The sequence below is a fragment of the Amblyraja radiata genome, chromosome 3 (genome assembly GCF_010909765.2).
Source record: "Amblyraja radiata isolate CabotCenter1 chromosome 3, sAmbRad1.1.pri, whole genome shotgun sequence".
Lineage (NCBI taxonomy): Eukaryota > Metazoa > Chordata > Chondrichthyes > Rajiformes > Rajidae > Amblyraja > Amblyraja radiata.
This window is the reverse complement of record NC_045958.1, coordinates 43885555-44029733: the sequence shown is the minus strand read 5'-3', so window position 1 is coordinate 44029733 and position 144179 is coordinate 43885555. Positions and strand designations below refer to the sequence as shown.

General features: G+C 42.0%; 2 protein-coding genes and 1 long non-coding RNA gene across 7 annotated transcripts; 1 reads left to right on the top strand and 2 right to left on the bottom strand.

Moving 5' to 3' along the window:
- Positions 1-17041: 17041 nt before the first annotated feature.
- On the top strand, positions 17042-31803 carry nxnl2 (nucleoredoxin like 2). The gene is made up of 2 exons (XM_033017726.1): positions 17042-17437; positions 31375-31803. Exons 1-2 carry the CDS (start codon positions 17136-17138, stop codon positions 31544-31546), a joined length of 474 nt encoding a protein of 157 aa, XP_032873617.1. The 5' UTR covers positions 17042-17135; the 3' UTR covers positions 31547-31803.
- A 120-nt stretch (positions 31804-31923) lies between these two features.
- LOC116970976 lies at positions 31924-33838 on the bottom strand. The gene is made up of 2 exons (XR_004411372.1): positions 33118-33838; positions 31924-32762 (listed from the first exon to the last, which is right to left on the bottom strand). It is a non-coding gene; the product is annotated as an uncharacterized LOC116970976 (long non-coding RNA).
- A 3616-nt stretch (positions 33839-37454) lies between these two features.
- LOC116970974 (spindlin-Z-like) lies at positions 37455-104313 on the bottom strand. Of its 5 annotated transcripts, none has more exons than XM_033017721.1 (8): positions 104098-104310; positions 79780-79873; positions 74425-74493; positions 57766-57824; positions 52026-52074; positions 46607-46857; positions 46254-46490; positions 37455-43899 (listed from the first exon to the last, which is right to left on the bottom strand). In XM_033017721.1, the coding sequence occupies exons 4-8, from the start codon at positions 57818-57820 to the stop codon at positions 43697-43699; spliced, it is 795 nt and encodes a 264-aa protein (XP_032873612.1). In that variant the 5' UTR covers positions 57821-57824; positions 74425-74493; positions 79780-79873; positions 104098-104310; the 3' UTR covers positions 37455-43696. The 5 variants fall into 5 exon arrangements, with proteins under 5 accessions (XP_032873612.1, XP_032873611.1, XP_032873613.1 ...); XM_033017720.1 differs by having other exon boundaries at positions 57766-57985; positions 104098-104309; XM_033017722.1 differs by lacking the exon at positions 57766-57824 and having other exon boundaries at positions 104098-104313.
- Between the last annotated feature and the right edge of the window lie 39866 nt (positions 104314-144179).

Here is a 144179-nt window from a genome sequence, read left to right as displayed (position 1 = left end):
AATAATTGGAAAGAAATTGATACTTAAATTTTGGAAAAATACAACCATACCAACTGTTAAAATGTGGATTAGGAATATGATGGACATAGCACGCCTTGAAGAAATGAGACTCCGACTAATAGATAAATATGACCAATTCTTAAGGAGTTGGTCTCCTTTCATCGACTTTTTGGAATCATGTGATGCAGCGGTACCATAAGGATTGCTGATTTCAGTTCATGACGTGGATAGATTTACATCTCCGAATATAGATTTGAAAAATTCTCTTTTAAGGGGCCTTCTCTTCTATTTCTACTTTCCACTTTTTTTTTCTTCTTTTTTTAATTATTTTTTATATACACACTTCACGTTTTTCTACTCTCTACCGTCTATTTTTCAACTTTTTCCCCTTTCTATTGTTTTCTTTTTCTTGTCTTGCTTACTTCCTTCTCATAACATAAAACTAGAGGTTGTACATAGAATGGATTACGGTATGACATAGTTGTGTGTATTGTTTTGTACTGTATTAACTTCTAATAAAATTAAAAAAAATAAAAAAAAAATTTAAAAAAATAAAAAAACAAAAAACAAAAATCTGATTTTTAGCAAATCCATACCACTTATCTGTCCCCCTCATTACTTTTCAACACCATTCATCGACCCTGAACCTTACCATATCCATGTATTATCCTGAAATAATTAACTCTGTTTCAAGAGAAGCCGAAAATAAGATCTCTATATTTTGTGAATTCAGTATGGTCACACCAAATGCCACCATACCAAATGGTGGCATGGTCGTGCAGCTGATAGACCTGCTGCTTCGTAGCACATTGCGTGCTCTCTGTGACCCATGGGTTTCCTCCCACATCCCAAAGACATGCAGGTTTGTATGTTAATTGGCCTCTGTAAATTGTCCCTTGCTTGTAGGGGTGGATGCGAATCTGGGATAATATGCGTTTCACACTTCTATTTAGGCAAAAAGTATAGACGTGTGAAAACGCAACACCACCAGATTCAGAGGACAGTTTCTTCCCGGCTGTTATCAGGCAACTGAATCATCCTACCACAACCAGAGAGCAATCCTGAACTACTCCCTCTTTGATGTCCCTCAGACTATCCTTGACCGGATTTTGATGACTTTACATTGCACTAAACGTTATTCCCTTATCATGTATCTATACACTGTAAATGGGTTGATTGTAATCATGTATTGTCCTTCTGCTGACTGGTTAGCACACAACAAAAAGCTTTTCACTGTACCTCGGTGACAATAAACTAAACTGAATATAGAACTAATGTGAATACGTGATCAATGGTTGACATAGACTCAGTGAACCAAAGGACCTGTTTCCATACATTATCTTTCAATCAAATGACTAAACAGAGGATGTGCATTCATACTTCTAACCTTTGGGACAGAGTTCAAATAATATGTAAAATGTATATATTAATTTCACAATTAAGATGGCATAGGTGGACAGTTTTTATATTTAATGTATACACTTGCCATTGTGAACATACAAAAATGAATAACACCAGGTGGAAACAAAGATCTGCAGATGCAAAAGGAGTCTGAAGAAGAATCGCCACCCAAAGCGTCACCCATCCTTTTTCTCCAGAGATGCTGCCTTATTCGCTGCGTTACTCCAGCACTTTGTGTCTTTGAATAACACCTGGATTGTGGTGTACAAGGCTTTGGGAGAAATATGGGACTTCCCAGTGAAGATTATTGATCACTAGAGCCAGGATTTTGCCATAAATGCCATGTGCCTTTTCATGCCTTTTTTGACGATCTCACCAAGATAATGCCTTTTTCTCAATCGAGTGCCTAAATCAGCCTTTTTTTGCCGTTTTGCTAAAAGGTCGCGCTATCTCCTCAAGTTGTAGCGTGATTACAATGACGTTTTCTATGTTAATACAATAATATTAATGTTATTATTAACGTGTTAACATAGTATAACTTACAAGAAAACTTCCACCACCGGGGCGAAACCGGGGGCGCCACCGTCGGTCAATCATTCGTTCGTTCCGCTGCCCGCTTGTTCAGAGGGGGAGGGGGAGAAGGGAGAAGACAAGGGCTATCTAAAATTAGAGAAGTCAATGTTGATACCACTGTGGTGTAGACTACCCAAGCGAAATACCCAAGCTTGTCTCCACACTACATTTACTGCTGGCTCCAGTCGCAAATCTGAGTTTTCGAGTGATCTGTGCAAGGCATTCATTGATGCTGGAATTCCACTGTGGAAATTGGAAAACAAATCTCTGATGTTTTTTAGAGAAATACACAGAGAAACATATACCAAGCGAGTCATCATTACAGAGAAATTATGTTGACAGCAACTTCAACACTGTTGTGCAGAAAATTAGAGATGCAACAAAATATGGATCTCAATAGACGAGACAACCGATGCTGTGGGGAGATATGTTGCCAATGTGGTCATCGGTACACTGGAAGCAGTCAACCATCAAAGCAGTATTTGTTGACATCGGAAATGTTGGAGAAGTCAAACAGCTCAACTATTGCTCAGTTGTTTACATCTTCACTTGCTGTACTTTGGCCAGAAGGTATAAAACACGAGAATGTTCATCTGTTTGTGACTTAAAGTTTTATTCCCCAAAATGTTGCATTTGACATGCTTAGCTCAAGGACTTCATAGAATTGCCAAGCACATATGTAGCTTGTTTCAAAATGTCGATCGTCTAGTTTCCAATGTCAAGAAAACCTTCCTCAAAGCACCGTCACGTGTGCAGTTGTTCAAGGAAATGGCACCCGAGATTCCGCTACCACCTCAGCCCATTTTGACTAGGTGGGGTACATGGCCCGCTGCTGTACTCTACTATGCTGCAAATTTTGAAAAGATAAAATAAATCGTCAACTGTTTTGAAGAAGAAGAATCTGCTGCAGTCTGGATCGTCAGTGAAATCATGCAGAAAATGTCCCTCCACCACGATCTTGTGTTTATTGCCTCAATTTTGCACACTTCGCACAAGCTATCACTTCCCTTGAGAAATGTGGCAAAACATTAGTGAATAACTTGCAGGTTTTCAACAAAGTAACTGACGATATTCGTAAAGTTCCTGGCGATGTAGGTAAAGACATACAAGGGAAATGTGAGAGAGTGATCTTAGCTAACAAAGATCTTGAAGAAATACAAAACATAGCTAAAGTTCTCAAAGGTAATTGTAATGCACAAGATATCAACATGAATATAGAGTCTGTTTTGGGTATGCACCGGTGACCTCAGCTGAGGTAGAAATAAGTTTTTCAGAACTGAAACATATTCTGGATGACAGACAGCATAGTTTAACACCAGATAATTTGAAAAAAATGCTAGTGATTATGTGCAACCAGGCAACTTTGGTCATTTAATGTAGTATACCTTTATATTATCATATTAATCCATATTTTGGTGGTGTAAATAAATTTCTTTATATTCCTATTTTTGTCAATAAATGCCTTTTTCGTATCTTTTATGTAATTTTATTATGCCTTTTTAGTGTTTTTTAGTGCCTAAATATCCTGGCTCTATTGATCACCATACATTCCAACAATGTTTTCTGCTTTACTTTATAATTTCAAATAATTATTAGGAATGTTCACATTATTTATCACACACGTGGGCCATCAAGATGGTCTTTTGGAATACCCATTGATCTCAATTCTCATAAGAAATTTTTGTAAATATAAGGGATTTATTGTCATTATCTATAATTGCTGTATCTCTGAAATCTGACATGAACCAGTCATGCAAACCTTTAAGGGGCTGTCCCACTGCAGCGACCTAATACATGAGTTCAGAAATGTTTGCCCTCAACTCATACTTGCAGCATGGTCGACACGAGGTCCTAGGAGGTCTTTGTAACTCTCCTTCATGCTCGAGAGTAGTCCCTGCGTACTCGATGCCTCAGCTAGGTCGCGGTGTATTTTTCAGCATGCTGTAAAATGCCCGCGAGTAAAAAAAGTCGCCATGGAAAAAATCGATTCTTTTTTTACTCGTAGGTTTAGTCGAAGTAGGTCGTAGTAAGTCGTCATGTTATTCGTGGGTAATCAAGGGTAGTCGAAGATAGTCGTAGGTAGTCTTGAACATAGTCAAAGGGAGGTTGAAGGAGATCAAAGGAGATCGTCTTCACTCGCCACTATTCGGTGTCCAATTTTCCCGAAGTTAGTCGAAGCTAGTCTTCAATATAGTCGAAGGAGGTCTTCTACATAGTCGAAGGAGGTCTTCAACATGACATTTCTTCAAACTCTCCTAAACTCTTCTAAACTCGCCAATTAGGTCGCCGCAGTGGGACACCCTTTACAATTGCATAAGATTTACAGAGGATGTCCTTCCTGGAAAAAAGGTCAATTATGTGTGTTAAAAATAAAGATGATAAGCTGAAGATCTGATTATCAGCTGAACTTACCAACTGGCTTGCTGCTCATCAACAGCTTTGTTTTTTCAAAAAGATTGATGCTGGTTACCAATTGAGTGTTTTGATAAGCAGTAATATTTGTTTTTACATTTTAATATATTTTCTGCACTGCAATTTTCTTTCTGACTTTGATTTGTGTGATTGTTAATAAGGCATTTCCCTTTTACTGGTGATTTCTTCACATATCCAAGGCATTTTTTTCTAGTTTGAAAACAGATTGCTCATTATTAGGAGAGATTTACAAATGTAAAATTTGCAAAGGTGTAATTAGGATTTATTTATTACTACAAAAATATTTATATAAATAGGATCTATTAATTTATATTCCTTTTAACAGGAATATTGATAGTGGAAAATTGAAAACTGATATTATTGAAAGTCAGAGGCAGATTCCAAATGGTCGTTTTTCCCTCCTTCCATTTTTGTGAATGCTGGTTGCCACCAGTAAGATGAAGCCTAAATGTTGTTTAGATCTGCTATAGATTGGTATTGAATGCTTCATTATCAAAAGAGATGTAATGGAGGAAAACTCCAAAAACATGAGGTGAGAATTGGCTGCGGTGGTTTAGGAAACAACATTAAAAGGTATGAAAGAATATAAGCTAATAACTGTTAAAGAATTAATATGGTTTACAGTAATATGTATCTCTTTAAGGCACAAATTTCTATAGGAAAGGTCGTCTCTGTTTATAACAAGGGGAGTTTAAGATCATATTAGGTCAAAATAAAAAAGTTTTAATTTTAGCAAAAAGAAGAGGAATGTTGAGATTTAGTAAAATTTCAGCCAAAGACCAAAAGAGGAAGTATAACACAGGCCTAGGCGAGTGAGAAGCATGAAAATTGATCGCGCAAGCTTCTAAACCTAGACAAGATGGCGCCTGCCTGTGGCGACTTTTGCGGAGCTCCGGAAGGGGCGTATCACTGATGGGGATGAGTCAGAATATAGAAGAGAATCGAGCAACTGTCCTTATGGTGCCAGCGCAATAACCTGGCCCTCAACACCAGCAAAACCAAGGAACTGATTGTGGACTTTGGAAGGAGTAGGAGGGGGACCCACAGCCCCATTTATATCAACGGGTCGATGGTTGAAAGGGTCAAGAGCTTCAAATTCCTGGGCGTGCACATCTCTGAAGATCTTTCCTGGTCCGAGAACACTAATGCAATTATCAAGAAAGCTCATCAGCGCCTCTACTTCCTGAGAAGATTACGGAGAGTCGGTTTGTCAAGGAAGACTCTCTCTAACTTCTACAGGTGCACAGTAGAGAGCATGCTGACCGGTTGCATCGTGGCTTGGTTCAGCAATTTGAGCGCCCTGGAGAGGAAAAGACTACAAAAAGTAGTAAACACTGCCCAGTCCATCATCGGCTCTGACCTTCCTTCCATCTAGGAGATTTATCGCAGTCGCTGCCTCAAAAAGGCTGGCAGTATCATCAAAGACCCACACCATCCTGGCCACACACTCATCTCCCTGCTACCTTCAGGTAGAAGGTACAGGAGCCTGAAGACTGCAACAACCAGGTTCAGGAATAGCTACTTCCCCACAGCCATCAGGCTATTAAACCTGGCTCGGACAAAACTCTGATTATTAATAACCCATTTTCTGTTATTGCACTTTATCAGTTTATTTATTCATGTGTGTATATATTTATATTATGGTATATGGACACACTTATCTGTTTTGTAGTAAATGCCTACTATGTTCTGTGTGCTGAAGCAAAGCAAGAATTTCATTGTCCGATACAGGGACACATGACAATAAACTCACTTGAACTTGAACTTGAACTAAACAGGTAAAAGGATGCGCTGATTGAAATCTTCCAAAATTCTTTAGTTTCCAGAACAGGTCTCACATATGGGAAGATAACAAATGTAACCCCAATATTTTAAGAAAAGACAGAAAAAAAAAGGTCATGCCAGTTAGCTTGACATCCTAGAAACGCTGGTAGCTATTAATTAAGTAAGAGGCAGTTGGATACTCAGAACATATTAATGGGGTTGGGCAGGGTTAATGTTAATTTATTGAAGGGAAATCATGTTTGACAAATTTGTTAGAACTACAAACAAAGCTCCAGCAATCAGTTTATATAAGAGTTCCGATCCGAAACGACACATATCCATGTTCTGCAGAGAACCACTGAGTTACTCCGACATTTTGTAGGAATGTTACAAAATTTTGAGATTTTAAAAATCAAGCCTGTAATTTATCCCATCAGATAAAGAATAAAATAACTTTAATTTGATACCTAATTCACTTTCATATCTTAAGTATTTTAAAAGTTATGGTCACTTTCATACTCGGAAATTAGCATCTTGTTCCCTATTGCTTTTCCATTGACTTAACACAAAAGCTGTGATCGACGACAGTCAAAAGCCCATAACTTTCTTAAAAATTAAGAGAACTGAATGAATTTTTCAGTTATTATAGATTGAAGCATTCTGAAACAAATATTAAACATTTTACTTGGATGACCTGAAATTAAAGCATATCATTAGTTAGTTACCTAATTGTAGCTAATTACAAAATTGACCGTTGTGACGGAATTAGTAATAAACACCCAGACTGCCTTGAAAATTCAAAAATGGTATATTCTCAATATGAGAACTAATATTATTGTATTATATGATGTAAGTCCATAACAGATAGGTAAAGAATTACAATTTCTAGCAAAAGACCAAGTCTTTATGGAGAAGATCAGTTGCTAGCTGGTATATTGGCATATCATAATCAGTCGCATTATCATACTACTCAGATTGTAACCATTAAGCAACTCTGTACACCTTGTTTTTCCTCAACTTTTTAATTTTGGCATTGTAGACTACAATTTGTTGGTATTCAAACCACGCATGACATGTCTTTCTGCCCACTACTTTCCCATTAAGAATGGCCTGTAGATCATCACATTTGGAGTAGTCCTAATTCGGATAATCTCTGCGAATGTTGTCTAAATCAGTCTCTTGCTAGGCATTTGGATTGACAATTTTGCATTTCTTCTTCGGAGACATCTGATTAAAATGTAAAGAAAACAAAAACACTGTACAGTATTAACAGAAATAAGTTATTATTTGCAGTTTTAGAAAAAAAGGTAGAAATGGGAGTTAAACACTAAAACATATAGTAAATACCCAACAAAAAATTCATATTCTCATAAAATCAATTAAATTCATCTAAACAATTAAATTCATCTAAATTCAATTATTAGATCTAAACATCAATCCATTTCATAAGAAAAGCCTAAAATTTTTAAATAGCCTGTATCCAAATAACAAATAACAAACTGATCCCATTCACACAAGAATTCACGATATACCATGATTTTTAAATCGCACTTTGTCATGAATTTATATGCCAAATGGAAGGGTTTAATGTTTAATTCCCATAAATTAATCCAGAAACATCCACTCTCAAGATAATCAAAATCATTATTTTTGCACAATACATCTGACTAAAAGTGTACTCTGGATACTTAGTATGAAAATATTGATCATGGTTAGACAATAACACAAAATATAGATGAGTTAGATGTTCTTATGACATGATTGTGTAAACAAATAATGAATTTGATTATCTTGAGAGTGGATGTTTCTGGAATGTGATCGATTGGAATGTTGCCGTTGCCATATATTTAAGCCCATATCAGCAGGCAAGACACGGTCGATTTGTATGGGGGCCTAAATAACATTTTCGCATCATAAGATTAAAATGAAACCACACCAAAAAGCAGAATAATAAGTTAAATAAATGACATACCTTTTGTTTTTGTCCTGATATTGCGATCCATGATGTTGAAGGCGTTGAAGGCGTTTTTAGTCACGTTTAACTTCAATGCAGCGATTAAATCGTCCAGTAATTTTTTTTTTTAATCCTCGAACGGAAGCCTGAAGGATTTTTCTTCATCAACTAGCAGCCCGAGGAAATCCCTCTCCGACAACCAATGCAAACCTGCATTTTAATCCCCCCCAAAGCCTCTGGACTCGCACGCACCGGCAGTGGCAGATCTACAGCGCCGCTGATGGTAGGTTTTCGTATCTACCAATTCCTTGTTATTAAATATGGGGAATCTAGCAGATATACTGTATTTGGATCTGTAGAAGACATAGCAAGGTAATGCAAGTAAATGACTAGTAAAAGAGTCCAGCACAGGTTCAAGTTCTACGGCCTACAATGTTTGAGATAAATGGGATGCCGTCAAACTTCTCTCCCCTCCCCAGATATGATCTGATTCACTGCATATCCATGTGCCTATCTAAAAGCATCCTACATGCCCGTATCATATCTGTCTCTTTGTTTCCACAACCAACAATGTCAAGTTCCACAGGCAATGGTGCTGAGGCATCAGTCTCAAAATTAGAAAAGATATGAGAGAAACTTTCCTCACCTTTGACATTTTCTACAAAAAATAACTGAAGAATCAGTCGCTGAGAATATTTCAGCCAGATTGGAAGATTTCTGGATTACAAAGAAATCAAGAGAAATGGCATTAGTGCAGCAAATTTATGCTGTTGAAAGATGGGCCACTGCCTCACTGAATAGGAAACTGAACAGCAAAGGGTCTGAATGTCCTGCTCCCGTTTTTATTTCTCACTAGACCAAGTGTCACACGGGAGGCCTGGTCCCCCAACGCAATATTCCACCACTGACCCATCGCCTCCAACTGTGCATGGTGGGCTGACGGGCATCCCTCTTCCAATCCCTATTGTCCTCTGTTCCCCCTCATCCCCCAGCACTCCCTCTCCCTCCTCTTCACCCTCCCACTTCTTTCCCCTGTCTTCCTCCCCTCCCCCCCTCACTTCCCCCTCCCTCTCCTTTCCCCTACCCTCAGTCAGTCCATCCCTCCCTCCATAACCCCTCGCCCCTCAGAGAGAGAGTGAGACAGAGAGAGAGAGCGAGAGACAGAGAGAGAGAGAGATGGGGAGTGGGAGAGAGAGCGCGCGAGAGAGAGGGAGGGAGGGAGAGAGTGAGAGACAGAGAGATACAGCAAGAGAGGGAGAGAGCGGGAGGAGAGAGGGAGGGGAGGGAGAGAGAGGGAGAGGGAGAGAGAGAGCGAGAACGAACGAGAGAGAGAGAGAGAGATAGATTCCAGCCTCTAAACCCCAAGCACCGTGGTAGATCAACGCTTACAAAAATAATCATCCAGATCTTTAAATTTAAAATACTAATAGATTTAATCTGCTATAATTTTTAGAGGTACAGTATGACCCCTTGCATTTTTTAAGCAGCAAGATCTTAAGTCAATTTCACTGGGTTATTACTTTTCCATTGGCGAGTGGTATGTTAATGAAACAGGAAGTCGGGTTGAGCATTTCAAGATGGCGGCCGTTCCGTTACGTACTACACCTCAGTGCATTGGATTACGCAGGAGTGGAGTTTCTTACTCCGCTTTATGATCTTTGCTTGTGACTCAATCTTCAGAAGGAAGTCATTCAAAATCTGTTACAGCAACATTCAATAATTTAAATGGCAAAGATTTGATTAATCAGGAGCACTGTCTGCTGAATATTTGACCACGAGTGCATACATCTCAGTTAAAGGAAAATGTACAAATGTCTTGAATTCCAACATTTAACCATTTCTGTCACAAATTGGAACTCGTGTGATGCTGGGACCCGACGGGTCCCACTTAGTCTAGTGTTGTATGTATGTTTTGTATCTTCCTCAAAACGCTACGTGTTAGCACTTAAATTGTTACATATTCTGACATGTTTCTCCACCACGCCATAATCAGGTTCACTTAAGACTTGACACTTATATTTCACGTTATTCACATTTCAAGGTTTAAAATAGCCAACTTTAACAAGATTTTTACTGTTAAAATCCTTGTTGCCAGCTTCCAACAAACTTCGATACAAAGTTGCAATACACAAACACTTTGTGCTTCCACCAACATTTGACCTGAATGCGATATCACAGCCCTCCACACGACATTTCCAACAATGTTGCCATCATAAATCCTGGCACGACAGGAGGGGGAGGGTCTATTGGTATTGCAATTGGGGAAGTGCAATTGGAATTTTTTTTTAAAGTCTAGTGCTGGGGGAGGCAGGGGAGTGCTGGAATCTTACGTTCGGCAATGGGTTGAGTTGGGGGACCATGCCTCCCGTGGGGGCCATGGGTTAGTGGCACAATATTGTATTGGGTAACGGGTTGCGTTGGGGGACCAGGTCTCCCGTGTGACAGGGACGCAACGGGTTCCAGTTGGTCTAGTATATATATAAACCCAAAACCCATACCCATACACCCACAATTTTATGTATATGTACTAGACCAGGTGCGGACCCGTTGGGCCTGTCCCCCAAGGCAGTATTCCACCACTGACGCATAGCTCCCAACTGCGCATGCACGTCTGAGGGGTTCCCGTTGCGACACCAGAGATCCCCATTGTGACGCGAGTCACGGCAACCATCCATCAACATCGCCTCGCCATCCCTCTTCCTACCCCTATCCTCCTCCATTCCCCGGCACTCCTTCCCCCTCCTCTTCACCCTCCCTCTTCTTTCCCCTCTCCTCCTCCCCTCCCCCACTCCAACCCTCACCTCTCCCTGCCTCTTCTTTTCCCTACCAGTCACTCCCTCCCTCCATAACCCCTCTCCCCTCCCTACCCCCTTTCTCTCCCTACCCCCACTCCTCGCCACCCCATCCCACTCTCCCTCCTCACTGCCCCCACTTCCGTCCTCTCCCTCTATCCCCCACTCCCCCCTCCTCTTCCTCTATCCCCCCTCCTCCCCATTCTCCCTCTTCACCTCCCCCACTTTCCCCTCCCTCTCCCCACCCCCCTCCTCTCTCTCTATCCCCCTGCTCCCCCACCCCTCACCTCCCCCCTATCTCACACCCCCACAATGATTTTTAAAAAAAATGAAATTCTCAATGAAAATCGCGTATTTTCTTTTAAAAAAACCTAAACACAATGTTAGCTGTTAATGAAAATGGAAGAATTTGCGATGTTTTTAATGTAAATGAGATTCGGGATCCCATTGTGACGTCGAACGCGACTGACGGGCAGGGCAAGTGGAAAAGTGTTTTGAAAAGTAATTTTTGAAACGTTTAAAATGTCAATAACTTGTAAAATATAACATTAATCCAAACGAAACTTGTTTTATTTACATCCCAGGACAAGGGTGAGGAAGGTGGGCCAAATATTGTGGCGCTATTGAGTACCGTTTTGGTGGGGTTTTGGGATATCACGCATACAAACAAACAAACCAAGAGTTTTAGTAATATACTAGACCAAGTGCAGACCCGTTGGGTCTGTTTCCCCAACGGCGTTTTGCAGGGGGGGGGGGGGGGGGGGGGGGCTGCGGCATCAAACTCATATTAACCAACCCCCAAACACACAGGTGGGGGGAGGGAGGGGGGATGTGAAGAGGGGAGGGAGGGGAGAGGAGGTGGAGGAAATGGGACAGATTTGGGAGGGAAAGGAGAGCGGGGTAGGGGGTGAGAGAGGGGGATGGGGAGATAGATGTGGTGGAGGGGGAGGATGGGGAGGTAGGGAAGGAGGGAGGGAGGGGGAGAGGGGTGGGGGAGAGAGGGGAAAGAGTGGAGAGGGAGGTGGAGAGGGGTAGGGGGAGTGATGGAAGAGGGACAGAGGGGTAGGAGGAAGGGGGTGGCGTAGAGAGGGAAGGGGGGTGGGGGAGAGAGGGATGGGTGGGAGAGGGGTTTCGGAGAGGGAAACAGAACCATTGAAATTAAGTGCAGGAGTAGGCCATTCGGCCCTTCGAGCCTGCACCACCATTCAATATGATCGTGGCTGATCATCCAACTCAGTATCCTGTACCTGCCTTCTCTCCATACCCCCTGATCCCTTTAGCCACAAGGACCACATCTAACTCCCTCTTAAATACAGCCAATGAACAGGCCTCAACTACCTTCTGTGCCAGTGAATTCCAGAGATTCACCACTCTCTGTGTTAAAAATGTTTTTCTCATCTCGGTCCTAAAAGATTTACCCCTTATCCTTAAACTGTGACCCCTTGTTCTGGACTTCCCCAACATCTGGAACAATCTTCCTGCATCTAGCCTGTCCAACCCCTTAAGAATTTTGTAAGTTTCTATAAGATACCCCCTCAATCTTTTAAATTCTAGCATGTACAAGCCGAGTCTATCCAGTCTTTCGTCATATGAAAGTCCTGACATCCCAGGAATCAGTCTGGTGAACCTTCTCTGTACTCCCTCTATGGCAACGATGTATTTGAACATTGGGCATTGTGACATCACACGATGGAACGTTCACCAGGGGCTGGGGCTGGTGCTGCTTCTATGGGTGAGAAGCCAGTTTAGTTGTGAAATATTGGGGGGGGGGGGGTGGGTTAGGATTTGATTAAAAACGTGCACTTAAACACGACGACCAATGGCAAACCCGTTGGGTCTGATCCCCCAACGCAGCAGTTCCCTACCCGTAGCCCCCACTGGGGGGGGGGGGTGGGGGGCGGGCGCCTCACACACACTAACCACCCCCACACACAGAGTTGGAAAAGTGCATAAAGACCGTTCCCTACCTGTAGCCCCCAGGGGAGATTTGGTCGTCGAAGTCGGGTCCCTGCCGTCTTAAAATATCGTATCTTGAAGTCGTCGAAGTCGGGTCCGTCTCGGCAACGCGTGGGGGGGGTGGTGGGGGGGTTAGCGGTGCGGCATCACACACACGAAGCTTCGACACACACAGAGCCTTAAAAGTGTAAATGCCCGACCTCTTTTCCGTTTTTCTCTAATTTAATTAAGATGTGCAGGTGGTGTTCTTATCGAGGTTCAGGGGTGAATGACGTAAATATTTTCACACAATATGGGAACATCTCATGTTGTCTTGAAGGCTCCTCGGCCCACATCTGACTCTCTGTACTGTCACTATGGCAACGATGTCTATGAGCACTGGGCATTGTGACATCACACGATGGAACGTTCACCATTGGCTGGGGCTCCTGCATAGGCATATGTAAATGAATCCATTCCGATTGGACATATGTGAAGATTGGGCATTGTGACATCACACGATGGAACGCTCAGCAGGGGCTGGTGCTGGTGAAGGTTCTGTGGGTGTGAAGCCAGTTTAGTTTTGAAATATTGGGGGGGGGGGGGGGGTTAGGATTTGATTAAAAACGTACACTTAAACACGTCGAAATGTAATGAGGAACGGATACTTAGAAAGAAAAGAGAAATCTCTACCAAAATGGAAAAGATGTCGGCGATTCAGCGTTCCCCCTTATCCTTAAACTTTGACCCCTTGTTCTGGTCTTCCCCAACATCCGGAACAATCTTCCTGCATCTAGCCTGTCCAACCCCTTAAGAATTTTAAACGTCTCTATAAGATACCCCCTCAATCTTCTAAAATCTAGCGATTACAAGGCGAGTCTATCCAGTCTTTCTTCATATGAAAGTTCTGACATAACAGGAATCAGCCTGGTGAACCTTCTCTGTACTCCCTCTCTATGGCAACGATGTCTTTGAGCATTGGGCATTGTGACATCACACGATGGAACGTTCACCATTGGCTGGGGCTCCTGCATAGGCATATGTAAATGGATCCATTCCGATTGGACATATGTGAAGATTGGGCATTGTGACATCACACGATGGAACGTTCAGCAGGGGCTGGGGCTGGAGAAGGTTCTGTGGGTGTGAAGCCAGTTCAGTTTTGAAATATTGGGGGGGGGGGGGGAAGGATTTGATTAAAAACGTGTACCTAAACACGACTGAATGTAATGAGGAGCGGATACGTAGAAAGAAAAGTGAAATCTCTACCGAAATGGAAAAGATGTCGGCGATTCTGCGTCCAGTTTCGGAGTTGCAGGGAATCAATGGAAGAAATGTGACAGCCGGACGGAGTTCCGTTTCGGAATCTTGGGCGAGAGTTTTATATATTATATGATATATAGATATATAAAATTGTTAAGCATGATATATATATATCAATATCATTGTTAGTAGTTTTTGAATATTTGTGACATTCACAAACGGTTCTTGACAAATAAATCAGAGGTGATTTCTGTGATATAAAATTGGACCATTTGAATTATCCAACTTTCATGAAACCTATATTATGACATGAGCTTACAGGTTTTCTGCAAGGCTATGTGATTAGCAAAATATACAACAGGAAGTTTGAAACAGAAAATGCTGGATTAACCCTGTGGGTCATCTGTAGAGGGAGAAACAAAGTTAACATTAGGTTGATTCTGGTTTACAGCATTTTCAACCTTGGTTTGTGTTATTTTTGACTGAAGTAATCACAGCAGAGCATCACACAAAAATACTGACTGGGGATAAAGAATTCCAGAGAGGATGGTAATCAGGAGAACTAGGTAATTATGAGAACCACAACTAATTGGTAGGTACTTATTTCTAGAATGCAGCATGTAAAAAGCAAATTGGAAAATTGGAAAAATATGTGCCACAGAGTCACAACAGACCCTTTGACCCATCACATCACCACTGACGGTAGCATCCATTTATATTAATCCTATTTACCCACATTAGGACCTTATCCTCTATGTCTTGGCAATTATAGTGCTCATTTAGATGCATCTTAAAAGTTGTGAGGTTATCTGTTATCAATAATTCCTTGGGTATATTCCAACCATTATGGTGACAATTTTTCTCCTCAGATTCCTTCTAAATTCCTATCGCTCACGTTAATACACAGAATGGGGGAAAAATCTGACTATTAACTCTATCTACACTTCATCCAGCCTTAGAAAACCAGCCAACAGAATCTGTTCCCAGGATGAGACATTTCATACCAGGGCATCGGAAATGTCCTCGTTCTTCAGGGAACGGGGATTCCCCTCCGCTGCCATAGATGAGGCTCACACCAGGGTCTCATCCATACCCCGTAACACTGCTCTCTCTCCCCATCCCCGCACACGCAACAAGGGCAGAGTCCCTCTGGTCCTCACCTTTCACCCCACCAGCCAGCAAATACAACACATAATCCTCCGCCATTTCCGCCACCTCCAACGTGACCCCACCACTCGCCACATCTTCCCATCTCCCCCCATGTCTGCCTTCCGCAAAGACCGCTCCCTCCGCAACTCCCTCGTCAATTTCCCCAGCAATTGTGTGTACCAACAGAATCAAAGACCCGGTCATTTCTTCTTCCTGCTCCCGTCTGGCAGAAGGGAGGTAGTGTCTTCCCTTCCATATCAGGCTACTTTCAGAAGATGTTCAATTTGACTCAACCTTATTGAGGGCATTGGACTTTGTCTAGGGAACTGTGCACAATACGCTACGATGCTGACAACTAGATTATGCACTTTATATCTTCCCTTTTGCTCTTATGTATTGTACTTGAGTTCAAACTGATTGTATGGTATATCTGATCTGATTGGATAGCATGCAAAGCGTTTCACAGGACCTCAGTACACGCAACAATAATAATAAATCTATCCCACATTATATTAGACAGATAATGTTGAGTAACTCAATGGATCACGCAGCGCCTAGAGAACATGAATAGGTGACATTCCAGGTCAAGACCTCCATCTGAATGAAGAAGGGTTCCAACTCCAAAAAATAACCTATGCATGTTCTCCAGAGATGCTTCCTGACCTGCTGAATTATTACAGCACGTTGTGTCTTTAAAAAAAATGTAAATCAGCATCTGTAGTTCCTTGTTTCTATGGCTTACAATATTGTAAGATTCATAGACGTAACCCAATATTTCTTTGTTCATGATTATTCTTAGCGCCCTATCATTTATCATTGCATGCCTTAGGTTTGCTTACCCGCCCAAAATACTTCACCTTGCACTTACCAGAATTAAATTCCATCTGCCATTATTCCGCCCAAATTTACTGCGGTAAATTATGCTGTTGTGTTAGACAACCCTCTTCACTATTTCTAATCGTTTCTTCACAAAATTTAAACAATGTACTGAAGCCGGATTTATCACAAAGTCATGTTGCCCATCCCTAATCAACCACTACCTTTCCAATGTGGATAAAGCTATCCCCATTGAAATTCTCATAATTTCCTTACCACTGATATTATACTCAGAGGCCTGTAGTTATCCGGTCTATCTGGCACAGCGGTAGGGTTGCTGCCTTACAGCACCAGAGACCCGGGTTCTATCCTGACCTCGGCTGCTGTCTGTGTGGAGTTTGCACGTTCTCTCTGTGACCGTTTGGGTTTCATCTGGGTGCTCCAGTATCCGCCTACATCCCAAAGACATGCAGTATTGTAGGTTAATTGGCTTCTGTAAAATTGTGTGGGGAGTGGTTGCGAAAGTGTGAATAACGTAGAACTATAGTGCACGGGTGAGTTTTGGTTGTAGTGGACAAGAGGGCCTGTTTTTCCCCTATCTTCGTGGGCCGAAGGGCCTTCCCCCCCTCTTCGTGGCCCCCATCTCCCCCCACCACATCTTCGTGGGCCGAAGGGCCTCTCTCTATCCCACCACATCTTCGTGGGCCGAAGGGCCTGTCTTTCCCCCATCTTCGTGGGCCGAAGGGCCTCTCTCTATCCCACCACATCTTCGTGGGCCGAAGGGCCTGTCTCCCTGCTGTATCTCTGATCCAAGCGGCGGCGACGCTTCCACAACATTCCCGAGTTCGGCGCCGGGACGGGACGGGTTTTTGAATGGGGCGCGCGCGTCGCCGTGCAGTGAGTGACGTGTCCCGGGCGGGGAGGAGCCGCTTTGAAACTAGCGGCACGCGCGGCCCGAGCGCTGGTCGCGTGGCAGCAGGAGCGGAGCTCGCACTCGGCTGTTAACGCAGCAGCTGCCGCCGCCGGCCACAGGCCCCCCACACCGGCGCGGGGAGATGGTGGACGTGTTCGCAGGGCACATGCTGGTCAACAGGGACGGCGAGGCGGTGGACCCGGAGGAGGCGCTGAAGAACAAAGTTGTGGGCATCTATTTCTCGGGGGGCTGGTGCCCTCCTTGCCGCGACTTCACGCCGCGTTTGTGCGAGTTCTACACCGAGCTGATGTTGGAGACGGAGCCGGCGGCGCAGTTCGAGATCGTCTTCGTATCCTCGGATAAGAGCCAGGCCGACATGGAGAGCTACATCGCAGCGATGCACGGAGACTGGCTGGCACTGCCTTGGAAGGATCAGTACAAAACGTGAGTGTGGAAGCTTCCTGAGCAAAGATCATATAAGAATGTTTGCTCCTGATGTCCGTACGTGCTGAGAAAATCGGGGAATGGCAGGGGCTGCAGATGCTGGAAAGCTGAAATAAAAACAGCAAATTCTGCAAACACTCGACAGCTCGGGTAGCAGGTGTGAAGAGGGGAACCGATTTTGCATCTGAGATTCAATTTCCTTCCTCAGGAGAGGAAAGGTCTCGGATATAAAACTTGATCGCACAAGCGGCCTAAATGTTTCCTGCATTTGGTTGTTTTCATTATTTTATATGATCAGCAGATGGATATGTGGGAATAATTCAGCTCATGTTTAAGATTGCAATTACTATCAATGAAATGCTTTTTTAACATCAAGGAGTGTCTGGGACAAGTAACTTTTAGCTGCAGTCTCATATTCCCATACTGTGAACTGCAAGAGTGTTTAGGCTATCGGTTTTGACACACCTTGGAGTAAATGCATTCATTTTTGTCCGATCATTCAATGCAAGTTCATATGGAAGGCGAAAGGATTCACAATGGACTGAGCCAATTATCGTTATTTCTATGTTGTTGCCATGCATTCGCTTTGAATGGTCATACAAATTAAAGTAAATACAGGGCATCGATATGGGGAAAGAAAACAAGACGGCTCATCCTGAGTTTTATCGTAACACAGATTTCATTCAACAAAGGTTGTCTCTTGCAAATGATGTCTATGCCATCAATTTCTTGTTTCTGTCATTTATCTTTCCAAAAGATCCTCAACCCAAGTTCAAATCTTGTTTGGGGACCTTTTGTCAGAACAGGGAAAGAGAGATAAACAGGTTGGTTTTTAGTAGATTGGCAGAATAACTATTCTGTCAAATGGACAATTTTCCCATCTTCTGCAAATATGAAGGATTATATTTACTGCAGTTGTGGCTCATGAATCAGTTACTTGTTCAGTTTTTTTGCGTCCAAGGAACTATCAGATTTAGAACCAGTAAATTGTACAACAGGAGTTGATGCACTGGAAAACAGGCACTCAATTTCAGAGTACCTACCTTTTTGTTTCAGATTTACCAAAATAGTGTTATGACAGGTAACATTTTGTCAGCCAACTTTAATTTACAGTTTTCAAAAGGGAACTGCAGATGCTGGAATATCGAAGGTACACAAAACGAAGGTACAGGTGGCCATTTCCGCCACCTCCAACGTGACCCCACCACTCGCCACATCTTCCCATCTCCCCCCATGTCTGCCTTCCGCAAAGACCGCTCCCTCCGCAACTCCCTCGTCAATTCTTCCCTCCCGCACCACCCCCTCCCCGGGCACTTTCCGTTGCAACTGCAAGAAATGCAACACCTGTCCCTTCACCTCCCCCCTCGACTCCATTCAAGGTCCCAAGCAGTCGTTCCAGGTGCGACAAAGGTTCACCTGTATCTCCTCCAACCTCATCTACTGCATCGCTGCTCTAGATGTCAGCTGATTTACATCGGTGAGACCAAGCGTAGGTTGGGCGACCGTTTCGCCGAACACCTCCGCTCAGTCCGCAATAACCTACCTGACCTCCCGGTGGCTCAGCACTTCAACTCCCCCTCCCATTCCCAATCCGACCTCTCTGTCCTGGGTCTCCTCCATTGCCAGAGTGAGCAACAGCGGAAATTGGAGGAACAGCACCTCATATTCCGTCTGGGGTCCTTGCGTCCTTATGGCATCAACATTGAATTCTCCCAATTTGGCTAGCCCGTGCTGTCTCCTCCCCTTCCTTCACCCTCTAGCTGTCTCCTCCCACCCTCCCATCCGCCCGCCCTCGGGCTCCTCCTCCTCCTCCTCCCTTTTTCCTTCTTTCTTTCCCCACCCCCCATCAGTCTGAAGAAGGGTTTCGGCCCGAAACGTCGCCTATTTCCTTCGCTCCATAGATGCTGCTGCACCCGCTGAGTTTCCCCAGCAATTTTGTGTACCTTTAATTTACAGTGATTGCCTTATGCAAGGGGCTTAGATGAGCTGGAATTTCTTTAGTAAGAGGGTGGTGAATCTGTGGAATTCATTGCCACAGAAGGCTATGGAAGCTGTCAATTGATTTTTTTACGGCGAAGATTGATATATTCTTGATAGGTGAAGGTGTCAGGGGTTATGGGTGTAGGTAGGAGAATGGGGTTGAGAGGGAACGATAGATCACCCATGATTGAATAGCAGAGTAGACTTGATGGGCCGAATGGCCTAATTCTGCTCCTATAATTTATGAATTTATTAAGTGCATCCAAGAAAGTTTTTTGAAACAATATGCCCATAGTTCTACTGAAACTTGTCCTTAGGAAAGATAACTGGGAAAGTGGTGGAAGTGTCAGTGGCAGACTGGTTTGGGAACAGTGACCATAATTTTGCAAGTTTCATGATAGTTATGGAAAGGGATTAGATTTTTCCGCAAAGTAAGTTCTTGAATTGGGGAAAGCTGATTTCAATAGTGTAAGAGGAGATCTTGTGCAGGTAGTTTGGGACCAAACCAACAGCTGAAAAGTGGTAATTTACAAAAAAAGGGCCAGCGCAGGACCAGCATGTACCAGTAAAATGAAAGGTGAAGTTTTGTATGAAAGGATATTTAAGATTTGGTTAGGAAAAAAAGGGGAGACGCAGGTATAGGCAACTGGAACAGAGGGAGTCTCGGGAGGAATATAGTGTGTAGGAGAGTATTTAAGAACTAAATTAGTGTGGCAACGGATCATGAAATATTTTTGCCAAGTAAGATTAATGAGAATCCCAAGACATTAAGTACATTGGGACAAGAGGGAAAGAGTGGTCCCCTTGGGAATAACAGGTTAATCTATGTGTCGAGCCAAGCAAAGTCGATGAGGACCTAAATGCACAATTCTCATTTGTATACACCAATGAAAACACAAAAATAGTGATATCAGAAAAGGGTACATGGATAAAATATGGTACGGGACAGTATTAAGGGGGAGGTGTTGGATTTGATGAAATGCAGAGAAGTGGTTCAATAAATCTACAGGACCTGATGAAATCTATCAGAGGTAGCTATTGGAAGCAAGGAAATAGATAGCTGGGGACTTGATAAGATATTTTTACATCTTGGTTAGCCACAAATGAGTTGCCAGAAGACTGGAGAATAGCTAATGTTATTCCTTTAAGATGGACAGCAAGCATAAGTTGGAGAATTACAGGTTATGCTTTTTTTTGTTTTCTTTTGTCTTGTTGGACGTATGTTTTAGTTTATTTTTAGTTGTGTATGTGTGGGGGGGCGGGGGAAACTTGTATTAGTCTCTTCCTTCGGGGGGATGCAACCTTTTCTTTGTCGTATCTCCGTCTCCGTCTGCGCTGAGGCCAAATTGCGGAGCTGGCGGCCTTCAACTGGGACCGACCTCGAGGCTACGGAGGCAGAGCCAGGACTCACCATCGCGAAGCTGGCCGACTTCGGGGCTGTGGTGGCACTGCGGCGGTGGCTCAACTTTGGAGCCTTCGGCCGCAGGGCCATTGGACGACAATATCGGGAGCTCGCAGGTCCCAGGTTGGTGACCGATTCTCCGGAGCTCCCGCAACAACAGCTTCGTCCGCTGGACTGGAGGGTGGCAGCTTCGTCCGCCTCGGGCCGTGAAGTTTGAACCGGCCCGTTCGCGGAACTCGGATTCGGCCGCGGGACTTACCATCACCCGGCGGGGGGCCCATCGAAAGCCTGGATCGCCTCAATGCATAGGGAGAAAAAGGAAGGAAGAGACAAGGACTTTAAGACTTTTGCCTTCCATCACTGTGAGGAGGTGCCTGGTAGTCTCGCTGTGGTGGATGTTAAACTGTGTTCAGGCTGGCAACCGGAAGGTAGCTGGTTCGAATCCCGCTTGGAGTGCATACTGTCGTTGTGTCCTTGGGCAAGACACTTCACCCACCTTTGCCTGTGTGTGTCCTTGGGCAAGACACTTCACCCACCTTTGCCTGTGTGTGTGGATGTAATTATGTGAAGCACTTTGGGGTCAATGCAAGTTGACTAAAAATGTGCTATATAAATAAAGAAATTTAATTTTAATTTAATTTAATTTAATTTAAATTTAATTTCATTGTGTGTTTTGTTATTTTATTCTCTGTCGTGACTGCAAGGCACGTAATTTCGTTCAAACTAACAAGTTTGAATGACAATAAAGGATACTTTATACTTTACTTCATACTGTGAGCCTTGAGTCAATGTAACAAAATTATTGGAGAAAATCCGAAAGAATAGGATTTATGTACAATTGGAAAAGCAAGAGATGATCAGGGATGATCACCAGGAGAAATCCTCTCACTCATTTTACTGGGGGTTTTGAGGAGGTAACTAAGATTAAGACAGGGTAGTAGAGACAATATGTTGACTTTAGTAAGGCATTCAACAAGGTACATTCATCCAGATAGCTAAGGCACTTGGAATCCAAGGTGAGCTGGTTAATTGGATTCAAAATTTGCTTGGAGAAAGGAGCCAGACAGTAGTGATGGAAAGGTGCCTTTTTGATTAAAAATCAATAACCAGTTTTGTGCTGTAAGGATTAGTGTTGGGACCATTCATGTCTGTGATACATATTAGCAACTTGGATGTGAACGTAGAATTTGTAATTAGCTAGTTTGTAGAGGACACAAAAGTTGCCGCTGTTGTGAACAGCAAGGTAGATTGCCTAGGCTACATTAGGATATAGATCAAAAATTGGGTGAATTAGAAACATAGAAAGTGGGTGCAGGAGTAGGCCATTCGGCCCTTCGAGTCTTTAATTCCGTTAGCCCTAAGAACTATATCAAACTCTCTCTTAAATACATCCAGTGAATTGGGCTCCACTGCATTCTGTGGCAGAGGATTCCAGATTCACAACTCTGGGTGAAAAAGTTTTTCCTCATCTCAGTCCTAAATGGTCTACCCCTTATTCTTAAACTGACCCCTTGTTCTGGACTCCCCCAACCTCAGGAACATTTTTCCTGCATCTAGCTTGTCCAATTCCTTAAGAATTTTACATGTTTCTATAAGATTCCCTCTCATCCCTCAAAATTCCAGTGGATATAAGCCAAGTCGATCCATTCTTTCATCATATATCAGTCCCACCATCCTGGGAATTAACCTGGTGAACCTACACTGCAATCCCTCAACAGCAAGAATGTCCTTCCTCAAAACTGCACACAATACTCCAGCTGCGGTCTCACCAGGGCCCTGTGCACCTGCAGTAGGGCCTCCTTGTTCCTATACTCAAATCCTCTCGCTATGAAGGCCACTTGCCATTTACTTTCAGTGACTGATGTACAAGGACACCTAGGTCTCATTGCCCCTCCCGTTTTCCTAATCTGACACCATTCAGATAATTGCCCTCTTGCTCTTGCCACCAAAGTGGATAACTTCACATTTATCCACATTATACTGCATCTGCCCACTCACCCAAGCTATCCACGTCACCCTGCAGCCTCATGGTATCTTCCTCGCAGCTCACACTGCCACCCAGCTTTGTGTCATCCGCAAACTTGGAGATATTACATTTAATTCCTATCTAAATCGTTAATATATATTGTAAATAACTGGGGTCCCAGCACTGAGCCTTGCAACACGCCCACTAGTCACTGCTAGTCAATTATTCAATTAGTCACTGCTAGTCAATTATTTGCGAATGGAATTTAATTCTGACAAATGTGGAGTGATGCACTTTGGAAAGTCAAATAGGGGTAGGATATGTACAGTGGGGTATGCAGTGGTGAAGAAGCCATATAGCATGCCTGGCTCCATTGGTCAGGGCATACAATATAGTAGTTGGAACGTTATGTTGTAGCTATACAAGCCAATGGTTGGACTGCATTTGGGAGTGTTGTGTGTAATTCTGGTCACTCTATTATAGAAAGGATGTGGTTGCATTGGGAGAGTGCAGAGGAGATTTAACATGATGTTGCCAGGAATGGAGCACTTTAGTAATAGGGGAAGATTGGATAGGTTGGCCTTGTTTTCCCTGGAGCAAGGGATGTTGCTGGGTGATCACTTTGAGGTATAAAAAATATAAGAGCCCTAGGGTAGATAATCTTCTTCCCATAGTAGGAGTAAGTGAGAGGAAGGTTTTAAAGGGGATTTGAGGGGAAAGTTAATACGTAGAGTGTTTTTTATAATCTGGAAAGCACAGCCAAAAGATGTGATGGAAGAGTCAGATCACTAAGTTTAAGAGACATTTAGACATGTACTGTAAATAGGGAAAGTATAGGATGCAAACTTGATGCAAGCAAATGTGATTAATATAGATGGGCAAAAAGTCAACATAGACGTGGTGGGCTGAAGGGTCTATTTCAGTGCTGTAACATTCTGTGAGATTATCTCTCATGCTTTATGCACCCATCTGTTAGTTTTGCATGTCACAAAACCAGTACATATTTGATGAGTTTTGATGTGTGAAAGGTGTTTGAATATTATTGAATAATTCTGCGTTTCAAATTTAATAAAGTGCAGGAGAAGCGGACTTGGAATTTATAATCGTCTTCTATACCAGGATTGTCAGCAGTATTTCGTAAATTTTCTGTGCTGTGGATTTATAGTAAGAAGGCTTATCTTAATGTTGATCCGTTGCTCGCAGCAGACTATAAGGTGAATATTCTCTGAAGAATAACAATTGACATTTATGCTGTGATTTAGTGAGGTAATTTGTATTTTAAGTGATAATTTTAGGCAATTATTAAGATTCTTTTTTATAACGATTCCATGTAAATGTGATCTTACTATCAAACATGTAACATTCTGCATTACATTAGATGGGCAAACGTTACAATTGATTTGAAATGCCAGATCATTTGGGTTGTTGTGGATGTGCCAATCTCAAACTTTTTGTCTGATTTCCATGTATCCTTTGAAAAATCACTTTAACATTTAAAAGCTTTTATTGAAACTGTTGCTGCTTATGCATAAATGCAACCTACCAGGTCATTTTCTTAATACAAAATGCTCATGATTTCTAGTTACTAAATTAGTCTTGTAACTCAGCACTAGGTTTGATCATCTTTCTGAAATGAAAGGCAGTTGTATTTCTAAAAGCCCTTTCATGATGATAGAATGTGTCAAAGCACTTTACAGTTTGAGTAGTCTTTTGAAGTGCAGTTACTATTATGTAATAAACATTGTCAATTTGCATACAATTATCGCAAACAGTAGTGAGCACACAAAGAGGCAAAATAGCAAGAGTAAGTCTTGTTGGCTCCACTAATCAACGAGTCAAAGGCTGACCTGATTCTTGGCCTTGTTTACTTATCAGATTCCTAGAACCTTTGATTTGCTTGTAATAAGCGATTAGATCATCTGTTCCAAAGATGATTGAGATATGGCCCAAAATATTGGGAAAACTCAGTTATTTTGGTCAAAAAAATGGCTATGAATCATGTATGTCTACCTAAGAGGGCAAATGATGGCCTAACAATTTGCATAGCTATCACATTGATTTTTTTTAAATTGGTTATAAAAGCACAGAGCAGTGGATGTTGTATAAGTGGACTTTAGTAAGGCTTTTGATAGGCCTCATGGTAGGCTGATCCTGAAGATTAAAATGTACGGGATTCACGTTGACTTGGTTGCATAGATTCAGAACTGGCTTATTCATAGAAGACAGAGGGTTATGGTGAAAGGTAGATATTCTGGCTGCAAGTCTGTGTCCAGTGGAGTGCACAAAGTCCGCGAGCATTGCCACTTTTCATTTCACTGCACATCTCGTGTGTGTGTGATGAATAAACTTGACTTGACTTGAGTGCTGGAAGGATCTGTGCTGGGACTTTTGCTGTTTGTGATTATATAGAAATTACCTAGATGTAGATGTGTTGGTGAGTAAGTTTGCTATCGACACCAAAATTGGAAGAATCGCAGACCGCGAGGAAAGCTGTAAGTACATACAGCAGGATATAGATCAGCTGCAGAAATGGGCGGTTAAATGGCAGATGGAGTTTAACCCAAGCAAATGTGAGGTTTTGCACTTCGGGTGGTTGAATGTAAGGGAAGAGTATAGTTAATGGCAAGACTATTAACAGCATTGATGTGCAGAGGGATCTTGGAGTCCAAGTTCACATTAAAATTGGCAGCATAAGTAGATACATACGGTGGTAAAGAAGGCATATGGGATGCTTAGCTTCATTACTAGACACATTGAATATAAGAGTCAGGAAGTCATGGTACAGCTCTATAGGACTTTAGTTAGGCCTCATCTGGAATATTGCATGCAGTTCTGGTTGCCCCATTACAGGAAAGATGTAGAATCTTCAGAGTGGGTGCAGAGGAGGATTATCAGAAGCCTGCCTGGTTTAGAGGGTTTCAGCTATAGGGTGAGGTTGGATAGACTTGGATTATTTTCTCTGGAATGTCGGAGGTTGAGGAAAAACTTGACAGAAGTAAATAAAATTATGACAGACATAGATGGGATACAATTTCCGGATGGAAATGTCCAACACTGGAGAGCATAGCTATAAGGTGAGAGGGTGAAAAGATATTGGAGATGTGCGGGACAGGTTTTTTTTTTTTTACAGAGTGGTAGGGGCCTGGAACGCATTGCCAGGGGTGGTGGTGGAAGCAGATCCAATAATGGTGGTTAAGAAGCTTTTAGATAGACACATGGATTTGCAAGGTATTGAGTTATATGGATCACTTGCAAGCATACGAGATCAGTTCAGCTAGGTATCAAGTTCAGCAGAAGTATTGTAGGCGGAAGGTATGTTATACTGTTCTATGTTTTAAAGATCCCAACTTTTTTTAAATTACTTTTTGGATATGGACAGCTCTAATAATCTTTGAGAAGTGTTTGGTGAACGATCTTCTTTAATTGCTGCCACCCTTCAGGTATTCCCCTTGTGTTTTTTGGGAAGAGAGTTGTAAGATTTAGACCCACTGACCATGGAGAGGTGAGATAGTTCCAAATAAGATTGGCATGTTATGTGGAGGATAACCTTTGTTGCCCTTTGATGGCTGCATTTGTATTTCTTGATGGTAGAGGTGTCAGATATGTTTGTAGACAAAATGCATAAACTGCCCTCTGTAGTCGGGGCTCTCACTTAACATTTTTTCCTTGTTGCCAGCTGGGCAACCTCGGCAGCGTTTTAGGTTGCCAAATGACAGTTTATGTGGTCATTTAAGACTGCTTACATGCGATAATGTGCTCGGACGAAGTGCATAGTTACCAGTCGGAATTATGGTCAATGAAGCATTCACTTATTATTTCTGCATCAAATAAAGTCACAAACTAAACATATTCACCAATCAAGACATGATATATACCACAATGACATGCAGCAAAATAATAATACAGTATCTCATCTCTTTTTACACGTTGCAATGAATGCAATTTCTATTATTTCTTTCCACTTCCAAACAAAAATCTGGTTGGATTATTCAGTGTATGATCAACCTCAGTGAGACCAAGTGCAGGCTTGGTGATCACTTCCCACAATACCTACACTCAGTTCACAATAACCAACCTCATCTCCCGGTGGCTCAGCACTTCAACTCCCCCTCCCATTCCGAATCTGACCTTTCTGTCCTGGGCCTCCTCCATGGCCAGAGTGAGGCCCACAGCAAATTGGAGGACCTCATATTTCACTTGGGTAGTTTTCACCCCAGCGGTATGAACATTGGCTTCTCCAATTTCAGGTCATCCTTGTTTTTTCCCTCCTTCCCCTCCCATTCCCAGCTCTCCCACAGCTTACTGTCTCCTCCTCTTCCTTTCTTTTACCCACCCCCCCCCCCCCGACCAGTCTGAAGAAGGGTCTCGACCCGAAACGTTGCCTATTTCCTTCGCACCATAGATGCTGCCTGACCCGCTGAGTTTCTCCAGCATTTTTGTCTACCCATTCACACAAGTTCTGTTATCCCACTTTCCTCACCCACTCCCTCCACATTAGGGGCAATTTTACAGAGACAAGTTAACCTACAAAGCCAATGGGATGTGGGAGGAAACCCACACGCTTGCAGGGAAAATGTGCAAATTCAACACAGACAGTGCCCGAGGACAGGATTGAACACAGATCTCTGGCGTGTGAGGCAGATCTCTGGCGTGTGAGCTGTGCCACTATATTTTATTTTCCAACACCCAAAAAAATTATACGTTGATAACTTTGGTTACTAATCTCAGTGACACTACAGTTCCTTCCTTCCTACATACACGATACTATACAATGGAACTTTATTAATCCCAGGAGGTAAATTCTATATAGATATTTATATACTTATATATATTCATGTATAAATATACAGTTTTGTTTTCTTGTTTATAACATTGTTTACAGAGTACTATGTTTACATATTCTGTTGTGCTGCTGCAAGTAAGGATTTCATTGTTCTAACTGGGACGGGAATAAAACACTCTTGGCTTATGTCGCTAAGGTGTGGGATAGAACTAGTGTACGGGTGATCGTTGATCAGCGTGGACTCGGTGGGCCGAAGGGCCTGTTTCCACGCTGTAACTTTAAATTAAACTAAAACACTAAAACCAGAGGAAAAGTAAAGAAGGGTCTCTACCCGAAACGTCATCCAATGTCTTCTATCCAGAGATGCTGGCTGCTCTATGGAGTTCCCCCACACAATTAAAACATGGAAGTCTTCACCCTCCCATTGTTACCAGACGCAACTAGATTTAAGGTAGCTCTTTTTTCCCAATAACCCTTTTTTGCTTAAGTCCATGTCAAGAATCAAGAGAGTTTTATTGTCATGTGTCCCAGATAGGACAATGAAATTCTTGCTTGCTGCAGCACAACAGAATATGTAAACATAATACAGAACGGGAGTATATATATATATATATATATATACAATAAATAAACAGATAAAGTGCAACAGGCTGTGATGTTTCAGAGTTTGGTAGTGGTGGGTCCACTACTGTTTAAATTCCATTTGGAATATTTTTGGAGGACCAGGAAACCAAAAAATAAGAGTTACTCCAGCTCCAGGGAGTGATTCTGCATTGGTTTACAGCGGTTGCGGCGTGGCGGCGACCAGACAGCAATGGCGGCCAGATCTCCCACAATGCAAAGGGAGGGAGAAAGTGACCGTGGCAGTTCGCATGTGCAGGGCGGCACATGCGCACAACCACGACCGACGATGTGGTGGTTGTGCGCATGTGCTGGGGGAGGATGTGCAGGCCGCGGAAATGCGCATATGTAAGGCGGCCGGCCGTGCCGGCGGATGAGGAGAGGGCGGAGACGGAGAGTGAGAGAGGGAGGCCTGCTCAGAGTTGCTTGCCAAGCCGGGCAAAATGGGACGGCTGTTAGGTTGCCCGATGGCACTTTAGGTCGCCATTGGCACCCGGGCAACCGCTAATTTCGAGCCCTGACATTGGACATGTCAGCCATGGCACAGATGAGTGCTCTTGAACAGTTTCTGGATGGCTATTGCTCAGCCAGTCAAAGAAAGCATGATGATTGCTTCTGTAAATGTTGGGTGGCTCAGAAAATATTTATTATAATGGATAGATATCAATCATTAAATAAAATGCCTCCAAGAACAAAGTAACAACCCCCTGATATTGTTTAAGAAAGAACTGCAGATGCTGGAAAAACCTCAGGTAGACAAAAATGCTGGAGGAACTCAGCGGGTGTGGCAGCATCTATGGGGACGAGGAATAGGCGACGTTTCGGGTCGAGCCTTCTTCAGACTGAAGAAGGATCTCGACCCGAAACGTCGCCTATTCCTCCTCCCCATAGATGCTGCCACATCGGGACGACAGATGGCACAATGGGCTAAGTGTTCGGCTGGCGACTGGAAGGTGGCCGGTTCGAATCCCGCTTGGAGTGCATACTGTCGTTGTGTCCTTGGGCAAGACACTTCACCCACCTTTGCCTGTGTGTGAGTGATTGGTGGTGGTCGGAGGGGCCGTAGGCGCAGAATGGCAGCCACGCTTCCGTCAGTCTGCCCCAGGGCAGCTGTGGCTACAGAAGTAGCTTACCACCACCGAGTGTGACTGAGGAGTGAATTAATAATGCGATGTGAAGCGCCTTGAGTATTAGAAAGGCGCTATGTAAATCCCATCCATTATTATTATTATTATCCTGATATTAAATAACTTAATTCCAGTAATGACAAAAATAACCTCCTTGTGTACGATGTGACACCAGATGGTAAAGCTATTCCTTCAAAGTATCCCTTCTGCAGTCACTGTTGAGTCAAGGTTAATCTTGTTGCTTGATTGTAACAGTAGAGTGTAATTGTAATGGAATTAAATTCTGTTTTTGATGGCTACACCATCTCACAAATGCCTAGTTTTGATTTACTGAATTTGATCCCATTTAACACAATCCAAAAGCCCCAAAAAGCTGCCAATGTTGGAATTCAAATTAAAAATATAAATTGCTGGAGCATGTGTGTTGAAATAAATAATTAATGTTTCAGGTCAGTTCAGTTCTGATGGAAGATCAACAACCTAAAACATTAATACAGCTTCCCTTCCTATGGAAAAAAAAACAAAGTGCTGGGAGTCTGAAGCAGATCATGAAAATCTCCGGAAGACATGGATAGGTGATGTTTCAGGTTGGGATCCTTCTTAAGACTAATTGGAGTGGGGGAGAAAGCTGTAATAGAGGTGTGGGTGAGCCTGTGAAGAAATATGTATATAGGTGAGAGGGCCTTTCTATGGATGCTGCTGATCCATTGAGCAGTGTTGATTCCGTACAACCAAGGATGTTCTCAGTATGAGGACAGGTCATACTAGTGCTGCTAATTTGCATACATTTGCAACATGTAGATTGGTGTGAATGTGTTGAATCACATTCTTCACTGCCAACTGGAGACTTTACTAACCGGATCTTTCAGGGTTTGGTCAGTAGTGGTGCACTGCACTAATCCTTGTGAAATACCCACAAAGAGCATTCAGTGCTCTTGGTACTCTGTGACTTTCAACAGTTGATCAATCAATTGTGGGGCCATTTCACCATCTAAGGAGAATGTGTAGTAGTAACCAGACCTCATCTCATCTGTGTATCATTGTCCTGGCTAGTTTGTAGGTTAATCTCCCAATTTGGACCCATAGTCCTCGCTTGTATATATACACACTGAACCTTTTTTTCTACTCGTTGATCATATTGTTTACATATTCTGTTGTGCTGCAGCAAGTAAGAATTTCATTGTTCTATCTGGGACACATGTCAATAAAACACTCTTGACTCTTGTTGATGATAGGTTTTTTTCAGTTGCAACAAGCTGGGAGAGATTTTGCCTACTCCAAATTTGGTGAGCTCAGTTTAAATTTATGAAAAGACACAAAATGCTGGAGTAACCCAGCAGGGCAGGCAGCATCCCTGGAGAACATGGTTGGCATTTCAGGTCGGGACCCTTCTTCAGAGATCATGTTTTGACATAACTGAGTACCTTACTAGGTCATTTTAAAGAACTATTAAGTATCAACTAGATTGTTGTTAGTGTAAAATCGTGTTTGTTGGACCAGATAAGGATCTTATTGAAGCAGATAGTCCCTGTTATACGCAAGGTTTGAGAATTACAAAATAATTTGATTTAAATTAACATCATTTGAAAAAACCCTAGTCAAGAAAATACTAATTTTCAATAATTCAATTTTTAACACCAAAATATTTCTCCTTTGGTTGATCCAAACAATTGAGACAGAGAAATGAATAGCCGTGGAAGCTAATTTTAACAAGATTATGCATTGAAAGCTATCCTGTTCATCTCTTGCTCGCATGACAGTTTTATTTCCTTTATATTCCCTTAATTGTCACAATACCTGTAGGACCTATTTTAGAAAAAAGACTGACTAGAATATTTGGAACTTCCAGAAAATAGCACCAAAGTGTAGATGGGGAAAATGCAAAGTTGAAAAGAAATAAATTAAAATTAAAATAATTAAAATACCAAGGTTACTCAAAGTCAGAGAACATCCATGGAGAAAGAAACAATTAATGTTTCAGACCAAGACTCTTCATTAGACAGTGAAATGTCTGCTTTGTGATGTAATACTTTAGTAACACTTTTCTTTGTGTATCAGAGAGTTGAAGAAGAAATACACCATTACAGCAATACCAAAGCTGGTCATTGTGAAACAGAATGGAGATGTCATCACTGATAAAGGTCGTAAACAGATACGAGCTTATGGCTTGGCGTGCTTCAGGAACTGGATCGAGGTAGCAGATGTTTTCCAGAATTTTTCATCTGAATGAGAACTGTCTTGAAGTATACTTTGCCTAGAAATGTTTAGGGAAGCCCATGACATTTGAATGTAGGTTTTTTCTAATTGAAAGATAGAACATATGTTTACAATGAAAAAGCTTATGTACATTATTTTAAACAACTCTGTAGCTAAATAGCCAACTATGCAATTATAAACATTTGTACACTGTTTCTAATATTTATTATAGAAAATACTTTTATACTGTAGATTTAGTATATCATTTTTATTAAAAGCACTACTCCTAAAGTTTTTTACTTTGTGTTTTTTTTTAACCAATGAGATTTCACTGCATGAAAAAGGACTGCTAGTGTGATTGTCAATATATTTTACTTTAGACCCTATGGTATAAAATGCTTTTTTGTTTACTGAACAGATGAATCCTAAAATGGGATGAAAATATACGGGCAGTGGTAGTTGCACTGCGATTGGATCTTGAGTGCGAAATCTGACATCTATGGACATTGAAAAGTTACTGGATAGTGAGTGAAAGAGATAGTTGGGTCCTTCTTGTGATCTAGTGGGTCAACTAGAGAAAAGAGCCAAATAAAATCTTGCATTTTTGCAATGCAACGCACAAATGCAGGGTACACTAATTGTTAAACTGTATGAAATGGGGCTGTTTCTTTAAACGACAGGCACTTGGATGCATAACGTCTGTGCTGACCATAATGCATATTTTAACTAGTCCTTTCAACCTGCACATGGCACATATCCACCCTGTCCCTGCATGTTCACATGTTTGCCAAAATACTTCGTAAATATTACTATATCTTCTTTCAGCACCTCCCCCGGGCACTGCATTCTAGGCACCAACCACTCTTTAAAAATAACTTGTTTTGCAATTCTCCTCTCTCACCTTAACCAATTTCCTCTAGCCTTTGACATTTCTACACTGTGGAAAAGACTGACTCTACGCTATTTATGCCTGTCATAATTTTTAATATTTATATCAGTTCACCCCTCAGCCTCCAGTGCTAGAGAATAAGCCATTCAAATTTGTTGAATCTTTCCTAATAACTAATACTCTCTAATCCAGGTAACATCCTGGTGATAGACACAAAATCTGCAGTTCCTTCCTAACATCCAAGTGAACCCTTTTGCATCCCTTTCCAGAGCTGTTGTATTCTTTCTGTAACATGCCAACTACAACCAGTACTCCATATGTGGCCAGACAACATTTTATACAGCTGCATCTAATTTCCCAACTTTTATACTCCATGTCCCAACCAATAAAGGCAAGTATACCATCTGCTTTCTTTACCACCTTATCTACTTCTGTTGCCACTTTGAAGGAACTCTGGACTTGCACCACACAATGGCTCTGGATATTAATGCTGTAAAGGGTCCAGCAGTTACTGTATACTTTCCTCTTAAATGTTGCCTCCAAAATTGCAGCCACTCATACTTACATGCCATTTCTCTGCCCACATTTCCAATTAATCTGTATCCCACAGAATCCTTTGATAACTTTCTCCAGAGGTTTCCGTTCAGGTTTCCTAAGTGGGACAGGGGCATTACTCTGTCAATTTTTGTCATCTGCAAACTTACTGATTAGCCCACTATCCTCTTCAATGCCCAAACCCATTTTGAATCCAATCTACTAAGTCTCTGTGGATCCCATCTTCCTTAATTTGCTGGTTCATCATACCACAAGAAAACTTGTCAAATGTTTTACTAAAGTCCATGTAGACAACATCCCTATCATCTTCATCACCTCGTCAAAAAAACTCAATCTAGTTCGTAAGATATGTCCTTCCTGCACAAAGCCATGCTGACTATCCCCAATAAGTCCATGCTTTTGCAGCTGTGGTTATCTATGTTGACTAACTATCTTCAGTTCTGACAATTTAAAAAAAGTTTTAAGCAAGTAATTTGCAATGAAAAAGTGGTTTGGGAGGAGGTTGTGAAGGGAACAAAAAGGATTATCATTACATGAGGGTTAAATGTAAAATATTTCTTTCCAAATGCACCAACAACTTTGGTAGTGGAATACATTGTGCAAAATAAAAAAATGATGGACTATCAACAATAAACAGTGGCATCAAATTCAGACCTCTCCAGCCCAGGTAGCTTTGCAGGAAACAATCTATTGTAAGTGCCTTGGGTGAGGTTTCCTTGAGAATGGTGAACACAATCTTGACTGATATACTTAAAGAAAAATACACCTTGGCTATTTCCAATTATTACCCCACTGACCTAGCAAAAGCAGTGGATCTAGCTAACACAGCTACATTCAATTTGTTTGAATTTGTAGATTCATCAAAAGACTGTTTATTCTAAATATTTCTGAAAACTAGAGAGAGAAAAAAGGCAACTCAAATGTGGTACAGCATACACTGTTTTGTGTGTGTATACTCTCCACTATAACACAAGACAGTTAACTTTAGATCATGAACAACATTTCTTGTCATTTTGTTGCACATTTAATCAAGTTGCTTTTGTTACTCTACATTATGTTCATAAATTATTTATTTATTGTGGCTGTGGCTAGGATACATCGCAATGTTTACGACTTACCCATACTTTTCTCCCATCACTATGTTTATCTGTTGGAAATAACAATTACTCAGAGGATTAGCCTGTGTCGACAAGACTAGGCTTCATTGACATCAGGGTATGATCCAGTGAACCAAAGTAAAATATACAGGAAAGTATCAAATTTGTAAATACATGTTGTTCTTATTCATTCTTAATTAACTGTCTTCAAGCTACTTGAGACTGAAGTTGAAGTAGTATGATACACATTTCAATTGCACTTTTTTATTTTTATAATTATACAACATTAGAAAAAACCTTACAGAAGATTTTTAAGATGCAAAATGTTTATAGAGCTAATGGCTTACAGCAACATGATCTACATTGCCTAAACATCTGAAAATTTGCCAAATTCCAGAAGCAAACATCAACATTACATTTTAATTATACATATACAATAGACTTATGCCGAGTAGTTTTTTAGAAAACACTAACTAGTGAAGGACCATAAGCGCGCACATGTTGACACGCAAGCACGCGCACATCCACATCTTCTTACTTCTATTATGCCTCCATCTGAACTAAGAAGGTTGTATTGCGTTAACTTTGCCGAATCAGTATTAAATAAAACAATGGCTCAAGGCACAAGTATCAATAAATGCTCATTCTGTGCATTTCAATTGGTAACAAAAGGCCCCTTTCTGCTTAAGTGCCAATGAGTGCTATTTCAAATTGGTTTATTGGCCAAACTTGACACTTCAATATGTTCAGGACACAGATTCCAAGCAGGGTTACATGTTTTAATAAAACCTAGGTTCCTTTGACATTTGTTAATTCATAACGAGGAACCCTTGGTAAGTTTTCCTACCACCTAAATTCCCCCCCATCCCACCCAACAACCCGTCGCTCGTAAAATAAAAAAGTATGGTCCCTTTTACAACATAAGCCACCACAATTGGCACTGTTCTAAAATCAGTACATTTCAGCCTAGCTAACAACCAGACAATACAATAAACAAACAGACAAACTAAAATATAGTTCTACATGCAAAATTGGTTATGTGAAATGGGTCTAACTTTAGAACATGCAGAAAAACACTGTTTGCATTTAAAAGATCACAATATAGAAGCTGTACTTCACACAGTAGTTATATAGCCCAAGTTAAATGATTGACTATTTTTATTACATATTCAAGATTGTGTCACTTATAATCACAAGCCCCAAAGAAAAGTTTGATGTTGGCTCCGAGAACAAAGACTTAACCAAGGTCATGACTGCACTGCATCCAAATCTGTAACTCAATACGTCAATTTCAATGCTAGTGCTCTCTGCCCAATTTTTCTTCAGAAGGACTTCAAATAAGTCACATTTATTTGAATTACCAATAAGGATTAGGTTTAGAATTTCCTTGTAGACTCGTTCTAATAAATTTACAAACTGGCAAATTTTGCAGAAACTCTGCCAACACTGCAATATGAATGTGTTTATAAACAGTGCCCTCCATAATGTTTGGGATAAAGACCCATCATTTATTTATTTGCCTCTATACTCCACAATTTGTGATTTGTAATAGAAAAAAAATCACATGTGGTTAAAGTGTACATTGTCAGATTTTATTAATGTTTTTTTATACATTTTGGTTTCACCATGTATGCTGTGTTTATACACAGTCCCCCCCCCCCCCCATTTATACATAGTCCCCTCCATAATCTTTGGGACACATGGCTTCACAGGCATTTGTAATTGCTCAGGTATGTTTAATTGCCTCCTTTATGCAGGAATAAGAGAGCTCTCAGCACTTAGTCTTTCCATCACATTTGGAAATGTATATTGCTGCTTATCAACATGAGGACCAAAGTTGTGCCAATGAAAGTCAAATAAGCCATTATGAGACTGAGAAACAAGATTAAAACTGTTATAGACATCAGCCAACCCTTAGGCTTCCCAAAATCAACTGGTTGGAACATCATTAAGAAGAAAGAGAGCACTAGTGAGCTTACTAATCGCAAAGGGACTGGCAGGCCAAGGAAGAACTCCACAGCTGATGACAGAAGAATTCTCTCTATTAAAAAGAACCCCCCAAGCACCTGTCCAACAGATCAGAAACACTCTTCAGGAATCAAGTGTGAATTTGTCAATGACCACTGTCCGCAGAAGACTTCATGAAAAGATATACAGAGGCTACACTGCAAGATGCAAACCACTGGTTAGCCACAAAATAGTATGGCTGGCTTACAGTTTGCCAAGAAGCACTTAAAAGAGCAACCACAGGTCTGGGAAAAGGTCTTGTGGACAGATGAGACGACGATTAACTTATAGCAGAGTGTTAGCAAGAGCAAAGTATTGAGGAGAGAAGGAACTGCCCAAGATCCAAAGCATACCACCTCATCTGTGAAACACGGTGGTGGGGGTGTTATGGCCTGGGCATGTATGGCTGCTGAAGGTACTGGCTCACTTATCTTCATTGATGATACAACTGCTGATGGTAATTGCATAATGAATTCTGAAGTGTATAGACACATCCTATCTGCTCAATTTCAAACATATGCCTCAAAACTCATTGGCCGGCGGTTCATTCTACAGCAAAACAATGCTCCCAAACACTGCTAAAGCAACAAAGGAGTTTTTCAAAGCTAAAAAATTGTCATTTCTTGAGTGGCCAAGACAATCACCCGATCGGAACCCAATTGAGCATGCCTTTTATATGCTGAAGAGAAAACTGAAGTGGACTACCCCCAAAACAAGCATAAGCTAAAGATGGCTGCAATACAGGCCTGGCAGAGCATCAACAGAGAAGACACTCAGCAACTGGTGATGTCCATGAATCGCAGACTTCAAACAGTCATTGCATGCAAAGGATATGCAACAAAATACTAAACACTAAACTTTCATTTACATAACATTGCTGTGTCCCAAACATTATGGTGCCCTGAAATGGGGGGGACTATGTAGAAACACTGCTATAATTTCTACATGGTGAAACCAAAATGTATAAAAATACCTTTAATAAAATCTGACAATGTGCACTTTAACCACATGTGATTTTTTTTCTATTACAAATATCAAATTGTGGAATACAGAGGCAAATAAATAAATGATGGGTTTTTATCCCAAACATTAAGGAGGACACTGTATATTAACAACAGGGTTGGGTTATGTAGTAGTACATAATACAGTATAGAAGTAGCAATTTGCTAAGAAATAATCTACAAGGAACATGTGATCTGCCTTTGGTTGCTCACATTTGAATACTGGTTGAATCACAGTACCTGTGTGTTGATGAATGAAGAATTAAACGGTGATGTGTTCACCACATTATCCAAATATATGGACACAAGCCACAAGTGTAAAGAAAAAAACATTGAATAAATAAAGCAAAAATCCAGGCAGATGGTTGAAATGGTCTTAAAAAAAATCATCTAGATTCAGAAAGTTTTAATGAATGATGCACTTAAAAGTGTGATTTATACAAAAGATATAAACTCTTGAATATGACTGCTAGTCTAACTGCAAAATCAAGTTAGTTGCATGCACCTGTTGTTGGGAACAAACCTTGAAATTGAGGGATTGAGAAAAGGACCATGATAATAAAATAATTACTTAAATATGCCATTACACTAAAAATATGCTGTGTGTCTTGTCTTAGTGTTTCAGAAACCATTATATAATTTAAAAACAGAAGTACAACCAAACTGCTTTTCAATTACAACTGTTCTACCAGTGCATTAACAACTTTGCAACAAAACAGTTCTATTTACATCAGAAGCTACGGAAATACTTTGTGCGCTGAGAGTTAACGAAACAGGCATTGTGCCAGCAAGACACTATACAGTAAATTAAAATCTATGGCTCAGATTAACGTAATTGCAAAACAAAAAAGTTAACACTGCAAATCACATTGGTTTCCATATCCCAAGAAGAGCAACAAACATGAGACCTGCATGAGAATGTCTTTCAAAACTGATCATAATAGTTCAATCACTGTACTATGTCGCAACACCTGCGAGGTATTAAGGCACACAAACCGGTATCACTGTTAGAACTACCATCAGCTTAAAGAATATTTCCAATTTTTTTTCACTACTTAGCAGGCAATTCTAATATTTGAAAAAAACACAAATGCTGAAGTAACTCAGCGGGTCAGGCAGCATCCCTGGAGAATATGATAGGTGATGTTGCGGGTCAGAACCCATCTTCAGACTGATGAGTGAGGTGGGAGGGGATGAAAGTTGGAAGAGAAATGGGAACAGTACAAAGCCTGGTGAGGCAAATGTCAAATATTTTTATTGTGCCTCTGATGTTCAATAACCCGCTAACACATAAAGACTTTGTTTTAAATCTAATTATCACCTGGAGAAGTTGTCGGATGTCCATCAGTGCCGATGGAATTATATCCTGGTGTAATTTACTGCAGTCAATATAAAGGATAAAAGAAAATCAGGCGACTGGCAGGATGGGGGGTGGTTGTGGAGGAGGTAAGTTTATAATATATTAACAACTGAGGAAAATAGGAGTTTTTATTTGTTCATATCGCATTATCAGAAATACTATTTATATGATAAAATACACAAATTGAAATACTTCAACATGGAGTAGCAACTAAACAATTTAATATTGGGGCAATCATATGGTGTGACCTGTGAAATGTTTCAAAAATATCTCAAGGAAAATAATATGCTTATAATAAAAGCTTATGTACTTTTAATTTATTTTAGGGATACTGGCATAGATGTTTAATATCATTGAGATTCACCACAACCTTGGAAACACTACAAAAATATTTCTTGTTTTTACCCTCTGGACAGCAACAGTGGCCTTGAACCATCTTAATCTGATCACTCTCAAAAAAGAGAAAATAAAGGAAATACTATTCCATATTAATTAATTTAACTTCATTAGTTAATAAGTTATTTCTTATTAAAGTAATTTGATTTTAATCTGCTTTAAGCAATATATATATATAATACCTGGCCTGTTAATTCTCATGACTGTACCATTGGTAAAGTTTCTGAAATTGTTACACAGTGGCAATACAAGAATTTGTGAACCGATTCAGAATTTATTAATAAATCAGATATTGTAAAAGCAAATATCCCAGGTGGGCTAAAATTTGTGTTTCATTGCCATGTCTTTCTTACTACACAATAAACCTTCATACAAAGTACAGTTGCCTTTCCTGGATTCCTCTAATTAACGTTTATAGATGTTCAATGAGTCTCAACTGAGAATACTTCTAACCCCCTCCCACCAATGAAGTGCTCAATCATTTAGAACTATTCCTTGACTGAAAAGACCTAGTGATTGAAGACCCATATGCAAGGCCCATTTTAAGCTCCACTTATCTTACTTCAAACAATCTGCTCTCTTTACATTACTATTGATTTTTTAGTTAGATGGCAATACACTTTTAAATTCTCAGTTTTGCACCAACTTCCTGTAATTTCCTTGCATCACCTCCTTGCAATTTCCTTGCTAAACAGCAACTTTTACAAACAAGTATTAATGCCATCATTTAAATTGCAGTTTAGTTGTCCCCAATCATTTCTAAATTGCTGCCTCTCAATGTACAATGACAGAATTTAAGACTTAAGATGAAGAGTATCATATAAAAACAGGTGTAATGCAAGAGTGTTACTTTCATAGTTCATATGTAGTTTATACATTTGAATCAATATATAGCCAGCTAGAGGCAAATCATCTTTTGTTACTCTTAGGAAATAGTTCAGTCGTACTGTGCAGTTACGGCATCATCAAATTATATAGCACATTATTAAAACTACTTAAATATGTGTCAGGAGTGACACAGAAAATGAATAAATAAAATTGAAACCAACTCATCAAAAAGAAGTATTGGACAGGTAGTCAAATGGGTAGCTTTTAAGTGGAGTCCAAAGAAAAAAAGAAATCTAGAGAGGGTTGGGAGAGTGGAATTCCAAACCTAAGGCCTAAACAGCTGAAGCACAGTCACCAATGATGGAAGATTAACAATCAAGTTTCATTAAGACAGTAGAACTGGAAGTGCACAATTATCTCAAGACTTCAAGGAAATTACAAGGTGATGCAACACTGAGAATTTAAAAGTGTGTTGCCATCTAACCGGAAATCAATAGTAAGGAAAGAGAGGGTAGATGGTGTGAAGTAAGACAAGTGGAGCTTAAAATGGGCTCCATTTACAAGTAAGTTAGAACAGTCAAATCCAGAAACAACAAAGGCATGAATGAAGATTTCAACAGTAGATGAGCAGAGCAAGACAAAGCAGGCAATGTTGCAGATAAAAATAGATTTTCTTACTAATGATAAGTCAGAAACTAACCTTGAAATAAAATCAGTACCAAAACAATCTGGTTGTACATTGATCAGGCCGAAGAATACAAATAATTGGTATGAAATGGAGCTCGTATTTAACTCTTAAGCTTAAAATTCTCAATAATTACATGGAAGAGCTTTCTGATGATCTATCAGCATATGAGAAATTTAGAAACAGAATGGGAATCAAGAGGTTGTAGTGAGGTCAAGCAGTGAGATTGCAAACTAACTCAATTTACAGTTGATGCCACTGAGGAACAGGAAGAGCGAAGAACAGATCCCTAGAAATTACCGGAGATAACAGCTCAGGAAAATATGATATTTAGTTATGATTAGATTGTGTGGTCCCACCCAGCTAAATGACAATAGGGAAGAAGATGTGTAGTTTATATGTCAGAGGCTACAGGCAGGAGAATGAAGAGGTGAAGATTGGTTACCTTGGCCACAGCTATACAGGATGTCAATGTGTCTTTGATAAGGTCAATTTCAGTAGTTTGACAGGAATGGCATTCAGAGTTTTGGGATAGCACGAGACCGCTTTCAGAGTGATAACCCATTCATAGACTTGAAAAGGATGTTCGAGATGGTGAACAGAAACTAATGAAATATACAATTTTTAAAAAAGGGCAGGAAGAAACCTCAGTGGAAATACAACCTGGTGGTTGAGAAGAGGATTTTACAGATGAGAACAGACCAACAATTGATTGTGTCATCCACTTAATGTCTAAACAAGTTATCATAATTCCTGTCTCCAGGTCAGTGTGGTCGTCCCACTATAGAGACTCAACCACAAAAACGTAGGCAATGTCTCATTGCCGAACTGTCGGAAATATCAATTTTTAGATGAAATTTCAAACTGAAGCCCCATTTGTTCAATCAAATGATATAAAAGACCTTACGGCACTGGTTTGAATAAGACAAAGGGAGTTAGTTATCCATGAGGTCCTGGATAAAATGTATTCTCAATGACGTCACTAAAAACAGGTTATCTGGTCATAACCAAATTGCAGTCTGCGGGTGTTTATCGTGTATTTATTGCCACTTTTCTCATTACAAGTGACTACACTTTAACTGGCTGCAAAGCACCTTGGGATATTCGGAGGTTATAAATGATGCTAAAGAACTGTGTGTCTTTTCTACAAAGTGTGCCAATACAAATGGGAGGGCAAACTGGCAGATATAGTATAAATCAAATAGGAATAGGGTAAGCAGTGCGTCTAAACAAGTTGGCAGCTGCAAAAGTGCAGTTGTAAAAAGGCATAGAAAAAAATGGACAGATACAGTTTGTCATTGGGATATAGAATTTTCAAGGTAGAAATAGAATCAAAATGAAAGACAACACAGAAAGATGGCAACATAAAGGATCAAGATACTGCCGCTTCTGGAATCTTCAGCATAAAACAAACTGCTGGAGGAACAGTGAGTCAGGCCGGGAATTGCACAAACAACATTTCGGGTTGGGACTCTTCTTCAGACTGAGAAGGTGGCAAGATGGTTGCAGTTGGGTGAAGTTCTAGAGGGTAAGGTATGATTTGGTGGTAAGAGTTGGATTATCAGAGGGACAGTTTTGGGACAAGCTTGGCAGAATTTTAATTTGAGAAGATGTGATTACCTCTCACCCACATCTCCATCAGGTCATGACGTCAATACAGTCATCCACATTAAACTCACAATTGTTAACGTCACAAACGTTAATCTTATTCACAAATGGGCGGACATTCAGAAATTAAATGCAGAGACGGATGACAGTAATTGGTTCATTGGCAGAGCCCAAACAATCATCACAGGAAGAGGCCAGTGCAACGAGAAGAAAGGAAGAAGGAATAGCTCCAATAGACCACACCATATGGCATGGGGGAGTTTGGAGTACTGCAATTATACACAGCAATTAGTGTCCTCTCTGGATCTTTGGAGGATAATGTGAGATTATGCAAAATGAAGTCAAGCTTGGGATACAAGGAGATAGAAGGTGAAGAACATTGAGGAGTTTGGTATAAATGCATTTTGGAGTGCACCAATTTAGGAAATAAAGGAGATATGATGTTTTGGAGAGGTTTGAGTAAGAGTAAGAATAACTAAAATTAATTAAATTAGGACACTGGAAATAGAAATGGTGGTTATTAAATTGACAAATTATTACACGAATGAAAATATTTAGTTATATTTTGCCAATTATCTATCAATTTGGAGTAAATAAAGTATATTTTTTATCTGATTAAATAAATCACAGAAAAATTAGCCAATATAATATAACTGATGGAGGTATAATTTACAAATTGACACCACGTAATTTTAGATACTTTCTCAAAGTCACATTAAAGATCGTATTAAACTAGATTTGAAGCCAATATTACTTAAAGTAATACCAAAGCTGTCACATCTCAACGTCCTTTAGAGCAGGAACTTGCAAACTTGCTGATATGCAATTTAACAACATGGTTCACCAAGTTGTCTTGTGAAGGCACTCATTTGAATCGAACTGCTGACATTCAATATGTGGGAGACAGCAGTTCAAGTCGACAGTACACCATCCTTCCAGGGCAACTAGTGAAGGGTAATAAATGCCAGCAATGGTCACTATCACAAAAACTTTAAAATTACTTCTGCATTATAATGTTCTTCAAGTTTCCAAACAATTTCACAAATTAATCTATTTCCTCTTACTCTTTTAACAACAGCATTTTTTTTTACATACATGGCAAATTCATGATATTTATCATGTTTATATTGAAAAACAAAAGGCTTTATGAAAAATATTGAATTCCATTTCTTAGTAAAACTGCAACAGGTCATAAAAAGATCAATATTTTATAGTAAAACATTAATACATTTGTAGCTTATTCTGAGGTCAACTAAGGTGTGCTCAACTTCAAATAAATGTCATAATTGTCATATGGAATGTTAGATAGAAAAAGCTGTAAGTTTTGATGCCCAATCCATTTCACTCGACCATCACCATTTAATGGGTTTCCCCCCCCAATTCAGATGATTGTTTTATTCACATCTAATTGAAATTTATGCCACTACATCACTCACTCTATTTCCAAACCCTCATTCGGGTTTACTATTTTCAAGCACGTTTGTGACAAAGTGCACTGGAAATCTTGTTCCCATATTTTTAAATACTGGCTTAAGACTTATTTTTCCAAAAATCATCTTGCATTCAGACCATCATAAATGGAAATATTTGTACACCCATTTGCCTGTTTCAAACTTCTGTTGTGTTTTATGTCTATGGCAGAGACTGTGAGATTACAATAGTTTACTGGGCTTCAAGAAGCCTGGCTCATCAAATGTCCACATATGGAATTAGTTCATGTATAGGCCAATATGGCCTTCCCATTATACTATGGAGTGTCTAAGACGTTTTTACCAAATCATAAACATAAATGTGGAAATCATCATCAAACTTGATAAAATACACTGATGGTTTGGCTTCTACTTGGTGGATGACCATGCCAGTCCTCTTTGAGCCATCTTCTTTGGCATATTCCACTTGCTTACCCACCAAGCTGTCTACTACTTCTCCAGGTTCTCTCTCAGCTGGTGGAGAATCATTATCTGTAGAATCAGAAATGTAACCATCAGGAAAACTAATCTGCAGTCTGCAGCTTACTTAAGCTTTAAAAGAATAGAAGAAACAATTAAAAATGGAGGCCTTTTGGCCCTTTGACCATCTCCATTATTCAACGTGTCCTCTATTTCCTTGATGCCCTTTGTGAGTAGAAATGATGCCTTCAATACATATAATGACTTGGCCTGCACTTCTTTCTATGGCAGAAAATTCCACAGGCTCACCACCATCAATACAGAAATTGTGCATCTCACTTCTAAATGTTATACCCCATATCCTGAGATTGTACCTCCTTGGTTCCAAACACCCCAGCTAGATGAAACATATTTCCTGCATTCAAACTATCAAGCCTGATCCAAATGTTGTACATTCTCATTATTTTAAGCTTTAGTGCATACAAACTTACCTGATGCAATCTGTCTTCACTCAACAGTATTACTATCCCAGGATTTCCATTGTACTTCCTCTACATTATATATATGCTTCTTTATGGAAGGAGTCCAAAACTGCACGCAATACTCCAAGTGTTATCTCACTAAGGCTTTACATAACTGCCATAAGACATTGCTCCTGTACTCAAAGTCTCTTGCAATGAATGCCAACATACATTTGACTTATTAACTACTTGCTTCACCTGCATGTTTGGTTTTAATGATGGGTGGGTAAGGATACACAGATTCTTTTGTAATTCAACATTTCTCAGGGTCATATAATTACTTTGTGACAGGAAGCAGAACCATTTAAATTTCTCAGCTGATCTTGATAGATCCCAACAGACAATTGTTTTTCATGAATGTTGGGATACTTTTGTGTTGGAAAAGGAGAGCATCACTACAAAAAGTCAATCAAAGAAAAATAAGAGTAATTTGCAATATAATTTATAAACAAAGTTATTTAAACAGCTCCTCAATATTTCACAGAACAGGTTCCTGAAACATTAGAATTTAAATAGCATGAAAAATGAAAACAAAGTTCAACTGAACCATCTGCCACCTTTATCCAGACTGGTCTACATTTAAATCAACTTCCTTTTGAAGTTGCCTTGGAATCCACTCATTTCAAGTAATTCAAGAAACAATACATTACCTTCTTGGTGCAACTAGGGATGATAATTGCAGATAGACACAAAATGCTGGATGAACTCAGCGGGACAGGTAGCATCTCTGGAGAGAAGGAATGGGTGACGTTTTGGGTCGAGACCCTTCAGTCTGAAGAAGGGTCTCGACCCGAAAAGTCACCCATTCCTTCTCTCCAGAGATGCTGCCTGTCCTGCTGAATTACTCCAGCATTTTGTATCTACCTTCGATTTAAACCAGTTTTTTCCTACACATGATAATTGCAGAGATTGTCTGCGATACCAATATCCCAAGAACAATTTTTTTTTTTAAATATTTTTTTATATTCTGAGTATCTGATGATTCAGCCCACAGGAAGAATCAAGACCTGCATGTAAATTGGCTTTAGATGTTGCATTATTTCTTGAGCTAGGATCTGCAAGCCACCACAAATCCTTCGAAAAGCTATGCTTGAGACACTGGTGCTATGAGAGAAACATGCTCAAAGGTCAAAGAAACACCTAATATGCATTGATTTTTTAAGAAACTCACTCAAGCAGTGGAACTGCCTTTCAATAATACCCAACATGTGCTTATCATTCCTAAACTGGTTTCATTTTACAAATTCAATCCATTATAGTATATGAAATTATGTTCATGAGCTCCGCTAACATTATAACTTTGGAGTAGAAACCAAGCTATATCACTAGTCTATCAGCAGCTTTCCTGTCATAATCATATTCAAAAATCAAACATTTGATTTGGCAACTCTGGCAACAGTAAACCAAATCAAGTTTTCTAAAGGATCAGAAGTCAAAAATCACTTTCCTACTGTAAAATCCTGCTCTCCTCTTAACACCCAGTCAGTTAGAAATCAGTGTGCAGGCAAATACACAATTGCATTACAAGATAAAGCACGATCCATTCTATATAAAATCTGATAAAACCCCATTTCAGATCATTTTCCAGCTCCACTCGCAGAGCAACTCCAGACAGAGGGCAGTGGCAAATGTGCTAGCAACACTTATTATATCTTTGGCTGTCTCGCTTTTCTACACCTATTGACTGCATCATTAAATTTTTACAGGAAATATAGCTGCAATGCTTGAACAACGATCTCAGTCCATACATTCATATTTGCACAGGGGTCATTCTCTGGTCTTTGGAGAAATTATATCTAAAACATCCAATTAAGGTAGCTTCCGTCAGTTGTGTTCCGTACAGCAAATAGTCAGGAAAAGAACAATTATTTACAAAAATAATAGGAATGTTTTCCTTGTACTTACTTGAGTCAGCCATAATTCGCAAATCTCCTTCTTTGTAGTCTTCTAAAAGCTGGTACATGTATAAGACAGGATCCTTTTCATAGGTGATATAAAACCATGTAGTCATGATGGGAGCACGTGCTAGCACCATTCCCCGCCATTCATCTTTAGCCCCATCATCATCTTTCTCAAACATGTGCTCAACTGCTTTACCTATCATCATTTCTGCCAGATCTACATCAGTGATTCGAGAGGCAGCTAAAAGCAAAAGAAAATGCACTGAGTACTAAGCAATTGCTGTAATTATGCACATTACACTGATAAAAGGAAGCTTTGATCATGTAATTATGTGTGATTAATGATTTTCCACTCACAAACTCTATCTGGGAGGACGCGAAAGCCTAACACCCTTTCATCTTTGTGAAGTTCAAGTCCATATACGCAGTCAAATCCATCGTATTTGATAAGGTAAAGTGCAGGATTTACTGGAACTTGATCGAGAACCGTGCCTTTCCACTGCGTTATTCCACCTTGTTCTTTCCACCCATGTTCAATTCTGCAACCGACTATGTTTCGCTGTGAATGAGATACAGCTTTGCTTGGTCCCATGTTGCTACGATGTTTCCTAAGGAGAGGAGCGTGAAATTTAGAAATTGAAGCACGAGCGGGGGAAAACATTTAAATCTTCTGTTTCCACATAATATAGGCATATCAATATATAGTCAACTTGCAGTACAGAGAAGAAAAAGAACAATAAACAAAAAGATTATGCAGACAAATTGACCATTTCACCCAAAGTTGCTGTCAGTTGTAAAAATGTGTAACCCAGCAATCAATTCAGATAAATATGTGATACATACATGAAGAAAAACACAAATAAGCTTTCCTCGTGCAATCACAATGTTAATGATTCACGCATAAACTAAAGTTGAAATTTTGTAATATTTTATTTTTTAATTCTCAGCCTTCACTTTAAACTAAGAAAATTAGAGACAGTCTGGAGCCTCACCCTGGAGGACGCTGCGGAAACCTCTCACTTTCAAGATGTGGATGTCATGACACACTACATAGATTTTCAAACCATTCAGTCAAAACCTCATAATTAGACCAAAGTTTCAATCCCTGATGAAACATGTTGTGACCAGTGAACTGAGTTACTCGACACACTATAGTAGTAGATATGAAAGTCAGCAGTAGAATCTTCAAACACAGAGTATGTCTAGTTTTTATATTTTGTTAAAATATAGAAACATAGAAACTTAGAAAATAGGTGCAGGAGGAGGCCATTTGGCCCTTCGAGCCAGCACCGCCATTCTTGGCGATCATGGCTGATCGTCCCCAATCAATAACCCGTGCCTGCCTTCTCCCCATATCCCTTGATTCCACTAGCCCCTCGAGCTCTATCTAACTCTCTCTTAAATACATTCAGTGATTTGGTCTCCACAAATTCACAACTCTGGGTGAAAAGGTTTTTTCTCACCTCAGTCTTAAATGGCCTCCCCTTTATTCTAAGACTGTGGTCCCTGGTTCTGGACTCACCCAACATTGGGAACATTTTACCTGCATCTAGCTTGTCCAGTCCTTTTATAATTTTAGATGTTTCTATAAGATTCCCCCTCATCCTTCTAAACTCCAGTGAATACAAGCCCAGTCTTTTCAATCTTTCCTCATATGACAGTCCCGCCATTCCAGGGATCAATCTCATGAATCTACGCTGCACAGCCTCAATCACAAGGATGTCTTTCCTCAAATTAGGAGACCAAAACTGTATGCAATACTCCAGATGTGATCTTACCAGAGCCCTATACAACTGCAGAAGAACCTCTACTCCTATACTGAAATCCTCTTGTTATGAAGGCCAACATTCCATTAGCTTTCTTCACTGCCTGCTGTACCTGCACGCCAACTTTCAGTGACCGGTGTACAAGGACACCCAGGTCTCGCTGTACCTCCCCCTTACCTAACCTAACCCCATTGAGATAATAATCTGCCCCTTGTTTTTGCCACCAAAGTGGATAACCTCACATTTATCTATATTATACTGCATATGTCACGCATCTGCCCACTCACTTAACCTGTCCAGGTCACCCTGCAACCTCCTAACATCCTCTTTACTGTTCACACTGCCACCCAGCTTTGTGTCATCCGCAAACTTGCTAGTGTTGCTCCTAATTCCCTCTTCCAAATCATTCATATATATGGTAAATAGTTGCGGCCCCAACACTGAGCCTTGCGGCACTCCACTCACCACTGCCTGCCATTCTGAAAAGGACCCGTTCACTCCTACTCTTTGCTTCCTGTCTGCCAACCAATTTTCTATCCACGTCAACACCCTACCCCCAATACCATGTGCTCTAATTTTAGTCACCAGTCTCCCATGCGGGACCTTATCAAAGGCTTTCTGAAAGTCTAGACACACTACATCCACTGGCTCCCCTTCATCCATTTTACTTGTCACATCCTCAAAAAATTCCAGAAGATTAGTCAAGCATGATTTTCCTTTCATAAATCGATGCTGACTTGGACTAATCATTTTACTGCTATCCAAATGCCCCATTATTACCTCTTTAATAATTGACTCCAGCATCTTTCCCACCACCGAAGTCAGGCTAACTGGTCTGTAATTCCCCATTTTCTCTCTCGCTCCTTTCTTGAAAAGTGGGATAACATTAGCTATCCTCCAATTCACAGGAACTGATCCTGAATCTATTCAACATTGGAAAATGATCACAAATGCATCGACTATTTCTACAGCCACCTACCTGAGGACCCTGGGATGCAGTCCATCAGGCCCCGGGGATTTATCATCCTTCAGTCCCATTAGCCTACCCAATACTATTTCTCGCCTAATGAACATTTCTTTCAGTTCCTCGACTCCCTTAGATCCTCTGTCCTCCAGTACTTCTGGGAGATTGTTTGTGTCTTCCTTAGTGAAGACAGATCCGAAATACCTGTTCAATTCTTCTGCCATTTCCTTGTTCCCCATAATAGTTTCACCCGCGTCTGCCTTCAAGGGACTCACATTTGACTTTGCTATTCTTTTTCCCTTAACATATCTAAAGAAGCTTTTACTGTCCTTCTTTATATTCCTGGCCAGCTTCCCTTCGTACTTCATCTTTTCTGCCCATATTGCCCGTTTTGTTTCCTTCTGTTTTCCTATGAAAGTTTCCCAATCCTCTGGCTTCCAGCTACTTTCAAGAGAGTGCTAGATAGGGCTCTTAAAAATAGCGGAGTCAGGGGATATGGGGAGCAGGCAGGAACGGGATAGTGATTGGGAATGATCAGCTGGCTCGAAGGGCCGAATGTCTACTCTTTGCTGTGTTATACATCTTTTCTTTTAGTTTTATTCTATCCCTAACTTCTCTTGTCAACCACGGTTGCCTCCTACTCCCCTGAATATAGCCAACAATACAAAGCCAACAATAAATTATTACCGGTAACTGCAGTTTCAATACCTATAATCAACGACTCGGCTTTAAGATTTTGAGTATAGACCGGTAATTATAGAATAGAGAACAGAATAGTTTAGGAATAGGCCCTTGGCCAAGAGGCTTCTGAGGATAGAACCGGATATCCAAAATATACATCTTTTGTTACAGTGTTGAGGGTTCAATCCCTGAATACATAAAACACAGAATATTACGTGACAGGCAGGCTGTGCATTGAGTGGCAGTTGATACACCTTTAACTATGTGTTAATATATGAAATGGCCACCGAATATTTTCCCTGATCGCATCATGAAGGTTTCATTGTGGGTCAATTAACATGCAAATTTATCTATTGTCCAAAATGTTACAATATTTCAATGTTTCACACCCAATGATTGGCTTTGATTGCCTTAAAGTATCCTTGCATGTTAAACTGTGAACAGGTTATTTTGTCATTTTGAACATTGGTTCTTGTTTTAATAAATAACTCCTACCTTTTCTACCACTCTTACTGGCACGTTGTGCAAAGTTTTCCCTCACGTTCCCACTGCATCTGTTATTCATTACTTTTACCATGTGTCTCCTGGTCATCGCTATATATAGCGATGACCAGGAGACACATGGTAAAAGTAATGAATAACTCGAAACTGCACATAAATTATATATATATATAATTAAAACTCAGATCTTGACCACTTCCTGTTTGCACTGCATATTGATTTTAGAAAAAACGCTACCACTTATGGCTGTGATTTTTGGCCATCTTACTCGCACTCCGCTGCGCAGGACAAGAGGATTTTTCCCATCAATGAAAAATAAAACGTATTAATGTTTAAAAAATGTTGAGATTCTCTCTCCTGTCAATCACACCATGAATGTCACGCCCCTTCCGGTGGGAGGGACTATAAAACCCGGAAGTGTGGACTGCCTCGGTCTCTGCAAGATGGGGGAGCGAGAGGTCACGACTCTCAGTCTGAGCTGAACACATGTCTACTAAACTGTGAGTGGTTTTACTGACCTGTGAGTGCCCTTAATGTGGTTTGAAAAAGCAAATGTGGTGGTGGTGGTTGGTTTGAAAAAGTAAAGCAAATGTGGTGGTGGTTGGTTGGTTTGAAAAAGCAAAGCAAATGTGGTGGTGGTTGGTTGGTTTGAAAAATCAAAGCAAATGTGGTGGTGATGGTTTGAAAAAAGTTGAGATTCTCTCTCCTGTCAATCACGCCATGAGAGCCAAGCCCCTTCCGGTTGGAGGTGGGGGACTATAAAACCCGGAAGTGTGGGCATGGCTCAGTCTCTGCAAGATGGGGAGGAGAGGTCACGACTCTCTGTCTGAGCAGTGAACCAACTGAACACACTGAATGTCTACTGAACTGTGAGTGTGGTTTTTATGTGTTTTTTTGTGGTGTTTTATGTGGTTTTGTGGTGGTTTCACTCTGCTTGAAATGATATGAGACTGGACTTGAATTTGGTGGCCTTGCACCCTGCTTGTAATGGCATGAAACTGCATTTGAATTTGATAGCCTTGCACCCTGCTTGAAGTGGCATGAAACTGCACATAAATCTGGTGGTCTTGCACCCTGCTTGAAGTGGCATGAAACTGCACTTGAATTTGGTGGCCTTGCACCCTGCTAGAAGTGGCATGAAACTGCACTTGAATTTGGTGGCCTTGCAGCCTGCTTGAAATGGTATGAAACTGCATTTGAATTTGGTGGCCATGTACCCTGCTTGAAATGGCATGAAACTGCACTTGAATTTGGTGGCCTTGCACCCTGCTTGAAGTGGTAGTAAATTGCTCTTGAATGTGGTGGCCTTGCACTCTGCTTGAAGAGGTAGGAAACTGCACTTGAATTTGGTGGCCCTGCACCCTGCTTGAAATGGTAAGAAACTGCATTTGAATTTGGTGGCTTTGCACCCTGCTTGAAATGGAATTTCAAGGAATAGCCGTGAGTCAACTGCCAGCCCACCAGCCGTGAGTGAGTGAGCTGCCAGCACACCAGGCTTGAGTGACTGAGCTGCCAGCCCAAGAATCCATTCGGCCCACAATGTCCATACTAGCGTCTGTAAACAAGTCCCCTCAGCCCACAACACCCATACTAGCGCTCCAGAAAGCCCCACCTCCCCCCCCCCCCCCCCCCCCCCACACTGGCCACCTATATTGGAATTGGTGGAGAGGTGGGATATTGCATTGGGGGACCAGCCCTTGCATGTGTGTGTATATATATATTATATATATATGAAAGAACTGAATTAACAACTTCTCCCTATATGCTTGTTAGCTTCACTCCCAACAATCCTAGTCATCTTCAATTCCTTGTAATTTAATGACAACATGACAGTTTACATCTGTTATGACTTTGACAGACGCACCTGTGATTACTTTTCTTCTTCATCATATTACCAGACACACCAGGAAGACCTTAAGAAAACAGAAAGTGAATAAGTCTAATCAGCAATGCAGAATGTTGATGTACTTTTACATAATCAGAAGCAAATAGCTCTATTCAGTTTGCAAGTGTGACCGGCAATCTGTAACTAATCTCCACTCTGACATCTGCATCCGACACATCCAATGATGCACAAGAATGTACATCTAATGTACAGATGTCTGAAACTAAACATTGTGAATTGTGAATATGACACAACTTGCGTAAAGTTATTAGCTTTGTTCATGCATTGTGCTCAAAAACATGGCATTGGGCAATCCAGTTTCTAACCTCTCATCCTTCAATTAGGCATCTTTAAACCTTCCATGTTCATCTCACTTCCGGCTGTCTGCCCTCCACAACCTCCAACCTTATCGTTCCCCAGCCCCGCATGGCCCAGTTTTACCTTCTCCCCAAAATCCAAAAACAGAACTGCCCTGGCAGACCCATTGTTTATGTCTACTCCTGTCCCACTGAAATCATTTCCACATACCTCAACTCCATCCTATTCCCCCTGGTCCAATCACTCCTGACCTTTGTCCAAGACACCTCACATGTCCTTCTCTTCAATGACTTCCGTTTTCCAGTCCCTCACTCCCTCATCTTTACTATGGACGTTCAGTCACTCTACACCTCCATCCCCCCAGGAAGGCCTTAAGGACTTCCGTTTCTTCCTCAACTGCAGAACCATCCATCCAATTCCCCTCTACCAACACTCCTCCGGTCCTCACCCTTAACAACTTCCCTTTTGACTCTTCCCACTTCCTCCAAATCAAAGGCGTAGCCATCGCACTCGCATCGACCCCAGCTTTGCCTGCCTCTTTATAGGATGCGTTAAACAATCCCTGTTCCAGGCGTACACTGGCCCTATCCCCGAACTCTATCTCTGCTAAATTGACGACTGCATCGGGGCTACCTCCTACACCCATGTAGATCTCATGGACTTCGGTAACTTCACTACCAATTTCCATCCTGCACTCAAATTCACTTGGACTATCTCCGACACTTCCCTCCACTTTCTTGATTTCACCGTCACCATCAAAGGAGATAGACTATCCACAAACGTCTAATTCTACTGACTACCGCTGCTATCTAGGCTACACTTCCTCCCACCCTGATTCCTACAAAGACTCTATCCTTTACTCCCATTTCCTCAATCTCCGCAGCATCTGTGCCCAAGATGAGGTGTTCCATACCAGGATATCTGAGGTCCTCATTCTTTAGGGAACGGGGGTTCCCCTCTTCCATCAAAGATGAGGCCCTCACACGGGTGTCCTCGGTACCCTGCAGCTCTGCTCTTGCTCCCCATCCCCCGAGTTGCATAATCCTCCTACATTTTCGCTACCTCCAACGAGATCCTACCACTAGTCACATCTTCCCATCTCCACCCCTTTCCGCTTTCTGCAGAGATTGCTCCCTTCGCAAATACCTGGTTAACGCATCCCTCCCCACCCAAACCTCCTCGCCAGGTACTTTCCCCTGCAACTGCAGTATATGCAACACCTATCCCTATACTTTCTCACTCAACCCCGTCCAGGGACCCCGATAGCCCTTTCAGGCGAGGCAGAAATTCACTTGCACCTCCTCCAACCGCACCTACTGTATCCGCTGTTCTAGGTGTGGACTCCTTTATATCAGCTAGACCATGCGCAGACTGGGCAATCGTTTAGCTGGACACTTTCGCTCAGTCCGCCTTAGCCTATGCGATCACCCGGTTGCCAAACCCTTTAACTCCCCTTCCCATACTGACCTTTCTCTCCTGGGTCTCCTCCACTGTCAGAATGAGGCTGAACACAAATTGGAGGAATAGCACCTCATGTTTTGCTTGGGTAGCAAAAACCCTTACATTCCTTCTTTCTCCCTCCCTCCCTCCTCCACCCTAGTCGTCCTACTGGTTTCACTGGCATCATGCTTAGTTTCATTGTTTGTATCCAGTCGTTAGATTTTCCACAACCAACAATGGATCACTGTGGGCTCCACCTTTCCTTGATCATGTTGGAGGCTTTGATATGTTCTTTTCATACCTTTCATTCATTTGTTCTTTGAACTTTTTCATATCTCTAGTTTCCCTCTCTCATGGTGAAGAAGGGTCTCCACCCGAAACGTCACCTATTCCTTTTCTCCAGAGATGCTACCTGTCCCGCTGAGTTACTCCAACATTTTGTGTCTATCTTCGGTGTAAACCAGCATCTGTAGTTTCTTCCTACAGTATATTCAACAAGTAAAAATTACATGGAAGATAAGGAGTCTGCATTGTTTTAGTATAAGGCAGTTGATTTCCCCAATATTGGTAGCCTGCCCACTATGAGACTATTGGCAACATCATCACACCATCCCTTTACCCTCCCCTTGAGAAGATCGCTGTGAACTGTGAGCATTGAGTTTTGCAGTCTGGAATGCAGTAATCAAAAGGTTAAAACACAACCTCGCAGGAGAGAAGAATGAATAGAGTGTTCAGACTTAACATTTGGAGCAAAAAAACAAAGTGCTGGAGAATTTATCAGGTCATGCAGCATCTATGGAGGGAATGGATAGATGACGTTTCAGATGAGGACCCATCTCCAGACTGACTGGAGTACGTTGAAGAGAGCTGGAAAAGAGAGGTGGGGACAGGACATAGTCTGGCAAGTGATAGGAGGATACAGGTGAAGGAAGATGGGTTTGATTAGCAGATGGGTGGAATAAGTGATAAAGGCTAAAGGTGCAAAGGAGACAAAAGGATGGCAGATAGAGACAAAAGGAGTGAAATGGAAAGCTAAAGGGAAGGGTATGGGTGATGGGGGAATAGTAGGATAAAAGCAAAATAGGGGACGGGGATGGGAGATGAATGTACAAAGGAGTGAAAAGGATCAGGGAGAAATATGTGCACAATGGGATGGGGATATGGGATGGAGAAGATATGGTGTGATGGTGTTGCCAATAGACTCATATTGGGGAAATCAACTGCTTTGTACAAAAACAGTACTTGGAATGGCAAGAAAGGCTGTGGCTACATGACGATTGAGGACACATACACACATGGGGAGAGACCTAAAATTTGGGACCCAGATTGATGGATACTCCAAGTCTTGCCAGGACTTAATCAGTATACTGCACAAGTTGCGAGACTTGTACTTTGTACTTGCAATCAACAATTTGAATAAAGCTACGCACAGTCATTAGTGTTGTGCCTCTGATATAAGTGTGAGTACAGACTGGAGAAAACTGACAGTACTCCCTGTCTATTGGAAAGTCGCCATTGGGTCTTTCAGGCCCATAATTTGAGCTTTGTGGAATGGATGGTCAGGTTAGGAAAGTGAAAGGTTGCCTCCATCACACCTTTTCTGACTTTGTCACCTCAGTCCTAATGTCTCTAATGGATCCTCCGTTTTCCTCAAACATGGATTCTCCTTCACATGATTGGCAAGGCTCTCACCACATCCGTTCCACCATCTGCAGTTCTGCCTCACCACCAGTATCAGGTTGATTCCCCCTTTCTGCACTTTTTGCCCTCGCAGCTGTCACAATTTTCAATTTCTGACAATTGTTATGAAATGCTTCATTTTAGAGGCTTTAAGATCTCTACTTGGCACATGGAAGTGCAGGGAATGGAGGGATATCGATTAGTGCAGGCAGATGAGATCAGCTGGGCATCATGTTTGCCACAAATATTGTGGGCCATAGGACCTGTACTGTACTGGACTGTTAATCCTGCTTCTAAAACTCTCATCTGATTAAAATCCTGATGGACTGCAATAGGTGCGCTTCGGAACAATGTGGCTAATTACGTCAAACCCCATTTTGCTGAATTTTCAAATCGCAGCAACTAATCTGGGAACCTTCTTCACAGTCACTATGATTTTCCTCAGCACACTTATGAAAAAGGTAAAGTTTTCCAGGCATTTATTTTCTTTCCCCGTTAAATTTAAATCTATCATTCTTTCCACGATTTTATGGACCCCTTTCTTTATTTCAGTTTTGATTCCGTACAATAACTAAACCAACATGCATCGAAGAAATCACAGCACAGAAGAAAGCTAGTCATCATCTTCGACTTTTGGCATTCCAATAGGTTGTACCCGCAGGTGCTCTCTCCCTTTAATTCACACTTCCAACACCATAAATATCCATGGCACCTTCCTTTGCGAATGCATGGCAGGAAAAGCTGCAGCTACATGAGGTCGAGGACAAACACACCACCTAAGATCCAGAGCATATCTTCACTGTGATGTAAAAAAATGTTGCAGCATTGCTAATTAAATTCCTCAGTAATTCCAGATAAACAGTCTCTTTTAATTTGCTCCTAAATGTTGCCCCTTGTACTATAACACTTTTTGTCAGACTCCCTCTTGCCTTACATCTTATCAAAGAGTTTGTCATTTGTTCTTGCCTCCCTTTCCTTTTCTCTGCTCCTTAAAACTGTTTAACTATTCCAAGTTCCAATGTCATTGATCTGAAATGTTAGACCTCTGTGGATGCAATGTGTCTTCCTCATATTTGCAGTGATATTTGTGATATGTCAGCCTTAAACTGGACCAAAATGGTTGTTTTCTGCAAGAAATGTTTAAAATGTTTACCTTATGGAGCAGAGTAAATAGATCTACGAGGCCTATATATGTTTGTCAAATAAACAACAAATGCAGCCAGTTAAATTATCACACAATTATTGCAGCACCAAATTGCAGCAACTGAGGCAGGATATAGATTGAAAAACAGCCTCCTTCTATGTGATGGTGAATTTACAAAAGGAATTGATTATTTCTCTCTATCCCATCTTATCCACAATAAGCTTCCATGAAGGATTAAATAATAATAAATTAGCCTTGCATGATAGTATCTCTACTTGTCACATAGTCCAGAGTGATGCAATGAAGAATAAAACCATGGAGCGGTGGCAAAAGTTGTTTGTTACCAATTGGCAGTGCTGGGGGTGTTCAATGTCTGGTTAGTAGAAAGAAAGTGAGTTGGAGGACTTGACCTGATCATCAGATGAGACAGCAGGTCCGGGAGTCAACGCCTTGTGGTGTGGAGGAGGTCCAAAATAGAGCCAATATATGTATAATTATTAAAAAGCAATCAACTGAACTGAAGGGGGGGAATAGTTTAATGGTGATGTGCGAGGCATGTTTTTTAAACAGAGGATGATGGGCACCTGAAACACATTGCCAGGGGTGGTAGTGGAGGCAGATACAAGAGTGAAATTTAATAGGCTTTAAGATAGGCGCATGGAAATGCAGGGAATGGAGGAATATTGGTCTGTGCAGGCAGATGAGATCAGCTTGGCATCATATTTGGCACATTGTGGTTCCTGTGCTGTACTGTTCTATAGTATGTTCTATGAATCCTGTTTTCAACACTCAATGATTTGCGCATTAATGAAAAAGGCAACGTTTTGCAACTGTGTTTCCAGGCATTTAGTTTCTTTTCCTGTTAAATTTTAATCTATTGATCATTCCACATTTTCTTTGACCCCTTACTTTATTTCAATTTTGATTTCCGCACAATAAATAATCTAACATGCATCAAAGAAATTACAAGACAAAGCTAGTTGGATCGCACGCCCCGAAACAATGGATTGTTATCCAAATTGTAAAAAAGAGGGGCAGGGCGAGGGGTGGTGTGGGGTGGGGGGGAGGGAGGTGGGAAAAGATGAGAAGCACAAAATAAATCGAATAGATACTTCCTTTGCCTTTAACAAATCTTACCTGCTGCATCAATTGATAACCTCTGACTGGATCGCTTCCCAAATGGAGTCTTCATTCATCTGCATAGGACGCACAGGTTTTGGTAAAGTAAAGCTAAAGTGGTGCCTGCAGCGTGATGTAGAGACTCCCAAGCTGTGCACACAACTCCACAGCAGTGGTACCCAGCACTGGTATTAAGGGTTGCATGGAACCAGGATTAGTACATAGGAATCCAGTAGACCTGTTTTTTAAAAAAAGATAAGTAATTATTCCTGAATAATTGTCATCTGGCTGACAAAACTATTGAAACAAATATAAGTACAGGCACATCATTTCAAAATTATTGACATCATTTCTCTTGTACATCCAGAATAATTACTTTGACTTTCCCAATTAAATTGCCAGCATTCACCTCCCATAAGCATCAGCAAGTGAAGGATTTTACCACCTACAAACAAGTTCCTTAAGGGCCTGTCCCACCAGCATGCGATTGCGTGCGTCTAGCGCGACCAAACGTGGTGGCTTGAGGCGTATGGCCTCGCGGGGCCGGCCCCACTTCCAACCGCGGAGCCGTCTGGCGTTGTGAGGGGCTGGTTCCGACATCATACTCACCAATCAGCTGGGCAGGAGGCGGGCCGACTGAATTTGAACGTCACACGGCGTCGGGCGGTTACGTCATCATGCAACGGCATGCCGGGCGGTGACGTCATCACGCAATGCCATGCGCTAGGTGTACACCGTCAAAACGTTGCGTACGGCGTCAAGACGCTGCCTACGGTGTTGAGACACTGCGTACGCCCGTCAAGGTGCTGCGTACTGCCTCAATACGGCTGCGGGCCGACAGGCCGTTGTCGCGCGGAATTTTTGGACTGTGTCAGTTTTTCGGAGCCCAGCGAGATGTCGGGACCAGCCCCGCAAAACTCCATACGGCTCCGGCGATCGAAGTGGGACCGGCCCCATACGCTCAAGCGACCACGTTAGGTCACGTTAGCTGGTGGGACAGGCCCTTAAGTTCCTGGCATGGCTCTAATAATGCTTATCAAGCTGATTTAGATAGTAATAAAGCATAAACTTGCAGAACCCCTGAGGATACACTGGGGTACCACGTCTGTACATCAGGCTGCAGTGGCACAAGAACAGCAATCCTTTCATTTGAACTGATAGGTATAGCAGAGTATAGAATGCATTTTTATTTATTTTTTGGCTTTAACTATTATTAAGAACATTTAAATAATTAAACATTAAGTGATTCATTTGTAATAATTTATTTTTAATGTAAGTCAGTGTGCAGAAGGGTCCCAACCCAAAATATCTGTCCATTCCTTCCACAGGTGCTGCATGATCCGCTGAGTTCCTCTGGCACGTTGTTTTGCTCAAGATTCCAGCACCTGCAGTTTCTTGTGTCTCCACTTAATTTTTATATATCTTTTGACGTCACTCGCAGCGTGTGGAAGAAGGGTGCACAGAGCAGACCCATTAGTGACCCAAGAGTTCTAAGCTTAGGTCAAGGTGTTAAGTCCTATGTGTTATAAGTATCTAACTTTAGGGTAATTATACTGTATCAATCTATATTTCAAAAATGAATTTACTTCACGACCCGAGTATCTTTTCCAAATGGTTTAGCTGGCAATAATCACTGTTTCAAGCCGCAGGTTCTCCTCCCAATGAAGGGGCAGATACTTCCATTGAACAGAGTAGTTCAAACACAGTTATATTTTTAAATGAAGCATGTTTAATTCTGAGGAGTAATTTCTCCAGAGGGTTATAATTTATCAAGGATTTCCAAAACACAAGTACAATACTATAATACTAGAAAAACGTTTGAGTTGCAGATGAACAAGTTGTCCGTCGAGAACAGAGGCTGAGGAGTGGATTCTGTGTCATTTGTCTGTAACGCCCTATCACCTTCACTGTCTTCTAACATTTGTACTGCTTATTATACTAGTTGACATCATCTTTGTGTGATGTTTTGTAACGACATTGCAGGCCAAGTAGACACCATGACTTAATTAACGCCGGCCTTATTTTTTCTTTACTAACATCACAATATCAGTACGGTTACTGTGGACCACATGGTTCTTCTTTTCTAATCAGTTCTTGGGTCAGGAGGGTCATCATCTTAAGGTCATCATGGTCAGTATTCCTTCTCTTGACAATGTCAACATGATAGGCAAAGTGTACTGGTCAGAAGCTTACCTTAATTAACAATAAGCCTCTGAACTTAGGACAGTTTCTGCTGCTGTGCTAAAAAACTGAGGTCAGCAATAAGCTTTTTGGGCCTGGATTGTGTTGAAATATCACACACCAATCTTATTAAATGATGACTTCTAGCCCAGCTCGTCCTTGCTGAAACTAATTTTGAGATCTGTCTCCTGCCAAGGTTCCCCCTGGGCGTGACTCTCACTTCACCAATAAGCTACCAGGATAGAGGAGCTTTTCCTTGATTAGGTGCCCAAGGAACTCATTGAGTATCCCTCAATAGAAGGGTTTCTGCATGATCATATTTATCTGTGGTCACCTCCTTAATCTCAGCTGCACACATCTCTTCACATGAGAAGATTTCTGATCATCATTTCTTCCTACAATAATCATTTTATGTGCCTGACAACCACACAAATACCCTTATAATGTTCATCTTAAATGTTTTTTCTTCATGGACAGTTCTCGCTTTTTACAATCTTTGAAATAATTCAAGTTTAGACCACAGTCTTTGTTACCATTAGATCATCTCATCAGCTGGTGATGTCTTTTATTGAGCCAAAAATGGTTAATTTATTTTCATTGGAGTGTTTAAATTTTCTTTGGACATTGCTTAAGATTCAATTATTTGAATTTTCTGGATATAAGACCTTTCTTCATCAGCCCACAAAATTGTGTCTTAGTTGAAGAGAATCAAATTCAGCAATATGTCTGAGGTAAAACAGATAGAGGAAGGCTTCCCTTTATATTTACTGACAAAACGAGGGGTATAGTCCCTCGGTTGAAAATTCTGGTTGGACTTCCACTTCTGGGTGACCAGAATAAGGCTTCAGAATGTATGGCTTGTTTAGGTTCCTCCCATGGGAATGAATATCCAGGTGTTGCTGTATCCTGGCATTCTGACACCAAAAAGACCACCCACATAAGTCTCTTCCCATTTTGGTGACAATTAATCCTGGATATACATATCCAGGTCTTCCCCACTTTACTTTATTAGGTATTGAGCATGATTTGGAGTGATCCATCGTCCCAACTTTTCTCTTTTTCTAGAAAACTTTGAGCAAGGGCTATCCGATCTGTTCTGTCAGGCAATGGAATTATGTCAATAAAATATATAGATTGTTCTTGTAACATTAAATATAACATAATTTGCAACATTGATAGGCCAAGTGGTCCTACTTATTGCAATATGTTCTGGGATATTACTAATAGTTAAGAATAACAATTATAAGCAGCCCTCCTTGTTCACAAGTGGAAGTGATTAGCCTCTGTGTGTTTTCCACTCGGTGGTCGACCAGAAATGGTGATCCCATTCCACTGCACTCCTGATATAATGAAGGTGAGTACAGATCAGAACTGGTTTAACTATATTCACCAGTTTAAAACATATTTCTAGGGCTTTAGCGCAGCATACTGTGCACCCTGGTTCCCTAAATGACGAGTTTATAACTCATGAGGTTCTGTTTCATGTAAGAATTTATCTTTTATAATTGCTGTTCCTGCTTGTAGCCGACTAGGTTCATTTTTAGATAAGCAAATACAATATGTGCTTATCTAAAAGTGATCGCAGGCTTTTAGATAACACATATATTTGCAGGGAATGTACAAATATGGAACATGAAGTCGTGATGGTGGTCGTTCTTAATATTGGACTTGTTGAAAGTCAACAGTTTCTTATAGGGATCGTTTCCTCCATGTTCAGGAACACATCACTGTTTCTAAGAAGAGAATAAATTGCATCCTAATTTAATTGCCTCTATGTCAACCATTTCACAATGGTATGGATATTATTATATGTGATCATGGTACTTATGTATAACTTTTTTTTTAAATGTCTTCGATTATTTTGTCTTGCTAGTAATCTAACTGTTGCTGGATATAGTTGGTCTAGTGCAGTCTTATAGTTTCACATTTAAAAATCTGTGTGAACCAACAGGAGGCATCAGGGGCTCCTATTAGAAGAAGCAGTTTGTATGTTATGAGGAAAGTTGATCTAGTGATTTTATACTCACTTCTATCGTCTGTTTAATCCTGTATAACTGTAGAGGCACTTTAAAAATTGGACATTCTACTTGGACAATAGACAATGGGTGCAGGAGTAGGCCATTCGGCCCTTCGAGCCAGCACCACCATTCAATGTGATCATGGCTGGTCATCCATAATCAATACCCCGTTCCTGCCTTCTCCCCATATCCCTTGACTCCGCTATCTTTAAGAGCTCTATCTAACTCTCTCATGAAAGCATCCAGAGAACCTGCCTCCACCGCCCTCTGAGGCAGAGAATTCCACAGACTCACAACTCTCTGTGTAAAAAAGTATTTCCTCATCTCCATTCTAAATGGCGTACCCCTTATTCTTAAACTGTGGTCCCTGGTTCTGGCCTCCCCCAACATCGGGAACATGTTTCCTGCCTCTAGTGTGTCCAAACCCTTAATAATCTTATATGTTTCAATAAGCTCCCCTCTCATCCTAAATTCCAGAGTGTACAAACACAGCCGCTCCATTCTATCAACATATGACATTTCCGCCATCCCGGGAATTAACCGTGTGAACCTACGCTGCATTCCCTCAATAGCAAGAATGTCCTTTCTCAAATTTGGGGACCAAAACTGCACACAATACTCCAGGTGTGGTCTCACTAGGGCCCTGTACAACTGCAGAAGGACCTCTTTGCTCCTATACTCAACTCCTCTTGTTATGAAGGCCAACATGCCATTTGCTTTCTTCACTGCCTGCTGTACCTGCATGCTTACTTTCAGTGATTGATGAACAAGGACCTCCAGATCCCGTTGTACTTCCCCTTTTCCCAACTTGATACCATTTAGATAATAATCTCACATTCATCCACATTAAACTGCATCTGCCATGCATCTGCCCACTCACCCAACCTGCCCAAGTCACCCTGCATTCTCATAGCATCTCACAGTTCACACTGCCACCCAGCTTTGTGTCATCTGCAAATTTGCTAATGTTACTTTTAATCCCTTCATCTAAATCATTAACATATATTGCAAATAGCTGCGGTCCCAGCACCGAGCCTTGTAGTACCACACTAATCACTGCCTGCCATTCTGAAAGGGACCCGTTAATCCCTAATCTTTGTTTCCTGTCTGCCAACCAGATTCAGATTCAGATTCAACTTCAGATTTAACTTTAATTGTCATTGTCAGTGTACAGTACAGAGACAACGAAATGCAGTTAGCATCTCCCTGGAAGAGCGACATAGAATATGATTTCAATAAATAAATCTATTTACATGCATGCAGTCATAGTGTTTTTCCTGTGGGAGGTGTCCAGGGGGGGGGGGGGGGTACATTGTTGAGTAGTGTGACAGCCAATTTTCTATCCATGTCAGCACCCTATCCCCAAATACAATGTGCTCTAATTTTTCCCCACTAATCTCCTATGTGGGACCTTATCAAATGCTTTCTGAAAGTCCAGGTACACTACGTCCACTGGCTCTCCCTTGTCCATTTTCTTAGTTACATCCACTAAAAATTCCAGAAAATTAGTTGGGCATGATTTCCCCTTCGTAAATTCATGCTGACTCAGACCGATCCTGCTACTGCTATCCAAATGTGCCGCTATTTCATCTTTTATAATTGACTCCAGCTTCTTCCCCACCACCGATGTCAGGCTAACTGGTCTATAATTCCGTTTTCTCTTTCCCGCCTTTCTTAAAAAGTGGGATAACATTACTTACTCTCCAATCCACAGGAACTGATCCTGAATCTATAGAACATTGGAAAATGATCACTAATGCGTCCACGATTTCTAGAGCCACTTCCTTAAGTACCCTGGGATGCAGACCATCAGGCCCTGGGGATTTGTCAGCCTTCAGTCCCATAAGTCCACCCAACACCATTTCCTGCCTAATGTGGATTTCCTTCAGTTCCTCCGTCACCGTTCTATTGTGAATCACGTACCCAAGATCCTCTGGCCACTAGTGCATCAGGGGGATTGTTTGTGTCCTTCTTAGTGAAGACGGATCCAAAGTACCTGTTCAACTTGTCTGCCATTTCCTTGTTCCCCATAATAAATTCACCCTTTTCAATCTTCAAGGGTCCAACTTTGGTCTTAACTAATTTTTCCCGCTTCACGTAGCTAAAGAAGCTTTTACTTTATATTCTTTATATTCCTGGCTAGCTTACCTTCGTACCTCATCTTTTCTCCCCGTATTGCCTTTTTAGTTATAGAAACATAGAAAATAGGTGCAGGAGTAGGCCATTCGGCCCTTCGAGCCTGCACCGCCATTCAATATGATCGTGGCTGATCATCCAACTCAGTATCCTGTACCTGCCTTCTCTCCATACCCCCTGATCCCTTTAGCCACAAGGGCCACATCTAACTTCCTCTTAAATATAGCCAATGAACTGGCCTCAACTACCTTCTGTGGCAGAGAATTCCAGAGATTCACCACTCTCTGTGTGAAAAATGTTTTCCTCATCTCGGTCCTAAAAGATTTCCCCCTTATCCTTAAACTGTGACCCATTGTTCTGGACTTCCCCAACATCAGGAACAATCTTCCTGCATCTAGCCTGTCCAACCCTTTAAGAATTTTGTAAGTTTCTATAAGATCCCCCCTCAATCTTCTAAATTCTAGCGAGTATAAACCGAGTCTATCCAGTCTTTCTTCATATGAACATCCCAGGAATCAGTCTGGTGAACCTTCTCTGTGCTCCCTCTATGGCAAGAATGTCTTTCCTCAGATTAGGAGACCAAAACTGTACGCAATACTCCAGGTGTGGTCTCACCAAGACCCTGTACAACTGCAGTAGAACCTCCCTGCTCCTATACTCAAATCCTTTTGCTATGAATGCTAACATATCATTCGCCTTCTTCACTGCCTGCTGCACCTGCATGCCTACTTTTAATGACTGGTGTACCATGACACCCAGGTCTCGTTGCATCTCCCCCTTTCCTAATCGGCCACCATTCAGATAACAATCTACTTTCCTGTTTTTGCCACCAAAGTGGATAACCTCACATTTATCCACATTATACTGCATCTGCCATGCATTTGCCCACTCACCCAGCCTATCCCAGAGTACTTAAGGAAGTAGCTCCAGAAATAGTGGATGCATTAGTAATAATCTTTCAAAACTCTTTAGATTCTGGAGTAGTTCCTGAGGATTGGCGGGTAGCAAACGTAACCCCACTTTTTAAGAAGGGAGGGAGAGAGAAAACGGGGAATTACAGACCAGTTAGTCTAACATCGGTAGTGGGGAAACTGCTAGAGTCAGTTATTAAAGATGGGATAGCAGCACATTTGGAAAGTGGTGAAATCATTGGACAAAGTCAGCATGGATTTACAAAAGGTAAATCATGTCTGACGAATCTTATAGAATTTTTCGAGGATGTAACTAGTAGCGTGGATAGGGGAGAACCAGTGGATGTGGTGTATCTGGACTTCCAGAAGGCTTTCGACAAGGTCCCACATAAGAGATTAGTTTACAAACTTAAAGCACACGGCATTGGGGGTTCAGTATTGATGTGGATAGAGAACTGGCTGGCAAACAGGAAGCAAAGAGTAGGAGCAAACGGGTCCTTTTCACAATGGCAGGCAGTGACTAGTGGGGTACCGCAAGGCTCAGTGCTGGGACCCCAGCTATTTACAATATATATTAATGATCTGGATGAGGGAATTGAAGGCAATATCTCCAAGTTTGCGGATGACACTAAGCTGGGGGGCAGTGTTAGCTGTGAGGAGGATGCTAGGAGACTGCAAGGTGACTTGGATAGGCTGGGTGAGTGGGCAAATGTTTGGCAGATGCAGTATAATGTGGATAAATGTGAGGTTATCCATTTTGGTGGCAAAAACAGGAAAGCAGACTATTATCTAAATGGTGGCCGACTAGGAAAAGGGGAGATGCAGCGAGACCTGGGTGTCATGGTACACCAGTCATTGAAAGTGGGCATGCAGGTGCAGCAGGCAGTGAAGAAAGCGAATGGTATGTTAGCTTTCATAGCAAAAGGATTTGAGTATAGGAGCAGGGAGGTTCTACTGCAGTTGTACAGGGTCTTGGTGAGACCACACCTGGAGTATTGCGTACAGTTTTGGTCTCCAAATCTGAGGAAGGACATTATTGCCATAGAGGGAGTGCAGAGAAGGTTCACCAGACTGATTCCTGGGATGTCAGGACTGTATTATGAAGAAAGACTGGATAGACTTGGTTTATACTCTCTAGAATTTAGGAGATTGAGAGGGGATCTTATAGAAACTTACAAAATTCTTAAGGGGTTGGACAGGCTAGATGCAGGAAGATTGCTCCCGATGTTGGGGAAGTCCAGGACAAGGGGTCATAGCTTAAGGATAAGGGGGAAATCCTTTAAAACCGAGATGAGAAGAACTTTTTTCACACAGAGAGTGGTGAATCTCTGGAACTCCCTGCCACAGAGGGTAGTCGAGGCCAGTTCATTGGCTATATTTAAGAGGGAGTTAGATGTGGCCCTTGTGGCTAAGGGGATCAGAGGGTATGGAGAGAAGGCAGGTACGGGATACTGAGTTGGATGATCAGCCATGATCATATTGAATGGCGGTGCAGGCTCGAAGGGCCGAATGGCCTACTCCTGCACATAATTTCTATGTTTCTATCCAAGTCATCTTAGCATCCTCCACACAGCTAACACTGCTCCCCAGCTTTGTGTCATCTTCTGTTGCTCTTTAAACATTACCCAATCCTCTGGCTTCACGCTCATCTTTGCTATGTTATACTTCTTCTTTTATTTTCATACCGTCCTTGACTTCCCTTGTCAGTCACGGTCGCCCCTAACTCCCCTTGGAATCTTTCTTCCTCGTTGCAATGACCTGATCCAGCACTGATCCTGTTTAATAATATCTGAATTCAGTACAGAGATATCCGCGCCCATATCAACACAGCAGGATTGGATATGTCCACAAAATTTGGAACTTGGCATATGGAAAGATGAGACTAGGAATGTCTTTAGCTCATTCTTTATTTTGAACATTTTGAGTATAGTTGTGACTAGAATATTCCTGCATGGTGTTAATATATTAACATTGACCTTTACCCTCCTCACATTTTGTTAGATCGTGCCTGTACACACTGTTGCTTGCTTTTAATGCAATATAGGAGAGGGAGTGGTCCATTGTGGTGAGCCCTGTCCTTTCATATTCTATTGCGAATGACGAGGCATTTCCGTGATGTTCCTTCCACTTGATAGTCATTTCCATAACATATAAATGATCCCTGAATGTCCTTCAGCCTCATAATAAATAAGCCGGTTTATAAGTTTGTTCTTCAAAGGATGGAGCTGCAGGAAAAACTCTCTAGTTCGCACATCAGACCGTCAGGTTTGTGGACGAGTGTCCTGGCCCGAGGAGTTTGTCTAGTTTGTCGATAACCTCATCCATGCTGAGCTGGTGTATTGGGATGCTGAGATGCTGATCGTACAGAGGTTGGACTTTGAATAGGATTGCCTCTGTTCGATGTTTTTGGAACTGCTCCTATGTTCCCTTGCGGCACAGTGGTGCAGTAGTGGAGCTTCTGCCTTACAGCACCAATGACCTAGGGTTCATTGCTGACTATTGGTGCTATCTGTATGGAGTTTGTACGCTCTCCCTGTGACCGTGTGGGTTTTCTCCAGGTGCTCCATTTTCCTCCTACGTTCCAAAGAAGCACAAGTTTATAGATTAATTGCCTTCTGTAAATTGTCCCTAGTATATCGGATAGAACTAGTGTATGGGTGATTGCAGGTCAGCACGGACCTGGTAGGGCAAAGGGCCTATTTCTACGCTGTGTCTCGAAAAACAAGAACTGATGAGGAGGTGGAGGAGATGCCCCACAACTTTGCTGCCCTTGTGTTGGAACAAGTGTAATCCTGCTGCCACCAAGTGGCCACGCAGGGGTTCTTCAACGGCCTAAAACCTTCCTTGATTAGGTATTGGGCAAGAGCTATTTTGCACATTGCTGGAGGTGCTGAAAGGGGTACAATATTGAATGAACTAAACCCCAATCTGCTCGTGCCATCTGTCCTCCAATTTTGTATGCAGCTAACAAGCTTTGGCTTCCTCTATATTCCCCAGAATAGTGTTAAATCGTACGATGCCCTTGCCACTGTTTGTTTGGCTATAAATCCAGGCAGACATTTGATGTGGATTTGCACACTCATTTGCAGGTGGCATCAAGGCGACAGGAAATAACATTAGTAGAAATTGCTGGGTTTGCTGGGTTTCCCAAAAGGCTTATAACCTTCCAGCATTCTGAGGTAGCCATTTAAGAATTCCCTCAGCTGGAGGTGGTGTACATTCCACCCATAAGCTTTGCACAATTAATGGTCCAAATACTTGATGGGGACCCGCTGCCACAGATGCTGCACCAATGGCCTGTATGGGAACATGTCCTTCTATTTTTCTCCTTCCTGCTCTGCTGAATCTTGCCAATATGGCTATTATATTAGTTCCAAGCCTCTTCTCTCCAGGCCTCTCGTAACTCGTAGGGTTTGCTGAGTGGTGAATTATGTGATTCAGTTCTGGAATAAACACGTGATGTTCCCATGCATTGAGATCTAAAAATTGATCACCTTGTGCTACGACCTAAGTGTGCAGCTGCCAAGCAGGAGCTTGATTTCCCGATCTAAAAATATACCATTTTGTTGTCTCCCAGCACAAATTACTGCCACGTTGTTTGGATCTGGTACAAATCATGATGTTCTGAGACCAGCAGGTATTTGGCCAGGATTGGTTTACCTGACCTACAGCTTATTCTATGTGCAACCTTATTGTCATCCCAGTCTATGACATGAATAAAATATCCATTACAAGGAGTGTTGTTAATTTTCCTATAGTTCTGCTAAACTTAAACAGGGCAGCAAGCTGGTGCAGTGGTAGTGTTGCTGCCTTACAGCACTAAAGACCCAGGTTCGATCCCGACTACAGGTGCTGTCTGTATGGAGTTTGTACTTCCTCCCCGTGTCCTGCGTGGGTTTTCTTCGGGAAGCTCCGATTTCCTCCCACACTCCAAAGACGTACAGGTCTGTACACTAATTGGCTTGGCAAAATTGTAAATTGTCCCAAGTGGGTGTAGGACATAGCATTAGTGTACCGGAAATCGGTTGTCGACACAGGCGCGATAGGCCGAAGGGCCTGTTTCCACGCTGTATCTCTAAACTAAACTAAAGATTCATAATCTCCACAAACATTGGCTTGTGCAACCACTGGAACCAGGCAATGAACCATTTATAGGGCCAGGTGGTGTGCTGTGGCCCTTGCCGAGCAGCTCAGAGTTGGACGATTGCTAATTAACAAGTTTAATTCTATTCTTATATCATGTCCCACATTGCATGCTTTGGGAAGGTGATGTCTGATAGGACAAACAGCCCTAACTGTTTGTAGAACTGCACAGGGCAGGAGCGCCTGTTTTCAGAAATGGTATTGGCAGGTCAGGTCTGAGTATGAACAGCAAACTGCTTAATAAGGCAAATTACCTTTTCATTTGGAGGGGGGTGGGTTTTGTTTGCTGAATAGGAAAAAAAGGGTTAAGAAAGGGAGAGTGTAAAAGTGATATTCTTATTTGCAATAGTTAATTTCAACATTTTAAAGTGGCATTAATATTTTAATCCAGTGTAAATTAAAACAGAATGTAAACATTTATTCTGGTCCATCTGCATTTTTGAACAGATAGAATTGTGAATGAAAGAATTAATGCTTTATGAATTATCTTCCCTCTTTATTAGGGACTGGGCTGAAAAGAAGACATTAATTACAAGCGATTCATAGAACTCCAATGCACATGGCAGGTATTCTAAATATATTAGGTCTTCCTGCAGATTTTCATAATCTTAGAGATAAAAGGCTTGGCTGTCTAATTTTCTGCAATGATTCGATTCACTTCAAACAGTATATGGAGGATATGTTGACAGAAGGAAAAGCCTCAGCATAAAAATTCCAACTGGCAAGCTTTTTAATTTCAGAATAATGCATTATTATAACCATATTTCAGGCAGGGACTTGTATGACATTTATTCTTTTAGAGAGAAAAATCCATAATCACTTGAAAAGAGATTCAAGTACATGTAAATGTTATGCTGTATTAACTCTCTAGCATGATCAGTATGCTTTAAGTGGATGATCAGAGCATATTTCTAGCGCTAAGTGCTTGCAACAATGCATATTTTCCAATTTAGAGTGAATAACCAAATGCTACAGCTACACAGCTCCATTAGACATGATTCAAAACAAACGCATACAACACATGTGCCATGTTTTTCAAAAACAATCTCCAGAGAGTATATAGAAACATAGAAAATAGGTGCAGGAGGAGGCCATTTGGCCCTTCGAGCCAGCACCTGGTAGGGCAGGACATGCAATGATGTTCAGTGGCACTTAATAAGCTGGTTTCTTGTATTTGTACAGTCACGAGAGGCAGCTGATTTTATATTACATCAGATCCCTAATTTGTGTTTGGACCCAACCCATTGTTAATTGCAGAGTTGACAATGACAAAGGAGTAATAATTTTTCAATTAAACTATCACAATTATATGTCATACTATGTAAATCCTACTGATAAACAAATAAGTGTGTATATATGGCTTTCTTCATCGCACAGTAATACAATAATCCAATCCTCCCCATCCCCCGTTTATTTTATTGTGCACTTATTTTCACATAGAATACAAGTTGTAAGAGTCATAGTCATACATCATGGAAACAGCCTCCAGCCCAACTTTCCCATGCCGACCAACATGCCCCATCTATCCTAGTCCCACCTGCCTGCGCTTGGCCATATCCTTCTAAACCTATCCTATCTATGCACCTGCTCAAATATATTTTAAATGTTGTGATAATACCTGGCTCAACAACCTCTTCTGGCAGCTCCTTCCATATATCCACCATTCTTTGTATTAAAAAATGCCTAGGTTCCTATTAAATCTTCCCCCCTAACCTTAAGCCCATATCCTCTGGTTCTTCATTCCCCTACTCTAGGCTCTGTGCATTTATCATATCTATTCCTCTCATGATCTTATACGCCTCTATAAGATCACCCCTCATCCTCCTGCGCTCCAAGGAATAAAGTCCCAACCTGCTCAACCTCTCCATCTAACTCGGCATATCAAGTCCTGGCAACATCTGTACTATTACTAAAACTCTTCGTCTTGTTTGTGGCTGTCTGTGTGTATGTGTGTGTGCCAATTTCTATTTTCCTATTTTCTTCCAAACGCTAGGCCACAGCCATCCCATTTTCACACATTCTGCTCACATTGTTCCCGTAGAGGTGATAAACATCTTCCCGTCGCATTCCCGCCTATATTAGCGCACTTTTTAATCGTTTAAAGTTTTTTAAAAAGGGGATAAAACCCGAGTGACGTCATAGTCGACTTGCAAGGCAGGACGGAACACTCCGGGAGGGAGGGGCACTGCAGCGCACTTGCCTGGCGGCCGCTGGTGGCGAGGGTGGTGCCGGGCCCTGGCTGGAGCCGAGCCTGGTGCTCGAGCTGGAATGAGAGCCGAGCCCAGGGCCGAAAAAACAGCCGCCGCTGGAACCAAGTCAGGGCTGGGCTGAGTACGAGAACCAGGCCGAGTTCCAGGCCATGGCGCTGCTATACGACCTGCGTAGGTCCTGGGGCAGGGAATGGGAGTGAGGGGAGGAGGGTGAGGGAAATGAAGAGGAGGGAGATGGGGTGGGGAGTGGGGTGGTAGAGGGAGATGCCCCCTCCCTATCTACCCTCACTCCCACCCTCTCTACCCCCTTCGCTCTCTACCCCACTCTCCACCCCATCCTTCTCTGCCGCCCCCATCCCTCTCTGCCCCCCTCCCTCTCTGCCCCCCTCCCTCTCTGCCCCCCCCCCCTCACTCTCTGCACCCCCTCACTCTCTGCCACCCCCTCCCTCTCTGCCGCCCCCCTCCCTCTCTGCCGCCCCCCTCCCTCTCTGCCCCCTCCCTCTCTGCCCCCCTCCCTCTCTGCCCCCCTCCCTCTCTGCCCCCTCCCTCTCTGCCCCCCCCCCTCACTCTCTGCCACCCCCTCCCTCTCTGCCACCCCCCTCCCTCTTTGCCACCCTCCTCCTTCTCTGCCACCCCCCTCCCTCTCTAGGATTGAAGAGGGAGGGTGAAGAGGAGGGGGAGGGAGTGCTGGGGGATGAGGAGAAATGTGCCGCGCCTGCGCAGTTGGGGGCTATGGGTGAGTGTTGCAATATTGTGGGTGAGTGGTGGAATTTTACGTTGGGGGAGCAGACCCAACGGGTCTACACTTAGCCTGCACAGTAATGCCTCCATCTTCTATGTCACAGCGGGAACCTGTCAGCCGCGCCTGCGCAGTTGGGAGCAATGGGTGAGTGGTGGAATATTGCGTACAGGGACCAGCCCCCCCCGCGTGATGCTGCCCCCCCCACCCATAGCGTTGGGGGGCGGGACCCAACAGGTCCCACCTGGTCTAGTTGTCATTAAAACTCTCTGCACCCTAAGTGGTTCTCCAGTTCCTGGTTGAAATCACATTAGAACCAATTCAGCCCACAATGCAAATAGTGTTCCATGACTCATCACTTGCATTATAGACAATTCATGTTATGGAAACAAGCATTACAGCACAACTAACTTCCCATATCACCAAAATATGCATATTTCACACATTTATATTTTAGTCATTGATTAGAGGAATTAAGTGAAATCAACAATGTCTCCTTACCCAAGCACATTTTCCTCTGTTAAAGACTAGGCTACTTTCAAATAACCCTTTCACTAAGAATTTTACAACATGGAATGTTGGATTGCTCGATAATATAATTGATGCAAAAAACAGATTGTGCATTTCAGATGTGTACTTTGCAACTTAGAACTATACATGTTCACTGTTCATATTGTCATCTTATTCTATTACTTTAAGATAGTTTAATTGGACAAAGCAAATGGTTTTTCATATCTGTTAAAAGAACATTTACTTCCAAACCTTGTAATCTCCAAATGCTTTGGTGCCCAAATCTCACGAGGAAATACACTTTGCCAGCAGATAAACTAATCAAAATGAATCACGGTTTTAACTAAATGGAAAAACCGTGCCATTGTAACTAGGTACGTTGCTTTACATGCAACATTATGGCATCATTTTAATTACTTTACAGGTATTTATTGGGGGGGGGGGGGGGGGAACATCTATCTGGAATCGATTGATAGCATTAAAAAATGTCTTCAATGGCTTCAACTTGTACAAGAGCAGTTGCTGCCCATCCAAAGAACAAAACCATAGAACAATGGATTCTATGACCTTGCCAAATATATCCCAAGAATAGAGGAAGACTTAAATCCTCACCAAAAGTCAACCTCCTCCAGTTTTAAGCACAAGCAGCAACTGTACCAATAAAATTGATTATGTTTTCTTTCCAGCCTTCATAATGATGGTTACATACTATTGTGTAACCAATTCCCTTGGCAAACTGCCAAAGAAACTAGATTATAAATCATGCCCTGAATCTCAAAATCACATCCAAGTTAAATATTAATTGCCCAACCAATAATTAAAGACATAGGGATAAAGCAGGTTAAGCTCACAAGTTATTCACCTTTAATTAGGTCGTAAATACAGATCTTCCTCAGGTTAAAAAGGCCTAATTTATCAAAACCATACATAGAAATAAGCTTTCATAAAGTTTGTATTTAAATGACAACCAGTTTTGAAACTCAAACGGTTTACATGTAATCTCCCTGCAGTGATCAGACAACATTGTCTCTTAAGAACTTAGGCTACCAGTTTTATTTTTCAAGAAGCCACTTAACAGTTGCTTTGAAAATTGACAAGCAATCACTTCTATTGATACTTGTGCAACAATATTCTATTAAACAATGTAACAGCCACTGATACTTCCAGCCCAACAGAAATCAGCTATGGAGCATGGAATATCAGGATTCCCACTGTAACTAAGCAGGGGAGGTACATTTTTTCAGAATGATTCTCCATGCAATGTTTCAAATTGTAATTTACCTACCTCTCTTCCCGCCTCCCTTTTTTATTTCCCTTTCTCTTCCCTGTGCTCCACCTGGTTGTGTACCGATTTCTCCCACTTTCTCGCCTCCCTTTCCCCAAACCCTGTACTCTTCCATCTTGACCAGAAACGTGAAAACATTGCCTATCCATGTTCTCCAATGATGCTGCCTGATCTGCTGAGTTACTCCAGCATTTTGTCCAATTTTTTGTCAACCAGCATCTGCAGTTCCTTGCATCGGAATATGGAATTTAGCAAAAAGCTGTTTTACGTTGATAGTCATAAAATCCACATGCATTGAAGTTCTTCAGAGTCTGTCACTTTTTCCTAATTGAGCCAAAATGCAGCAACAGATATACTAAAACGGTTGACTCTTAACTGTTCTGGGGCAATTAGGGATGGATAAGAAACCCTGGCATGCCAACGTTCATACACTGTACAAAACATTTTTTCCCTATATTACTGGATTCATATCCATAATGTTTATAACTTTCCTACCCTAGTGGATTTCTACATTTGTACTTCTAATTTTGCTTAACACTCTTACCTTGTTTGATGACCATGGTTGCTTAACAGCACAAGAGGAGCTTGTATCCAAAGGCCTTGGTCAGATTACCTAGTAATTTGAACAACAACAATTACTGAACAGTTAACTTACAAAACAAATATCAGAGTCTATGTTATCAGTTCAGTGTATCACTAAAATTAAATATATGCGGTAACACGAATTTGAGTTTCCTCCAATAATAGATAGGTGAGAAATCAATTGCATTGGAGAGGTAGGATATGAAATAACTCAGTCTAATAACTCAAATTCAAAGTCTAAGAGTAATTAGAGTAGTAACGTTCCGGAGTTTACGCAATATTATTCTCATGGTCAATCTAGCTGAAATGTTTTGAAAGTATAGGGACAAACCTCGATACTTTCTTGGCCACAGTAATGTTGATCAATCTTGGAAGTCAATTTGTCTTGTGTTTGCAATGTATTTATGAGATATAATATCCTAAATATACAAGGCAGGCTATGCCAGAGGTGGAAGAATAAAAAAGTCAAAGAGCTGGAATAACTCGGCAGGTCAGGCAGCAGCTCTCGAGGTCCCGGATAGCGGCATTTTGCATCAGGAATCTTCCTCAGACTGATTGTGGTGGGGGATGAGAAAGCTGGAATAGAGGTGGGGGTGGGACAACGTTTGGCAAGTGATAGGTGGATACAGGAGAGTGGGGTTATTGACTGGCAGATGGTTGGACAAAGGCCAGAGATGAAAAGCCAAAAAGCACAAGGTAGAGAGACATAAGAATTGAAAAGGCACGGAATGCAAAGCCAGAAGAAGGAACATAGGTGGAAGAGGATGGGGAAAAAGGGGAGGAGAGGAGAAATGGCCATGCAACCAGGTGGGCTACAGGAAATTGGATAATTCATCTATTCATACTTTGAGGCTGTAAGATACCCAAGCGGAATAAGAGGTGCTGTGGCCAATTTGTGTGTGGCCTCTCTATGGCAACGGAGGAGGCCCAGGGCAGAAAGATCGTTATGGGAACGGGAAGGAGAGTTAAAATGGTTAGCAACTGGGAGAACCAACAGACCTTGGAGGAACGAGCGCAAGTGTTCGGTGAAAAGGTTACCTAGTCTACGCTTGGTCTCGCTGATATACAGGAAGCCACATTGGGTGCACCAAATGCAGTAGATAAGATTAGATGCACATGAACCTCTGTCTCACCTGGAATAACTGCTGGGGTCCATGGATGGATGGGAAGGAGGAGATATAGAGACAGCTATCACTTATCCAGCGTTTGCAGGGGAAAGTACCTGAGGTGGGGGTGTTTTGGGAAAGGATGAGTGACTCAAGGAATTGCTTTGGGAGTGGTCTCTGTGGAAAGGGGAAGAAGCAACTGATCATGGATCATGTAGAAGGTGGCGGGAATATCAAAGAATGATATGTTGGATGCGGAGGCTAGCAGGGTGAAAGGCAAGAACCAGGGGAATTCTATCCTGATTCCGTCTAGTGGAGGGGGAAGTGAAACAAAACTACGGTACAAGGAGAATATGCTGGTGAGGGATCCATCTATAACAGCAGAGGGAAAACCACATTTACCAAAAGAAAGAGGACATCACAGTTGTTCTAGAATGGAAAGCCTCATCTTGGGAGTAAATGCGATGGAGAAATTGAAAGTAGGGAATAGCATCTTTGCAACAGACAGGTTGGGAGGTGGTGCAATCCAGATAACTGTGAGTCAATAGGTTTGTAGTAGACATCAACTAATAGTCTGTCTCCTGTGATGGAGACAGAGAGATCAAGAAAGGAAAGAGGTATCAGATATAATCCAAGTGAATTTAAGGGGGGGATGGAAGCTAGTGGTAGAGTTAATGAAATCAACATGTTTTGCATAGGTGCAGGAGGCAGCCCCGAAACAGTCGTCAATATAGCAGAGAAGGGGGATGGTGCGGGTGTATGTTTGAAACAAAGATTGTTTGACATCATCAATAAAAGGCAGACAAAGCTGGGGCTTGTACGAGTGCCTATGGCTACAACTTTAACTGGAAGTGAGAGTCAAAGGAGATGTTGTTATGGGCGAGGACAAGTTCTACCAGGCGGGGGAGAGTGCTAGAAGAGGGAAAATGAAGAACCAGTGAGACTAGAGACCTGCTTGGTGGGGAATGGAATTGTAAATGGGCTGGACGTCCATGGTAAAGATGAGGCAATGGGGGCCTAGGAATTGAAAAGTATTGAAGGTAGTGTGAGATGTCTCAAATGTAGGACAGAATGGACTGGACGGGGATGGGGTGACTAGATAAGATGGAGTAAAGGTATTTGGAGATGAGTTCTGTGGGGCAGGAGCAGGCAGACATCTTGCTTTCTCATAACCTCAAGACAGTCACAGAAATCTAACGTTCAATGGTGGATTTTGGCCAGATGCCTTGAATGGAAATAATTAAATCCAAATATGACAGTGTATATCGATTTTATAGACTCCACAAAACATAAGCAATAAAGCAACTTCAATAATTATCACTATTTTAAAACTCAAGCAATGAATTAGATTTATGTTTAGTGGAATATCACCCAATAGCACGGAATCTTAGTAAAGCTATTTGGATATAATACAAGGTAGACAAAAATGCTGGAGAAACTTAGCGGGTGAGGCAGCATCTATGGAGCGAAGGAAATAGTCAAGTCAAGTCAATTTTATTTCTATAGCACATTTAAAAACAACTCTCGTTGACCAAAGCGCTTTACATTAGTTCAGGTACTAACTTGCTACAAACAGTGGTACATAGATCAACAATACATACATAGATACCCTTCTTCAGACTGATATGAGGGTCGGGGGGGGGGGGGGGGGGGGGGGGGGGGGGGGGAGGGGGTGGGGGAGGGGGGTGGGGGAGGGGAAGAAGAAAGGAAGCGGAGGAGACAGTGGGCTGAGGGAGAGCTGAGAAGGGGAGGAGAAAGTAGGGACTACCTGAAATTAGAGAAGTAAATGTTCATACTACTGAGGTGCAAACTGGAAGAAGGTAAAATCGGGCCGTGCGGGGCTGGGGAATGATGAGGTTGGAGGCTTGGGTGGGCAGGGAGCCGGAGTTGATGGAAGTCAGTGATGGTGCTAGAGATAGTGGCCTGGTGCTCGTCTGTGGGGTCATGGTCCAACGATAAGTAGGAGGAAGACAAAAATGCTGGAGAAACTCAGCGGGTACGGCAGCTTCTATGGAGCGAAGGAGATAGGCAACGTTTCGGGCCGAAACCCTTCTTCAGACTGATGCAGGGTGGGGGGGGGGGGGGGGGGGGGGTGGGAAGAAGAAAGGAAGAGGAGGATCCAGAGGGAAGAGGGAGAGCTGAGGAGACAGCAAGGGTTGCTGGAAATTGGAGAAGTCAATGTTCAGGCCACTGGGATGCAGACTGCCCATATGAGGTTCTGCTCCTCCAGTTTCCAGTGGTGAGGGGGGGCAGTCAGAGAGGAGGTTGTAAAACTGTGTTTGGAGGGAGGAGGAGAATTTCTTCAAAGTAGGCATACCTTGAGGAGATATCACAGTGGAGTAGATAAAATGGTCAAGAAGGAACTGCAGATGCTGGAAAATCGAAGGTAGACAAAAATGCTGGAGAAACTCAGCGGGTGCGGCAGCATCTATGGAGCGAAGGAAATAGGCAACGTTTCGGGCCAACGCCCTTCTTCAGAGGTAGACACCTCTGAGTTGGCGTGTGGCCTCAGCCTTGTAGAGATCAGCGCGCCAGACTACCACGGCACCTCCCTTGTATATTTAATATATCCCTTGGATATAATACATATTAGCCATCAATTCACAAGGAATTGATCCACCTTTTTGCTCAATAGGCTTCATCGCATTCTTAGGAATTGTTTGAATAGATCTTAAGCATACAGATTTGGTAAAAATCAAAGCTAATGATCTATTTTCGCAGTCTTTAGGAAGAACAGTCTTAGTGTTTAGGAAGAAAGTCTTAAGGAAGAAAATGAATAAGATCAACTCATCCACAGAAGCAAATTGCATTAAATGGATTTTCACTATTATTCCATTTATCTAAATTCAAACAATAAAAATCAGAATAGTTGCAACGAACTGTAGCTAATGACCAATAAATCTGGTTTCCTTAGAAACTACAATCTGTGAGTGTCGCAGGAGTTGTTATCAGCCACAGCACGATACAATTGTTAGAAAAGCTGGTTGAATGTGCTGCTTAACGAAACATTTTTGGGGACACGAAGTTGAATTATGTTGCTTAGTCCAGATCCAAGAACAGAGCGGATCATAAATAAAAATGCACATTAAATGCTGTAAAAGCATCTCAGAGTGTGTGAAGAAACAGTATATGTGACAATCTATGGCTTTGCTTTTGAATACCTGTTCAGAGGATTTCTAAAAATATGGCAGCATTCCCAGCTACAGATGATACTAAGGATACAGTGGCATAATGGTTACGTTATTGGACCAATATCCAGACACCTAGACAACTGATCTGGTCACCAGTTCCAATCTCACTCTTACAGCCAAGGAAAAGGCATTTAACATTCAAGCCATGATATACATCTGGAATGAAAAGCGAGCATCAGTAATGGTGGGCATAAAACTACTAGATTGTTGATAAAACCCACTCAGTTCGCCAATATTTACAGCAAAATAAATCTTCCTCTTACCCCGAGGTATCTAATTGACTCCCATTTTCATTCTGTCCAAAAAGACTCCATGGTTCAAATAAAGCTCCATGGTTCAAATAAACATGAACAATGATTACCAGTCTTTGTGACTATATGATTTAAATTTCAGCACAAAAACATTGCTGTATGTGTTAAATAGGGTGGTACAGAAATATATTTTTACATCATTCATTATGGAAATCATATGCTAGTGTAAACTAACTGGACCTGAAGTGGAGTCAAGTGGACTTAAAGCATCCTACTTTAGTTTAGAGATACAGCGCGGAAACAGGCCCTTCGGCTCACCAAGTCTGCACCGACCAGGGATCCCTGCACATTAACCCTATCCTACACACACTAGGGACAATTTACACATACACCAAGCCAATTAACCTACATACCTGTACGTCTTAGGAGTGTGGGAGGAAACCGAAGATCACTGAGAAAACCCACATGGTCACAGGGAGAACGTACAAAGTTCGTACAGACAGCACCCGTAGTCGGGATCGAACCCGGGTCTCCGGCGCTGCAAGCGCTGTAAGGTAGCAACTCTACCGCTGCGCCACTGTGCTGCCCGTACTGCTTGAATAATAATGGCTTTATCAGCTCATTCTTGACTCGCCAGGTAATCGCCACCCAACCCCCGCCACCTCCCTGAGAATCTGCATGCAGGCAGAGTAAAATCTCGATGCCTTCCATTGCTCATTACTAGTCCAACCAGACAAGCACCACTTTCGCCCTATTTCCAACTACTCACATTAATGAGTCACACTGCTGCGGCTTTACACAGATATCCAGAAGCTGCTGTCACCAATTCAGCCCTCTTCCAGTTTCTGACGAACTGTGAAATGCTTCCATGCAATCAAGAGAAAAAAAAGAGTTAATGAAAAGTCTAGATTTCTCAATATATTTACCATTTTTCAAAATATTTGTCCCTTTTTAAAATAAAGCTAATGACATATCAGCTTTGACAGTAACGTGTATGGTCCAATTTATCAGTGATCTTTAAAATATCAGCTAATAATGAGCTTGTTCTTTCCTTTGTCCTATAAGAATTATCCACAGTGACTGTACAGCTAGTTTTGATGACATGACTATTATTTGATGCAGGGACAGTCTCAAGAGAATAGTTAACACTGAACGACATTGAGAGAAAAAGAAAGGTCACCCAATCTTGTTTTTTCTTTGGGGGGGGGGGGCATAAAATCCAGGGAAGTGTGATCATTTTGTCATTAGTGTTGGAGGGACATTGTTGCTTGGAATTTTCTGAGCCCAAAACTACCACCTAATGCTGCAACCGCAAAATGAACAAATGAAAATTAGCATCGCTACCTCAGAAGACATATCCAATTTCCAACCAGCTGCTGATAAAGGGCCTGTCCCACTTTCACGACCTAATTCACAACCTTTTTTACTCGTGGACATTTTTCATCAGGCTAGAAAAACTTCCCGACCTACTTGATGCCACGAGTACCTACGACTAGCATCACAACCTACCTACGACCTCCTATGACCTCGTGACGACCATGCTGCGAGTTTGAATCAAGGGCAAACTCGGCAGAGGTCGTGAATTAGGTCGTGAAAGTGAGACAGGCCCTTAAATACACTTTCAGAACAAACCAAGGGTCTTGCTTGCAGTTCCCTTGGTGTGACATTCACAGATGACTAGCTTACTTTTTTTTTTAATGCAATCAATTTTAAGTACATTTGTCACCTATCTCCACACCGTAGAAGTGACGGCCAAATTCCTGCCCACCTCCGGGTATTCGTGCACCAGGAAGTTTGAACTAATGGATTAAACTTCCACCGCTTGTAGGTTGACAATGGCCGTTTCTTTATTAGTCCAAATTAACCAGTGATTCAGCAAATCGGGCCACCCACCCATCATAAAGTAACCATTGGATCTGGGATGACAAAGGGATTGTTAAAATTTAGACAACAGAAGACAACACAGATCATAATTATGAAACTGGGGAATATTGAATATTGTAGATGGGCATGGATCAACATGGCAGCTGCCTGTATGAGGTAAAAGAACTTCAGATTTGAGCAAATATGGTGAATAATTTAGTAAAATACGAGTGGGGGAAAAATGTCTGTTGAAAAAAACTTACTGTAGAACACTTAAACTGGTACATTTTGATTCCAAGATTGAGCTAACGTGGTCCTTTCTTATTGTGATGATTCAATGGAAAGCTGCTGTTAAGAGCCTTACCACCCATTGGCTGAGGTCATGCGTAAAATTAGAACATTTAATGAAAAATTATCTTGTCTGTTCATACCAAAAAGCAGCAACAAGTTCAGTGGACAATTCAGTATTTTGCTTGAAAATGTCTAGCAACTGCAATATTTGTTTTCAGATCCACAACATCCATACATGCTACGATTGGAAAACTGAATTATTCACTTATTGCCACGTTTAATTTCTTGACATAGAAAGTCATTATAGAAAACCAAGCTAACAATTATCCTATTTCACCAATATATTTTCATATGTTATAGCAGTAACTGTATTCCAAAATAACTTGTTTGACTACAAAAGCATTTGGGAGATTTTGCAAAGCTGAATAAAAGTATATAAATGGAAGTGTTTATATTGTAAATGTTATACACAGAAACCTAGAGTTTCCCACCAGCTGTCATGGATGGATTCCTCACCCATGTCTCTTCTGCTCCGACTCCCTCAGACGCAACAAGAACAAAGATCCCCTGGTCCTCACATTTCACCCCACCAGCCTCCGCATCCGACACATCATCCTCTGACATTTTCATCACCTCAAAAGGGATCCCACCACTAATCACATCTTCCCATCTGCATCAGTTTTGCCAAATCTGCACCCGCGGCAATTCCTTTGTTCACTCATCCCACCCAAACCACTCCCTCCCCAGGTACTTTCCCCTGCAACCCTAAGAGATGTAACGCCTGTTCTTATACCTCCTCCCTTGACTCCATCCAGGGACCCCAGCAGTCATTCTGGCCCTTCTTCAGACTAATTGTATTGATATTGACTAGGGCTCTGTACAACTGCAGAAGGACCTCATTGCTCCTATATTCGATTCATCTTGTTATAAAGGCCAACATGCCATTCGCTTTCTTCACTGTCTGCTGTACCTGCATCAGAATCATTACAAGAGTAAACTCATCTATCAACCTTTGAAAATAATTGATAAATTTAGACATTGGGGAGGGAGGGAGGGAGGGGGGAGAGGGAGGGAGGGAGGGAAAGGGGGAGAGGGAAAATGGGGGAGGGTGGGAGGGAGAGAGGGAGGGAGACAGAGCAGAGACTGAGACACATGAGAGCAGGTTGACAAAACGAAGACAACGAAAGCTGCCTTGCATAACACTGTACAAGTGAGTAACAGAAACAAGCAGATACGGTGTAGTTACATAGATCTGTTTGCCTTGTTCTGTTTTGTGTGCCCACAGAGAGAAAAAAATAGCACAGGAAGCATTTTTGAAAATTTCAGGAAATACCAACAAATTCCAGGTAATTTGGGATTCTATTTAAGGAATTTTTTTTTCGAGGTGTGGAAGCACTACCCCCCTCCCCCCCCCCCGCATCAAACAATTTCATTGTGATAATCGCCTAACATTAAACAGAATAACATCTCCTTAGTGACAAAGGACTTGTTCACTAGATCACAGACTGCAAATTAAACAGCACATCGATGATTCTGAGCAAAAAACACAGATTCATACCCTATGTATTTTAAAAAGTGTGATTTAAATGTAGACCTGTAGTCTGTAAAATGAATACCACGATAAATAACACCTAGGTGGTGCCGTACCTGGCAGCCGCGCCAACAGCCTGGTTCATCTTTTTCTTCTTTTGCTGTTTTGGTCTGTGTTTACTTGTATGTTTTTGGTGTACCTTTAGTTTTTGTATTATGTGGGGGTGGGGGTGGGGGTGGGGGGGTTAGAGGAAACCTTTATCTCTTTCCTCGACAGAGATGCAACTTTTTCATCGTATCTCCGTCTGCACTGCGGCTTTAACATCGTGGAGCTGGTGGTCCCTTTGTTAGGGATCGACTGCGGGAGCTCCAACCACAGGAGCTTCGACCGCCCCGATCGCGGGAGTTTCGATCGCGACTGCGGGAGCTTCAATCGCCCCGACTGCGAAAGTTTTGATCTCCCGACCGTGGGAGAAAAGGAGGAAAGAAGGTATAAGTTATTTGCCTTCCATCACAATGGGGAATGTGAGGTCGCTGAAAAAACAAGATGGACATGCTGCCTGCACTGGTGAGGATTCGGAGGGAATGCCGTGAGTGCAGTGATCTCGGTGTTTTGCGGGGACAAAGCTCCATGAGGACATCCCGTAGTCTAGTGCGAGTGTGGATGGGTTTCTGACTGTTCAGGCGGACAGGGACTGCAGAAAGAGTGACAGCGGTCGTTCCAACTCTGGTCACATCATGGTGAAGCAGCGTGTGTGGCCCGGACATTGAACTGATGGCTGTGGGTCTCCGCTTATGCTGTGTGCTCTGGGGATTCTCACACGCCGTTGTGGTGGCTGTTTAAGTCTATGTTTAATTTTTATGTGGTTATGTATCTTCATGCTTTTTTGTATGACCGTTGGCAAATCCAATTCCTTGTAGGTTTACATACTTGGCTAATAAATTAATTACAATTACAATGTAAGCATGATGTACAAACAGTTCTAGTTGAATTCCTGTATTCAGGAGGTCAAGTGGTCCAGAAACTTGATATATCCCAGGATCTTGAAGTCAAAGGGATAGCACAAATTATAGACGCAAGGTCAAGTAAATAAAATAAGTTAGATTGATAACCAAAAATAGCCAAAGATGAATTAATAAATATAAAACAGGCCTCCCATATGAATACACTGCAGCCTGGGTCAATTAGTGGAAGGTGCACATCACCAGATGATTAGCATATTGGCGACCTTGGCAGCCACAAGTACACAGGGTTACATATATAACTTAGAAAGAAAGGGTAATGTAACATTGGCCAATGCATTTGCTTATTGCATTTTTCCCCAGTACAGATAGAGTGTCACAGAAGATTTAATTTGTCTTCATTTATCAAAGCTTGCATAATCAGAAGTGTTTCAATCCAGGTTATTGTAAACCAAAGTTGGGAGTAGACGTGATACACTTCCAACAACCATTGGAGTGTTTTTTCTTTTATGACCCTTGGCTATTTCACCGGGGGTGAAATTCTTCACACATTCTTCACCTGCAAAACCCGAACTGGTCATCAGAGAGAAGTTTATGAGCGAAACAAAAGTGCTGCTTGGAAGTACTGTCAACAACCTCTTCTAGCAATTAGCTGATGTTTGAGATTCAATAGGCCATACAGCAATATTCAGTCATTTTCTCCAAAATTACTTTCTATAAAGACTCCATTCCATCCCTCCAGTTAGTCCACCTCCGTCGTATTTACTCCATTGATTAAACATTCAGCACAAGGGCCTCATTAGGTATTTTTAAAGTGGAGATTGATAGATTAGTAAGGGCGTCAAAGGTTACGGTGAGAAGGCAGGAGAATGGGGACAAATAGATCAACCATAATTGAATGGCGGAGCTAACACGTCAAATGGCTGAATTCTGCTCCTATGTCTTAAGGCCATCTTTGTGATAGTATCTACATGCTGAGCCAAGGACTGGTCAGCTGATAACTTTCGCCACCAACAACCTACCAATGAAAAGTCGCAAATGGACGCCTGACTTCCCCTTTCTGAAATCGAATACTTCCTTGGTTTTGTTGATTTTTGGAGAGAAATTGTGTTGTGGCACTATTCAACCAGGTATTCCATCCAACACCTCTACGCTAACTCATCACCACCTATGATTTGGCCAAAAATAGTGGTGTTGTCCACGAATTTGTAGACGGCATTGGAACTGTGCTTAGCCACAAGGTCATGTGTGTAAAGGGAGAAGAGCAGGAGGCTCTGCATGTAGCCCCGAGATGTACCTGCGTCGATGGTCAGTGAGACGTTACCGATTGCACTGATTGTGGTCTGCCGATAACATCAAGGGTTGAGTTGCAAAGGAAGTTATAGAGCTCCAGGTCATGGAGCTTGGAGGGGACGATAGTATTATATGCCATGCTGTAGCCAATGATCAACAACCTAACATAAATATTTCTGTTATCCAGATAGCATAGAACAGAGTGGGGAGCCAGTGATAAAGCAAATGCTATTGACGTTGCACCAAAGGCAAATTAAAGCAGACCCAGATAATTTCTGAGGCAGACACAAAATGCTGGAGCAACTCAGCGTGACAGATAGCATCTCTGGATTGAAGGAATGGGTGACGCTGAGTCGAGAACCTTCTTCTATCCAGAGATGCTGCCTGACCCACTGACTAACTCCAGCATTTTATGTCTATCTTCGATGTAAACCAGCATCTGCAGTTCCTTCCCAATCATTGCTGAGGCCGTTGATTTGGCCATAAAGTAGTCCATTGCGGTGGATGCACAAGTAATTGAGGCAAATCACCATGCACTTCTTAGGTATCGGTACAATAGATGCCCAAGAGCAGCTTCAATGCAGCAGGACTGAGACAGGCCAGTGGCTGGCAGCCTGCGGGGATGAAAGCAAGTTCAGTGGACAAGATAGACAGGGGCACAGCAGGGAAAGAGGAAGGGCAGTTGGATTGACTTGCATTTATTTTAATGTGGGAAGTCCAACGGGTATGGCGGATGCACTCAGGGCATGCATAGGTCTGTAGACACCTGGCTAAGGGTGGGACAGGACTGGCAGCCTTATGTTCCAGGGTACAGGTGCTACAGGCGAGATAGTGGTAGGGGTAAGAGGGGGTGATGTTTTATTGATCAAAGAGAACGTCAAAGCAGCAGTAACACGATATTACTGATGGTTCATATAGTGAAGGATATGGGTGGAGCTGAGGAATGGGGTGGGGAGGGGGGTGGTCACTTCGTAAGGAGTGCACAATTGACCGTGAAATAATCAAAAGGAATTAGAAGAACAAATATGTTGGGAGATTGCAGGCAGCTGCAAGACTAATAGGGTTATGATAGTAGGGGGTTTATCTATATATTTGACAGTCCCTATATAGACTGGGACTGTCAAAGTGCCAAGGGCTTAGGCAGAGTGGAATTTGTCAAATGTATTCAGGTTAGTTTCCTCAGGTAATATGTAGTGGGCTTTACAAAAGAGAGGACAAAACTTGAGTTTTAGGAAATTGGGAAGGGCAAGTGACTGAAGTGTGAGTGAGAGCAATCACTGTTTTATTAACTTTGAAATAGTTATTGATACAGACAAGGCGGGGCCCACAAGTTAAAATTCTGAAGTGCAGGCCAACTTCGATGGAATTAGACTGGAACTTGTTAAAATGTTGGGGAAATCAAACCAGGGCAGGAACTTCACAGTGAGTGCCTGGTGAGTGTTGTGGAATTGATGGATCTCAATCAATCAATCAACCTTTATTATCATCTTGCAAAGCAACAGTTGTACAGTGCAAAATGAGAAGACGTTTCCCAGGGAATACCGGAGCATCGCACATAAAACTTAAACATTTCACACATAATAACAGTAAAAACAATCCAGTCCCTGATGAAACAGTATAAATAATTAAAAGCAGGTAAAACAGCAACATTAAAATACAGTAAAAACAGTCATTAAAATCTCCAGGGCAGCTGATTTGAGTGGCCAGTGCCGGAGTTATTAAATTGTCAGTGCAAAGCGGCAGAATCAGGTGGAGTGACTGTTTAGCAGCCTCACAGCCTGTGGCAGGAAGCTGTTTAGCAGTCTGGTAGTCGGGGCTTTGCTGCTACGGTATCTCTTGCCTGATGGCAGGAGATCCAGGTGTGTGTGGAGGGGGTGCAGTTTGTCCTTAGCTATTCTCAGAGCTTTTTCAAACAGCGGCTCTGGAACAGTTCTTTTTCCGAGGGTAGGGAGACGCCAATGATCCTCTCTGCTCCCCTCACTACCCTCTGCAGAGCCTTCCTGTCTGAGTAGTTACAGTTGGAGTACCACATGTTAATGCAGTACGTGAGTACAGACTCCACTGTGCCCCTGTAAAAAGTCCTGAGGATGTTGGTAGGGAGTGAGGCCTGTTTTGAGCTTTCTCAGGTAGAATCGATGTACAGGGAGGAAGTCAAACAACTGGTGGACCGGTGCGGCATCAACAATTTAGCATTAAACATCGACAAAACAAAGGAGATGATTGTCGACTTCAGGAGGGCGCAGCCAAAACACACACCCCTCAATATCAGTGGCACCACGGTGGAGAGAGTGGAGAGCATAAAGTTCCTCGGAGTGCAAATTACAGACAGTCTCACCTGGTCCAGGAACACTGGGAACCAGAAGAGCAACTTCTTCACACATGGATACATGGAACTGCCCGTTAGAGGAGGTAATTATGGCAGTTACAATAACAACATTTTATAAACATTTAGACAGGTACATGGATAGGAAAGGTTTAGAAGAATAAGGGACAAATGCAGGTAGGTAGGACTAACATAGATGGGGCATCTTGGTCAGATTGATGTGGCATCTTGGTCAGCATGGACAAGTTGGACCAAAGGGCCTGTTTCTGTGCTGTATGATTCCATGCCCTTTCGAAGCAGGTAGGAGCCTTAGACTACAGAAGTATTGTTGGTCCGCACAGGTCTTTAGCACTCAGCCCAATGCATCTTCTGGGCACCACACATCTTCTTGATGCACCTTCTTGAAGGATACTCTGACATTAGCCGCCAAATCCAAGATTCCAGGATCATCGTGGGCTCCGGAGGCTTGTGCAGTTATGTCATTGTTCTCCTTATTGAACGTCCTTGAAAAGCATCGGGTTCATCTAGACATGCTGCAGCTCCTCCACGAGCCAGTTTTGTATTATAGGTGTTAGCGACAAGCCCTGCCACATGTTTCGCATCTGCCTACGGCTCCAGCTTAGCGAAGAATCATCACTTTGTCCTCTTGGTAGCCTTTAGGAATAGTCTACAGGGGGTGAGAGCCAGCACTGTCACAGTTGCTGAAATTATGATGGAGCTGGTGAATTAAAGCTCGAGAAAGGTTATGTTGATGGCAAAGGTTCTTCCTGTTACTGCTCCCAGATGGCCGATTAAAAATCTTAAAGTTTTGATGATCATCTAGACAGATCTGTCATCTGATACAGTTGACTCCATCAAAGATTGGCATGTTGCATCCTGCAATCAGATCTAACACCGTATTTCAAATTAGGATTGTCATCTTCAAAGATAGTAATCAGTTGCTCAACACCTGCCTCCAAAAACCACTGCATGGCAAGCCGTTTTGATCGTACTGCGGTCTGTTTCAGTGCAGCTGCCAGCATGGTTGACAATGATCTCTGTTGACATAGATGTGCTGGGAAACTCTACTGCAGCAGCAGTTGTAGAAATAGATGAGATTGTACCAGTCGTGCACAACAAAATTACATTGGAATCTGATCTTGTTACAATACAATGCAATTATTATCGAGGACTCTTACACTCTCCCTTTCTACCTCTTAACTATTGGTCAAAATAAAAATTAGTTAATAAATCAAGGGTGCGTACGCTAAAAAAAAACATTTAAAAAAACATGGCAATAATGCGGCAACTCTCCTTCATCCTCCCACCCTCCTATCGTCTTGCAATTATCCATTACCTGGTATTTTGGACCACCGGGTGGCGCCAGCAATGGCTGCCTCGCCAACAGTCTGTCTATCCTTTCCTTCTTTGTGTTTAAGTAGTACGTGTTAAATGTATGTTTTTAGTGTTCTTTAGATTGTTTTATGTGGGAGGGGGGTTTTGGGAGAAACTGTTTCTAATCACTTACCTCGACGGAGATGCGATTGTTTCCATATCGTATCTCCGTCCGCACTGCGACCTAACATCGACAAGTTGGAGGCCTTTGCTGGAGACCGATTTCGAGCGCTCCACCGCGGGGAGCCTACGGGACTTTAACATCGCGGAGCCCGCGATTCCTTTGCCAGGGATCGACCTCGGAGCTCCAACCGTGGGTGCTTGCGGACTTAACATCAAGGAGCCCGCAGTCTCTGGTCAGAGGCCGACTTCGGAAACTCCAAACCGCGGGAGTTTCGACCGCCCCGACGCGGACATTTCGACCGCCGGCTGCGGGAGCTTTGATCGCCCTGATGGATGGTTAGACTGCCCCGACTGCAGGAGAAATAAAGAGGAAGAAGATTGGACTTTTTTGCCTTCCATCACCGTGAGGAATGTAGGGAATCTGCAGTGGTGGATGTTTGTTAACTTTTATGTATTTGTGCTGCCAAAAAGCCAGTCCTAGCCCAGTCCTAATGTGGAGATCGGAGAAGCAACAATCAATCAGAGGCAGGGAGAAGAGATTATTGGCTGAAACCCGTGGGAAAGAAGGTGAATCAGAGGGAAAATACAGTTTTAAACTGAGGAATTTGATTTGTAAATTGGTGAATCAGGTAATTTATCAGCCAACATAAGCAAGGTTGCTCTCGGGGAGCAGCTTTGTGAGGTAGTGCCTTGAGAGAAAAGTGTGAGTCTTTGGCTCGAGAGTCTTAGGAGAGGATACTACGCACACAGCTGAAGAGGACGGGACGCGGTGAATACATGATGGGTAAGATGAGTCAGTGTGATGCTCGCGGGATGTGGGAGGCCTCTGGCTGCTACAACTGTGGTAAGTGTGTCCAGGTTCAGCTACTGAAGGACCGTGTTGGGGCACTGGAGAAGCAGCTGGATGACCTCAGGGCCATCCGGGATAATGAGAGTTTCCTGGACAGGACCTACAATGAGGTTGTCACGCCAAGGATACAGGGAGAACGAAGGTTTGTGACTGAGAGAAATGGGAGTAAACATGGAGTGCAGGAGACCCCGGATAGTAAAAGCTTCTTTAGGTATGTGAAAAGGAAAAATTGTTAAGACCAAAGTTGGACCCTTGAAGACTGAAAAAGGTGAATTCATTATGGGGAACAAGGAAATGGCAGATGAGTTGAACAGGTACTTTGGATCTGTCTTCACTAAGGAGGACACAAACAATCTTCTTGATATACTAGTGGGCAGAGAATATGGGGTGACGGAGGAACTGAAGGAAATCCACATTAGGCAGGAAATGGTGTTGGGTAGACTGATGGGACTGAAGGCTGATAAATCCTCAGGGCCTGATGGTTTGCATCCCAGGGTACTTAAGAAAGTGGCTCTAGCAATCGTGGACGCATTGGTAATCATTTTCCAATGTTCTATAGATTCAGGATCAGTTCCTGTAGATTGGAGGGTAGCTAATGTTATCCCACTTTTTAAGAAAGGTGGGGGAGAGAAAACAGGGAATTATAGACCAGTTAGCCCGACATCGGTGGTGGGGAAGATGCTGGAATCAATCATAAAAGATGAAATTTGGATAGCAGTAACAGGATCGGTCCGAGTCAGCATGAATTTACGAAGGGGAAATCATGCTCGACTAATCTTCTGGATTTCTTTTGAGGATGTAACTAGGAAAATGGACAAGGGAGAGCCAGTGGATGTAGTGTACCTGGACTTTCAGAAAGCATTTGATAAGGAGATTAGTGGGCAAAATGAGGGCACATGGTATTGGGGATAGAGTGCTGACATGGATAGAAAATTGGTTGGCAGACAGGAAACAAAGAGTAGGAATTAACGGGTCCCTTTCAGAATGGCAGGCAGTGACTAGTGGGGTACCGCAAGGCTCGGTACTGGGACCCAGCTATTTACAATATACATCAATGATTTAGATGAAGGGATTCAAAGTAACATTAGCAAATTTGCAGATGACACAAAGCTGGGTGGCAGTGTGAACTGTGAGGAGGATGCTATGAGAATGCAGGGTGACTTGGACAGAGTGGGCAGATGCATGGCTGATGCAGTTTAATGTGGATAAATGTGAGGTTATCCACTTTGGTAGCAAAAACTGATTTGTGTACTAATTTGATCCCCTAATTTGAGGAAGAACATTCCTGCTATTAGGGAGTGCAGCGTAGGTTTACAAGGTTAATTCCCGGGATGACGGGACTGTCATATGCTGAGAGAATGGAGCTGCTGGGCTTGTATACTCTGGAGTTTAGAAGGATGAGAGGGTATCTTATTGAAACATATAAGATTATTAACGGTTTGGACACGCTAGAGGCAGGAAACATGTTCCCGATGTTGGGGGAGTCGAGAACCAGGGGCCACAGTTTAAGAATAAGGGGCAAGCCATTTAGAATGGAGATGAGGAAACACTTTTTCCACATAGAGAGTTGCGAGTCTGTGGAAATCTCCGTCTCAGTGGGCGGTGGAGGCCGGTTCTCTGAATACTTTCAAGAGAGAGCTAGATAGGGCTCTGAAAGATAGCGGAGTCAGGGGATATGGGGAGAAGGCAGGAATGGGGTACTGATTGGGGATGATCAGCCTCGAAGGGCCGAACTGCCTACTCTTGCACCTATTGTCTATTGTATGGCTATATAGTAATTTGCATATTACTGTACCTTAATTGCTACACGTGACAATAAAAGACCTTTACAACATTTAATTAAATTTATCCTAGACTAAGCCATAAATGAAACATCAGTCTGATGTTTTGTAAGCTTCTCTCCCCTTCACCAAGTGATCAGCAATAATAAAAAATGTTTATTTTAAAATGTAATGTAAAAGAGACACAGTTTTGGTATCTACAAGCACAATGTGTTGTTCTGTATATAATTATTATGGGCAATGTTGCTGAATAGGGAACTGCATATTTCCACAACTTTAATGTCAACCATTATGGGGCCACTTTCTGTCATCGCAGAACATATATTGGATACTTATCTGGATCTCCATTTACGTCAGTTTTCAAAAGCTAGCGGCTAGTTTTTTTAAATTACTCTTTTGCAGTACATTAGAAATCACTGTCTTGTTCTTGCTGCAAGGTTCCTTTGGGAAATGACTGATGGCACAAGCCATCCACTGGATGTAACTATTCCCCGTCACCACTGCCCAAATAAGTTTATGAATGACACCCTCCTCTTCATATTAATTTCAATTCTGTCTGTGACATTTATACAACTCCACAATAACATTTTTTGAATTTTACATAATACACTGTATTTGTCCAGAATCCAAAAACAGTTTTGCCAGTAACCATAGAAATAACTGAACAACAGTTACAGATAGATCAACTTTTCTCAAGAATTTTCTCGCCAAATCTTCAAGATTATTGATGTATCGATAACTATAAGCATATTTGTTATTTCATCCAGATGAGTTTTTATTACCACCATTGGACAAGCAAAGTAGACTTGATGGGCTGAATGGCCTACTTCTGCTCCTGTCACTTATGATTAACCCATGCATCCTGGAAATTAATCATTGGACTACATGCACATTTTCAATGTCGCTTGCAATATACTTAAAACCTAGATTTTATTACTTCTTCAGCCCCACACAACTACCAATATTCAGTGTACATTTCAATCCCAACCCAATCCTCAGCCTAAATGCTACTACTCTCCAATTTTACAGCATTAGCTACCACTCTGCATTTATTTCATACCAGTGCCATATTTCTTTCCCAAACCTTGCCTCATATACAAGCTGTCCATCTGGTATTCAAATAGTATGCATAGTCAGCACTCCCATTTACATGGAGCCCTTCAAATAGCCCTTGCTTTCCCTCTCTATCCCCTCCCCCTTCCCAGTTCTCCCACCAACCTTACTCTCTCCGACTACATTCTCTTTGTCCCACCCACCCCCAACATCAATCTGAAGAAGGGTCTCGACCCGAAACGTCACCAATTCCATCTCTCCAGAGATGCTGCCTGTCCCGCTGAGTTATTCCAGCATTTTGTGTCTACCTCCCATTTACATAATTATTTTTAAATAGTTTTTTAAATAAAATGTTAAAGCAACTTTAAGATATATAACTGAATTAAATACAAAAGATATAATGCATCAAAGTATAATTAAATGAATTTTAAAAAGGATAATTATAGGACAATGTAAACTGATAAACTAAGGCTTAAAATTTAGTTAACTTTGATATGATCATGAAACTTTTTTATAACAAAAAATCAGTGCTGCAAGGGAATTCAAGTATAACGGTGAGAAAATTGATGTATGTTCTGCTTCTATAAAATCCATCCATGGTATCAGTAGACAACAAGTATACAAAATGTAATAATATCACTTGACAGTGCATGAACCTTCAAGCTACTCTGGACTTGCACTAATTCATGTTTATTTTGTATCTTATTCGAACACTGATAAAACAAAGCTTAATCAATGTCCAAAGCACATTCTAACCATATGGCAAACAGTTAAACCTTGAAAAGAAGCCAACTTTACACAAGTTCTGAGGAAATAAGTCAACTGTAAATGACCTCTCTCGCTGGGCACAAAAAGGAACTAAATGGCCACCTCCAATTGTGGAGGCCGATGTTGAATGAAGGATTGAAAAGGGGGAATGATGGACCACGTGTCTCATTTACGCAACCCTTGAATAAATGACCCGAGTCACTAGTTACTGGGCAGGGGTACCTTCAACGAGCCTTCAGACGAGGCCTAATAAAAGAGTGGTCATCAAGATCATCAGAGGAGATAACCCACAAATCACCATTGCAGATGGAAACCCAGGGTGGAACTCTCAGAAGATTATAAATGCCATAGGAGTACAACATGTAACATTCACAGGTGTAATAATGGCTTTTATGCCAAGAACATGCTTAACACTTTGGCAAAGCTGGATTGCTGTAATAGTTTATCGTGTGGTCTGCTCATGCATTCAAAAAGTAATTTTCCACTAGGAGTTGGACATCTCCCTAGCATCAGGATCATGAGTGGCACCATGGAATGAAAGTGAATGCCCTCTCTGCTCCGCTGCTAAGGGTCCTTGACTGCAGAAGGGATGGGGAACACAATTTTCCTTTTGAGAACAAGTTGTTTTCACCAGTTTCTGGATTGATCAATCAAACAATTGGCTTAATCAATTAGTCAAATCTGCCTGCTCCTGCCCCACACATTGCCCTCGCAGTCCCATAGCACTTCATCAGAACAGATGCAAGTATCATGTTCGGTAGTTGTTGAGGCATTAACTAATATAAAATAACTTTGCAAGCATATTGATTGGATTCAAACATACTGCACAAAAGTAGCATTATTCAATGACTCAGATAAGAATTTTGATAGATGATTTACAGAATGCTTGATGCATTAGAAAGCTTAGTTGAAAAAACAGAAACAACAGCATCAACATTTTAGCTGCGTGCATTTTCCCACTAATCAGAATCCTAGACATGGGTATACTGATGTAGAAATTGCAGCAGCCTGTTTTCAATGTGAGAGACCATGCAAGAATTTAGTACAAACGTTGCGCTGAGCTTGGAAACCGTCCTTTTCAAGAGGTGCCCAACACGTTCATGAACATGTGGACAAACACACTGAACAACACCTCATATTCCACCTGGATAGGTTATATATGGCATTGACCGTGGCATTTCCTTTGTCATTAGTAATGTGCTGAATTGACAAATGTTTTATTCAAAAATGTTGCGTGTACATCCTGTACTGCAAATAATTCATCAAGTTGACTCTGGTTGATGTTCTCTGATAAGAGAAGGATCCATAATCATTCCTATTTGTATTGAGAGTACAAGTTAGTGAAGGATGAGGGGATATCTTATAGAAACATATAAAATTATAAAAGAACTGGACAAGCTAGATGCAGGAAACATGTTCCCAATGTTGGGCAAGTCCAGAACCAGGGGCCACAGTCTTAGAATAAAGGGGAGGTCATTTAAGACTGAGGTGAGAAAAAACTTTTTCACCCAGAGTTGTGAATTTATGGAATTCCCTGCCACAGAGGGCAGTGGAGGCCAAGTCACTGGATGGATTTAAGAGAGAGTTAGATAGAGCTCTAGGGGCTAGTGGAGTCAAGGGATATGGGGAGAAGGCAGGCACGGGTTATTGATAGGGGATGAACAGCCATGATCACAGTGAATGGCGGTGCTGGCTCGAAGGGCCGAATGGCCTCCTCCTGCACCTATTTTCTACGTTTCTATGAAGTTGCAAATAAAACATGATGGAAGTATTTCAGTTTAATAAAAATGTTTTCATCCGGAGGCGGGAACAGTTTCTCTTTCCACGGATGCTGCCTGAACCGATGAGTGTTTCCAGCATTTCCTGTTTTTACTTCAGATTTCTAGCATTGGTAGCCTTAATTTTAATTTCTTTTGAAAGATACCAAATGCACATTGCTTATGACTTTGATCACAACTAACAGACATCTCTGATGGAGTCCATTGTTTTCTTGAATTTCTAGTTGTGCCTATAGCAGGTGACAGATTTCAAGAAGGATGGCACGATGACGCAGCTGTCTTACAGCACTATCCTGACTACGGGTCAGAATCAGAATGCCGTTTATTTTCATTTGAACGTAAATTCAAACGAAAGTACGTTTCTGCAGTCATAACAACAAACAACCAAAAAACCAAAACACACAATTATTACAATTCCACACAAACATCCATCACGGTGAATCTCCAAATACCTCCTCACTGTGATGGAAGGCAAAGGTCTTATCTCTTCCCTGTTCTCTGTTCTTATTCTTCTCCTGCAGTCAAGCAGTCAAACTGCTGCATCGAGCTGATCGAGGCTCTTGATGTTAGATGTTGGAGCCCCCGGGCGGGCGATGGCAAATCCCGCGGCCGTTTAAGCCGCGCCGGTCAATGCAAGGTCGATTTAAACCCCTCGATTCAGGCGGGCGAAGTTTGCCGTTCCGAAAAGCAGTCTCCCACCAGGGACCCACCAGCTCCCGATGTTACCGTCCACAGGGTCTGCAGCCGGAGCCTCCGAAGCTCCGAAGTCGGGTCGCAGCTGCGCGCCACCACAGCGATCCGCACTCCGGTCGGCCGATGGTGAGTCCGCAGGCTCTACGACTGGACCCCCAGGTCGATTCCGGTTGGAGGCCACCGATGTTAGTCCCAACGACAACGGAGACTCGACAAGGAAAAAGTCAGGTCCCCGTACAGGGAAGAGATTTAAAAGTCCCCCCCCCCCCCCATATATACACAGCTAAAAATAATATAAAAACTAAAACCAAGATATCCACTTAACAGACAAAAAGAAAAAAGACAGACGGACTGCAGAGGCCGCTGCCGGGAGGAGCCGCCCTCTTGTGCTGTTTGTACAACAGTGTGTACATACAGGGTGCTGTCTGTACAGAGTTTGTAATTCTCCCCATGACCTGCGTGGGTTTTCTCTGAGTGCTCCGGTTTCCTCTCACACTCCAAAGATGTACAGGCTTGTAGGTTAATTTGCTTCAGTATTAAAAAAATGGAAATTGTCCCTAGTGTTTGTAGGATAGCATTAGTGTGCAGGGATCTCTGGTCAGCACGGAGTCGATGGCCACTGTATCTTTAAACTAATTTTTTTTTTAAACTACACATTCATGTTGAAGACATCTCATGTAATGTTCTTGTTAATGCGTAGGCAAGATTCTTCTTTCTCTTTCAGGCTCCTCCCTCTCACCATATCTTCCGGCAGCTTGTCCAACTCTGTAATTTCATAGTCAACAAATATTCCAAGGAAAATGCCTACTAATACATCCATGTTTCAGACAACCACTTTGGAACCTTAAACTTACCAAAAGTTTCTTCCACTTGCTGCACCACTTCTCTAGATTTCCATTAGCAAAACTCTAGAAAGTAGCAAGCACTTGCAGAATCAAATCTAAGCAAGAACAATCAGCAACCTAGATAAGTAGATAATCACGATTTACAAAGTGAGCATTAAAGCCCTGTCCCACTGTACGAGTTCATTCAAGAGTTCTCCCAAGTTTGCCCTGATTCGAACTCGGAGATTTACGGTAATGGCCGCTCCTAGGTACTCAGGGCTCTCGTGGACATTTTCAACATGTTGAAAAATCTTCGAGTCTTCCCGAGCTTACCGCGTTTCCCGAAGATGTGCCATCTTCCACATCTCCTCCAGTGTCACGCAGCTCTACTCCTACTCTCCCACCCCACAGACAGAACAAGGCTACAATTCTCCTTGTTCCCACCTTTCATTTCACCATTCATCCCATCCAACAAATCATTGTCTGACATTTCTTCCAGCTTCAACATGATCCTTCCACCTTCTACTTTCCAGACACCACTCTCCCCTTAACTCCTTGGTTCACTCATGCATTCTTGTCCAACCTGCCAACTCTACAGGTACTTTCCCCTTGCAACCGCAGGAGATACAACACCTGTCCCTACACCTTCTCTCTCATTGCCATCCAGGGATACCAACAGCCTGATTTGGCTCATGGTTGCAACCATTTTAACTTCCTTTCCTATACCAACCTTTCTGTCCTTGGTCCCATGCAAATCAGAAGCACAGCAGCTCACAACCCAATGGTATGAATACTGAATTTCCAATTACAAATAATACTTCCACCCCCCCCCCCCCCCCCCCCCCCCAGTGTCCACACATTTCTCCCACACCTCGCACCACACTAGTCACTGTTCCTTTCCCCTCCTCCATATGCTCATCTCCCTGCTCTGAATCCCATATTTCTCTTTATTCCTCTTCTCCCTGTCACATTTCACCCACATCTCTCCATCCAGCTTTGTACACATGTACGCACAAACATCAATCTACAGCCATGTCAATATTAGGGCCGATATTCCTTGTTGCAATTTATCCCGCAAAATGTTTTCTTCCACAGGCCAGGAACAAACCAGAGTGGCAATGTTTCTTCAATACAAAGCATACAATCTAAATAACTTAATAGTTATTATAACACGTTGAAATCATGTTTATAATGTTGAAATCATTTAATTTCTAATGTCATTGTTATCCATCCACTCAACATTTTTCACCAACATCATGAGTTACTTCACTTACAAGAGTTTAAAGTGTAGATGCAAATTTGGTACTTATGCAAAGTTCAATAAGACTGAAGCTTGCATAAAATATCAAAGCACATTTCATCATCATAAAATTCACACTAAAAAAATAAATTATTGCCCAAAGAAATCATTTAAAAGAATGTAAGATTTTTATGGCTGCCAGTCTCAATTCAAACCTTGACTTAAAAGAGAAGCAATAGATTTCTTGATCAGTTCGGGTGTCAGAGGTTATGGGGAGAAGGCAGTAGAATGGGGTTAGGAAGGGGAGATAGATCAGCCATGAATGAATGGCCGAGTAGACTTGATGAGCCAAATGGCCTAATTCTGCTCCTATTACTTAAGACCTTCTGTTATGCTCAAGATTGGAATCTTGAGCATTAAAGGAACTGTTGGAGGAATTCAGTTCAGCAGGTTAGGGTCTTGCCAAGATGGAGTTTATGGCCCTACCCTCAGAGCCTGTGCAGACCAGCTGCCAGCAGTATTCACACACATCTTTAACTTCTCCCTCCTCCAATCTGAGGAACCCACCTGCTTTAAGAAAATCATTATCATCTAAAGAAAAACAAGCCTTAGTGACTACTGGTCCGACATCTACCATCATGAAGTACTGTACTTTCGAAGGCCGGTCATGGCGCACATCAACTACAGCCACAAAAGATCCACAGCAGAGGCCATCATCTCCCAGGCCATCACTCATCACTGGAACATCTCCATAACAAGCACACCTATGTCAGACTCAAGGGACCCGAACCAAACCGTCACTTATCCATGTTCCCCAGAGATGTTACCTGACCCACTGAGTTACGGCAGCACTTTTATTGTATGCCAGCATCTGAATGTCTTCTCCACATCACAGGTGCATTTGTGACTAGCTTCGCCCTACTATCCCCCACCTGAATCATCTGCCAATCAACCCAATTTTACCTGGATCCACCCATCTTTTGCCAGCCCTTGCATCTCTTTCTACCAGATTCTCCCCTGTACTCCAATCTTGAAGAGGGGTCCCCATCCAAAATGTAGATAATACTATTGTTGGCTTATAGCACAAGGGATAGGAAAACTCAGATTTCCACAGAAATTAAGGAAGGACATTTTCACAGAATAAGCAAACTCAAGGTGGATTAATGTATCTAGACAACAAGCCTGTTGATCTGAATAGTCCATTTTATGTGCTTTGTGCAAATTTACATCAATTGGAGTTATCAGTTGGAGAAAAGACAATCTCAATTGCGTAAATACACAAAACATGCAGAAAATTACACCCCACCCCCAATTCCAAGTCTGATTTATTTTTTCACTCATGGCACCTTCACTCCACTTGAAATAAAGCACATTTATACATTTCACATCCAGTTGGCAATATGTCACAAATGTAGGTAATATGGATATATTAGTGAATGGGGTTACGAGTGAGAGATAGATCAGAATAGACTTGATGGGCCGAATGGCCTAATACTACTCCTATCATTTATGACACGACCCAGCACTCTTGTGGCAATTACACAGGACTCTTTTGGAGAGGCTGCTTGTGGATCAGGGTAAGTGATGAGATATGGGGCTCAGAGCAGCAATTGGCCAACATGTGGCTGGGGACTGGCAATGGTTGACAGACCATCTGGAACCTACAGTCTCTTTCAACACCTCCTGTTAGATGTGATGAATGCTGTTCACCACTGAGGTTGTTACCTTAGCAAAATCTCCAGGCTGGGAAGAACGGTACAGCTACACAAAGACAGGAGACAGTAGCTTCCTTCACTTCTAAGAGAAGGTGATAAGAGTGACTGTAGGATGCAGGTGGTTTGTCAGACAAGGTGGATGTTTGCTTGAGCATATGGGTGGAACTTCAGACAAGAGAACTAAAAGATTTGCAAATGAAAAAAGGGCAGCACACTGGTGCAACAGTAGAGTTGCTGCCTTACAACGCCAGAGACCCAGGTTCAATCCTGACTATGGTCGCTGTCTGTACAGAGTTTGTACGTTCTACCTGTGACCGCGCGGGTTTTCTCTGGGTGCTCCGGTTTCCACACACACTCCAAAGACGTACAGGTTTGTAGGTTAATTGGCTTAGGTAAGTTGTAAAATTGTCCCGAGTGTGTGTAGGTTAGTTTACGGGGCGATTGCTGGTCAGTGTGGACTCGGTGGGCTGAAGTGCCTGCTTCCACTGTATCTCTAAAGTCCAGTCTAAATCAGTGGTCTGTAGGTAGCGTCTAGTGGAGTGCCAGTCTTTGAGAAGGAAACTGGATGCGACTCTGGGCCCCGAACGTATCCAGTTTTTAAATGTTCTCCAAAATGGGCCGACAAGCCACTCAGTTCAAAACCAGTTAAAGATGGCAATAAATGCTTGCTTTGCTAGTGACTCTCACATCCCCCGAATGAATATAAAGCACCTTTGCACTTCAGATACATGTGCACACACATTTAAATATCATCCCTTCAACACCAATACCAATTCCTGATGTAATGAACCTGATATTGCCAAGTTACACCAGACATTCGAGGAAAATACAAGACTGTTGACCCATAAGCAATTACCTCTATAAATTCATTTTCTATTTATCTGCAGTGCAATTCAATTTCTAAGCTATTCACAATTTTGTTAATACAGCTTCAAAATGTTGTCTTTTAAATAAACATATTTTTTTCATATTTGGCTTTATGGTTTTGAGGGAAGTCAGTCAATTGTGAGTGGCCCAGGCAACATACAATAATGAATCAGTGAATCAAGCTTGACCTGCCATTATCCATAACCATGGTTAAGAGTTCATTCTGAGCCATCAAATTCAAATGCTGGCAGAGATTAAAGAATTCATTTGTATTATATAGTGCTTTCCATACTGTACATTTGCCCCAAAGAATTTACAGCTAATTAAGTAATTTTGTACTGTAACAATTACTGTCGCATGCCAGAAAAGAGCAGAGGCAATGACCAGATAAAATGTGGTCGTTTTTTTTTTTTAAAAGCTCCTTTTACAGATTGTGATCACTGCTCGCAAGATCAGTCAATCTCTGATTGCTCTTGATTAGATGCTGGTGAATCATCTTCTTGATCTGCTGCAGTTCTTCTCATGAAGGTGCTCACAGGCTGCTATTAGGTACAGAGCTCCAGGACTATGACCAAGTGACAATGAAGGATGATGATTCAACATTTAGTAAAACTGACTCAGGGGTCAAGTATTAGCCCAGATACCACTCTGGCCACCCACTCTGCTGTGTTCTCTAAACAATATCCTGGTAGCTATCACATCCGCCCATGAGATAATGGCAGGTGGACACAATTCACTTACATTAATATTTTATTTCAGTGGTTCATTTACTATTGCAATGTATAGTCAGCCAAGCACAAGCCTCGGGTGTCTTAAACACATAACCTTCTGACTTGGGAATAAAGATTCTGTTACTTTTACAGCAATGCCAACTTTCTCAAAATGTTAGTTGTTGATCCCCCCCCCCCCCCCTTTGCCAAAACCATACAAAGCTTTTCCAAATAAACTCTGAAATTTGGCTGACACATAATTGTAAAATAAAAGCAATTTATCACTTCCATGCTTTATCTGCACTTAAAATGTGGATTCAAACAAACAGAAGAGGAAAAGAAGCTGCTGCAAATATAGTGCTCTGAATGCCTGTGGAAGACTGTTAATCTTAGCAATATTCTTTCTGGAGGCAGCATTGCAGTCAATGCACACGCATCAACACTGGCACTAAGAGGAACGTGCAATGGTAATAAACTTGATCATCTTTGGCAAGCTACATCTATACCTCAGTTTTCTCTACTTTGATTTAAACAGAACTCGTCCCTGTTGCCAATCCACCACAACCTCTGAAACACTATTCAATGTTTCTGTTATCTCATGTGTTACGTCTCCTTCAAGCCAATCTTCCCACATCTCCCGATTTTGCAACTAACAAGGAACAGCATAAATCACAGACTTATCCAGTCACAGCCTCCATTCCTGGCACCTTACATGTTCATTTTAACATCCTTATCTTTCATTACCATGCACATATTCCATCCAACTCTGTTTTCAGTACTTACACCCTAGCTCACATCCTGAAGACTTAACACAGGTGTTTCAGGGCACTGCATGGTCAGAGGTAGATGGGTTAGAGATGCGAAACTCCTGGATCTGACACATCTAGGTGTATGGGAAAAAAAGTGTTTTCCGTGTATTTGAGACATTATTAATCCTTAACCTAATATTAGTAAAACACCTCATTTAAAATTAACCGACGTTTGTTTTGAGAATTCCAAGGTTGTTTTTTTCTTGCTCATTACAAACCCTATCCAATCTAACAGCTAGCATTATCTTAGATTTGATTTTCAATGTGCTTGGTAATTGACCTTGGCTAATGATGGAAGACCATTAGAGTTATCCTTAACAGCCCTAGGATTGTGGGTGGAAAGGTGAATGGGAGAAGTTAAACATTCATCATCAGAAACTGGAAGAGGGCTAAATTGGTGACAGCAGCTTCTGGATATCTGTGTGAAGCGGCAGTTGTGTGACTCATTAATGTGAGTAGTTGGAAACAGGGCGAAAGTGGGGCTTGACTGGTTGGACTAGTAATGAGCAATGGAAGGGTGAAGGCACTTTTTTACTCTGACTGCATGAAGATTCTCAGGGAGGTTGCGGGGGTTGGGTGGCGAGTACCCGGCAAGTCAAGAATTATTGACTATTATTCAAGCAGTACCAGCAACACGGTGGCGCAGCGGTAGAGTTGCTGCCTCAAGCGCGTGAGACACGGGATCGATCCCGACTATGGGTGCTGTATGTACGGGGTTTGTACGTTCTCCCCGTGACCGAGTGGGTTTTCTCCAAGATCTTCGGTTTCCTCCCACACTCCAGACAGTAGATTACTTGGTTTGGTGTATGTGTAAATTGTTGGTACGGACTCAGTTTCCACGCTGTACCTCTACACTAAACTAATTCCCATCACTATTTCATCCAATTGAGAAATAGGACTGAGCAGATTTAGGCTTGGCCTTGTCAGTATGACCACAAATGTGAAGAATAATTATTTCAATGATGTACCACTGACTGATCTCTAGGACATTATCTTGAAGAGGGCAGGAGTTTAACAAGGGGAAATCGTCAGTGCATCAATAACATTTCAAAAAGTGCAAGTAATAATTTGATATGAAATTTGAACGTTAACCTTAAATGTAATTTGATGCGTTTATATGCAAACATATCAACAACAGTATCAACAACAGTATTTGTTAAGATGACTTAATCTGAATATCATCCAGTCAACAATTTAAGATTTTTAAACCAAAAACACCCGATTTTTAAATAATTTTTATGGTGTTCTTTCTATATTAAAATCTATATATTGTTTGTATCAGATTACAACATATAAAATAAAATAAAGTTCAGAATCCTTCAGATCCAAAGTTATGCCCAGATGATGGACGTGGTCTGCAGGTGATGTGATGTGAATCTTTAAATAATCGCTCAACGATTTTGTTTACATGTATGTTTGGTCAATTCAGTGCCGCTGCCGTTTCTCCTCCGTGCATTACGTCCATCACACTGACATCATACTGTAAAATGTATTAATTTGCAGCGTGGGTACCACGAACTGGTTTCAAAGATCGCAGAGATTTTAACTTGCATAGGAAAATGTGCTAAATATTTGGACTTGATTGCTGAACACATTTACACCCATTACAATGGAAATGCAGTTCATGATACACTATTCCGAAAACAAAACTCGTATCCAACTGACTTAGTCTAACATTCCGTTACACTGCCAAACAAAATTCCACATTAAAATCTTTCCAGTACATGCATTTACTGATTAACTCGGTTTATATAAAACGTGCATGTTGCTATGTATCGACAAAACCTTCAACGATCCGATAAATCTGGATTTTTGAAAAAAGGTAATGGTGAAGCAGAAAGACAAAAGTGCAGCATAAACCTTCACCGTCTGATCAATCAAATATGCAAAGCAGAATTCTGTCCTCGCTAAAGTCGCCGGACGCTCACGGCATCAAAGAGGGAGAGAGAAATATGATAAATCACAACAGCACGGTGGCAGCCGCTCTGCAGAGCAGCGATGCCGCACAATGTCCACGGCAACACTAGAGAAGCAGCAGCAGCAGCAGCGGCGGCTGGGCTCGGCTCCTGTCGCCCGCACTCAAACAAAGGAGCTGCTGCAGCAGCGGCCGGCCCGCTTGGGCATTTTCCCCCCTCTTTCCCTGATATTCCGTTACCTCACTTGGTGCCGCTCCAATGCTGAAAACCCCAACCGACTGTGTATAAGTTAAGGTTTAAAAAAATGCATGCATTTCCTTTACCTTTTTTTATACAGGTTTTTTTTTGTGGAGCCGCGGTGCGTGTCCCGGGCGCACACACCGTCCACCTCACGGTCTCACACAAGCAACACACTGCTGCAGTAGCAACAGCAGCAGCGCCGGCGGTGAAGCTCATTCACTCCCTCCCTTTCCTCTCTGCCAGATTGTGAGCTCGCACATGGAGTCCACGCCAATCTGCAGCCGGTAACATCGCGCAGTACCCACTTCCTGCCACAAAGTGTCTCTGGTAATGCTCTGTGTTGAGGAGGCGGCAGCAAAAAGAGCATTGCTTGCATGTCCATCACTGGCATTCTGCACACACACCAGCCGCTGCATTGGAACAAGGCTCCGACTTATCCCATTCCTACGCACGCGCGAGAATTTAAAAAGCTCTCCCAGTTTCTTTTGTTCGGTTTTAAATCGTTTGCAATGGTCAATGGAACAGGGGCAGTCCCTTTCATTCTGCTGCAAAGTTCAGTTTCGGATTTGTTTATAAATTTCCAAAAATAAACTTTATTCAGAATAAATATATACACTGAAACTGTGCAAAACTCTGCATACATTCTCAGTGTCTACACATTCAATAGTGTCACACTCAGTAGTTCGCACCTATATATAAAGAAAGCACAAAAGTGTAGAAACATGGAACTGCAGATGTTGATTAATACACAAAGTGCTGGAGTAACTCAGCAGGTCAACATCGCTACAGTCTGAAAAAGGGTCCTAACCTAAAATGTCACCTATCCCTAATCTCCAGTGATGCTGCCTGACCCGCTGATCTGCACTTTGTACCTTTCTTTATAAACCAGCACCTGCAGTACCTCGTTTCAACATGTTATTACTTTTCAAGAAGTCATGCTGCAAAAATAATACCGCCATAGAAGCACAACGTTTATCGTGTTGAAAAGGTCTAAAGCAAAATCTGTTCCAGTTGCAGAATATGCAAATCAGAGCAGGAGCTCAGATCTTATGTAAATTTTCCAATATGCTGCAATTTAATGTAAATGTTGACTAATGGTGAAGGATCCACAGCACCACGTTATGAGGATCTTCATTGTGGCATCTGTCTCATAGAAATTGTTGAAGATCAACCAAGATTAGAAAATCCCACTCAGTGACAGGGGAGGCTTGAGGACTTTAATAGCTTACTAGGCCAAGTGGGACCCGTTGGCTCCCAGTCACACAGGAGGCCTGGTCCCTCAACGCAACCCTTTCCACCAACGCAATATTCCAACACTCACCCGTTCCCCGACGCAACCGTTCCCCCAATGCAATATTCCACCACTTACCCATAGCCTCCAACTGCGCAGGGGCGGCTCATTTCCCCTTATCCCCCAGCACTCCCCCTCCTCTTCAGCCTCCCTGTTTTTGTTCTTAATGCACTGCTTAGAAAAGTGTAGAATGTGTTTACTATCTATCATCTAAAAAATCTATCCAAGTGATCCCAAATTTTATTTTTGTTCACTGGAGCTGTGCCTTTCTGACAGTTCAATTTGAAGTAATGTTCATGTCACATATTTTTAAATAGCATTTAATAGCCTAAAAATGCTTTTGTGCAGAAAAAAAATCATGAAACCAGCACTGCATGGGTATGTCACACCGTTTTGTATGCATGCCCCTGCAGCAATATTCTTTCTTGTAGAAGGGCCAAAGCATCTTGCTCAATAGAATGTCACACACACACACACACACACACACACACACACACACACACGCACACGCACACGCACACGCACACGCACACGCACACGCACCAAGCTTGGCACACGAGTATTTGGGTAATTTCTCCCATTCTTCTCTGCAGATCCTCTCAAGCTCTGTCAGGTTTGATGGGGAGCGTCGATGCACAGCTATTTTCAGGTCCCTCCAGAGATGTTCGATCGGGTTCAACTCCGGGCTCTGGCTGGGCCACTCAAGGACATTCACAAACTTGTCATGAAGCCACTCCTGCGTTGTCGTAGCTGTGTGCTTAGGGTTGTTGTCCTGTTGGCAGGTGAACCTCTGCCCCAGTCTGAGGTCCAGAACGTTCTGGAGCAGGTTTTCATCAAGGATCTCTCTGTACTTTGCTCCTTGCATCTTTCCCTCGATCCTGACTAGTCTCCCAGTTCCTGCCGCTGAAAAACATCCCCGCAGCATGATGGTGCATCACTGTAGGTGTGGTATTGGTGATGAGCGGTGCCTGGGTTCCTCCAGACGTGACGCTTGGCATTCAGGCCAAAGAGTTCAATCTTGGTTTCATCAGACCAGAAAATCTTGCTTCTCATGGTCTGAGAGTCCTTTAGGTGCCTTTTGGTAAACTCCAAGTGGGCTGTCATGTGCCTTTTACTGAGAAGTGGCTTCCGTCTGGCCACTCTACCATAAAGGCCTGATTGGTGGAGTGCTGCAGATATAGTTGCCCTTCTGGAAGGTTCTCCCATCCCCACAGAGGAACTCTGGAGCTCTGTCAGAGTGATCATCGGGTTCTTGGTCACCTCCCTGATCAAGGCCCTTCTCCCCCAATTACTCAGTTTGGCCGGGTGGCCAGCTCTATGAAGAGTGGTTCCAAAGATCTCCATTTAAGAATGACGGAGGCCACTGCACTCTTCGGGACCTGCAATGCTGCAGAAATTGTTTTATACCCTTCCCCAGATCTGTGTCTCGCCACAATCCTGTCTCGGAGGTCTACGGACAATTTTGAGTGTGTTTACTTATGTAAATGTGATATTTCAGTTATTTATTTATTATTTACTTCACAAAAATTTCTAAACACCTGTTTTCGCTTCTTCATTCTGGGGTATTGTGTGTAGATTGATGATAAAAAATGAGTTGAATCGATTTTAAAATAAGGCTGTAATGTAACACAATGTGGAAAAAGTGAAGGGGTCTGAATACTTTCTGAATGCACCGTACATGGCAAGATTAGCAAGTTTGCAAATGATACAAAAGTGGGTGGTTTTGCAGATAGTGAAGATGGTTGTGAAATATTGCAACAGGATCTTGATCGATTGGCCAGGTGGGCTGAGGAATGGTACAATAATGTATACAGTGAAATGTGAGGTGTTGTATTTTGGGAAGTCTAACATTCCAGCATTAGACACCACACAGTGAATGGTAGGGCTTGGGGGTGTGTTGTAGAGCAGAGGGATATAGAAGTGCAGGTGAGGTCTGAAGAAGGGTTTCGGCCCGAAACGTTGCCTATTTCCTTCGCTTCATAGATGCTGCTGCACCCGCTGAGATTCTCCAACACTTTTGTCTACCTTAGAAGTGCAGGTGCATGGTTCCTTGAAGGTGGAATCTCAGGTAGATAGGGTGGTCAATCAGTCAAAGTATTGAGTATAGAAGTTGGGAGGTCATGTTGCAGTTTTATAAGACATTGGTGAGGCCGCATTTACTGTAGCATATTGTGTTCAGTTCTGGGCACCATGTTATAGGAAAGATGTTGTCAAGCTGGAAAGAGTACAGAGAAGATTTACGAGAATGTTGCCAGGACTAGAGGGTCTGAGCTATAGGGAGAGGTTGAGTAGGCTGGGACTCTATTCCTTGGAGTGCAAGAGGATGAAGGGTGATCTTATAGAGGTATATAAAATAATAAGATGCCTGTTTAATATAATGTACTCGCATAAAGTAGAGGAAGAAGATATCAATTATTTCTTTGGATGCAGAGAAAGCATTTGATCAGGTAGAGTGGCAATACTTATATAAAGTACTGCAAAAATTTAATATGGGAGAGAATTTTATAACATGGGTAAAATTATTGTATGATAAACCGATGGCAAGAATTTTAACTAACAACATGTTATCTCAAAAATGTCAACTATCAAGGGGTAATAAGCAGGGATGTGCGTTATCACCCCTGCTATTTGCCCTTATGATAGAACCTCTGGCTGAAAGTATAATAATTAATCCGAATATTCAGGGTTATAATACTAGGGACTCAAAGAATAAAATCTCATTATATGCAGACGATATACTTTTATATATTACAAAGTCACAAACGAGCATACCAAATTTATTAAATTTAATAGAGGAATTCGGGTCTTTTTCTGGATATAGAATAAACTGGAATAAAAGTGAAATCATGACATTAAAACCTCAAGAACCTACACACTTATTGAAGTTCCCCTTTAAAATCGCAACAGAAAAATTTATATACTTGGGTATTCAGATTACTAGAAAATATAAAGCATTATTCAGCGCTAATTTTATACCTTTATTAAATAAACTTAATACGCTGATTAAATTTTGGAAAACACTTCCTTTATCATTATTAGGTAGAATAAATGCAATAAAAATGATCTTCCAACCACAATTACTATACCTATTTCAGTCTATACCGGTATATATACCAAAATATATATTTTTTAAATTAGAATCTAATATTACTAATTTTATTTGGGACTATAGATCACATAGAATTACAAAAAAACACTTATGTAAACTAAAAGAGGTCGGGGGACTTTCACTTCCGAATTTTATGTATTATTACTGGGCAGTGCATATTAAGAATATAATTTATTGGCTGGATAGTTCTACCCAACAGACAGAATGGATAAAAATAGAGAAAGAGGATTGTCATCCTTGTAATATAGGAACGATCCTCTTCTCCCCAAAAAAACTGAATAACACAATATATAAGAAGAACCCAATTATATATGGTACAATAAGAATTTGGAAACAAATAAAATTATCTTTAAAATTAAGAAATTTATCATTGTTAATGCCAATAGCGAATAACCCTTTATTTAAACCATCTCTTATTGATAAAACATATAACCAATGGGAAAGTCTCGGAATTAGAAGGATCGGAGATATGTACGAAATGGGAAACCTACTATCATTCCAACAATTACAATTAAAATTTAAACTGAAAAACAACCAATATTTTAAATATCTTCAGATTTGCGATTTCATGAAAAAATATATACAAGGATATCAAAAAAGAACTCCTGAATTATTGGAAGAAGCAATGAATATTGAAGCTGACTCACAAAAATTAATATCATATTTATATAATAGTATTCTAAATATAGACCTACCATCGACAGAGGTACTTAGAGAAGAGTGGGAACGGGAACTAATGATAAAAAATTACGAAGGTTACATGGGAAAAGTACTTGATATATATTCACAAATGTTCGATTAATGTAAGACATAATCTAATTCAATTTAAAATTTTACATAGATTATATTATTCAAACACAAGATTGAACAAATGTTATCCAAATATATCCCCCATTTGTGATAAATGTCTATCCCAAAACGCAACTATAACACACTCCTTAGTTTCCTGCATAAAACTTTATAGATTTTGGAGTGATATTTTCGAAATATTTACAAAATTATTCAAGATAAGAATGGATACTAATACCGAAATGATTATATTTGGAGTAATGGAAGATGGGAATAAATTGAACACATCTCAAAATTTATTTTTTAACTATGGTTTAATAATAGCAAAAAAATTAATACTTACATTTTGGAAAAATACATCAATACCAACGCTTAAAATGTGGATTGCTAATATGTTGGACACCACACATCTTGAGGAAATGCGATTCCTCCTAATGGATAAATCAGACCAATTCATAACGAGTTGGTCTCCATTTGTCGTCTTTTTGGAATGATATGGTGCAACACAATTGTAAAAACTAACTGTTTCAGGACTGGACGAGGGTTGGTCAAGATTATAAACAATGATCTCCTTACCTTTTTTTCTTCTTTTTTTTTAGTGTCTTATTCTCTTTTTTCTATTTTCTTTTTCTCAACTTTCTTCACTCATTCGTCTTTTTTCTTTTTCTTCACACACTATATATCTCACGCTTTTCTATCCTTTACTATCTAATTTCTTTTTCTTATTCTAATCTTTCTTTAATATAACAAAAAAAATAAGAAGCTATACATAAAATGTATTATGAAAATATCTATTAGGCACTTTGGTGCCATATGATTGTACTTACTTCTAATAAAATAAAATATAAAAAATTAAAAAATTAAAAATAATGAGATGAATAGATCAGGTAGATGCACAGAGTCTCTTGCCCAGAGTAGGTGAATCGAGGACAGGAGGACATAGGTTTAAAGTGAAGGGGAAAAGATTTAGTGAAAATCTGAGGGGGAAGTTTTTCACACAAAGGGTGGTGGGTGTATGGAAATAGCTGTCAGAGGAGGTAGTTGAGGTAGGGACTATCTCAACATTTAAGAAATAGTTAGACAGGTACATGGATGGACAGGTTTGGTAGGTATGGACCAAAGCGGGCAGATGGGACTGGTGTAGCTGGGACACGTTGGCCGGTGTGGGCAAGTTTGCACACTGTATCACTCTGTGGCACTATGACTCTATGACACACTTGAGCTTAACCCTACCTCCTCACAGCTGTCATTGGTCTATCTGCCAACAACCCAATGATGTACATGCTCTTGCATCTATCCAGGAAACCCCTCCTATTTTTATACCAGTACTGGCCATAATTAGCCGAATCCCCACCTTCACGAGTGATTATCCACTAAAGTTTGTGCTAATCACTCACATCCTCCATCCTAAATCATTGTCTGCAAGCCTTGCTTTCTAAGCAAAATTTTAGCTCATACTATGTCATCTGTGTCAGCCTCACATTTATCTCAAAGGATTCAATAAATCACAGACAGATTGTGTAATAAATTGGAATTGGAACAATTAAGTTGCAGTTCATTTTTCTAAATCTGTAGTTGACTGCATGTATTTTTGTATACAACTAATTTTGCTGCCTCCATTTGCCTTTTGATTATAGTAATCGTTATCCTGTAGTTATCCAGGGGTCCAGGGGTCAAGGGATCCACTGGCTGACTTCCACATTGTCTTTGAGGAAATGTAATTGTTTCATTTTTGTCAGTTATCACACAGAGGTATTTTGATGGGGAGTTCCTGTTTAACAATAATGAATGGATTTTGCTCTGGTCAGTAATGTTCTCAATGGCCTTTGGCTACTACTTTTCAGCATTCAACCTATTTGAAACAGATCATTGTAAAGTACCTTGGTTCCTCACAGTTGACTGGAGTATTAAGCATGGTAATTCTTTATTGTGATGGATATTAACTATCCAGTCTTTTTGCTAATCTCGGTGTTCTAGCACAGCAGAAGCAATTAGCACAGCAGCATAAAATGACCATAAGGTTCAAAAGGCTTGTTGCGGAATAATAAAAGAGCACTGTTCATCTCATTATCAAGAGAAATATTCTGACCCATTAGATTATTAGGAATTGAACCATCCTGTACCAAGGACAGAATATCAATAAAAGGATAAGGCTCACATAGATTTAATAAAGTCATGCCATCCACTTGGTCTCATGAATGTAACCATCATATTTCGATGATGTAGTTAGTTTTTAAAAAGCATAAAAACTGGAAGAAAGGCAAGTGTTTTAGGAAAGACACACAATCCACTCTTCAGCCTCTGTTCTCGACGAACGACTTGTTCGTCTGCAACTCATTGGTACGTTTTTCTTGTATTGTAAGTGATTTGGAAATCCTTCATAAATTATAACCTACCTAGAAATTACTTCTCAGAATTGAATGCACTTCATTTAAATATAACTATGTTTAAACGGCTTCATTTGGTAGAAGGGGGGACCTGCTGCTATAAATAGTGATTATTGACAGCTAAACATATTCAAAAATGAAACTAAGGTCATGAAGCATATTAGCATTTGAAATATAGGTTGATACAGTACAATATTTCAAGAGGCGGTGGAATTTGCTTCTATACTAACCAGGGTTGGTGCAGCAACATCACAATACTGTCTACATTTTGTTCTCCTAATCTACAATCAAGAATGCATATCGCTTCATTCCCCGTGTGGCTCTGGGACTCTCGGATCATTGTTTAGTTCACCTTCTTCCCTCCTACAGGCAGAAACTAAAATCTTATAAGCCTGTGGACAGAACAATGAAAAAGTGGACAAGCGAGGGCATTGAAAACCTACAATCCAGCATTGACTGCACTGATTAGAATGTGTTCAGGGAATCAACCACAAGCCTCGATGAATATACAGACACTGTGATATTGGGGCGGTCACTGTGGCGCAGCGGTAGAGTTGCTGCCTTACATCGAATGCAGCGCCAGAGACCCGGGTTCGATCACGACTATGGATGCTGTTTGTATGGAGTTAGTACATACTCCACCTGACCTTCGTGGGTTTTCTCCGAGATCTTCGGTTTCCTCCCACACTCCAAAGACGTACAGGTTTGTAGGTCAATTGGTTTGGTAAATGTAAAAGTGTCCCAAGTGAGTGAAGGATAGTTGGACCGAAGGGCCTGTTTCCGCGCTGTATCTCTAAACTAAAAATAAATGTCAACTTTTGTGAGGACAGTTGCATTTCCACTAGGACCCGCATCAATAATACCGGTGCCGAGGAAGAGTAACGTGACGTGCCTTAATGACTATCGACCAGTGGCACTAACATCTGCGGTGATGAAGTGCTTTGAGAGGTTGGTTATGGGGCATATCAACTCCTACCTCGACAAGAACCTCGACCTACTACAGTTCGCGTACCGCCACAACAGGTCAAAGGAGGATGTGATCTCACTGGCTCTCCACTCCGCATTGGACCACTTGGACAATAAAAACACTTACGTCAGGTTGTTGTTTATAAACTACAGCTCGGCTGTTGAGTAGAGTAGAGCTACTGTTCAAGGGGAAAAAAGCTTTTTTTTAATGTCTAGCTGTGGCGGCTTTGAGGGATGTACTTCAAATGGAGGGGTGAGAGGGGTAAGAGATCATCTTACCCACTCGCTCCCTGTCCCTTGCGGTGTACCCTTTGTCGATGGGGGGGGGGGAGAAAGGTTGCAGCCAACAACCTTCTTGGCTGATCGAACGATGCGCTGCAGCCTCCGGATGTCGGTGCTTGGTGGCTGAGCCAAACCAGACCATGATGGAGAAGGTGAGGACAGACTCTATGATGGCAGTTTAAAACTGGACCATCTTTGCCTGTGGCAGATTGTGTTTTCTCAGCTGCCGCTGGAAGTACATCCTATTTTGGTCCTTTTTGACTGTGGAGTTGATGGTGGCCTCCCATTTAAGGTCCCTGGAGATGATGGTTCCAAGGAACTTAAATGACTCCACAGATGTGACTGTGGTGTTGTTGATGGTGAATGGGGGGAGGGGAGGGGGACCTCTCCTAAAGTCTACAATCAATTCCACTGTCTTAAGTGCATTGGGCTCCAGGTTGTTACGATGGCACCTGGACGCCAGCTGTGTCACTTCCTGTCTGTAGGCAGATTCCTCCCCATCTTGGATCAGTCTAATCAGGGTTGTGTCATCTGCAAACTTGGGAAGCTTGACAGAGGAGTCTGTGGGAGGTGCAGTCATTGGTGTAGAGAGAGGAAAGGAGTGGGGAGAGTACGCAGCCTCCCCACCATCGAAGGGATCTATCGAAGTCACTGCCTCAAAAAGGAAGCCATCATCATCATCAAAGACCCACACCATCCTGGCCCCACACTCATTTCACCATTGCCATTGGGAAGAAGGTACAGGAGCTTGAAAACTGTAATGTCTAAGTTCAGGAACAGCTTCTTCCCTACAGCCATCAGGCTATTAAACACGACGTAAACTCTGAACTACAACAGACTATTATTATTATTGTACTATAATTGTTTATTTACTGAGTATGTGTGCATGTGTGTATACACACACTGAACATTTTTTCTCCCGTTATGTACTATGTTTACATATTCTGTTGTGCTGCAGCAAGCAATAATTTAATTGTCCTATCTGGGACATATGACAATAAAACACTCTTAACTCTTGAACAATGACAAGCCTTGGTTTACAGCAGAACTCAGACAGCTCCGCCAATCTAAAGATGAGGCCTACATGAGTGGGGATGCAGACCTCTACAGGCAGGCCAAGTACAAGCTGAGAAGAGGAATCATAGCTGCCAAGGAAAGGTACTCTGAGAAGTTGAAGAGCAAGTTCTCAGCTAATGATGCTTCTTCAGTGTGGAAGGGCTTGCAAGAAGTCACCAGCAACGAGGAAACCCCCCCACTCCTTGGAAAATTGTCAGCTGATCAACGACCTCAATGAGTTCTACTGCAGGTTCGATAGACAGAAACATTAACCTCCCTCCCTCCCCCATTACCCCCTCCCTCCCTCCCCCACCCACTCCTCCCAAATCACCACTTCACACCCACTTACAGCCTGACTCCAGTCTGCAAAGACTGGGCCCTCGTCCACTACCCATTCCCTCCTTGCTGCCCAACATCAGTCTAGCCTCTTCTCCATTGCTAACAATAGCAATTGAGGAGGTGGAGAGGCTATTTATGAGACAGAAAAGCTGGAAATCTCCAGGACTGGACAATGTTTCCCCTTCTAGCCTCAAGCTCTGTGCCGAACAACTGGCACCAGTCTACACAGTCTACACAGACATTTTCAACCAGTCCCTGCAAACTTGCACTGTCCCTGCCTGTTTCAAAGTCTCCACTATTGTTCCCGTACCCAAAAAACCAAGGGTTACTAGTCTTACTACAGGCCTGTCGCACTGACCTCTGTAATCATGAGGACCCTTGAAAGAGTTGTGCTGGCCCACCTGAAAAATATCACAAACCACCTGCTGGACCCCCTGCACCTAGATTACCAGGGGACCAATGCAAGGATTTTGTTTGTGGATTTTAGCTCTGCATTCAACACTCAAAACTTCAAGCTCCAAACTCTCCCAGTTGACTGTGCCTGAACCCCTCTGTCAATGGATCACCATCTTCCTGTCAAACAGGATGTTTGGGGGTGGTTACAGTTGCAGCGGTAGATTTGCTGCCTTACAGCGAATGCAGCATCAGAGACCCGGGTTCGATCCCAACTATGGGTGCTGTCTGTATGGAGTTTGTATGTTCTCCCCGTTACCTCAGTGGTTTTCTCCGAGATCTTCGGTTTCCTCCCACACTCCAAAGATGTACAGGTTTGTAGGTTAATTGGCTTGTTAAATGTAAAAATTGTTCCTAGTGGGTAGTGTTAATGTGCATGGATCGCTGGTCGGCATGGACCAGGTGGGCCGAAGGGCCTGTTTCCACGCTGTATCTCTAAACTAAGCTAAAACCAAATAGGAAGCAGCATGTGAGGCTGGGAAAGCACCTCGGACCCACAGACCCTCAGCATAGGAGCACCGCAAGGCTGCGTACTCTCCCCACTCCTTTCCTCTCTCTACACCAATGACTGCACCTCCCACAGACTCCTCTGTCAAGCTTCCCAAGTTTGCAGATGACACAACCCTGATTAGACTGATCCAAGATGGGGAGGAATCTGCCTACAGACAGGAAGTGACACAGCTGGCGTCCAGGTGCCATCGTAACAACCTGGCGCCCAATGCACTTAAGACAGTGGAATTGATTGTAGACTTTAGGAGAGGTCCCCCTCCCCTCCCCCCATTCACCATCAACAACACCACAGTCACATCTGTGGAGTCATTTAAGTTCCTTGGAACCATCATCTCCAGGGACCTTAAATGGGAGGCCACCATCAACTCCACAGTCAAAAAGGACCAAAATAGGATGTACTTCCAGCGGCAGCTGAGAAAACACAATCTGAAACAGGCAAAGATGGTCCAGTTTTATACTGCCATCATAGAGTCTGTCCTCACCTTCTCCATCATGGTCTGGTTTGGCTCAGCCACCAAGCACCGACATCCAGAGGCTGCAGCGCATCGTTCGATCAGCCAAGAAGGTTGTTGGCTGCAACCTTTCCCCCCCCCCCCCCCATCGACAAATGGTACACCGCAAGGGACAGGGAGCGAGTGGGTAAGATGATCTCTTACCCCTCTCACCCCTCCATTTGAAGCACATCCCTCAAAGCCGCCACAGCTAGACATTAAAAAAAGCTTTTTTCCCCTTGAACAGTAGCTCTACTCTACTCAACAGCCTAAAGTTTGTAGCCTCCTTTTGCTCTCGTATTTTATTTAATTCTTCACATGTTTAAATTATAATGTTTTATTTTTATTGTCTACTGTATATCGCGTTGTTACTTGCGAGCAAAGCACCAAGGCAAATTCCTTGTATGTATACATACTTTGGCGAATAAAATGTATTCAATTCAATTCAATTCAATTCAATCTATAATAAGGGTCCAAGTAGATACTTACAACAGATAGGGCTTAAAGTCTTGACTTAAGCTTAGGACTCAAGAAGGGGCACACTCAATGTCATCACACTATTGGTGAAGGCTATAAAACGCAACCGAACTCCTTTCTTGTAAGTTTAGTTAAATTAATTTTGACTGCATTCCACTTTCCTGAAGCCCCATTTTTTCCAATCTTACCTGGCAAACTATCCATGCTTTCACAGTTTTGTCAACATATGTGGCAGACAATTTGAACACAGCCAAATAGATAAATAATTAGTTTGTAAATGCTTTTCCTTTATCTCTGGTCAAGGTTGAGCAAGGTAGTCAAGACATTCATTGCACAATTTAAGCATGGTTTTCTTTAAAATGTACTTCTCAACCATGTAGTAGTTCAAGATTCAATTTGCTTTATTGATTGCTACTTTGCTGTAATTGGATATGTTAAGTATCAGATTCTGTTCAAGGTTTCATTTGAAATCATTTTTCGATGATACCAAAATATAATTGTAAATTTTAGCAGTTAAAAAATTTTAAATCGTAAGTTCCAGAAATTGAAAAATAGATCAATTTTTAAAAGCAGACTTCTGTATTCAGATTATCTTTTTAGATATTTCAAGGCACATGAATCACAAATAAGACTACCTAGAAATTGGATTACTCCAAAGGAGAGCATCTGAATGCTCAACTACTCATTTTGATGCAGTTGGAAGGTACTTTTTGATCACAGTTGTGAAGCCATTGCTGCTTTACTTTAGCACAGCTGCCGGAATTTTTCAAAGCTACATATAGTGAGGGCTCCAAGCATCAAGGGGCACAGTCTCGTAAGCTGTAATACCACTGCTAGTGCTGCATGCTGTGCATGAGAAGTTCAGGAGAGGAAGAAATGTAACTTTACTTAACACAACCTTCTCAACATGGTGTGCCTGGACTCAAGAGCCTGAACCATAGGGTGAGATTGAGCAGGCTAGGACTCTATTCCTTGGGAGCACAGGAGTATGAGGGGTGATCTTATAGAGGTGTCCAAAATTATGAGAGGAATAGATCAGGTAGACGCACAGAGTCTCTTGCCCAGAGTAGGGGAATCCAGAATCAAGAATAGGTTTAAGGTGAGGCGGGGGAAAGATTTAATAGGAACCCGAGGGGTAATTTTTTCACACAAAGGGTAGGGGGTATATGGAACGAGCTGTTGGAGGAGATAGTTGAGGCAGGTACTATCGCAATGTTTAAGAAAATTTAGACAGACACATGGATCAGACAGATTTAGAGGGATATGGGCCAAATGCATTCAGATGGGACAAGTGTAGATGAGGCATGTTAGTCGGTGTGGACAATTTGGGCCGAAGGGCCCTTTCCACACTGTATGACTGTCTTTGATCTAAGGAGAGGGGGGGCTCACAAGACAACCTCAAACATCCCAGCCATTTTCATCATGTCTGGCAGAATACAAGACATCAAGGAGCATGAAGCAATCCATCTCCAGCCTTGCACATGCTCATTGGAACATAAAGCTATTTATTGTGGAACTAGGAGGGTATAATTTAAACCCTGAAAGTGATTTACACGGTTGTGCAAGCCGGCGTCAAAACTTCCACATTGCACCAGCTGATGGAGCAGGTTTTTGGTTTCCATGGAGACATAAGAGGAGACTATTCAAGGTCTCTGTGACTCATTGGATTTTCAGGCTGCTCAAATTAAAGCTTTGCTTGTTGTCTCTCTGGAATATATTAGTGTTTGGCAAGAACAGTGATGCCACCCAGGAACAGCTCGTTGTTAACCGAAAACAGATTGCTTTATCTTCCAAAAAAGTGTGTTGCCAGCCTAGAACAGATTGCTGCCACCTGAGAGTGGATTGCTGTTCTGATAGATCAGGGAACTGGCAATTGAGAGCAAACTGTGACCATCAGGGACTAGACTGTTGCCTTGATGGGGTTGATCATTTGGTTCTGGCACAGACTCTGACAGCAGTGGTGCAGTCTGACTGCAGTTGACCCATTGTGTTGTCTGCCCAATGTCTCTAGATCTCCACTGACATTGTGGAGCACAATAGGTCTGACTCTCAGGATGTCTGCATTTCTCCTCCCATCTTTAGTTCTCTGTAATGCCCTCACCTATAACTCACAGCCAGCTGCCCATTTGCCTTTATCTTCTTTCATTTGCTCTCTGTTGACGTCGGTCTTCTCTTCCATGCTCCTGAGGCCTCAAGGCAGGCTGTCCCCTCTTCATGACCAGGTTGTGTGAGGGACAGCAGAGCAACCATAGACTAGCGAAAAGTATTTTTGAAAAATCTACTGTTGAATGTCGAGACAGGAGAAATAGATTTGCCATAAGACCCGCTTGTGATGAATAAAGCCCTTTTAAATCTGAAAACTTCAGTGTCAGTGACAGTCAGTCACAACATTGTGTTTTCTGAGGGCAAGAAATGGGCATAGAATGTTCCAGAAGACGTTTCTTCTAAACGTATAAAACTAATGATATAAGCACAAAAAATGTGACGACAACTATCGCAAAGAAAAACACCCCAGGTTCAGAGTAGACTAGTTGCTCTCGGAATGAACCTGGTCATTTATTTTAGATCAAGTAATGCTTGGATCTGAAAATGTGAGACAGTTGCTATAAGTGTACTAAGTTTTGGACGTAATGAGTAGTAATAACAAGCCTTAAAGTATAATAGAGTTGACTGGCCTTTTGTCTGTGGTATTAATTGACAAGAGGTTAAGACTGAAGAAACACTAAGAGTAAAGAAGTCATCAAATATCCATTGTGCAAATTCAGGCTGTGGATTTAGAGGTTTGCAGATTGGAAAAGACAGATTCACAAAGAAATCAAAAAGACTTCTCTACGTAATAAAAATTCAGATGTTCACATTGCCCAGTTCTGTTTTAGCCAACCACCGTGGGCAATACATCATTAGAAATGACTATATTAGAAAATGAATGTATATATATATAACTGATGTATATGCCCTCCTACACTTGCAAATTAAAATTGCCAAATTTGATATTATCCTTTGATTAATGTATATAACAATATAAAAAATAGCTCAACTATAAAACAGGCAGCACAGTGGCGCAGTAGTAAAGTTGCTGCCTCACAGGACCAGGGACCCGGGTTTGATACTTCAGTTGCTGACTGTGTGGTGTTTATGCTTTCCCTGTGTTCATGTGGGTTTTCTCTGGATTTTCCCCACATTCCAAAGATGTGCAGGTTTATAGGTTAATTGGCCTCTGTAATTTGCCCACAGTGTGTAGGACATAGAAATAGTGTATGGGTGATCGATGGTCGTCGTGAACTCGGTGGGCCGGAGGGCCTGTTTCCACACTGTATCTCTAAACGAAGCTAAACTAAAACAGAAATGCAGTTAATGATTTGTGTGTTTACTGTCAGTTATAGGTAAGGGTCAGACCAGCCAATGGTGTTTAAATTTAGAACAATGCGATGACTAGTGGACTCTGACCACAGATAAAGCTGCACCGAGAGATAATCCCAGAGTAAATCAATGTGGGTGGTTGCCCGAAGCAACAGTCTACAATAAGGATTTGCTGAGCCCCATGTGATAAGAAGACTAATTAAAGTGTGATAAGGGTCCATGATAGCTGGTTGGATTGTCAAAACATGGTCAAAAAAAGTGTAAAGCCCCTGTTCCACTTTCACGACCTAATTCACGACCTCTGCCGAGTTTGCCCTTGTCGCCACGAGGTCGTAGGAGGTCATAGGAGGTCTTCCTCATGCTCGTGAGTGGTCTCCGCGTACTCGTGGCATCAAGTAGGTCGCGGGGTTTTTTCTACCCTGATAAAAAATGTCCATGATTTTTTTTAAAAGGTCGGCATGGAAAAAAATCAATACCTACTCGTAGGTAGGTCGTAGGTAGGTCGTAGTAGGTCGTGATGCTAGTCGTAGGTAGTTGTAGGTGGTCGGAAGCAGTCAAAGGTAATAGGTCCGGGGTGAAAAAAAGGTCAGTAGATAAAAAAGGTTATTTAAACAGCAGAACGTCACCTCTGTCACTCCAAGGCATGTTCATTCATAGCTGGAGAGTTTTTTGGAGAGGAGACTTGTGTTTTAGAGATGGCACCAAAAAGGCAGCAGAGCAGGGAGAGGGCACAACCCTAAAAAATAAACAGCCATGCAGGTGTTGGCCACCCAAGAGGAGGAGTGGCAGGATGTGATGCCACAGGAGGTGATAGTGCAGGAGGAGGTAGCCCTGCATGAGAGACCCCTGGAGGAGGAGACCAGGGTGGTAGTATATGTCCCCACCACCACCCCATCCTTCACTGCCTCATTTGAAGGCAGCAAAGCAGCCCTTTCTCCTGTGTCTGACACAGCATCAGAGGCAGATGCCCCATTGGTGGTGAGGGAGGGCTGGAGGAAGCTTATGCCCTACACCTTCACCAGGCAGCAGGAGGGGGACCTTGAGAAATGGTTCCACCAAAATGCCATCCGGTACAAAAAGGAAAATGAGGGGTACAGGGACAGGGACAAGAATGGCATGCTTACTATCCACTGCCCCACATGTGTGCTTAAAGTTCCATCTTTTGTCAAAGCCCAGCGCCACTCTCTTCCAGTCATCTGGTGTACTGGGACAGTCCATCACATCATCTCCATTCACCCATTGAGACCTCTTCTTGTGATTCCTCTTCACCCTTGCTCTTCATCTTCTGCCTTTCCTAAAAGGCTGCTGAAGCAAAAGGACTACTGCAAACAGCAGTAAAACGTAGATGGTCGAAGCCAGTCTTCAACACAGTCGAAGGAGGTCGCAGGAGGTCTTCTTCATAGTCGTGGGAGGTCTTCAACATAATCGTAGGAGGCCCGTAGACATAGTCGTGGAAGGTCGTAGGAGGCCCGTAGACATAGTCGTGGAAGGTCGTAGGAGGTCGTACACATAGTTGTGGATGGTCGTAGGAGGTTGTAGGTTATCGCAATCTTGATTTTTTTTTAGGTCGTTTAAGGTCGTCAGAGATCGCGACTTAGGTTGTGAAGTGGGACTGGGGCTTAAGAATGCTGCTTTACAGTATCCATTTACAGACAGGAAGCATCAACACCCACGAAGGCATAAAGTTTAGTTTAGTTTAGTTTAGTTTAGTTTAGAAATACAGCATGGAAACAGGCCCTTCAGCCTACCAAGTCTGCACCGACCAGCTATTCCCGCATATTAACACTATCTACACACACTAGGGACAATTTACACACACACCAAGCCAATTACTGCATTTCGTTGTCTCTGTACTGTACACTGCACAATGACAATAAAGTTGAATCTGAATCTGAATCTGAATTAATCTACAAACCTGTACGTCTTTGGAGTGTGGGAGGAAACCGAAGATCTCGGAGAAAACCCAAGCGGTCACGGGGAGAACGTGCAAACTCCGTACAGACAGCACCCATAATCGGGATTGAAACCCGGTCTCCGGTGCTGCAAGTGCTGTAAGACAGCAACTCTACTGCTGTGCCACCATGGCCACCCACAGTATCTCCGAAGGATGCATCGCCATTTGAGGACTGGTGCAAGGAGGAAGGATCCCCCCCTCATAGAAGCTGGAAAGATCGCTGTTGTGGCTCTGGGACTAACTCTGCACCCATGCCTAGTATCACTCTGAAGTATTTTGGTAACTATATAATCATTGCATTTTATTATTCTTGCTGTATAACTGGCGTGTTACTCACAAGTGCTGATATTCAATGATACTGTCATTCTTATCAATGCTGCAATCTCATCAATTGGGTTCTGAATGAGTGGTTTTAAACATCTGACAGTGCTCATTAAATGAGCACCATCAAGCAATCATTTCTACCCGTCTTAAATTGCAACGATCTTGCTGCACAGTCAGAAATGGGATCAGCTGAGTACTTCCAGCATTTCCTGTTATGGAAATCAGGTAGTTACACAGGCAGAAATCAAACAGCCCTCTCCACATGATGAGAGACATCTCTATTTTACAGTTAGAACAGTATTACTATTACAGTCGGAAATCAGATAGTTTAACTCACTGTCAGAAATCAAATACTCTGCACGATTTGACTGGAAATCGGATAGGCTTCAATACATATTTCAAACTCAGTCTTTATTCCCATATCACTCACTATTCATAAACCTCACAACACAGTTGGAAATCCTTCCCATTCAGAATCCGGCTTCCTTCTCAGCCCTGTCAGAAATCAAACTATCCTCAATACACACGGATGTAAGTCAGGCCTTGCCACAGACAGAAATCCAACACTCCTCATTATTTTATTAGAAATCACAAAGTCTTCACAAACAAGAAGACATCAGTATTTAAGGTTAATGAAAGGACATACAGTGTCGAAAGTCGTGTTTTTCATTCTCATATGTCCCAAAACGGAACAATACAATTCTTACAAGCAGCAGCACAACAGATATGTAAGCACATAGCTGTAAAACAAAAAATAATCAAACTAAAAAGTGTGTATATCTATATAATTAAAAGTCTCATCTTGACCACTTCCTGTCTGTGCTGTATATTGATTTTAGAAAAAACGCTACCCTGTATCATTGTGATTTTTGGCCATCTTACTTACAGTCCTCCTCTGCTGAGCCAGCCCGGAGGATTTTTCCCATTAATGAAAAATAAAAAAGTTATGTGCTTAAAAAACCTTGAGATCAGCTAATTGGTCCTCTCGCCTGTCAATCACCGCGATGAAGGTAACGCCCTTCCGGGGGGGCGGCAGGACTATAAAATCCCGGATGCCTGGACGCAAGTCAGTCACTCTGCAAGATCGCGAGGGAGAGGCCACGACTGTCATTCTAAGCTGTGAATCAACTGAACTGTGAGTCTGCAATGTACTTGCAATAAATGATTTGTTTGCTCTTAATGACAATGCCATGAGTTGTTTGGCCTGCTGCCCTGCCTGTGCTTGAAAGTGCAATGCTTAATTGGAAATTAAATTAAATGACAATGCCAAGAGTTGTTTTGCCTGCTGCCATGTCTGTGCTTGAAAGTGCAATGCTTAATTGGAAATGAATTGAAATGAAATGACAATGCCATGAGGTGTTTGGCCTGCTGCCCTGCCTGTGCTTGAAACTGCAATGCTTTACTAGGTCCGACTGTGTTCGGAAGGAATAAATGCTTTATTAGGTCCGACTGTGTTTGGAAGGAATAAATGCTTTATTGGGTCCGACAGTGTTTGGAAGGAATAAATGCTTTATTAGGTCCGACTGTGTTTGGAAGGAATAAATTTCCGGTTAGTGCAGAGGTCGTGCTAATTGCGTAATTTCCGGTAAGTGCAGAGGTCACGCTGATTGCGGAAGTTCCGCTGACTGCGGAAGCCCAACATTGGAGTGGCCGCGCTCAGCCATGTGAGTATATTCATGAATGTTTACTGTCATATGATGGTGTGTGAGTCAGTGTGAGTGTGAGTGTGTGTGTGTGTGTGTGTGTGTGTGTGTGTGTGTGTGTGTGTGTGTGTGTGTGTGTGAGAGTGTATGTGTGTATGAGAGTGAGTCTGTATGTGTGAGTGTGAGTCTATGTGTGTGAGTGTATGTGTTTGTGAGTGTATGTGTGTGAGTCTGTGTGTGTGAATGTATGTGTGTGAATGTATGTGTGTGTGTGAGTGAATGTGTGAGTCTGTGTGAGTGTATGTGTGAGTGTGTAAATGTGTAAGTGTGTGTGAGAGTGAGTGTGTGAGTGTGAGTGTGAGTGTGTGTGTGTGTGTATATCGGAATTGGTGGAGATGTGGAATATTGCATTGAGGACCAGCCCTCCCTTGTGAAGCTCGGACCCAACGGGTCCCACTCAGTCTATATATCCATACATACATATATTTATATTTGAGTGAGTCTGATCTTGACCATTTCCTGTTGTTCTGTATATTGATTTTAGAAAAAACGGCGCCACATACGGCTGTGATATTTGGCCATCTTACTCAGAATCCCCCTCCGCTGTGCAATACAAGGGGATTGTTCCCATCAATGAAAAATAAAAGAGTTATTAGTGTTTAAAAAATGTTGAGATTCTCTCTCCTGAAGGCCACGCCCCTTCCGGAGGGACTATAAAACCCAGGTGTGTTGAGTGCCTCAGTCTCTGCAAGATGGGGGAGCGTGAGGGTCATGTCTCTCAGTCAGAGATGTGAATAACACTGAACACATATCTACTAAACTGTGATTGTGGTTTTACTGACCTTGAGTGCCCTTAATGTGGTTTGAAAATAAAAATGTGGTTGGTTTGGTGAAGCACTGCAAATGGCTGTTGGTGGTGGTTGGTTTGAAGTGAGGCACAGCAAATGGCTGTTGGTGGTGGTTGGTTTGAAGTGAAGCACTGCAAATGGCTGTTCGTGGTGGTTGGTTTGAAGTGAAGCACTGCAAATGGCTGTTCGTGGTGGATACCTGTCAACTTCCTGTTTGCACTGTATATAGATTTGAGATAAAATGCTACCACTTACGGCTGTGATTTTTGGCCATCTTACTCAGTCCCCCTCCGCTTATCAGGTGCAGAGGATTATTCCCATCAATGAAAAATAAAAGTGTTATTAGTGTTTTAAAAATGTTGAGAATCACTCTCCTGTCAATCACTCCATGAAGGCCATGCCCCTTCTGGCGGGAGGGGGGGGAGAGATTATAAAACCGGGAAGTGTGGGTGTGGCTCAGTCGCTGCATGATGGGGGAGGGAAAGGTCACGACTGAGCTGCGAATCAACTGAACACACTGAATGACTACTGAACTGTCAGTGTGGTGTTTACCACTTCAAGCAGGGAGCAAGGCCACCAAATTCAAGTGCAGTTTCCTACCATTTCAAGCCGGGTGCAAGGCCAACAAATTCAAGTGCAGTTTCATACCACTTCAAGCAGGGTGCAAGGCCACCAAATTCAAGTGCAGTTCCATGCCACTTCAAGCAGGGTGCAAGGCCACCAAATTCAAGTGTAGTTTCATGCCACTTCAAGCCGGGTACAAGGCCAACAAATTCAAGTGCAGTTTCATGCCATTTCAAGCAGGGTGCAAGGCCACCAAATTCATGTGCAGTTTCATACCACTTCAAGCAGGGTGCAAGGCCACCAAATTAAAGTGCAATTTCATGCCACTTCAAGCAGGGTGCAAGGCCACCAAATTCAAATGCAGTTTTGTACGACTTCAAGCAGGGTGCAAGGCCACCAAATTCAAGAGCAGTTTCATACCACTTCAAGCAGGGTGCAAGGACACCAAATTCAAGCGCAGTTTCATACAATTTCAAGCAGGGTGCAAGGCCACCACATTCAAATGCCGTTTCATACCATTTCAAGCAGGGTGAAACCACCATAAAACCACACAAAACACCACATAAACGCCACACTCACAGTTCAGTAGACATTCAGTGTGTTCTGTTGATTCACAGCTGAGTCGAGACGTGACCCTCTGGCTTCCTCCATCTTGCAGAGACTGAGTGAGGCACACCACTTCCTGGTTTTATAGTCCCTCCCCCTCCCTCCAACAGGGGCAGCAGAGAGAATGGCAATTAAAAAAAAACATTAATATCTCTCTGATTTTTCATCGATGGATAAAATCCTCTGGTCCCGGAAGGCGGGGGGGGGGGGGGGGGGGGGGGCTCTGTGTGAGGTGGCCAAAAATGACGGCTGTAGGTGGCGGCGTTCTCTCGGAAATGGCAGCACAGTGGGCCAAAAGCGGTCAAGAGCAGACTTTTAGTAATATAGACATATATATATCTATACAGCCAAATACACAAATGATAATATACACAAACACATAGATATAGATATAGTAGGTATGTTACAAAACTTACCTTCAGCGGCGCTGCGATTCTGCCACTGGCCGTGTGTGCAATTTTGGCGCGTTTGAAGGGGGGGCGGGGTTAAAACGGAGTTTTTTCCCGACCTGGTCCTGAATTATATTTTGTTGGAGTGCAAGATGTTGCTAAAGAATCGTTCCTACGGCCGTTCTGTGTGTTTTTAAAAAAAATTCACCCGACAAGTTAATCGCTGGAATGATTTTAAAATCAGCTTCTGAAGCCGTCAATGCCGACAACTGGGACGGATTTTATGGAGGACCAGGTAAAAGAAAGTAGTTTATTTTTATGTATAAAAGTGTTTCTTAAGATGTATTTAATTCACATTTTAAGTTGCGAAACGGTCATTTCCCCCCCCCCCCCAAAGAACCGGCAGTGTATTTGCTGCCGATATGGGGGACTAAATTCACCGCAACCTGAACGTTCCAAATGGTCCCGTACCAGAACATCCCACTCGCAAGCTGATTTAAATGGCCATTAATTTACAGGTATTAAACATTAAATTCCTTCCATTTGGCCTATAAACCCATGACAATGAGATTTAAAAATTATGTTATATTCTGAATTCTTGTGTGAATGTTATTTGGACACTTAGGCTATTTAAAAATGTTAATCTATTCTTAAGAAATGGATAGATGTTTAGATCTAGTAATTGAATTTTGTAATTAGCTACAATTAGGTAACTAACTAATTATATGCTTTAATTTCAAGTCATCTAAGTAAGATTGTTTCATATTTGGTTCAGAATGCTTCAATCTATAATAACTGAAAATTTCTTTCAGTTCTCTTAAATTTTAAGAAAGTTATTGGCTCTCTTAAATGTTCTCGATCACAGCTTTGTGTTAAGTCAATGAAAAAGCAATAGAAATCAAGATGCCAATTTCCGAGTATGAAAATGGACATAACTTCTTTAATACTGAAGATATGAAAGTGAATTAGATGTCAAATTAAACTTATTTTTATGCTTTATCTGATGGGATAAATTAAAGACTTGATTTTTAAAATCTCAATTTTTTTTAACATTGCTAGATATAGATGACCTAACGAGCTCTGCACCTGCACTCTGACCTTGTATAATTTTATATACTGGTGTTGGTCAGATTTCATCGTACACTGATTGAAAAGCAAAACACCATAAATGCTGCAAACCTGAAATTAGATCAGAAAATGCTGGAAAGAATCATCGGGTTAGGCAGTATCAGTGTAGCAAGATATAGATGGAAGGTCATTGATCGGAAATATTATTTCTGTTATTCTTCCCACAGAATTTGCCTGAGTATTTCAAGGATTTGATGTTTATTTTACCCATCATTACATGGTCAGGAAACAAGAAATCCACAATCTGCAGGCAAAAATCAGTCAGAGGTAGACAACCTCCTTTATACTGTCAGAATTCAAACTGCCCTTAACGCAATTAAGAGTAAGTAGTCCTTAATACTCTGTCAGAAATCAGACGCTCTTCACTATGTAGTTTGAAATCAGCCATCCCTGTGCTGTCCGGAATGAGATACCAGTCATTACATAGAAATCAGACACTTCTCCCTATACAATCAGAAATCAGATACTACCCCCAAACAGTCAGAAATCAGACAATCCTCTCTATTCAATCAGAAATCAGAAACCTCCCCAAATAGTTAAAAATCGGACAATCCTCTCTATACAATCAGAAATCCGTCACCCTTCCCTATATATTCAGAAATCAGACATTCCTCACTGTACAATCAGAAATGAGACACCCCACCCTATCCAGTCAGAAATCAGATTCTTCTTCCTGTACACAGGAATCAGATTCCTCTCCCTATACAGTCAGGCATCCCTCCACTTATAGTAATTAAATAGACACCCTTCTCCATATGGTCAGAAATCATACATCTCTCCACATACAGTCAGAAATTATGCTTCTCTCCGCATACAGTCAGAAATCAACCATCTCTCCCCATACAGTCAGAGATAAACTTCGCTTCATGACTAAAACACTCTCCTCCCAACAGTTAGAAGTCAGACCACTCTCCCCATATAATCAGACGTATAAGACATACCTTACTTCACTGTCAGAAATCAGACACCTTTCCCTGCACAGTCAGGACTGCCACACAATCCTCTCAATGTACAGAGATGAAACACCCTTTTGATTGCAGTAAGGAGTACAATGCCCCCTCACTACAGTCATAAATCATAAATCGCTCCCCATTCAGTCAGAAATGCCACATGTCCCTCACTACATAGTGAGAAATTGCTTACTTTGCAGTAAGAAGTACCACAAACTCCTCAATATATCGGCAGAAATGCAAACACATTTCCCCAAATAGTCAGAGATTCAGGCACCCTAACCCATACACAGGAGTCAGACACCCTGCTCTGTACATTCAAAGTACAATACAATCTTAACTTTGGATCTCAAACATGAGACTGGATTTAGAAAGAATTCTCAGTACTTTTAGAAAATTGAAACCTGTTATTCAACATCTGCCACCCAGCGTTTTATTTTCAACATTTAGATTTGCTTTTAAAAATGTATCAAAAATTAGAAGTAACATAATTGTCACAATGCTTTTTGCACTTGCACAATAGTTATAATTATTTCAATTTTATTCAAAAGCACGAGTACGCGGGGCTATTTTTTGCATCAAGAACGGCATGAACAATTATCCAAATTTAAATCATTTGAAAAGCCATTCCTGAATTTTATCCTGCTTTTATTCATATTGTTTTCACTTTCCTAAACCTGATAACTTCTTGTTTTCAGAAATCTATTTAATGGGTCCAATCTGTTTGTTTAATTATCTATAAAGTGCAAATGCTGGTCTACCCAATTGGAGATAAATTGCTGGAGTAACTCAGCGGGTCGGGCAGCATTTTTGGAGAACATGGATGTGATGTTTCGGGTCAAAAAACTCGGGTCAGAAATCAAACTATTGGGGGGGGGGGTAAACAGCTGGGAGAGGAGAGGCAAGATAAAGCGTGGACACATAACTCACCCTCATCCTACATTCCTTTCTCTGGCTTCACAATTTGCAACTCTTCCATCCTTCTGTCTCACGCCTTCTGTGTTAATCTCTGTCCTTTGTTCCATCCATCTGCCTATCAAGAGCATTCCTCGTCTGTATTCACCTATTACCTGCCCCGCTTTGTCCTACCTCTACTCTCTCCCAGCTTTCACCACCCCCCCCTCTCTCCCCCAATCACTGAAGAAGGATCATGATCCAAAACCTCACCTATCCATGTTCTCCAAAGATGCTGCCTGCCCCGCTGATTTACTCCAGCACTTTGTGTCCTTTTGTATTATTTTCTGTAGTATTATTCTGACAAACATTGCAAAAGCCACGATAAACAAACCATTACATATATACATTTTCTGTAACAAAATAATCACTTACCAAGTTTCTTGCGCTGTGTATTATTAATTATCTTCAATAGCTTTTGGATAAAGAAGAACATCTACCAAAATGAACTTGGTATAAAATATATAAACTCTCCACTGTAGGATATTAGAAGTAATGCATTCTCAATCAGTTACGTTTTTGAAGAAGAGATCCTTCAGGATTTCTTTCTTCTGGGATATCGAAGCATCTAACCACAATTACCCCCTGCAGTTTAACTCATATAACAGAATATTACTTATTGAAGAAAAAAGAAAACATCTATCTCAAATGGGGGTATTGAACAAAAGTCAGACGATAAACTGTCTGCAGCTGGGTGTCAGTTAATTGGCAGCAAATGAAGTGGAAAACTGAAAGGAGTTATGATCACATTTATCTGATCCATAGGGTGTAGCTCTGTCTGCAGGCTTTCCTAATCTAGATACAGCAAATCAAACTGTGATCAGGTGAATCTCCCTTAACCCCTCGGGATTAGAGACCATAACAAATTACATAGCCCACACCTGTTATTGAATTGGAAACTGGCAAGTTTCTGCCTTCATAAAGAAAAGTATCAATGGTAGACAGTGCTTTTTTTTTGTAGACAAATAGGTGCCACCTATTAAAGGTACACACCTTTAATATATCATGTGGCTGGAAAACGAAATAATAACATTTAACTTTTTAGAGGTGCGTACTCTCACAAAAAAGCACAGATGGTAGGTATGATTTTGTATAGCACTGTAAGTTTAGCATTAAGCCAATAAATAAAGGTCAGAGAACAGGTGCTGCTATTTTCATGCTAAATTAATGATAATGATTTTGTTGTAGTAGGGCCCATGCAAAGATAATGTTTTAATTCAAGTGACTACTCAGCCATAAAACATACAAAGGTGATTTAAAGCAGCTCTCAAAATCGGCATAAACAAATGGACTGACCATCCAACCACCCCTTTGTGTTTGCTCAAGGTCCAAGCTTGCCTGTATCCTACTGGTGTATGTTTATATGCTTTGTATCTGCCTCACTGTTACTTCAGAAATGGCAGCAAAATTAGCTTTGAGGGAAGGAGGCTTCATAACATGTAACTCAGGAGAACTTTGCTCAGTCAAGCCCTCCTAAAAATGTCTTCTGGATTGTTTTTAGTATCTTGCAGCACCCTTTAACGAAAATTGACTAGATAGGAATCGAACACTAGTGCGTGATGGTTGAATTCCCCATTGCTGATTGTTAATTCTGGGCACCTCCTTTCCATGCAAACAAATAATGCCCCATTGTTGAGATTTGAAATATTAGTATGCCCCAGCTATACCCAAAACTGTCAACTTTTTGACTAAGTGGTTTCTAATCCAAGTCTGAGTTCAATTCGCCTGCAATATTTAGTCAACTGCATTGTTGGTTACTCATTATCTTTGCCAGAATTCATTTGCATTCACTGCCTCTTGAGGTGTATGAAGCTTTTTCATTACCTCAGCTAAAAGCGCATTATGATATGGTAAAATACTATTGACATTGAAAACCATAGATTTGACACTGAACTGGTTGGAAATTAGAATGCTCGCAGAAAATGTTTTCCGATGAGTTAAGCAAAATTGTGAAACCAGCTGAATTTTAAACTTAATTCTTAAGAATTCCTTTGAGAAGTTTATCTGTCAGTAAGAAAGGAACTTGGCTTCTTGCTTTCGGTAACTCTTGTAGGAAAACAAAGACAGAGCAGCGTTACCCAACACTTGGACATCACGACAATTAATATCTCGGAGTTTCAGGCATCAGAGAATATAATGCAAGGACAGATCAAAAGACCATTTGACAGCTCAACAATTGCTAATACGGAATGTGATTAATAGGATACGCTGAAAGCCCAGTACAGCCGCTAAAATATATGGATATTACAGTTCTCCCCCAGGCCAACATCCCCAGCAATAATGCTCTAATTCCACCCAGCTAGCTTCAATGGGCAGCTAGCTTCTATATCTTTTACATGCCTGACACCAGACTCCCAAAATAAATATTCTATTTCAAGCTCAGTTATGGGAAGAGTCATGAGACGTTTCATGAATAGTGTTCATTTTTTATAACTTGTGGAAGCCTCTGTCCTGTGACTGAATAAAACAAAGAAGTAATTTCTAGTACGGCAATGCCAACCACACATCACTTAAGTGGAAGTGTGGTGAGAAGTGATGAACAAAGCACTTCTTCTCATTCCATCCATCCACCCTTCAAAACCTCCTATCTGACTTGCGGCAGATTCAATAGGTTCCATCTTGATCCCAGGATTGCGTAGGTAACATGTGATGAGCGTTTGGAGATGCTGGGGCTCTAATCTCTAGAGCTTAGAAGGATGAGGGGGGGGGGACCATATTGAAACTTACCGAATAGTGAAAGGCTTGGATAGAGTGGATGTGGAGCGTATGTTTCCACCCGTGGGAGAGTCTAAGACCAAAAGTCATAGCCTCAGAATAAAAGGATTTCCTTTCGTAAAAAGATAAGATGGAATTTCTTTAGTCAGAGGGTGGTGTATCTGTGGAATTCATTGCCACAGAAAGCTGTGGACGCCAAGTCAATGGATATTTTTCAGGCAGAGAGAGATAGATTTTTGGTTAGTACGGGTGTCAGGGGTATTGGGGAGAAGGCAGGAAAATTGGGGTTGAGTGGGAGTGATAGATCAGCCATGATTGAATGGCGGAGTAGACTTGATGGGCCGAATGGAGTAATTCTGCTCCTATCAATTATGAACATGAACTTATGACCTCATCAACCACCTTGAAGTCAATGGAATTGGGTGAAAGTAAGTTATACTCAATCCTAAAGGATTGTCTCAGAAAATCTACAAATTGAAATAAAATGTAATGTAATTTTCTTCATGGGTATATGTTGTGCGGTTGGATGGGGCACCGGGACCAACTTTAGAGGAATGAAGCTTGCTTGTATAGGGTAATACAAAGGAAGGGTGGAGCCCATAATTGCCCATTGTTGCTCCACCGTTCCTGGGTCATCTGTTGCCAGCTCTGCTTTGTTCTGGCCTTTTCTTACTTCCAGTTCCCTCACCTCTACTTTCAGTCTGAAGAAGAGTCCTGACCCAAAACATTACCCATCCTTTTTCTCCAGAGATGCTGTCTGACCTGCTGAGTTACTCTAGCACTTTGTGTCTATTTTCCATTCCCCTTTGTCTTGTTTTCCTGTAGCCCTCATTAATTTTATCACATATACTCAGCCTTCCTATTTTCCTTCATCTGGTGAGATGATAACCAGAGACTGAAATGAACTCCAGTAATTAATGAAGTAATGCAGTGCAACATAAGTGCATTGTGTGCAAATTAGTTCAAATAACAGACCAGACAGAATTTGCAGACCACAGAAGTAACTTTGAGAATAAACATTTTAGAATCTAAACAAATTCTGAGTGACTTGTCTAAGGATAGAATGTTGAGACTAACGGTGTAATTGCATGCTTTAAATCCAGATTACTCGAAAAGGTCAGTATGGGAAAGGGAGTTAAAATGGTTAGCAACCATGTGATCCAGCTGGGCTTGGCGGACCAAGCGTAAGTAAACTGCAAAACGGTCATCTTAATCTACATTTAGCCTCGCTGATGTATAGAACATGGAATAGAGTGTGTTGCGAACTTAATGTTGGGCATGCAAGCAATGTGGTCTGCCCAACACCGCCTTTGTTTAATTGAGAAGACGAGTATTTGAAAATCCAAACCTAGTTCAGACAACAGTGACCACTGCCCTCAATAATGCTTCCTGGGCTTCCTACTCCACAAGTACAGGTACACCACCGATTTCCAGCATCCTTGGTTCCAAGTCTTGCCAGATTATTTATTTTGTCGGACCAACAGAGGTCACGTAATAATAATTCAACAATACACCTCTGATCCACTAATTATACATCTTCCGTGTCTCGAAAGCACCATAGACTGTTAGTGAGGAAGTAAATATTAATATCCTTCCTTACTTAATTTTGATTGGATTGAACAAGGTAACGAAAGGGTGTTTGGAAGTGACAATTGACATCTCTCATTGACCAGGTGTAGACGAGGTTTGTGGGAATCGGCAAAGGAAGATTAGATGTATTACCTCTTGTTTAGGAATGTGTTGAAGGGTGGATGGTAAATGTAAACATGAAATAGTAAACGGAGATAAGGAAGCTTGTTTCTCTCAGCAGTGTGTTACAGTAGATTACCTGGGGCCCCTACCGCTAGTAGCGTAGATGCGTTGCAGTAAATGGGGGGCTTACGATTGATTTGGAGAGGGGATGGTGAAGCGGTCCACCTGAAAGGTGAGATAGAATAATGTCAAGATGCTGGAGTAACTTAGCCACAAGGGCCACATCTAACTCCCTCTTAAATATAGCCAATGAACTGGCCTCAACTACCTTCTGTGGCAGATAATTCCACAGATTCACCACTCTCTGTGTAATTTTCTCATCTCGGTCCTAAAAGACTTCCCTCTTATCCTTAATATGGGCAAGGCTCTGGTACCAAGGGTGTCAGTGAATCGGTGGTGGGCCTGTATATGAGTCAGAACTCTGTGAAATTGGGGTGAGAATCGTGAAGCACTATCCAAAACCATTTTTTAACATGCAACAAGATTTTGTTTTCCACTGTATTAATTTCTCTTTTTTTTTTAACTTCCAATTGTTTAGACTAGTTCTCGCAGTTTATTAATTCTCCTGGTTCATCATGTCAAACATCTGTTGCCTGTTCCTCTTCAGTGACTTGCTTTTAACCTCTTCTTTGCTGGTGAGAAGTTCAGTGTTTTCAAGCATTGATTATATTCTTAGAGAGAGCAGACATACATTGGCCTTAGCGCTCCTTCACATTTATACAACGTCCTTCATTATTCTTCAGAAATTTGTCCTGTCAGCAATTTTTCGCATTTTAACCTTACACACATCTTGAATGACAGGTTTTGCTCTACATTTCAGATTTGTAAACATTCATCCTTATATCAGCAATATTCTTTGTGCAGCCCCATTGGAGCCAGTACAATCAAATCACATCTTTCTATCACAGACATGGTTTTGTCAGAGAACTTATCTAAAATAGTTTAACATTTACATTTTTTTTAATGCTGCTGATTAAAGAAATGTGTGTTTGGAATGCAAGGACTCAGTTGAGCAATCTGTGGATATATTCGGGATAACACCCTAAGAAACTATATATGATAAAATATAATCTACAATAGAGAACCTCTAAATATATCTTGTTCCCAATGTCGTAAAGCAGAAATAATAAGCAATATCTACATGGAACATTTCCAAATTATCGAGTAGTTTGCCATATTAATGCTGTTACATAAAACATTTTCTATTGTTTTGATGCAGATAATATTGTACCAACTAATCTAATTGTCACATTGAACTAAACTTTTATTAAGGGTGTACGTAACAATCAATAAGCCTACAATATCAGGATTGAATTTCCATTATATTTTTCACAGCCTCATGCACAGTCTGAGGTGAACAATGGGTGAGTGCGTTAGAGTAGGCTACCCAGAAGGTATGGGCCTAAAGTGGATCTTAGAGTGATGTTACAGCACTGATCAGACAGAAAATTGAGCACAAGTTGAGTTCTGTAGCATGTGTTTTCCTTTATTTTAACCAAATTCAGTCTACATGCAAGGAAATTAATTGCAGTTTTTTTGTGAAGGATTTTATTAATAAATCTTATTTCAATCTTCATGAAAAGACGCAGCCATACTTTGACCGCCAGAAGGAAAGGAGTACATTACTCAGTTTTTTTAAATTCTTAGCTTATCTTATTTATGGTGACCAATCATATTAAGCATGACATTATTTAGTTTTTAACAACAATAACTTTCAAGATTTTTCCAAACTAACATCCTCACGTTGTGGTAATATTATTGGTTTGCAGGACTACTGTTAACTTAATCTCAAGGACGTTAACCCGCAATACAATTAGCGCGAAGACTATACAAAATCAAACCCGTTTTGTCTCCATTACATTTCTTCTCATCTTTTGATGGTAGATACAGCAATGTCTTATATTATGTGTTATGAATATAACTGAAACCCTGAACAATGATTTTTCCAAGTTTGCTAATGGCACAAAGAAAGGTGGATTGTAGACAATGTACCCAGAAGCGTTGAATAATTATTAATAGCTTAAGGAAATGAGCAAATAATTACAGGTAAACAAAGTTTTTCATTTTGATTTTAAAAGGAATAAAACAGAATACATTTATATGGTGACAAGGTGAAATGCAAAACTAGAATTCCAATGATCCAGATGGAAATTATGGAACGGTATTAAAAAAATTGAAAACATTAACAGAATTCGGGCTTTTATATCTTTATCTGAAGAATTCGAACACAAGGACTTGGAAGTTATCCCACACAGTAAAATGTCTCGGTAAGACCAGTCCTGGGGGACTGTGAGTAGTCTGGAGGTATTGTGCAGCTTTACCAGATGATTGCTGGACTACAAAGTTTAATTTATAAAAAGAGAACATGGATAGGTGATGATAGAAGAGGTTGGGACTCTTTTCTGCAGCCAGTGTAGCCAGCAAGCAGCACAGGTAGCGAAGGTTTACTTTGAGGGTTTCAACCAAAGGAATGAAGATGGTACCAGCAACACCTGAGGTAGGAGATCAAACTTCAAGAAGAGCAGAGAACTTTGATACCCAACCAAAACCCTTGTGACCAGACCTGAGCATAACATATAGTGCTTACGACTCGGACATATAGTTAGAATCTAAGTTAAGTGCTGCATGACTAACTGTGTGTATGTGTGTGCGTGTGCGTGTGTGTGTATATGTGAATAAAGTTGTGTTTACATCTGGATCTGGCTTGTGTCGTTTTGTTTGTCTTGAAAGTTTAAAGAACCTGGGTAAGACATATGAAATGGATATTGGTTGAAGTATAGGAGCATAGGAGCAATAGGAGACATGTGCACCATCTGTGATGATATTGAGTGCACTTCTCCTTGAGTCCTAAGCTTAATTCAAGATGTTAAGCCCTATCCGTTGTAAGTACCCTCAATAAAGAAAGCCTATAATTCAAAGACTAATTTACTTCTTGACCTTAGTGTCTTTTATGAATGGGTTTAGCTGTCAATAATTCGAGCCGCAGGTCCCCCCTCCCGGCTAATTAAGCTGTTTAAACACAGTTATGTTTTTGAATGAAGCACATTTAATTCAGAGGATTAATTTCTAAAGAGGTTATAAATTGTATTTCCAAAACACGTACAATATTAGAAAAACATACCAATGAATCGCAGAGAACAAGTTATCTGTTGAGGGCAGGTGCAAAAACAGCTTTATGCACACACTCACACACAGTTCATCATTATGTGTCTTTCTCTGTAACTCTTCAACTCCCTCACAGTATCTGTAACTGTATTGTATTAGGGGAAGTCAGTGGCGCAGGAGTAGAGTTGCTGCCTTACAGCACCAGAGACCCAGGTTCGATCCTGACCATGGGTGTTTGTATGGAGTTTGTACATTCTCCCTGTGACCGCGTGGGTTTTCTACAGCTGCCCTGGTTTCCTCCCACACTCCAAAGACGTACAGGTGTCTAAGTTAATTGGCTTTGGTAATTGTCCTTAGTGTGTTGGATAGTGCTAGTGTGTGGGGTGATCGCAGGTTGGCATAGATTTAGTGGGCCGAAGGGCCTGTTTCTATGCTGTATCTCTAAAGTCTAAAATAAAGTATCCGAAAATTTATACTGTTTTCTACCTCGCCATCATCGGTATGTGATGATTACATTGACTGGGCCAAGTGCATGGCATGACTTGATTACATCAATGTGGGCTTTATATTTTCCTTTACTAACATCACAGTTTTGATAAGGTTACTGTGGAGTTTCTGGGGTTTTTTATATTAGTTCTTGAGTCATGAGGTTCATAATCTTAAAGTCATCATTGGCACCAGCGCACTGGTCAGAATCTTGTCCTAATCAGCTCTTTGAACCTCAGTCAGTTTCTGCTGCTGTGGTAGAAAACTGAGGTTGGCATAAGCCTTTCGAGTGTGGATAGAGAATATCCATCACACATCACCAGTCAGTTGCAGCATTTTGACCGAGTATATTCCCAATGGGGATACCATGTGGCTGATATCCACACTGGAAATATGGCTGGTAACAGTGTAGATGCCAACCTTATTTCCCTACTTCGGTAGCACAGATACACTTAGTATGAAGTGGTTCCATTTCAGTCAAGTTCCAAGACATATTCAGATTCTAACTGACCCCAAACAACATTGTATGCCATGAACTTAGTTTCTTTCTTTTAAACTAGCCTATTCATAAAATGTTTTGCAATAATAAAACATTTATAAATAAAGACGATTAAAAATGAATCAGTGTAATTTGGCATGTTATAAATCCAAACGGGGAAAACTTTAAATTTATGAAAATTTAACAATGAACTACTCAAACCACAAACAGTATAACACTGATTATCACAATACTAATTCCTCTTGGATTGCAGAGGATCCCAAACTATGGTTTTATATTATGATATCTGGTGATAAAATATAGCTTATCCTGGAGTTACACAAAGCATCTCTGGGCCATGTCAGAAAAGTCATGCCATGTGCATTTACACGACTTGGGATGGATACCATATGTGTGCTGTGGTGGTGGTGGTGGGGAATGGTTGGGAGGTGGTCAGATAAAACATCATGGGATATGGTTGAGCAAAAGTTCAAGGAATTGAAACATAAAAACCGCAGAAACTGGAATTTTGAAAGAAACATAGTAATGCTGGGAACATTCAGCATTAGTTTAGTTTAATTTAGAGATACAGCGCTGAAACAGGCCCCTCGGCCCACCGAGTCCGCACCGACCAGAGATCCCCGCACATTAACACTACCCGGCACACACTAGGGACAATTTACATTTAATACCAGCTAATTAACCTACAAACCTGTACGTCTTTGGAGTGTGGGAGGAAACCGAGAATCTCTGAGAAAACCCACCCGGTCACGAGGAGAACGTACAAACTCCATACAGACAATACTCTTAGTCGGGATTGAACCCGGATCTCTGGCGCTTCAAGCACTGTAAGGCAGAAACTCTATCGCTGCGCCACTGTGCCGCCGGTGAAAGAAATAAATCCTTCATTAGAGTCAGTCACACAGCATGGAAACAGGCCCTTCAGTCTAATTTGTGCTTTCCGATCCACATGCCCCATCTGCACTGGTCCCATCTGCCGGCATTTGACCCATATTCCTCTAAACCTTTCCTATCCATGTACCTGTCCAAATGTCCTTTAAATGTTGTTAGAGTACCTGCCTCAACTACCTCCTCGGGCAGCTTGTTCCATCTACTCACCATCCTCTGTGTGAAGAAGTTGCCCCTCAGGTTCTTATTAAATCTTCTTCCCCTTAAACCTAAGACCTCTGGTTCTTGATTCCCATCCTCTGGGTATAAATTAACTTGCTAACGGAATCAACGGATATGGGGAGAAAGCAAGAACAGGGTACTGATTCTGGATGATCATCCATGATCATATTGAATGGCGGTGCTGGCTCGAGGGGCCGAATGGCCTACTCCTGCACTTATTTTCTATGTTTCTATGTTTCTAAAATGACTGTGCATTTACCCTCTCTATTCCCCTCATGATCGTATGCACCTCTATAAGATCACCTCTTAGACTCCTGCACAAATAGAATTGTGCTTAAAGTTGTAGGGAGGGGGGAGGTGTAGGAAAGAGAAGGAATGTTTGTGATCGAGTGCAGACCAAAATTGCCAGGATAATATATATTTTTAAACCAGCAGTCAGCAGAGAAAATTGAAACAAATTGAAACAGAAAGGTACAGACACATCTGTGCAAAGGCAGAGTACAGAGGCTCATCTGAAATTGTTACATTCAATATTAAGTCCAGATGACTGATGTGCCCAGACAAATGATAAGCTGCTGCTTCTTGACCATATGCTGGGTCGCATTAGAGAAAAGTCAGAGGCCAAAGGCAGAGAACAGTGGGAGAGAACTAAACAGAAGTGTTCTGCAAAGAGATATCTCAATCTCTGATTAGTTTCTCCAATTTAGAAGGAACTGCATCATAGGCACCAAATGCAATATATTACATTGGAAGAAGGACTTTATATGCAAGGACTGACACAAAATGCTGGAGTAACTCAGCGGGTCAGGCAGCATCCCTGGAGAACATGGATAGGCGATGCTTCACTTTGGGGCCTTTCTTCAATCTGAAGTAGGCCCCCGACCCGAAACGTCGGCTGTCCATCTTCTCAAGGGATTTTACTTGACCCGCTGAGTTACTCCAGCATTTTGTGTCCTACCTTGGTAAACCAGCATCTTCAGATCTTTGTTTCTATATTATATAGAAGGCTACTTGAATGGTGGGAAGGGAATAGAGAAAAGGTTGGATGTTACATTTCCTAGATGTACGAACAAGTGATAACTTGTTAATCTTGATAACGGGGGTGACTTGTGGAGAGGGAAGAGTGGATGAAAAGATCCCTTCAGAATGCTGAGAGGGAAGGAATGGAGAAGGCCTGATTAGTGCTGGAACCCCGCTGAAATTACAGAGGCAATCCTATCCTATCAATGAAAAGGCAGGTGGGAGTGGAAGTTGGGACACAAAGAACTGCAGATGCTGGAATCTAGAGTAAAGCGCAAAGTGCTGGGGTGACTCAGTGGGTCAGGGAGCATCTCAGGAGACCTGGATAGAGAAGAACTTCTCCAAAGTAGTGAGAAGAATAGCAGGAAGTACACTTCTCACTTCCCCTGTTCTGATGACCGCTGATAAGCTGAAATTGCAACTCTGTCGAAACAAGGGACTGTCGATGCTAGTACAGGTGCACAACCTTTTATCCGAAAGCCTTGGGACCAGACACTTTTCGTAATTCAGAATTTGTCGGTCTTCGGAATGGAATTTTTTTAGCGTAGATTTTAATGGCTGGCTCAGTGGTAGAGTGCTCGGCTCATATCCGCAAGGTCGCGAGTTTGCGCCTTGATCCCGGCAGTAAACTCGGTCGCGAGTTTGAGTCTTCAACGTCTTTTCTTGCAGAATAAATGTTTGTATGAAATGCAGTGTAGGAGAGGTGTACTGACTGTGTGGGCAGAACTTTGGAAGTGATTGCCCACCAGTCTAAAAAGCCGCTGTGTCTCCCTGTCCCTGGGATAGCAGGGGGCGATCAAACAGCACAATACCCCCCTCCCCCTCCAACTACAGAGGAATCCGCTCCCCAATGGGCCGCTACGGCGACAAGTGGCAGTATGCCCACAGCCCGAGCTGCGCCCCCTCATCCGCCACCCCAAGAACAAGACGTACCTTGCACACCATCAGCTTCTGCCCCTACGTGTTCCTCTGGAGTTGGAGCGGGGCTGGGCTGGAGTTGCTGCTGGCTGTGGGTCTCTGGGATCTCCGTGCTTGCAGTGGGCCTGGGGGTCGGTGTCCCGTTGCTCCTGACGTCTCCGGCCACCCCCCTGGACTGGAGCTGAGACTGGAAACTGTACCGCCCTTGCCCCCTCCCTCTGCAACTGCAAACAACCCCACTCTCCTGCAAGGGCGGTACGGTTCCCGGAGGATGGCAGGTGGCCGGAGACGTCAAGTCCAACAGGAACCCGCTCCCCGATGGGCTCCTACGACGCCCCGAGCTGCGCCCCGTCATCCGCAACCCAGGTTCCTCTGTAGTTGGAGCGGGGCTGGGCTGGGCTGCTGTTGGCTGTGGGTCTCTGGGATCTCCGTGCTTGCAGTGGGCCTGGGGGTCGGTGGCCCGATGAGGGGGCGCAGCTCGGGGAACGGCTTCTGGTGGCCCTGACGTCTCCGGCCAGTTTGCAGTTTTCCTCTGGAGTTGGAACGGGGCTGGGCTGCTGCTGGCTGTGGGTCTCTGGGATCTCTGTGCTTGCGGTGGGCCTGGGGGTCGGTGTCCCGTTGGTCCTGACGTCTCCGGTGACAGTGCAAAGCCCCCGCGCCGGTGCAATGGGCGGGGAGCTGGAGAGGGGAGGGAAGGGGTCACACACATGGCCGGGAAGCAGAGGGGTGTAGGTGGGGTGAAACTGAAGGGAGCGACAATCTGCTGCTGCCTGCCCCGCTGAGTTAAAAAGTTCCCACGCAAGACTCACGATACACTGTGTATCGTGAGTCTACCGTGGGAACTTTTTAACTCAGCGGGCAGGCAGCAGCATATTGTCAATTATTAACCCTCCCGCGCAATATACCCTCACCTTCTCTTTTATGAATGGGGATTTAGTTCCCCTTTCTTCGAGGACCGACCGGAGGTTCCGCTGTCACCTCTGCGGGCCGCCCTCGGTGAACGTTTTCAAGGACCTTTCTTCAAGGACCGAAAAAATGGCCGCTATTCGGAGGTTTTCGTTATTTGGATCTTCGGATAAAAGGTTGTGCACCTGTATATCAAATAAATGACACAGTGGTGGAGTAGCTCAGTGGGTCAGGCAGCATTTCTGGACAACATGGATAGGTTCGGCACCCTTCTTCAGACTGAAGTATCCACGCTGCTTCTCTGCTATGATGCCACTTAACCTGCGCAGTCCATCCAGAACTCTGGTTTTGTTCAGAAATTCAAAAGAGGTGGTCCAAGGGATGATCCAGGTATTAATAGCCCATTGTGTTTTGATTAGAAAGATGAAGTGCTACATTCTTCCCCAAAGACACACAAAAAAACTAGGGTCGTTTTAAGACGAATTTAACAATGTCAAATAAAAAAATAATGAATTGCCTTTTGAAGGGTTAAATATAAAACATAATGTGACAGCAGACTTGCAGAAAGTTGGAAATTTTAGAAAAGGAAATGAAGGGGAAAAAAGTGAAATCTCTGCACTAAACACTGAACTATACTGTACACAAAATGGAGAAAATAGATCTCAGAACTTTTGTTCAGGTCAGCTAGGTGACTGATGTGAATTGAAATTAATGTTCAACAGGTTTATTCACTAATCTATGGCAATAGAACCAGCATTGACTACTCCAGCTGTGCTCTTAGTGAGTAAACTCCCATAATCTCAATTTGTTTCTTAACTTCAGTTACACTATTGTTAGTGGTCAGCATTATGAAAAGTAAAGTCATGGAGCTCCCTCAAACCAGTTCTGAGCTGCAACCTACCAAACCAGTTTCAGACCAGTTCTGAGCTGCAACCTACCATCACTGACCCTCCCATCAGTCCACAACTCAATTCCGGGATGGGGGGGTACAGAGACACATGTCACTATTTCCCTTTCTCCTGCCTTTTTCCTCTCACTTCAATGGTCCCCTTTTAAGCTGAGTTTGCATGAATTTTCATTCATCTCCAGTGATCGAAATAGCGATGAAAGACACAAATTGGAGTAACTCAGTAGGTCAGCAGCATCTCTGGAGAAAAAGGATAGGTAACATATCAGGTTAGAAACCGTCTTCAGACTGGCCATTAGATTAGCGATCTTGCAGCATACAGCTCAGAATTGGAAGCACAGAGGACCTGTATTAGCACACGAATCTATGTGCAAAACATCATAGTGTTGTTGTTATAGACTTTTGCCAAATCTCAAATAAATTATTTCAAGAGAACTAAGTGGGCATTAGTATTCTACATGGTCCATGCTAAGTCCACCAAAAGTGGGCGAAGTCTAATTATTAATGCAATTGTGTCTGCTATTTCACTAAATTGCACAAACAATCATTGATGCTTCGAGCTTTTAAAATCAGTTGAAAGACTCTCGCAAGTTAAATGTATTACTTTTCTATTTTCCAAATATAATTTGATCTATTTGCAAATAATATGTTAAAACTCTTTTCCCACAATTTTGTATTTACGTAATTACATTTTTAAAGTCATCATTTTTAATCTTTACCTTCTTAAGTGGTCACATTATTCCAGTGGATATTGCAACTTTTAACGGTCAGGTCATTATCCTGTTATTTTGCTATTCCTGGATTCTATCTTACAATCATTTTTTTTTAAATGTTAAATGTCAGAGCTTAATTGTGCCTTGGAATAATTTCCAATATATTATTTGTCTTGGTTTTCCGTACTTCTTTTCTCTGCTTTTGCTCATTGTTATAATTTAAATGGGAGCACCTGGTGTGCACAAAACCAAAGATCTTAGAGCAGAGCACAAAACTGCTCCACGATATCTCTTACCTCCCTGGTTACTTCCTGCAGATCAGCTGGAGTGACAGACACAGTAGTCAGCCTATCCCATCTGTTACAGGCCTCAGGGCAGCTTCGGAACCGGAGTCAGATCCAAGTGAGCGGAATGCTCTTCAAATTATGTTTTTAATCGGGAAATTAATACTGAATTGGTGATTTTGCCAGTGTCAATGCTGAAAATAGATGCCATTTCCTTTAAGTCTGAACTCATATCAAGGACTATCTTAGGAGACAGTATTTTAAGCATACAGTTTAAAATGATCCTTTGTCAATAATGAACAGAATTGAGGTTATCCTCAATTAATCTATTAATGTTAACAACTAAAGCTGTAAATTATATTGTGGTAGGTATTTACCTCGTGTTAAATCCAGTCACAAATGCAACTGAGTGAGAGCCCCAGATGCCTGTCTGCCTCAGTGTGAAACACAGACCAAGCTTGAATTCCTACCATACGTAAGTGGCCCTCGAGAGCTGTACTGTCAAACAGGCACTCTGCTGCATGTTGCCATTTGAGGAGGGCCATACATGAGTTGGCATAAAGACAGGGTCCTTGGTGCCACAAGGGAAATTATCTATAGTGGAGAGGGAGGTTGCAAATGTACCGGCACTCGCTTGTTTTTTTATGGTACATGGAGGAGCATTCCTGCTTCCTGATTTCATATTATATATGAACAGGAGGTGGGAGCTTGCTGTAAGTTCTTGGTTGAATTTTCCCACAGTCAACATGTTACCTGATCCTTTACTTCATTATTGCTGATGGAACTTTGCCAGGTGCAGATTATTACCTGTGTTTTCCCACATCATGACTATACATAGAGTCGTAGACCATGGAAACAGGCCCTTTGGCCCAACTTGCCC

Bases quoted from the DNA above. Each gene is read 5' to 3' on its own strand.
- LOC116970974 (XM_033017721.1), bottom strand. From the start codon at position 57,820: ATGAAGACTCCATTTGGGAAGCGATCCAGTCAGAGGTTATCAATTGAT. The intron at 46,491-46,606 runs GTGAGTGGAAAA...TTTTGCTTTTAG, and splicing joins CGTCCTCCCAGATAGAGTTT to CTGCCTCTCGAATCACTGAT. The intron at 43,900-46,253 runs GTAAGTACAAGG...CTGATTCTACAG, and splicing joins GCGAATTATGGCTGACTCAA to ATAATGATTCTCCACCAGCT.
- nxnl2 (XM_033017726.1), top strand. From the start codon at position 17,136: ATGGTGGACGTGTTCGCAGGGCACATGCTGGTCAACAGGGACGGCGAG. The intron at 17,438-31,374 runs GTGAGTGTGGAA...TTTGTGTATCAG, and splicing joins TGGAAGGATCAGTACAAAAC to AGAGTTGAAGAAGAAATACA.